Genomic DNA, 132,891 nt, shown 5'->3' with positions numbered 1-132,891 from the left:
CTTAGTCTCACCACACGTGTAAATTAACCTGTGATGCAATTTGTCAAAGCAAGTTTGTGTGTTACTACAATGCAAACCTTAAGTACTTACAGCTAGTGCACTCGCGACAAACAAGAAAAGACTCGAATGAAACGAGACGCATCTCGAGAGAAATTAGATGTCTCTCTCCAGACCGCGGTAACTTACTTTTAAGCGGTACTGTACATGTAAATTTGCGAAGTTTCATAAGGATCCGTTTCAAACTCATTAAAATATGGGACCCGAAACAAGTTTTTGCAAAAAAAGATGCCATCCCCTTACTTTATTATTCGGCATAATAAATTGATCTATGGAGGTGGTTTTTTCGCTTAAATGAAAAAAATAAATAAATAAATAAATAAAAATTGTTGGTAGTGCGTGGTCCGTTGCACTATCGTTCTTCATGTGAATGGTAACCAGTGTTGCAATGACTTGTCATTTAATTTGGACGAGCTATAACGCAAACTTTCGCGCGCCAAGTGCAACATGGGGCGCGATACCAAGTTGATATCGTTTTATCGAGTAATGATTTTTTTTTCCTGTTTTTCAATAAGTATGGAAATTTAAATTAAGAGTTCCGTAGACAGCTCGGCACTCCTCCCTTGAAGGTTCCTCCTTCATTATTTATCGAAAACACCTTGACAACTCGATGCTCTATTGGACGCGGAGAATTGCTTTATGGTCAGCCATACTTAGTGACTGCAACATACCACGTTTCATGCCCATTCAAACATTTTTAATCGTATTCATACTTGAATGCAACCAATGGGATATATGAGGAGCCTAACTCTCAAATTCGAACTCACGTCATAAATAAGGTATGAAGAAAAAATACTTTTTTCTCTCTTTTCTTTTTCAAACAGAAAGATTATACTATTTTTACCCGTTTTCTGAAGATACCAAAACGAAAAAACAATTTGTACGTGTCTGGATGCTCATCGTGAATAAATTCTCACCATCGAAGTTTTTTTAAAGTTATGCAGCGCACTTACCCACACCTGCCATAAATAATTAACTCACTTACCTTTTCACAGTTCAGCAAAAAAAGGCTGTTATACTCGTCTAGGTTGTTTTCCTTTGTTAATAGAAACGTTTCGTGCTTTAGCTCGGCGCGCCTTCTTTGCATCACAAATTCTAATATTGACAGGTGGCAGTTTCAATTTGCTTTCATGCACGTCAGCAGCTATTTATATATGGATAGGTATCTTAATAAAAGCCATTTCCTTTGTCAGTTGATGGGTTTCTAACATATCCTTACTGGTTTTTAAGATTAAAACAAATTGAAGCATTTCAGCTCTGCCTAGAGTAAATGCAAAGCACTAATAGGGTGTTATTACTATTTGGATAATTTGCGATGAAACGACGCTATTAATTATTTTATGATCGACAGCGGCCGAGAATCGGTCAACAATAATTAAGGGATCAGGTATCGCAAACGCACAATATTTGTTTTTCATACGTAATTTTTTTCTTTCTTTTTCAGGAGGCAATTCCCTTTGCTGTATTTTGAAGGCTGTATCACAGAAAAAGTTTGCTCTTGAAAAAGTGGAGCTAAATTTCGTCCTGGTATCAGTGAAAAAAAAAAAATTAAGCCTTTTTTTTTCATCTCATAAGAAACTTCATAGGGAAACATTGCTTCAAAACGAAAGCTACTTAAGGGGATATTAATAATTAACTAAATATCTGTACCGAAATTACTCAACAATCTGTCAACATTATTTTTAAAATCGCATAAAATTGTTTCGAACACGGTATGCTTCATTGCTCGACACATGTTAAAGAAGATAGGCAAAACACCTTTGAGTGATTTTCAGACAGGGAGATACTGAAACGAAGAAAAATCCAATGGTTTTTTTTTTTAACAACTGAGCCTACCAAATCGCCTCTGGAAGTAGCAACAAGCCAGGCCAAATTACCTGTTCACTATTGTCGCTAGTGATGTATGCACGTTTTAAGCTGTCAACAACTACGGGTGCTAAATATAATCTGAATAGAAATAATTATGGATCATTTTTAGCCAGCAGCTATACCATTGCTGAAGTGAATAAAACTTTAACCACACATTTGGCTGCTTTTCAAAGACCAACATTTTCTCACCACAGGTGGCTCATGTCGAAATAAAATGATTTGTGTGGGAAACACGGTTACATTCTTAAGCATAGAAATACGAAGGAGTGTGCGCATACTTTGCTTCAGATGTCGGTTTTCTTCCTTCCCTTGAGGTTTCTTTTTGGTGTTCAAAATGCACTAATGCTGTGTTTACATTCGAGCTTTTACCAAGGTAAAAATTTACTAAGGTCAAGTTACTTTTACTATACATTCGTCCAGTGTTTACACTGGCTCAAATAACTCAAGTTGATCTGTCAACACTCCCGCTAGCTGCATTATCTACGTCATGAAATCGAATTTGGCGGGAAATTCTAAAACCATGCTTGCTTCAAGAAGTAAAGTGGTGGCTTTCGTGGCCATTGCTTTTTATTTCTCAATTCAAGAGCCGCAAACAGAAACGTCAAGATTTCGTAAGATGTTGATGTTACAACACCTTAAGAGGTCGAGGCGAAAACGGATGGTTTTACTCCAAATTACATTAAAAAATACCAGACGAGTTAGGCGTATGTGGGCATGGCCGCGAAATCAGTTCTGGTTTGAGAGCCTTTTGCAAGGAGATTTCGTGGAAGATTGGTGGAAAGAAAATTTCAGGACATCAAGGCGTACGTGTGAGTACATTGTTCGAGTGGTTGGTCCGGATTTGACGAAGAGAGACACGAAATTGCGCCAATGTATCCATGTAAACAAGCGAGTGGCGGTAGCGTTATTGCGCCTAGCTACTGGAGACACGTATAGATCGACTGGACTGCAATTTGGCATTGGAAGGTGTACAGCTATGTTGATAACACACGATTTTTGTGAAGCAATTGCCAAACGGGCTACAGAATTTATTAAATTTCCAGAGACTAAGCAAGAGGTGCTACAAAGCATTCGCTTGTTTACAAACAAGTCCCGTTCCCGCAAGTGGTAGGAGCAGTTGACGGTAGTCATATTCCATTAAAAACAGTACCTGTCAAGGAACGGATTGAATACTTTAATCGAAAGCAAGATTATTCTATCGTGATCCAAGGTGTTGCTGATGCGTCTTTTAAATTTCTTGATGTGAGTACGGGCTACCCCGGTAGTATTCACGACGCCCGTATTTGAGCAAACTGCAGAGAGAAATTGATCAAGGTACCTGGCTAAACGCGCCTTCGAAGAGAATTGGGGGTTCTGAAGTTGGACCTCATCTGGTAGGGGACTCGGCGTATCCTTTGTCTGTTTGGCTGATGAAGCCGTTTAAGCAAACACCAACATTAACTGAGAGCCAATTACGTTTCAATCGTGCCCTCAGTCAGGCCCGGGTTGTTATAGAACAAGCCTTCGGAATTTTGAAAGGTCGTTGGAGGTGTCTCTATAAACAAGGGAGAAGGAGGAAAAAACAAGGAGAGTCCCCACCGCTATCATGGCTTGTTGTGTCCTTCACAATATTTGTATAGATGTTGGAGATCCAAGCGCTATAGACCCCGTTGAGGATGACGATGAAATGGATCAAAGTTCTTTCAATGGAGATGAGCAGCTTTGCGCAAGGAACATTAGAGATGATATAATGGACCATTTGTCATAGTACAAACGTGAAACCAAATTTATTATTTTTATTGGAATATTTTGGTTTAAGTTGAAAACACACGGGTGGATTGACTGGAGATCAATGTACATGGACTGAAATTTTGTCCCTTTCCATTTGTTAGAGGTATAATTAATCAGCAATTTAATTCACTGTGGTTTTAAAATGTTATAAAAGCTTTCTGATGTTAAGAGTAAGATTTTTGTTTTTGAAGCATTGAAAACAAATTATTCTTGTATTTAAAAACTCGTATAAGTTGCCTTACGGTTTTCTCTGGTATATGTATATTAATTTCAATTCAAAAAATTAATCAACAGACAATTGTATTTTTCAAAATAAATTTTAAATAATTGCTCAGGTATATATAATTTTTTGGCATAAACGGTAATTTTTACCTTCTTTATATTCTTGATTTCTGGAATCATTGTCCTGCTACATAGTTATCTTGATCTTGAAATTAATCACAACACATGAAATCATGGTCAATGAACTGAAACGAATAAAATGTTCTTATAAAACAAGTTAAGGTTTGTACTTCACTCTTTCCCGTTGGCAACGTCCTTTAAAATGTTGCCAAGCATCTTTAACGCATCCATGGAAAACGTTTGTTGTTCTCTTCTACTTTCCCTCTCGGCTTCTGCCATTCGCTCCATAAACGCCTCGTCTCTCTCTTGCGCTCTTTCCATAAACGACAGCACTCTAGGTTCATCTGCTATTGCTGTTGCTTTGGTCTTCTTTCTGACCGCTTTCTTTCCATCTTTTCGACTCTTTCATGTATTCTTTGGAGTACTCTGCGGTGTACTTGTGCACTTTCCTGTTTGCCTTTGTTCTTGAAGAATAAGGACTTCGCAAAGGCCAGTGACTCGTCTTCCTCTGAGTCAGAAGTGCCTACTTCCCCAGACGGGCCAGGTAGATCATCGGATTGGACAAGTTGCCTCTTTTGAGCGGACACAGCAGCGCAAACTTCCTCATCCAAAATTTCTTTTTCGCGGATGTCCTGATCAATTTGTGAGGAACCCTGGGCTTCGATCAGCGAGCTACTCTCCAACACGTTATGAGGATTGATGGCTTCTCGATTGCTGAGAATTTCGTCCATGTCCTGATAATGCTTAGGCATAAGCTCAAGGTCGCCTTCTGCCTCGTTGTCACCCTTAACATCTCTCCCTTTTCCACATTCAGTGGTCCGGAGTTTGTCTTTGGTTGTTTTGTATTTTTTTGTGAGATTGCTCATTTTATTTTTGCATTGCGACGCTGTCTTGTCGCTTGAAACATGTTCTCGCCTGTATTTCTCGTGCAGTTGCTTTACAATAGATTCCCATTCTGGCGAATTATATGCTTTATAGCGACGCTTCTCTTCGTTCTCACCGAACAACTCGATGAGGATTTTTTCTTCAGTCTCAGTCCATCGACTGGTTTTTCTTTCTCTGCGCAGCGCTTGATAAATCTTCACTAGTGGAACTTGTAGGAGGATCCGACTGCAGTGAATTAACAGGAGCAAATTGAGGTGCCATCATGTGCATAGGCGCTGACCTCATTCCATAATATTGCGGGGGAAAATCCGGTGGTTGATCGTACGCAGAGTGCGCGTGGTTGTATGCGAAGAAACGTGGATATTGTGAATATGCAGCATCCTCCCTGGTGGGAAAAATACATCGACCATTATTACACAACGAAGGATCGAAGTTTGTCTAGAGAAAGTTGTAAATAATACTAAAAAATGAAAAGTACAATGCCTTCTTTTACCTGACGGATTGTTCGCCGTACGAAGATCGATCCAATCGTTCTCTGACTTCTCTGGTATCTTCCATGATAGAAACGCTTGGCCGAAAACGTGACAATCGCACGATCTGCTCACCGCGGGATGTGACATATTACGCCGCCACAAGCGGATATACCTGTCACCTTGACCTTGGTTACTAACTGTAACCATGCCTGATCACAGGGTAATTACAACTTTTACCTTGGTCAAATTTCTTTTGTCTTTTGCGGCATTTGCCAAAGTATCAGTTAGCGTTTACACACGGAAAATGTTTACCTAGGTAAGTATATATAAACTCTGGTACCTCAGTAAACCTTTCAAGTCTAAACACGGCATAAGTTGTTCAACTGGCCAAGATACATTCACTGCGCATTCTCCACTTGTCGACGACATCTTGAATTTCGCAAATTAGATTGAAATGGTCTGCCAGACGTTTTCAGACTCAAGATCGAAAGCTCGCACATGCGCAGCCCGTAATAGTGTCCCTTTAACAGTGCAAAATGGGGTTGAAAGGCCTACACGGTTCTTTCGATTCGTGAAATTTATAAGTTTTCCCTTTTCTTTTAATTTACAGTCTCTAGACCTTTCTCTTTCTTTTCACTTTAAGTTGTGTTATTACTGGGAGCGAATTTACGTAAATTACGCAAATCCATGGCGACTCTGGTTTACGGCTTTCAGTGAGATCTATTGCAGGAGTTGGCGGCCTTTCATTCAATCTCCGTGTAGATGAACCTCGGATGCAGAAATGGAACTTTCGTCCGTAATGTATGTGGAATTTAGAGGTGTCTGGAGCATTTGTAGCGAATTTACGGCTGTTTTCCTCCAGTGGACTTGTTCGGCTGGGGTCTCACTGTAATACGTACAGCGACTCTCATTTGCGAGTTTGGGCCACCTGTGGTCTCACCCCGTTGATTTTCTTGTTATAAATATGACATTCATACCATGTCTACATTTATTTCATTTGCAATATGATAATAGCCTTATATAATGAAAAGAAATGAATGAACAAGAGAATGAATATATAAATATATGAATGAAACTTTATTTAGCACAGTTAACCGAGACAAAGTGCTTTTAATGACGTCATGCCTCAGTTGTCTAAAGGAAATTAACGTTTAGAAAATTCTGATAACTAAGATCTACGAGCTTTCACAATTATCAAAAGAAAAAACCTCTTTATTACTCTTACCCTTGCCATACATCATCATTTCCCCCCTCTTTCATCCTCGTTTTTCGCTAGCTGGTTCCACCTTAAACCCAGAGTGTCTTCAGATCTCATCGTGGTCTTTTTGCTATGCTTAATACGGTTTTGATGGCATTCACCGCGAGAAACACTGAGGACATCCTTCACTGCCAATCTCATTTCTTTGTTTTTCAGCAATAAATAAATGGATTTATTAAAGAACGCATTTAACAAACAACAGGCTCACAAAGCGTACATGTGGCTACTGCTTAATTGTTTACACATAAGGGCAAAGAAATCACTACTTAGAGAAGTAAACATAACGATTTATGAAGGCAAGCCAACTGGGAGCTGGTCACGTTGTGAGTCCGTAATATACTACAGATGGTGAAGATACAAGATCAATCATGTTTCCATATATTTCTCCGCAGTTCAAATATAGGATCCTTCATATATTCACTTGTAGTCTTTACCATCCTCGGGGAAAATTACGAACTCACAAAATGACCAGCTCCCATTTGCCTTGATAGCTCAGTTGGTAGAGCAAATGACAGCTCAGTTGGTAGAGCACAGCACCGGTATCACAGAGGTCATGGGTTCGAATCCCGTTCAAACCTGGATATTTTTAATTCCGGCCTTAATTTTACAGTTGTGTGTATAACTGCGATGATCAATCATGTCTTCATATCTTTTCCCGCAGTTTAGGGTGGCCGAACACGCTTTTCACGCGCGCTCTTGCTAATGCGATTCATCACGCACAAGGATTGCGAAAAAAAAAAAAAAGAAAGAAAAGAAAAACGGCGTCGATACAGCGAAGAATACAAAAGGAAAAACCGACACAACGTAGGATGATTTTACCTTTTGTATTCTTCATTTTATATGTGAAGCCGATTAGATCACTACTGATCCAACGTATACCAGCAGGATCATCGTTCCGGTTGCTTGCTTAAACATTTTACAGTCGATACAGCGATCCTTTTATTTGGTCAATGACCGCGCTATCTGTGCTATTTTTCTTCATAAGGGTATTTTTGGTTTTAGTCTTTTATGAGAAATGCATGTTTGAAAAGATAACGATACAAAGACCCCGCAATTCGCAGATTTTTCTTTGTAGCCGAAAGAGCCCACAGTTAAATGCAGCGCATGCGCAGTATTGCGATTGAATACCGAATAGCTTTCTCCTAAATACGCCTATTTCTCGAGAACCACTCATTAGAATTTCACGACATTTGACATGAAAATACTTTAGGAGTTAAGTAACTGGAGTAAAAAAGTCAAATTTAACAAAGGAAATTCTAGGTATTCCAGTTAAGGCATAATCAAAGGTCTCTCTGTTGAACTATGTAAAATAGTTTTAACTTGTGAACATCGTTACAGGTTTTTTGCATTCAAATATTAATAATGATAAAGAAAATTTAATGACTTGATTTTCTGCGAATAAACAAAACCAATTTTAAAGGCCTGTTCTTATTTCTTCATGTTGCCATGGCAACGGTACATAAGATCGAAAGCTTGTGTTGTTGACGTGTGTGTTGCCATTTTTGGCGACCAAAGGGTTTTAGAAAAAAAGGTTATTGAAACACGGTTTTAAAAAATTGTGTTCAGCCACCTCAAATAAAAGATCTTTCATATAATTATTCCCTTCTAAGAAGAGATCTTATTTGAATTAATCATTTAATTCCTCGGGTGCAAACAGCCTCCGGAAGAAAAACAAAGCTTACGCAACTTAATTTCAAGTGCCACTGAAACAGCAAAAATGCAAGCAAAAATATCTGTATCTTTTTTCTTCTTGAGCTCTAACTCTTGATTTGTTTTTCACCACGAGCAATGTAATTTTCAGAAAAAAAAAACAAAAACAAAACAAAATAAGAGGAATACCTTTTCCAAATCTCGTCGCCTCTTGATTAAACAACTCTTAGAAGTGCTCGGTAAAGACACTTACAGTCTATTGTATTCAAAAAACAGATCATGATAAAATCTCATATATTTTTGTCTTTACACAGTTATATTACCAGCAAGAACTGCCAAATAAAGTGTACATGTTCTCAACTTTGAAGTTGTCATTGCAAGCCTCGTGGCCCCGCAACGAAAGGTACCATTTCATTGCGTGTTTAACAGGTTATGCTTGATGCTGGAATAAATACATCTGACGGTTTTTAAGCCTCATTCCACCAGTAGTACAGCCACTCCCTCTGCAAAGCTAGCTTATGTCACATTAGATGAGCTCATGACCACAGCTGGCTGGCGTTCAAGTTCTGTGTTTCCCGTTTATTATAATAAACCGTTGTTACAGGATAGTTCCTATTGGAATGTGTATTCTATCCTATTTTTTTGAGGACCCTAGGGAGCTCTAAAATCTCGCATGCGAATGAATGCAAAAGCAAAGTAAATTTTTCTAATTAAACGAGACTTACCTGTAAGTTGAAGTTTGAGCAAGATTCTACCGTAGCGTTTCCTATTTCTAATTACCTCTCCATGTTGGGATCTTATCACATCCACCTACTGCCACCAATCATGTAGTGGACTATATGCTGCCACATATATCAACTAATTCTTCTTGGGGTAGTCTATAAGACACCTCCAAAAATTTGCTCGCAAGACTGAGCTCGAAGTCACATGACTTGCTATCTCACGTGCTTTTCATTTCGGCAAATGCTAAGGTAGAATCTCAAATAAACTTCAACAGGCCATTTCCGAGTGCGAAACCATTGTTATGAAAATGCGTTTCATCTGTAATTTCATTTTCACGCAAATCAAAATCATTTTCATAAGAAAAGTTTTGCACGAGGACTCAAATTGAATCAGAGGCAGTAAGCAACTCGGAAATGGCCTACAGGCGGCGGAGTTTCGTTTCATTAGACAATTTTTTCTTTTCTTTTTTTTTTTTATTGTTATTGTTGTTATTTCGCTTGATACTTGAAGCTTACGAATTGATATTGCCATACATCGCCCGAGCAAACGCTCTTGGAGATTATCTTATGGGACTGACTAACCTGGTTTTCGTTTCGACCTGATATATGTAGGACTTAAGATTGACAAAAATGTGTGCTGTTTCTCTCTCTCTCTTTTTTTTCTTTTTCCATGAGTGACTTTAGAAGAATCGGTTGGACTATTTCTCGTACTTATTTCAGCTCAAGCGGATGCTTATTATAACAGCTTAAACAGCATAATTATTAATTAACAGTTTATTTTGCAAGAAATTCTGAAAATGAGTGTTGACTTTAATTTCAAAAGGTATTTTTTTTTTTTTTTTATAATTAAATTTGAAGTCCATGAGTTCAAAAATACTCTTAGGTTATTAATTTGCATTTCATCTTTCTCTGATTTACTCGCCTTTCGCGAATCAAGGAAAGCTCTCCTCTTTAATTTGTTTAATTTACGCATTTTTAACACGGTCTCAAAATGTTAAAGAAAACCATTGGCACTAAAATTGTACAAACAGTGCATAAATTCGCTATTTCACTTTCGTGTCATTCTGTTAATTATAATGTAAGTGAATTGAAGAATACAATTTTCTTAAAAGTCAATTCATTGAGCGTGAACAGGTGAAACTGTACAATATATTAAACAAAAGACGACAGAAATGAGCGAGTCCTTAAAAGCATGACCCCATAACACATCACAACAGAGAAGTCATGAATTTGAGTGCTCCTTCCACAAGCGGGACGGTCTCCCATGAATGTGAACCCTATGAATTTCTGCGAGGAAGTCCAGATCATACGGCTACTAGGGCGTACGCACTGCTTATCTTCATAACAGTCGTGAACACCATAACTTGTCCCTTCACCATCATTTTGAACGCGCTGGTGATGATCGTCGTGAAAACCAAAGCTCGACTGAAAACTAACTCCAACACTACACTCGCCTGTTTAGCTCTCACTGATGTGTTAGTGGGAATAATCGCCCAGCCCGTGTTTACCGGGTCCACGATATTAATCTTGCAAGGTGAAATATCTAGCAAATACTTCGCGAGGCGACGGATAGTGAGAACTACGCTCAGGTAGATAGCTGGAGCTTCAATCCGTCATCTGGTCTTGATCAACGTAGAAAGGTATTTAGCCGTTAAACACCCGTTTACTTACACAACCATGGTTACTAAAGCTCGGATACTTGGTTCGTCTGGTCTGGCTTGGATGACAGCGGTTGCGGCAAATTTGCCTTTACTTTTAACAAACAATAATATTTTACTAACGTTGAGCAATATTTTCTTGTTCATTGGTATCGTCACTATAGTCTTCTGCCAGGTTACAGTTTACATCGAAACTCGTCGTCATGAAAAAGAAATCGCTGCCCAGCAAGTCTCACAGGAAGCCAGACAGAAATTCTTGAAGGAGAAAAAAGCTTTTAAGTTAACAACTACTGTACTTTTTATACTATTGTTATGTTATTCGCCACAACTTGTTGTAAGAATGTTATTTGTAAGTTCTAAAATCACAACTGTAAACAGCACTTGCATTGCCCTTTTTAGTGCGACGTCTATAGCAGTTCTCAACTCGTTTATTAACCCTATCGTTTATTGTGTCAGAATAAGACAGTTTCGCGTAGCCTTCATTGAAATATTGCTAAAAAAAAAAACTACACTCAAGCTGAGCAATTTGAAAGGCGAATCTTCAGAATCAGGAGCATTGTGGTACCGCCTGAAGCACCGCAGGAAGTTGATGATCAAACCAACAGCCACAGAAATCCGAACAACAACATGAACGATAACAACCACAACAATTAAAACAGCATTATATATGGCATGAATAGCAATATTATAAAAAGCAATAACAGCGACGACAGTAAAAAAAACCGTGAAATTGTCAATTTGACTGCGTAACATCATTACAGTGTAATTTCGTTCTAATATTTGAGGAAGGACTATGACATATTTAGATGTACTAAAATACTTTTGCTAATCAGCTGCGCACGTATGGGAGACCACAGCAATTCAATCGTTGATTTCAGTTGCTGTTTTTCATTTAACAAGACAAATGGATCATTTCATTTTAAACAAATTGATTGCCAACTTCGTAATATCATTGTTGTAATTTCGTTGTAATATTTGGGAGGTTGCACACATGGGATGGGGGAGACCACAGCACTTGATCGTTGATTTTTTTTTATTTAGCATTCATGAAGTCTCAATAAAGATAACAGTTACCTTATTTGAACAACCTGCCCGAAATTTCAATATACTGAAACTGTAACGATATTTGTGATTAGAAAAAAAATGTTGTCGTTGATTTTGTTGTTGTTGACTGCGTGCGATGGGCTGAGTGGACTCATATTTCCCGTTCAGATTTTAATTTTATATTGGTAATTTATCTTTTGTTAACAGTTTGGAGAATTTATGGTGCAGTCGTCCTTGCTAGGCCGGTTAAATCATTATTTTCGAGTGATTAGAATCGGCTCTCGGTTGTCTTAAAGGTAGTAAACTTACAAGAAGAGACTCTAGAACTCATTAGCTGTGAGTACAACCGCTTCTTACATTATATTCAATTGACATATGCTTCCGATATTCGGAAATGACAACCTTTTGGAGTAGCTTTTTTCCTCATTATTGGCTGGCACGAAAGTTGATCAGAATCGAAACATTTCCACGAAAAGTAGTAAGCAAAATGTAACTGGTTGTGGGACAGTACTATTAAATAACAAACGAGTCGTATATATTCTTCCAAAGGTTCTGTTTTTGTTCTTGTCGTGTTTACTAATGCTTGTTGGCTTTGAAATCCTCGCTTTTCGCTTATCTTAAGCATTCGCTAATTGCATTTCTAGTGGCCATACCACTGCCAGGATAAAAAATATATTTCACCGCAACCGATTTTTCAGCCGAGTGCTAGTACACGTTAATTAAAGCATAAAGCAGTATGAGTAAATTAGCCCATACTTGCATTTAGAATCTGACGGGGTATTGACTGAACTTGTGAACAGTACCTTCATAATAGTCAGTTGAAGTTAAATAATAGTCAACCGTCATACTAAGGGTTCAAGAATGAAGACGCTTTTCTAATAATAATAATAATAATAATAATAATAATAATAATTAGAAATTCTGTTAGAACGGTTTTCAATTGAGCGTCGAAAGTAGTCAGACAATAAACCATTTTGCTAATGCTAAAGCCTTGGTCAAACGGCGCGTAATAGTCGATGATAGTCGGCGAAAATTCGGGGAGAATCATTCAACTATCATCGACTATCATGCACCGTTTGACCAAGGCTTAACTCCAGTCCCTTGTGGGGGCAAACTTTGATCTATTTAATGAATTAATGAGGCCCTTTTTGGCCGAGGATCACTTCAGAAGTGTAGCAGCTCTCGTAAGCTTGTAATTCTCTTCATTGTTAGCAGCTGTTATTGTTTTAGGGCTTGGGGCATTGTTTCTGTTGTCTGTTCTGTTGTTCTCTCAAAGGGTAGCAAGCCATTCATGTGAGACCTTACGAGAGCTGCTACATCACCCGATCACTTCTTGCCCCCACAAGGGAATGGAACTACGAAACAATATTCGAGGAAAAGGTTGTTGTTATCCATCGTGGTAGATTAGAGTAAAGTAAAGTAAAGTAGTTTATTAAAACTCTCTTGCAGTAAAACAACTGAATTAACGAGTACATTTTACAATCTTAAATTATCTAAAGTACAGTAATTTTCAAATATAACAGTGGTACTATCAATTGAGTCACATAAAATATTTAAATGTAAAAAAGACCTCTACTCTCTTTGTCGTGCAGGCCTGCATGTTTACAAGTATAACAGTGATACTATCAATTGAGTGACATATATCTCTTACTTGTACCATGGCAAAGGTTATGGAGGGCTTTACCTGTTCCAGACTTCTATCCCAATTGGAAGGCAAGATCGACCCCTGTCAATTCTCCCGTAAGGGGCACTCTACGACAGATACCCTTCTATACATGCTTCAAGCGATCTACGAAGCAGTTGATGGTGGTGAGGCGTCGGCTCGGAAATTCTTCGCAGATATTTCTAAGGAGTTTGATTTGATTGATCACTCAATATTGATGCAGGAACTCGCTGATCTTGAAGTTCATCCAGTCCTTTTATCTTGGATAACAGCATTCTTGACATACCGGAAGCAAGCAGTTAGAATCGGAAGTACTTTGTCTGATTGGCTGACACTAAAAGGAGGAGTGCCCCAAGGAACTAAATTGGGTGTAATCCTCTTTATGGTGATGACAAACAGACTGCTCTCTGACTGGCGGCTGCGCATCAAATACGTCGATGATACCAGTGCTCTCGAAATAATTCCAAGGAACTCCCCTAGTTTACTTAATGTTGTGGCCTCAAACATTCACAATTTTGCCATTGCCCATAATATGAGACTCAATCCAACTAAGTGTAAAGAAATGCATATTAATTTCCTACGCAACTCCAATTGTCTCATTAATCCCATAATAATTGGCGGCAATGTCATCAAGAGTGTCAATACCTATAAGATCTTAGGAGTTATTATGGACAATGACCTGAAGTGGAACTCTCATGTTGATTACATTATTAAGAAGGCTTGTAAGAAGTTACATTCCCTTAGAGTTCTGCGCAGAGCCAGGGTGTGCCAACCCAACATGTTGAGGATATACCTTTGCTCAGTTCGGCCAGTTTTGGAGTATGCAGTACCGGTTTGGCAGGATATTCCTGCCTATCTGTCCGAAGCCATAGAGCGAGTGCAAAAAAGGGCGCTTAACATAATTTACCCCGAAGCAGAGTCATACGCTCATGCATTACTATTAGGTAAACTAGATAGGTTAGATGATAGAAGAGTACACTTGTGCTATAAATATATGGCGAAAATGAAGTCCCCCACCCACCCTTTGCATCATCTGCTCCCCAGTCCACTCCTGGACGTGCCTAACTATCCCTTAAGGCAGAAAACACAAAAGTATTATCTTTTCCGGAACATTCAGGCCTGCAGGACAAAGAGAGTAGAGGACTTTTTTACTTTTTTAGATGCAATAACAAAGTGTATTATCGTTTGTCTCAGGATGTAGTCACTTGAGACGTAGACCGCGACGTTTCGACTGCTTACTGCTAGTCTTCTTCAGGCGATAAGGTCGACTGATTGCGCGGTATCATTTATATCACAAAGGTCGGCTGTGATTGGTGCATTTTGTTCCTCCTATTGTTCCATTGTTCCGGCGAGTAGCTGTTCCCTCAGTGGTCCGCTGTTGCACCGTTCTCCTGTTGTTGTGTTTTTTGATCGTGGGCATTCATGCTTCAGGAATTTCAATTTCACTATCCGTGTTGATGTTATTAGGGTGAAGTCTTATGTGAATAGCTTCCTTGACCCTACGTGTGTACCAGTGAGGATCTCGATCAACTGTTTACCAACGTACCGATCGAGGGCGCCGTACAAGCCGCGCTACAAAAAATGGAGAACGACGCAGGCCTGGCTGACCGCACGACACTTACACCAGTTCAAATCGCGGACCTCTTGGATTTCGAATTAAAATCTACGTACTTCCAGTACAACGGATCGATTTACGAACAACGAGACGGCGCAGCCATGGGGAGCCCTGTATCCCCGGTTATTGCTAATCTCTACATGGAGATATTTAAAGAACAAGCAATAGAGTCCGCACCTTGCAAGCCTAAGATCTGGAAACGCTACGTAGATGATACTTTCACCATCCTGGATCGGGATAGAGTTGACCTCTTCCTGCAACACCTAAACAGACAACCACCATCAATCCGTTTCACCATGGAGATCGAGAATAACAGCAAGATCGCCTTCCTCGACACGTCAGTTTATAGAGAACCTGATGGCCGCCTTACCACCAGTGTCTATAGGAAACCAACACATACTGATCAGTACCTAGCGTATGATTCACACCACCCTCAATCAGTAAAGCGTGGTATCGTGAAGTGTCTGTACGACCGGGCTAAACGTCTTGTGACCAAACCATCAGTAATCGCTGGAGAGAAGAAGCATCTGTCATCTGTACTTGTTTCTAAAGGATATCCCTCCTCTTTTGTACAGAAGATCACAAAGGCACGAACAACCCCAAGAAGAGAGCCCGTCGCGGAATTTAAATCCACCGCCGTTTTACCTTATATCCAAGGAGTTTCGGAGTCTCTCCGCCGCTGCCTAGAACAACAAGGCATTCGCACTGTATTTAAGTCCGACACGACACTTCGGTCACACTTAATGCGACCAAAGGACACCGTCAACCCGGCTAAACAGGATGGTGTTGTCTACAGGATTTCCTGTGAGTGCGGCAAAGTCTACATTGGGGAAACAGGGAGATCTATGCAGGAGAGGATCAAAGAACACGACAGGGATATACGACTCACCCGTACCCAGACCTCGGTCGTTTCTGAACACACCCACGAGACCGGTCGCTATCCTATCTGGAATGAGGTCAAGTCTATTGATCGAGATCCTCGCTGGTACACACGTAGGGTCAAGGAAGCTATTCACATCAGACTTCACCCTAATAACATTAACAGGGATAGTGGAATTGAAATTCCTGAAGCATGAATGCCCACGATCAAAAAACACAACAACAGGAGAACGGTACAACAGCGGACCACTGAGGGAACAGCTACTCGCCGGAACAATGGAACAATAGGAGGATCGAAATGCACCAATCACAGCCGACCTTTGTGATATAAATGATACCGCGCAATCAGTCGACCTTATCGCCTGAAGAAGACTAGCAGTAAGCAGTCGAAACGTCGCGATCTCCATCTCAAGTGACTACATCGTGAGACAAACGATAATACACTTTGTTAGGGAATAATTATTTGCATTAGCAAAATGGCCCATTGCTTTGGTTTTGGTTTTGGTTTTATTACGCTTTGAGATTGGCTGAGTGGTCTAATTGGTAAGTAATTGGTTTGGTTTTGGTTTTACGACACTCAATTGAAAAGGGCTCTAATTGGGATATCTTAATTAATTGTTTTCCTTCTGCTGCTCTTGGTAATGTATTGAATAAATCCTAACTCTTCATAAGATTGCATCCATTGAAGGAAGCTCCTAATAGTTTTACGACTTCGCGTGCGGCTTAGGTAAAAAACAAAACAAAACTTGACAATCTGCAAGCGCTCAAAAGGAAAAAATATCTTTTTCGATATTTCATGACGTCTTCGTTTTCGAACCCACCAACCCTCCCTATTTCGCACTCAAACCAGTTCCTCTTGGAAATGCTTTTTTCCTGCCATTTACCTTCGGCTATCTCTAGCCCTCGCTATTTTAAACTATTATTGCCTTCCCCAAGGGATTTAGCCCGCGTAGCCTGAGAGACGTTTCCTTTCCATTTTCCAGCCGGAGAGATCGAGCAAATGAGCGAGCAAATGAGCGAGCGAACGAGCGCGCCTGGGGTGCGCAGAAAATGAGGGAGAAAACACTCGCTCGCAGTTTCGTTCCCTTCGCGTGTTTTTGAAAATAAACGTCTGCTACGCAGAATACGAGGGTCCGGGATAACAGTGCGCAACTGTGAGCAAAAATGTTTGTGTGAACGAAATGGGAGTATTTCTTACCAGTTTTTCTGCCACAAGTATAGTTTCTTCATGTCAGCTAATAGCAATAAAATTCCGCGGGCATGTGAAGAGGTACTAAGCACGTGTTTTCAAGAGGCCAAGTTTCTATTTGGTCGCGTATATTGATAATAGAGGGATTCGGTTAACGTGTTTACATCCTTGTTGCCACCCAATTCAGACCAAGTGATAATTCATCTTGGAGGTTACAATTGTTGTTTGTACATATACCCTCTTGCACTCAGTTGGGCGTGACAAATTGCACAATTGTAACCTCCCAAATGAATCATCACGTGGTCTGAATTGGGCGGCAACAAGGATGTAAACACGTTAGCCGAATACAACCATAATAATGATTTGCTTCAAGCAAGCTTCCAGTATCTTTCTTGGAAAGAAAGTCACATGACCCTGACTAGCAGCCGAGCTTAAGCGCCTCGATTAAGAGTCCGACTTGCTAACCACATTAGGCCAGTATGGCAATGCCTCTACTGTGTAGATCATAATCTACTATAATACGTTTTTATTCGTCAACTTAGTGACAACTGGTTATACCGATGGCTCAGGTGCAGCAAAGGGAATATTAAGTCACAGTACACTACAGCTAGAGTGAAACCTATGATCCCCACTGTGCGTGCATCCAGACAACTTTCTTCCTGTGTCGGAAAAAGGGTTCATGTAGCCTACGAACGCAGATGGAGTAACGCCTCTTTATCCACCACGCATTTGCTAGCTAAGGAACGGGATGCCTACGAAGCGCGTTGGCAATCATGTACTGAAATGTTTTTTTTTTCTGCGCTAACACAATGAACGGAGTTGAAGAATATCTAGTTGTGGTTCTAAAAAGAACGTACAATGTAACGACAGTTCTAGTCTAATAGAAATGAAACGTAAGTTAGCTCATACAATCGCTGTGAAAGTGTAGACAACGTGCATATCATGGAACGCATGATATACACGTAGCAAGACCGGATGCCAATTACTTCAAGGAAATACACAGCAAACAAACCAAAAAACCTTGATCACATTGTCATAAAAAATATATACAGTCGAACCCCTATCAAGCGGTCAGCTGTTAAATGCCCAGCCGCTATGTATCTCAGATATCAAGGTTCCACTTATCAACCGCTCAACAACACCCAACGAATTGAGGATCAGTAACAACTGATTTTCATACAAACGCTCAAACTTGACTTTAATAAAGATGTTCGTTACTGTTAACCTAATCAACATAACAGAGAGAGGAAATTAAAAAAAAAAAAAAAAAACTACGAGCATGCAGTTTACTATCAAAACTTCTATCAACGAAAATTGCCCTATTAACCCAAAGACTAAATGTTTACAGAAAACTGAAAATTTCCACATGGATCAAAGATTTCCTGTCGCGGACCTATCAAGTGTTCTCTAAATCATTGATTGAACTGGTGGCAACATCAAGTCTTCTTCCCCTTTAATTTTTTTTCCTAGATGACTCTGTTAATTGTATTTATTTTCCAGGCCTAACACGTATTCACTGTCCATAATTAATCCATAATTCATTTTCTCTTCTATAGCTAACACAATTTAATTAAAAGTACTTGAAAGGAAATGACTTTACTCCATAAATTACGAAGTCACTTAGCTTTTCCCTTTACAAGTTAAGGGATCAAGCACCTTTTGAAGCTTAATTTCAGTCTCCAACATCGTGCAGAGCTCACATTTCTCGTCCGCCGATGTTGCTAATCTGCAGAGTGCATCGTAATGACGTAACAACTCTCAAGGTACACTCCACAGCTCCTACGACTCAACGATTGGATAATAATGGTCTAAATCTTACTAAATGATACATCAAGATTTACAAAAAATAGCACTTGCTACCCTGCCTGATACAGAGATTGTTCGAATGACGCTTATAATCTCGTTAATCTACAATGACATGATAAAAACATTTTCCAACGTTAACGAACATGTCCAAGATTTTAAAAACATCTCGTAGCATTTCTAATGCAGCTGACGTCACTAGGCCAAATGAATCCTCACCCCACTCTCTGTTGAGAAACAAAAATTACGATTTCTCAACTTCCATATGCCTGGTATTTTCAGTGCCCTGACTTCCTATTACTAACATCGAACCTATTATAAGAATAATTTCACATTAGTGCGTCTTCCATTAGAAGTGTAGCATGATCACAGGAAAATCTAATTTGACGGTCGACACGATGGGCTGGGGATAGCTTGCGATCATACCATTCCTCCTCATCTCTCTCCTTGGAAGGTTTTCCTTTCCTACTCTAGCCTCTTCCAGGCGTTCAGTTAGTTGGGGCGCAGCGCGAAAAACGGGGAGCGAAAAAGTAGGAGAGAAGCGTGGCGAGAGAAAGCGAAAGAACGCCTGTGGGCAAACTTAATAACAGGTCCTTCCCCCCACCTATAGACCGCCTACAGGGACCCGTAACGTGACCGCCAGCTTGTGGCTTTCAGTTGTCAGCAGATGTGTTTAGAAATAATTCTCGGGAATTGTAGGAAAAAAAAATCGCTGAAAGTACCAAAACGACAAACTAACGCTAGATCGCCGACTAAAGATACTCCTTTCGCGAAGCAGGCTAAAACCTACTCAGAGAGATCGACAGGAATCGACTGGAAAATCACGGCGTTTTTTCCCGAAGTAAAACTACGGCAGTCTCTGAAGAAAAATCAGACGACGATAAATGATAAATATGATATCCGTGATAAGAAGCAACAAACTGTACTTGCAAACAGCTCAAATCAAACAGCCAGGCCCTAACAACGCAACATAAAAAGTGTCCTTTGTAAACACGCGTGTACAAATGTCACGAACCGCAGGAGTCGTGTAGGCCCGTCAATTACACTGACCGCCACCATATCGCATTTCTCATCTGCATCAGTAACGCCCGAGAGCTGCCAAACCCTGTCAAAATTAACCAATCAGAGGATATACCAGATCCTGGTATACTGTTTTGTTAGGTTTGCCCACAGGCGTTATTTTGCTTTCTTTTGCCACCCTTCTCCCCTATTTTCTCGCTCGCCGATTTTCGCGCTGCGCCCTAACTATCTGAACGCCTAGTAGACGCTATTCCTATACCCCTTCCGCAACCTCCCCTCACCCAAACAAAAATAAATAAATAACAATATTAAATTAACTGAAATAAAAGGACTGATCGCGGGTTAATCTGTTAAATAGGAAAAAAGGGTTGGATGGCAGGCTTCCAAATCACGATGTCAGTTGTCTGCTGTGATGTAAAACGTGATCTTTATGTCTTGAGTGCGACTGAACGCAAATCGATTATAATAATGCACGAGGAAACACTACTCACAAATAATATTCCAGTTCGACTAATCTCAGTTTATCACGCCCGAAATCTGGTCGTCGTACTGATGACCAAAGTGTTTTTGTTTTTTAAGCTCTACCCGGCTCCTTTCTCTTCAGAACAGTAACAGTGGTAGTGGTACTATCAAAACCTGCTACACCAGGAGAAAACTGCGAAGAACTCATGACGATCGCTCGATGGTCTCAAATGACTTTTTCCGCGCATCACTTGGTAGTTCTTCTTTCGAAAGGTTTTTTTTTTTCTTTTTTTTTTGCGATCTTTCGTAACAAAATAAAGCCAAAGCATTTTAGGGCCGGTTATTATTCAACAATTCTTATATGGCTTTGGCTTACGACCGATATAACGCGCGCTCTGATTGGCTAAGAGCGAGATATGAGCGGTCATTATGCAGCCGTAATGCCCACGGGCCGATTACGGATTATGCAAATTAGGAAGAGCCCGGCTCGGAAAATTCAAGCGGCATTGAAACGATGAAGGCCGATTGAAAACAGTAAGAGAAGTAAATTTAATTCCGAGTAGCGAAAAGTTTAGGGATTTTTCCTTAATAAAATTTATATAGAAGTCGTTTTTGACTTACCGGTAACCTTGGCGAGCACTAATGAAAAACAAAAACAAAGTTTGCCGAGTGTTGAGTAAAGCTAAAATCGCCAAGTGAAAAACACCATCGGCAGATGTGTCGCTTATCCTGAGCAGAAAACCACGAAGAAACTTATAAGTTATCATCTTAGTCACAACAGTTAGCGAAATATTCAACTCCGTTTCAGTTCTCATCAAATAGATTCCCTCGCTTTAACACAAGCAAGTGTACATCAGCTTCCAGGATCATCAGATGTAAACAATCGGGCGATTTCTGTCGGTAGCAGTGTTTCTGATACCTGCAGGAGGTTTCAGACGCTCACTAGGCTTGAAAAGTTCATTCATAAGTCCCAGAATGAAGAAGGTCAAGATATGTTGTCGAAGGCGAATGCGATGATCGAGTTATTCTGAGCAGTGCATTCTGAAGCATTAGTATTTTCTTTCACCGAAAGACCGTTGGTTTGGACCATTTTGAAGTACTTTCTGTCTTTTCTATATGCGTTGACGTTTCGCCACAAAAGTTGGAAAAACTCCCTCATGAATTTGTGGCACCACGATACTAAAATACCTTTTTGAGGGCTGTGGCAATCATTTTTCCCGCAAAGAAATACAGTGGTGAAGTTCACTGACTGTGTAGTTTTGCTCTGGGTTTGAGACGATGAATGAATCGGTAAACGCGCGCATCGCCGGATGTAAATGGACGACTTCCGGTCGAATAATTTTTTTTCTTTAATTCGTGAGCCATATAATAAACAACTTAATAACCTCGACTGTTCGGTCGTTACGGGAAAATCTCAAACCTCGGCCTACCGTATTGACCTCGCTATCGCTCGGTCAATACGGCAAGACCTCAGTTTGAGATTTTCCCGTAACGACCTCACTCTCGGTTATTAAGTAGTTATTATTCGCCAAAGGCGAAGTGAACATTGGTGAATATTCACCAGTGTTCAGTGAGCCTGAGGCGAATAATTGTTTTAGTATAATTTTCAGAGGTGAATATCAAGGACTACAAAATAACGGACTAGAACATAAAAACACAGACGCAATTGTTCGTGTGCATATGTGCATTCACGTATGCAGATGTAGTTTTAATAATAAGCTTACATGTACATCGATTGTCAATCAATTTACTCATCGAACTCAGCAGTAAAACAAACGAGCGAAACACTACGAAAAATAAATTAATCCGGTACCTTTGTTTTATCGTTGTTGACTTCATTCACAGTTGTCATCATCGCCTAAAAATGAATAGCTTTAGTTTGAAGAAAAATAAATTTCGGTCAATCGATCTGACCTGCTGGCGATCGACGCAACCACTGCGTTTACGATTCTCAAAAGCCTTGAATATGAGTTCTTGAAAAGATTTTTGGTCCAAGGGCGACAGCAGTCATTTTGAAAATTATCCATCCTTTCAAATATCCTGGACTTGGAAAGATGTCTTTCGAATAAATGAAAACTTCATTCAGCAATTGTCCGCCATGTTTACTTGCCGAGATGGCAAAGATGGCGAGCTTAGTAACCAAGCTCCACCGGGGTGAATATAGCGTCATATGATGAGCTCTTCGACCAATCAGAATGTTCAATTCTTTTTCTCGCCACTGGAAATTATACTAATAAATGATTATTCACCTTGGTGTCAGTGAATAGCTAAGGAAATAGCTGTTCTTTAATCTAGCTTGGCTAAAATTTTCCACTATTCTCTTCAAATTAATTAAAACTAAATTAATAATTAACAATTATTCCATTCGCGCTTGTTGGATATGAGATGGTAAATAGCCAACGAGGCCCGTAGGGCCGAGTTGGCTATAACCAATCTCATATCCAACAAGCGCGAATGGAATAATTGTTTTATTAAATTCGGTGCATTTGTATTCTTGGAAATATAGCTTAATTTTATTGGATTTTAATTTTACAAAACGACCGGAAGTCGATGTGATAAAAACAACAACAAGTGGGAAATCACATGACATGCGCGCCGTTTGTAAAAGTAGTTGAATGAAAAATTTGAGAGCGAAGCAAGCGAATTTGTTGAATGAAATTGCAATCAAGTAGAATTCAAGAAACGTCTATCAAATGAAGGAGATATAACCTTGGTCAGAAAGTTTGAAAAGCGTTCAAGTTCGAGTCATGGAGAAGAGCCAAATAATTGTGCACTTGCACATTGCCATTGTAATAATGCTGCGGAAAACTTTGATCGCCATGCATGTGACACAGACGTTGTGCCAAAATTATTCTCGACAAGATCTCTCTCAGGATTCCCTTGCTTTGAAAGCCTTGGCATTTCGAGCTGTATGTGTGGAGCTCATTGTTGGTCAGTTTTAGAGTCAAGGACAGAAACTATCTTAGCGTCAGACTCATCTTCAGAATCTCCGAGGCCACCCTGGTGGTTTTTCGTGGCTGGTAAAGAACCGGGCTTACTTCGATTCAGCTCAAAACACTCAACTCCTTGAGGTGTTTTTCGCAAGGACAGAATTGTTGGCGCTAGCTGTCGTTGATTCTCTCGTCGTCGTCGGCCAAAAAAGAGACTGAGATGAAACTAGGTCGTCCTCTGTAGCTGTGCGGGATTCTTGCTCTCGGCTGATCCGAGCTTGCTTAGTCGAACAGTTTCCTCATCTGCTCATTGGAAACTGGTTTCTTATGGACTACGCCGGCAATTATGCCTGTTTACCTGCGGCCTTTTACAAATGCATATGCTCTAATAATTTATTTGCCTGGTCAGAGATAATGGAAAACGGTTTGTTGTGCGGCGGCGTGTGAACGAAATGATCAACTGGCGGCTTTAATGGATTTAATCAATGAACTTTTGCAATACGTGTCATCTTTCTTCCTCGCAGTCGAGTAAAAACACTTCAACTGAACATTCAGTTCTTCTTTTGACATTTCTTATATCGGTTTCGAAAATTTGGTGCCACCAGGACTAGCAAGCCATTCTGTTCAGGTAAAATTTGTTTTTGTTACATAATCTTCATGAATGCGTAAAATCTCGCCGGTCATATTTTAATTTTGCAACTTTAAGGGAAACTTAACGTATACGTGCCGTTAAATAATCTTATCTCGAGCTTTGTGGCTTTTTTGTTGTTACTGGGACGGCATTGTCCTTAATTCCCTGTATTTCCTGTGTAGATAGCTCACCGAATGTACTTTTTTTCACCCATTTTTTTTGTCGGCGAAACTTCGCTTCACGCGAAAAAGCTCATGCCGAGCAACATTTGCCGCTTTCATTTCCATATAAGGTCAAACACAGGTATAATGGCTGGTAACCGAGATCCAGTGAACCAATCAGAAAGCTAGAATTGCATTATCCGAGGATGAGAATTTAATAATTCAAATTATACGGACAACAAATTTTGGCAACTCACATTTTTTGCAGAAATTCCTGATCAGATCCCTTCTTCCCACTATCTCCAGTCCTCTCGCCAGTTCCGCATAAGTCGCGGCGCTGCCTTTAGTTTCCATCCATCCCCTGAGCATTGCGTAACTTTTCTCGAACAAGCCTCTGATACCTCCATCAATTTCGTCCAGCTGTGGGTCTTTCAATTTCAAGGCTCTCCCTAGCTGCTTCCAGTTCTTCATCTCATGGGCAAGACTGAGGACCTCTTTTGGGTCTGGCCTTCCTTCTTTAAAGACCACGGTGGCTGACGAGAAATACAGAATTACAATTCAACTTTTGATTTCCTGGTTCTCTCGTAATCTCCCAGCCCAAAACAGACTTTCCCCAATTGGTTTCGTGTTTGTTAATAATTTAAGGTTAAAATTATTAGAACGGCCTAAAGTTCTTCTTCGCCGGATTCTAATATTTAAAAAATAGTGAACAGATCGAGATTGTCCATAACGTGAAGCCAAAAAGAAAAAAACCAAACAACAATAAGCAGCAAACAACAAAAACAACACCGAAAGCGAACAACAACACATTAAAAAAGAGTAAACAATTGCAGTGCATTGTTATGTAGCATTGTTGAGACTAAACCCTTAAGGTTATTTTTGGGAGAACACGTAAGGAAAAAAAAATCCTTTAGACCTCAATGTGTTGCAGTTTACAGTTTAACAGCTGTTGACTCCCTCAACTGTCATCAGGCCTCCAAGCGTACTCGATAAAACAATATTGAAATGATCCCAGGAACGTAAATTGCAGTGGAGTGTTGAATTAAGTGAGCGTTGAGAAATCGATCGAGGTAAAAATAATTTGTATTAATGGTCTTGTAATTAATAATTGTACTGCTGGACTCTATTTGATTAAAGATCTACTGACTCCCATCTAGTAACTATACTCTTGCCAATGGGTACTACATACGGCTGGGGGTCTCAACATATTCCTCGCCACCGTCTTGACAACAGTACTTTTCCGCCAGCTCTGGCCTTTCGACAGCATCGTGCTGTAACGCTTGTCCGAGGTCTTCGTAAGTCGGTGGGTTAACTTGCACCTCAGTCCATCTTTTCAGCATGCGGTAGCATTGCTCATATTGGCCTTCATTGTCAGCCTCGACCTGGTTCAGATCGGCATCAGCTATACGCAGTTGTCGGCCTAGAACTTTCCACTTGGGACCAACTTCTCGTGCCAAAAGATGCAGTTCATCAACAGAAGGCGACCCGGACTTGAAAACAAGACTCCGCTGAGCAGCTAAAAAAACAAATCATGGACAGTCCTATTACGTTTCTTCTACAACAACCAGACCTGAGGTCACGTGCAAGGAAATGCATGAGTGGAGAGAAACAGCGAATAATTAAGATACCTTTTTGTCATACTTACTCTTGAACCAGTTACGTTGTTTAGCTATCAGAACAACCTGATGCTATTGATACTATTGCATTCAGTAAACAACATCGCTTAAGTTATTAAAAGTTCCGTCTATTTTTTGGACTTATGAAATTCTACAAGTTAGTGTAAAGCCATGTTCGCTTGACGTCATATCGCGCTGGCTAATTTGCTAGACACTATTAATGAACGTGGCATTTGTTCATAGCTGGTGCAATTACTAAATTGTTAACTGTGATGTTATTCACTAAACAGTCGATAAAGACTAAAAAGACTGCCATGTTCATACCTGGGCTTCTACTGCTGCTTGCAACATCCTGGCTTTCTTGACGATTGAATTCTTTCAATACTTGCCGGTGTTTGGGGTCGTCTGAGAAGTATAAAAAAGATTGGAATTTGAGAGAAATCGTTACAGATAAACGACATTGCTTTGTCATTTTGCTCTTATTATAGAATATTTAACAATAAACGTTCAATATATACTTTATCATTTTTTCTGAAGGAAAAATGTGCTAAAGATGTGTACTGTATATATTATTGTCTCACTTAGTACTAGTTAATCACCTTTTCCTACAAGACACACTTTACATGCAGACTATATTTCAATTTCCAGAGAAAATTAATACAAATATGGACTAATCCGCGGGTAGTTTATTCGGCTAATCTAGGCCGATCAGTTATATATAAGGAGCAAATAATGGGCTTCTTGCGGTTTCCAGCGATCTTTGCTTACATCATAGTTTCAATTTGCGGCTTCATTAGTATATACGACTTTGCAAAGAGGAGGCATTACGATACATTGTAGATATGAAGAGAAACTTAATAGAACATGATGAAATTCTTAGCTTTAATATGGAAGGAGACGCTGGCATTCAAACACTTGGAAATTTTTGGCTGGCAAAAGCGCTAACGAGCCCAAACAAAATCTTTGAAGAATGTGTTTTTAAGCCTGCATCACGCAAAAAAGTGTGTGATAAACCGGACATAAAATCGTGTTATGCCTTTTCAAGATTCAGAACTGGTATTTTTGTAGCTCGATCAGAAAATAAATCACTTATTCTAATGAGACAAATACAGTAAAGAACGATTCGCCAGCTTATGTCTTGCAAGTCGAATTGTGAATCACATTTTAATGACTTCGGAAAGAATTCAAAATGAAAAAGCTAGATCTCGTATGATATCGCTTCGTGTTGTCACTACCAAACCTGCACCACTATATATTGGACTTACCTGGTCTCAAAGGGTACACTAAACAGGCGGGCACCTTCTCATCATGGCGATAACACGTCACGTGTCCTTTGGGGCACTTGCGTTGGTCCAAATTTGACATAGGGAAGTTACCAGGATCCTGAATACTCACACGTGTGCAGTGAGGACAAACAACCGAGCACTCCCACCTCAATCCCGGCCACTGTGCCATCAAGTGTGTTAATTCTTCGTGGCAAGCAAGGAGTATCGTCCATAGCTCAAGTAAATCCAGTCCCTCGACAGCCACTGTTATATTGGATTCTGCTCCTTTAAACGATTTGTGAACCAACACCTGGGATTGTTTCACCTGCGCATATACTCCATCCTTCCAGTCATGTCGACTTTTCAAGTCTTGTACATGACGGTGAAGGCGTACCACGAAGTTATGATAGAGCGGCGTCGGACACATGACCGGATACACGTATTTCAGAGACAAACGATGAGATCCCAAACAAGGGGCCTCGTGCATCAATTTCTTTACATAACACACCTCTGGGACATCGTCGGTCAAGAACCAAGGAAAACGAAGCCCGTCTCGATGAACTTCCTTTTCCATTGGATAGCACAAGTCAAGGTGAGTGAACAAGTCGATCATGGCATCAAACACATCTTCTTCAATCCGGTGGTCTCTCCATAGACCCTTCAAGAGCGTCCGTGACAGGATTCCTCGTCTTAGCAAATCTTGCTTTGTCTCCTCGAAAGAATCTGAAGTAAGGAAGTGTTTAATACTACCCCCAAAAGTCAGGGAACCGGTGGCCACCTTGTCTGAAAAGACAACCTTCATAACTTCCGTCAGGAACTCTGCACGGTGGAACACAAACTTCTTGAGCTCGTCTGAGTGTTGGTACCACAGCAAAATCCCTGCGTTATGGAAAAAGCTTAACATTGTCTTTGTTGACTCATTCTTGGATTTAAACAATCTCATGAATATTTCCGCAACGCCTTTGTTTCTGGAATCGACCAGCTGTCTAACGACGTCAAAAGTCAGAAATGGTCGATTCTTAGTCACTTCGGAATTCTGCAGGTCATTGTAAATGTGCACCCAATTGGAAGGAATGACCTTTCCATTCTTAACGACAAAGTCCAGAATACAGCTCCTTAAATCGCGTATACCTTTGAAATCGTTAGAGGACACTATAACAAAGTCTTCAGACTTCAGTTGGCCGTCCTTGAAATGAAAGGAAAAGTGCTCCTTAACCATTTCCACTTTCGAGAACAGTTCCTCTTTGTTCTCTAGGCAATCGACATGTGTTCCTACCAAAATGACTCGAGCTTCAGGTACGCGGGTCTTCAACACATTTATCCAACTGCCCATGTCTCTCAAGAACGTCTCCTCAGAATATCGCGCCAAATTAACCACAAGGAGCACTAGGGAACTTTCATCTAAAAAGAGATGATGCACTATCTTGTAGATGTCATCTCCTCCAAAGTCGATCATTGACACGTCCAGCAGTGTCTCGTTCACGTCAATTTCCCAAGGGATCCTATCCAGTACGATGGTTCGGTCTTCTTCTTCAACGCAGGATGGTTTGTTCTGTGCTAAAGTGTTGGCCAAACTGGTTTTCCCAGCTCCGCTCGAGCCCAGAAGGACAACCTTTTGATGGAATGCCTTCCCTCTTCTTATTTCGTGTAGGTATGTCATAATGCTTGATAATCCACGCTGCCAAACATCAACAGGAGGAAACTTCAGCTGTGGATTTTTCTCAACTTGCAACGATGTGAGATTTCGTAACGTATCAAGGCCAAGAGGCAACTTCTTCAGTAGATTTTCTGATACACAAAGTGTAGTTAGCCATTTTAACTGACATATTGTCTCTGGTAGCTCTTTCAAGCGGTTGCCAGACACATCAAGAGTGGTAAGGTCCTGTAGATTGCTGATATCTTCATTCATTCTCTGCAGCTGGTTTGAAGACAGAGTTAGCGTTGTTAGCATTTTTAGCTGGAAAATAGCTTCTGGGAGCTTTGTCAAGCGATTGTGTGACAGTTCCAGTGTAGTAAGATGAGCGAGATTTATGATATCTTCGGGTATTTCTTTCAACTGGTTTGATGACAGCTTCAATATCGAAAGCGTTGTCAGCTTGAAAATAGCTTCTGGAAGCTCTTCTAAGTGGTTGTCAGAGACATCAAGTGTAGTAAGTTGATCAAGGTTGATAATATCTTCGCTTATCCTATTCAGCTTGTTCGATGAAAGGATTATTGTTGTTAGGCTTTTAAGGTTGAAAATCTCCATCGGCAAATTCTGTAGATGATTCCTCGCCAGATTTAGCGAATCGAGTTGACGAAGGTCTGCGATGCCTTCTGGAATCGTTGTAAGACAGTTGTCAGACACATTCAAGGTTGTTAGCTTTGTCAGCTTCAAAACAGACTCAGGGACTTCGGTCAGTTCGTTGCCCGCTAGTTGAAGGGAGGTTAATTCGGTGAGATTTGCTATACGATCAGAAAGTCTCTGGATTTCGTTGTACCCTGCATCTAGTGTTAACAACGATTTCAACCGGAAAATACCATTTGGCAACAAATGTAGCTTGTTACAGCTCATCAGAAGCGCTTTTAGGTGAGTCAGGCATGCTATCGCTCTAGGCAGGGACACCAGACGGTTGAGCGACACGTCTAATGTCGTCAACTTTTCCAGCTGACCAATGGCTTCAGGTAATTCAAATAAGTTGTTTCCTTCCAAACGAAGAGTGTTCAATTGATGCAACTGTTCTATGTTCTTCGGTATTTTCTTTAAAGAGTTCCATGATATGTCAAGGATTGTCAAACGTTTCAGAAGGAAAAGGGTCTCCGGCAGTTCGTCCAGCTTGTTCGTGCTCAAGTTTAGGGTTTGAAGCTGGCTTAAACCAGATAAGGTTTCAGGCAGTCTGGAAATTTCATTTCGGGACACGTCCAGATTGACAAGCCTCTTCAACTGACAGAGAAAGCTCGGTAATTCTCTTAGCTTGGTTCCTGCTATCCGAAGTGTTGAGAGCAGGCGCAGATTCGTGATCTCTTTTGTTATTCTTTCGATTGGGTTTGATGTTATGTCTAGAGTAGTTAGCTTCTTTAACCTACACAGGTTTTTCGGAATCTCTTCGAGCTCGTTGTAGCTCAGATTAAGTGTGGTGAGTTGATCAAGATTTGATATTGATTCAGGTAATCTTGAAATTGTGTTGTATGCCGCGTCCAATGTTCTCAACGTTTTTAACTGACAAACAATACGGGGAAGCTCCTCCAGTTTATTTCCACTCAGCACTAAAGTTGTAAGCTGGTTTAGATTCTTCAACCCTTCCGGCACTTCCGCTAGTTCGTTGTCTGAGAGATCGAGAACTTCTAAATCGGTCATTTTTGTGAGGGCATCAGGAACTTGGGCGAGTTTTCTTCCTTTCAGACATAGTTCCTTCTTCCCGTCTGCATTTAGGCGAACTAAACTCTTGACGTCTTCTTCTAGAACACCATTCATGATTATTTCCAGAGTAAGAATTTGAAGGCGATTTCTTATTAATCTGGAAAAAAAAGATATCAGGCAAGCTTAGTAACATCCCCTGGCTTGAATACGGTCCATTGCTATCAGTGCAAGTCGAAACTGGTATTGTAGAACTACGCATTTTTTTTCTGCGATTTCTTTGATAATGCTGTAGCAATCGACACCAGTTGTACAAAAACTATATCACACACACATATATAAATCGCAATGATTTCGTGGCAGCAAGCAAGTGGAGTTAATGGTCCCTCTTAGCGACGAGCCAAAGGCAAAAATAATAATAATAAAAAAAAATAACAATAAAAAAACGAGGCAATGCAAGTTGTACGAAACATTGCTTAGTGTGTAAGCGACCGTACAACTTTATCGACGATACTTCCTTTCGTTATACCGTTTGAATTGTTCTTTCAACAAACATTAAACAGAAACAGAACTGCACGTTTTTACTTTGTCTTTCTTTAAAAGGTTACTCTAATGATTAATTTGCTCTTCAAGAACGCGTAGTGGGTGAAAACAATTTATGCAGTTTTTGGAGAAACCAGTCAATGAAAGCTCAAAACATAAAGGATAAGCCAGCCACGAAAATTGGAAGAGCATGATAACGTCATTTTCATTTTCATTTCACTTGATTATTCATTACATGTCCTTTTGCATTTTTGCGGCATATTTTATTTTTATCACCCTTGCATTTTAATTTCTCCTCTCATTTATATTTGCTTTGTTCTCTGTTGTTGTGGCAACTTTTATTTTTTTTTTTTTCTGGCAACCTTTAAAATTTCATTTAATTTGACTTCCCGTTACACATGTAGCTATTCCTTCACAAGCAGACGGTTACATACCTCGTGGTACCAAAAATAAACTTGGGTGATCAGGACAGATCGACTGTCAACGTCTTTAGATATTGACATTATTTACCTTGCAGACGATAAATGCGTCTCAGATGAAAAAGTGCCCCTAGATCTGTTATGTGCGGAAAATAAGACGCATTAAACGTCAGACGAATTAAACACTTTCGTGCGACTGGAAGACGCACAAAACGGACTCATTACAGTATCAGACGTTTAATTCGTTAAGGTAAATATGAGATGTACAAACGAACGAGCATATCTGAACTGTGAATCCGCTACACTTAGATCTGTGATCAGGCGACCAACAGTCCTCCAACATTTTTTTCTCTGTAAATCTTTTTTGTTACCTAAATGCCCTTAATGTTAGACGTAAGTCGAAGATCACAACATCGTTCTTTGAATACCGGCCGGTTTAATCATCAACCGACGCCAGGTACATCTGAAGGTACATCTAAGACCATGTATAATGCAAATACAAATGCACGTACGTGTAAATAAAAATGTAACATTGTAAAAATGCAACGGTAAAAATGCAACGGCAAATACATAAGCAGATAAAATGCAAGCGAAAGACCACAAATGCTAAATGAAATAGCGAAAACAGACACTGCAAAACCAAGCGAAAACTATTAAATGAAAATGATATGACATCGTTTGTACATGTTGTTCTCTTTCTCGTACGGTCAAACCTGTATTAAGCGGACCCCATATTAAGCGGACACCCTCTATTAAGCGGACAGCAGTGCAAGTCCCATTTTTCCTTTCCCACATTCACTGTATTCAACGGACACCTCTATTAAGCGGACGCGGACACCTTAAACTCGACTTTTATGGTCATTACTATTGTTAGAAACCTGTATCAAACGGACACTGCAGAAATAATGCCTGATTTTTTTTCTCCACGTTTTAGTAGATCGGCCATTTAAGTTTGCCAACAAACTGAGCTGTCACAGAAATGCAATATTCTGTAATTTGATTTTGTTTTTACAGAACTTTTGTTCTTGTTTGATTTTGTGAACCTTCACATGATTTGATCAGTATAGATACTGTTACTGTATACTTAAATCGCTTTACCTCATGTACTTGTCATTGTTTATGGAAATACGGTATTTCAGAGTTATCAATCGTTCACGAGAATGCTATTTGTCCCTTTCAAGGTCTTTTGATACTGACCAATATTGATAAATTATCCTTTTAAGACGAATTCTGAGGAAACCTGTATTCAGCGGAACCCTGTATTAAACGGACACTAGCAAGGGTCCCGAGGGTGTCCGCCTAATACAGGTTTGACTGTGATTCCATAGCGGTAGCGGCGAACTCGAACGCTTCTGCTCCTTTGGCCTCTATATACTCTATTCTTGTAAATACATTTTCGCATTCGTTTTCTTTGTCTGCTTTTAACTGCTGTTTACTTAAAACATTATTGTAATGGAAATAAGAGTACAGAAGTTATTCGCGTGACGCACGACGGACTAAGCGAGAGAGGGACTACTCGTAGTCTAATTTGTACTTAAAACTGGCATGACAGCGTTAAGCGTGACGATTAAAAGTGTGACTAAGAAACCAGAGCCTGGGGTAAGAAGTGTCCTAATTCTTGGCATAAGGATTAGACTGTAGCAGGCTATGAAAAAAGCGGTCACCAGTGAAATTAGTTTTGGGAACGTTCCTATCCATCTGTGTGTTTACATGGGAATTAGCTTATTCGAAGGTTCGCTAACTGATCGTTTACTTCGCGCACTCATGTACATTCTAAGAACCAAAACATACAGTTCTAAATACAGCAAATTAATGCTAATTGAGATTTTCATACACAAATGTATTCAACTTGAATTCAACGGCGAAATTGCAGATTTGAAATATTGCTGTAAGGAGATGAATAAGATTCACTTTATGCACGGCCCTCGCTTCCGGCTTTTCTCAGTACATTGAACTACCGTTCTAAACCATTTCTCCCAATGTCCTGTGATTTTGCGCTGCAAATCCTACAGAACAGCAATACCCACCGATAAGACAAGTGGAAAGCTACAATAGCAGGCGAACTCATTAGATGAAAATTGAAGCAGAAATAATTTGAAGTGCACAATTGAGGTGTAACGACACTCACGATCGACTATTTATGTTGCAATGCATAATAGTCATAATGTGATCACGGAATAACAGAATCGCCAAACAGCTTCAAATTTCTGTCTCTTCGAGCCTTTTGCTCTCAAGACTGACCTAACATTGTTACAATGCAAGAACATGTTCAATTCCTGGCAACCTAAGAGAATTATTGTAATATTAGTATAATTGATACCTGATAAGAATGCGCTTTGACAGAACTGCCTGAAAACCAGCTGCTGTCTCCGATTGAAGCCAACTCTGGACGGAGATTGTCGTTTTCAACAGCAGATCAACAGAAGCTAGAAGGGGTCAGATGTCTCCATCGTAAAACGTAACAGTCTTTGGTCTAAATATTGTGCAGATTCGTGTCATCGTGCATACAAAGAATAATTTCATTGGGAGTGAGACAATTGCGGAACCTGTCTCCCATGAAACTTTGCAGTCACACTAAGATATAGTCGTTCCCAGTGTCTCGATTTCATTTTAAGGCAAGTAGGACTGGAGACGGAAGTAGAGGTCGATAGGGCAAATCCAAGGGAAATAGTTTTCAAAATAACAAGGAATTCGAAATAGCCGTGTTCCAATGAGCGGGCCACTGTATCCAATTAAATAACTGACAATGTTTCAATAGAACCGACTAAAACAAAACAAAAAATATCTATTTTTTTTCTCCCTTCGGCCTGGGCACTCTTCCCCACGACTCATCCCTCATTTGTCCCTTGTATATAATTCTATTTGTTACAGTATTCGTTTCAGTTTCCTACTACAAACTCTGGTAGCGTGCAGTGTCCCATTGAATGTTCACTCCCTTAACTAAAGGTTTACAAATTTCTGCGAGGTGGCAGAGAGGTTTATTTAGATTCCTTGTTCATTACTGTTCCGTTTATTTGATTTGAGGAAATAATATTCTCTCATGGCCAAAAACAGACCATGTTATTGTGTTGTTAGGGGGAGAATTTGTCACTTTTCTAATGCCATCTTATAATTTTTGCCTTCCGAAGTGCCAGACTTCCGTAAAAATTCTTCTTTACTCGCTAATAGAAGCGAAAGTTCTTCGCATTTTCACAGTGTAAGAAGCTCTTGATTAAAAAGAAAAAAACAAAAACGAAAACAAAAACACAGATTGCATGACGTAAGCGTCCCATTTTGTCTTTTTCCGAGAATAACCGGATACTGTATAACGCATGACTTGTCGCCACTCATCAATGATTAGGGAAATTTCCCTTCGGTGCAAAATGTTTCTCGGAAAAAGACTTTAATCTCGCAGCGATAAAACAGTTAACAGTTTGTTTCAATCCACAGCAAATCTTTAACAAAGTACACTGAAAGCAGTAACATGGCATGCAATGGTAAGTAAAAGCCTATTATACACTGTTAGTGTAGCGAGTGAAGACTATTTCAGTATCGAGAAATTGCAGGCCGCATTTCCAGTGCAATGTATTTTTCGAGGTCAGCAGATCAAAAACTGTTGAGCTGTTCGGGTTTTTACAATCGGTTCGATATTTTAGACAAGTGAGCAAACGTCTGTAACTCTCTAAGATTCTCTACCTGATCACCATACCCAGACTTACTGAAAAGTTCTTACCCCGGCTTACAAACGATTCAGCTTATAAAATATACAGCGCTAAATTTATTGCAGCTTGTCAAGACGTTTTGAAGATACATTTCTGGTTATTTTATCGTCATTCAGTGTGTCTGATGCTAAGTGCATCGAAGACCAACATCTGCAGCTATTTGAGGTTTTCTCAGTAACAACCCAGAGTGGTCAGAATGAAAGGTCAGAAAATTTAAAAGTCAAATTTTCATCGGTTGGTCGCTCAGGTTATGTTCAAGCATTTCACAGACATCAAACTAACATCACCATTCACACTGCATAATAATAACAACGCTGTAAACATACCCATATCAAGTGAAATAAAAGAATAAAGGATCCTTAGCTAATTTTGTAAATACATACTACATGTTTCTGCATAGTTTTTGCAAGACGGAAATTGAAAATGAAATTCAACTGATGAAATAATGTGACACAAGCATGCATGTCTGTACCAGTTTATAACATTATATTTTCTATTCCGACAGCATTAAAAGACTCACTTTTCTATTCTCCGAGAGCTTCGTACCTTGCCGTTGTGGCGATCGATTTTGGGACGACCTACAGTGGATTTGCATTTTCTTTTATTAAAGACCTAGGAAAGGACGCCATCTTTATGAACCTGGACTGGGTGAATGAACAGGGTGGCCAAACAAGCAAAACTCCAACATGTCTGCTACTCAAACCTGACCTGTCATTCGACTCGTTTGGTTATGATGCTATTGAGAAGTATGCAGATCTACAAGGAGAGAGCGAAGAAAAGGAATACTTCTTTTTCAAGCACTTTAAAATGGCTCTGCACAGTGATGAGGTGAGTTGCTTGAATTCTTAATTACTCAGCTCTTACCTAGTAGTTTGGAGATTAGAGGGGTTATTGTTGATAAATAAAATCCAAGCTGTTTATCTCTTCATCTTACTCCACCTCTCCACTTCGCACATTATTTTGACCATTCATCATCCATCCATCCATCCATCCATCCATCCATCCATCCATCCATCCATCCATTCTTGTTCCTTCAAAGTCTGTTTCTCAGCCGATTCTCTACTGGCTGCGAAACCCATGATCAGTTGCCCTCATTAAGCTAACCATAGGGTTAGGTTGTCCTTGCTACCTGGTGAAAATTTTCTTTGATAACCGGCATGTTTGGCATCGCAGTCAAATAAGTCAAATGCCGGACAGATCGGGTTTACATACATTTCTTTATTTACCCTCGGATTTCAGAGTAGCTTCTGCAGTTTTTATAGCTTATGGGTTTGAGCCTCTCATTTCGAAAGTCCATGTCAATGAAGGGCTTTTGTTTGATAACTAGGATGTGCTCCCCAGAAATCTCATTTCCTCGCCGAGGAAGGAGCCACACACATCTATCCACTTATCAGCGTTTTTTTAGAGTGGGATCATGTACCTGTTAGCTGGAAAATACCGTCGAACCCCTATTAAGCGCTTTATAGGGGTGTGTGTGCTTTGAATATTTTTCAACATCGAGTTAACATGTAATCACATCAAGACACTCATAATAAGCATGTGTTTGAATGTTTTTATCAGTCGTCCAATTTTATTTCGGACTGTTATTTTTCATGGTCTTTTCTAAAACAAAGCCAATCCAAGTGTATTAAATTTTGTGTGGCCGCTTAATAGGGGTAAAGACAATCGGAAAACCCTCATCGGGACGACCAAAAGGTGGCTGTGGCCGTTTAATAGAGGTGGCTAGTTAATAATGAGGGTTTTATTTGCAGTACTTTGCTGACAATAATTTCGGGACTTTGATATCTGGCCGCTTAATAACGGGTGGCCGCGTAATAACGGGTGGCCGCTTAATAGGTGGCCGCTTAATAGAGGTCCGACTGTATTTGTAAGGAAATTAGCTGGAAGTACAATTTGAGACATCCTGCTGAAAAAGGAACAGATATAAATTTAACAGTTACGTTGGTCAAAAAATTGTTTCAAAAAGGCGTACAGTTATAGCGGAGCTCCGGCGGCCCAAAGGGCCGCCAAGCGGAGCCCCATAATCATATGGGAAACAAAAGGAAATCCATGAATGAATTTTCTCATGGTTTTCATGGCTAGCGGTATTGCTCGTGGGCGCGTACGCACGACGACGACGACGACGATGACGACGGCGGAGTTGCCCAACATGGCGGCCATACTCCAGCTAATAGGTCGACAGAGACATGCACCCTCGGTCTCTAGCAGAAGAATGCCATTTTTCTTGGCAGGATTTTTAAAGAAAAGAAAACGCATTTCTATTTGTTATGTCGACAAATGATAGCGAAGGTTGATCTAATGTTTTTAAGATAGGGTTGCACTGAAGGAATTAAAAAGAAAGCAAGAATTAACAGGCAAAGAAGTAGCGAAGAAGATCGCGAAAAAGAGCGGGCTAGCGCTGGGGAAGGAGGCGAAACAGTACTGAACAATGGCGTGAATTATAGCGAGTCAAGGGCTAGAGAAAGGAAGTGAAATAATACCGAACAATGCCGTTAACCAAAGCTAACGAGGGCCATAGATAGGATGTGAAAGTACTCAGAAGACTGCAGTGCCAAGTTTTTTAAAATTCGCGCGTTGTGACGCTGTGCAGCCGTGCAAGAAAAGTCACATGATTTGGTCAGGTGATGAACAAGAGAGAGTGTTACAAAACAGTAAACACAGCGGGAAAAAGTGGTTGATTCGTTGATCTGTCAAAAAGATTAGTTCAGTTCAGTCTTCACAACTTTTGCTGCAAGTTTCTGCCTGGAAGATTTACACTGGCCGAACTGATGTTGCTAACTTGCGGTAAGTGACTTTTGCTGTTGCGTTTGCTATGAAAATTAACAAGTTGCCTCAGCGATATAAGCTTATTTTCAATTGGAATCCTTTGAGAGTCTTCCTTATTTGAAGCCATGTTGTGAGACAATTTATAAATTGCATCGTTTTAATTTCTCTCATCTCTAAACAATAGCAAGTGAATCGCTTTGTGGAGGTTGTTGTAAGTTGTAAACAAATTAAGCTTTCTGTCGATTTTCGTCGTCAACCTAAGCTTATAACCTCACGTCTAAAAATAAGCTTAACCAAAACCGTATTTGTAAACACGGCCGGGCGAGTTTTGAAGTTTTCTCTGTGTTAGTTGGCACAGCCGCCTCGTAGACAGCTAGAATTTCTTCTTCTGTTGTTGAAAACCAAGAAAGGTGTACAAACAGGATTTGCTAAATTTACTTTCAACGTTCCTATGGGAAGATTTGCATATTGTGATTACAAAGTATGCAGATTTCCTCGTTTTGTTAGTTCAGTTTATTCGGTTTGGTGAAATGCTTGGGTGAATTCCCAGGTTAATTTGGCTGAAGACTGGCAAAGCTATCGCCGATAAAATGACTGCAAAGCTAAATTAAGCCTTCGGCAAAAATGCACACTGTAATATTCAAATTTAAGCGTGAATAATTATTAAACTTTCTAACACTGCAAGGTTAAACGATTTTCTTTATCCTCTCTTTCATTCGGTTACCTTTCAATGAGAAGGATTTGCTTTTGATACTCAGATGAAGTGATATGCATAATTATTGTGTTTGTAATGTAGATTTCCTCGTTTTATTTTGTTGTCTGTCCAATTAGTTCGGTTTGGTGAAATGCTTATATAGTCCAAATGTCGAGTAGACGATTGTGCATGTAAATCCTGTGTGCAAATAAAGCTCTACTTTCATTTTGATTTACTATTTCATTTTATTAGTGCCACTGCTTTTGGTTGGGGGTACATGGGTTATTCCCCAAATATGCAGTATTTACACTTAATATGGAAATGTCCCTCAAAAGTGAGAAAAAATGCGAAGAGCTTTACTCGGTAAATTGAACAGTGTAAATGACATTTACATACTTAGAAAAAATTTAGGGAGTAGAAGTTCTTGCCCTGACCATTTCTTGGTAATAGAAATAAGTTTTACATACATACATACATGTACATACACAATTTAGTTGGTGAGAGCGCTCTCCTCTCTCCACGCACACACTCTCTCTCTCTGCTCTTTTCTTCACACTAATTTTGTTATTAACTACATTGTAACTCATTAACCGAATGTCACTCACTGTTTTCTTTGTTGTGCATGCATACTTTTTTTGCTCGTCAAAGAAAGTTTCAGTTTCTTCCTGGCTGTTTCCTTTGTCCTGTCCAGTACCAATTCCTTTGTAATATAATTTTGTGAATTCTCTATTCTCCTTAAATTTTATCTTGTGCCAGTACCGGTCAGCGGTACTAGGACTCAGCATGCGTTTTATCTGTTGTTCGTAGCGTGGCGTCCGCCATATTGTTACTGTTACTCGGCTGTTAGTTTTATCCCAGTTTGATTAAAAGCCTTACATGAGCCGGTCGTGCCTTGGTTCTTGCCTTATCTTCTTAACTGGCGTGGTGGCAGCGTTCAGTTCAACCCAAGCCGCATTTTCGCCGTAGAAAGCCTCTTTTCTGCCTCGACCGTGTGAGCCAAAACAGTGCATCCTTCGCTGTGACAACACGTCCGGAGTTCTACATCGTGTGTTATGGCGTCTACTCACCGCGCACCGAAGCAGTGGTGCCTCTCCAAGGTGGAAACAATCAATAGCTTTGAAAACTGGAAGCAAAATCTACTGTACACACTATCCTTAGACAGCAACTTCGCCCCCTTCCTCGCGGATGGTTTTACATGGTTGAAAAAGACCAAAGCCCAACCGCTTCGAGGACTCGAAAACGATGGCAAAACTGTACCACTCTCTCGACGCTTAACCGCTCGTCAAAAAACCAACTTCCTCGAGCTGATGCTGGGACAAATCACCAATTACTGCCCTATTATTTCGCATAGCACGCTGGTAAAAAACTCAACCTCTCTTGAGTTCATCTGGCAAGCTATTCGACAACACTTTGGATTCCAGGTCACCGGCGCACAACTTATTGACTTTTCTGACATACACCTTGCGGCAGATGAGCGCCCAGAGGACCTGTACCAACGCCTCATGGCCTTTGTGGAGGATTCCTTGCTGCGTGCAAATGGCTTAACCCACCATGGTGAACATGTTTCAGAGGATGAGGAACTTACTCCCACTCTCGAGAACTTTGTCGTCCTTACCTGGCTACGACTCATTCACCCCAGCCTTCCTCGATTGGTCAAGCAGCGCTACGGCACGGAGTTGAGATCTCGCACCCTTGCCTCAATTAAGCCAGAAATCTCACAAGCCCTTACCTCTCTCCTTGAGGAAATCCGCACCTCCGATGACGCTAGGATCCTGCGTGCAGCAGTAGCTGACGATTTTCGTAGCCCCCGTCCGGGTGGCAGGAGTAACTCTAAGTTCCGCACCAGACAACCTCGTCAGGACAAGGTCTGCCCCTTATGCAAGCAAGCCGGTCGCTCTAACACAAACCACTTCCTCAGTCAGTGTACCTTCCTCCCTGACAATGACAGGCGCTTCATGGTAAAAGCGAGACAGATCGTTGGCATCCTCGACAACGAACCAGACACGGACTGCAACCTCGACCCTGATACTCCAGTTCCTGATCCCACTTTGCCTACCCCAGATGTCGTAGCCTACCGTGTACAGACCCGTCAGTCTCCTTATATGGATGTCTTTCATGCTCACCGTGTTGTCCGCGTCACCATTGACAGCGGCGCCACTGGAAATATGATCCGTCACTCTACCGCGAAACACCTCGGATGTCCTGTAATATCAAGTTCCCAGTCCGTCCAGCAGGCTGATGGCTCTTCTCAACTTCGGGTGGTCGGTGAGATACGAACAACCTTCACCCGCGACAACACAGACTTTACGTTCGAAGGTCTTGTTGTAGAGGATCTTGATGTTGAAGTACTCACCGGGACCCCCTTTATGGAGGCAAATGATGTTGCTGTGCGTCCCGCTAAGAGAGAGGTGCTCCTTGGCAATGGGTCTGTCTACACGTATGGGTCCAAGTCTCCACCCAGCCCCCTGCCAACTGTTCGTAGGGCTTTTGTTCTCCGTGCTCCTACTCCTTCCAAGACTGTTTGGCCCGGAGAATTCTTGGAAGTACAGCTGCCAGACGATGCTCCTCCTGATTCAGAGTATGCACTTGAGCCTCGTACTGATGCACCAAGTTCACATAAACTCAAGCCATCCCAGTTGTGGCCGCAGCCTAGTGTCGTTTCAAGTGTTGCGCAGGCCATACGCATACCAAACCTGTCAACCGAGCCTCGCACACTTAAGCGTCACGAACACTTCTGCCAAGTCACTCCTGTCTTCGAACCAAAAGAGGATCCAGGCCCGTCTCCTGCTCAGCGTCCGTTACCACCCTCTAATTCCAGTCACTCCGCATCCGTTCAGGTAGACCCAGACAGCATCCTACCTCAGGCCATCAGGACCAATTTCCAATCCCTGCTTAGAGAGTACGACTCCGTATTTGACCCCCAGTTCCCTGGTTACAATGGATCCGCTGGCCCTTACCAAGCACAGGTCAACATGGGCCCTGTTGAGCCACCACAGCGGAAAGGTCACCTCCCCCAATATGCACGAGATAAACTCGTCGAGCTCCAAGAGAAGTTTGACCACCTAGAGCAACTTCCGTCGCCCCGAAGATGTTGGTATCACTGTTGAATACCTAAACCCTTCTTTCCTGGTAAAGAAGCCCAATGGCGGCTCTCGTCTCGTCACTGCTTTTGCTGACGTAGGCAGATACAGTAAGCCTCAACCATCTTTGCTGCCCGATGTTGACTCCACCCTACGACTCATCGCCCAGTGGTCACACATCATTGTCACCGACCTAACAAGTGCCTTTTATCAAATCCCTTTGGCCAAAGAGTCCATGAAGTACTGCGGCGTTGCCACTCCTTTTAAAGGAGTACGAGTCTACATTCGCTCCGCTATGGGCATGCCCGGTTCGGAAACCGCCCTGGAAGAGGTTATGTCCCGCGTCCCAGGCCCCTTACTACAAGATGGATCCGTGGCCAAAATTGCGGATGATCTATACTGTGGCGGCAACACACCCCAAGAGCTATTATGCAACTGGAAGAAGGTCCTACAAGCCCTACACAAGTGTAACCTGCGTTTGTCTGCCCACAAGACCATCATCAGTCCCAAGAGCACCACTATTCTTGGCTGGATCTGGACTGTTGGCTCTCTCTCCGCCAGTCCCCACCGCCTAAACACTCTCGCCACCTACCCTGAGCCAAGCACTGTTGGTCGATTGAGATCCTTCATTGGGGCATACAAGGTCCTCTCCCGCGTCATCCCAAGGTGCTCACGTTACCTCACTCCCTTGGATGCTGTAACGGCTGGTCGTCCTTCCCAGGAATCCATAAACTGGACCGATGATCTAAGAGGTGCATTCCGTAGTGCTCAGAATGCCCTTTCATCTGCGCTCACAATCAAGTTACCCAGACCTGAGGACCAGCTATGGATCGTAACTGACGGAGCTGTCAGGGACCCAGGAATAGGTGATACCCTCTATGTGACGCGCGGAGACAAGTTACATGTTTCCGGTTTCTTCAGCGCTAAGTTGCGGGGGTCCCAGACAACGTGGCTTCCATGCGAGGTAGAAGCCCTCTCCATTGCGGCTGCTACTAAGCACTTCAGCCCGTATCTTATTCAGTCGTCCAAGAAGGCCTGCATCCTTACTGACAGTAAGCCCTGCGTCCAAGCGTACGAGAAGCTCTGCCGTGGGGAGTTCTCTGCCAGCCCTCGTGTATCCACTTTCTTATCTGTCGTAAGCCGCTACCAGGCTTCTGTAAGGCACGTCTCAGGCGCTGATATCCTCCCGTCAGACTTTGCAAACCGAAACGCCGCCCCCTGTGAAAATGAGACCTGTCAGGTGTGTTCTTTCATCACTCGAACTAGCAACTCTGTCGTCCGAGCCGTGTCTGTTCAAGATATCCTCCAAGGGAGCGTCCGCCTTCCCTTCACCAGCTGGCCCACCTGGTTGGCTGTTCAGTCTGAATGCCCAGACCTGCGCTGGACACACGCTCACCTTGTCCAGGGTACGAGACCTTCCAAGAAACTGACTAACATCAAGGACGTCAAACGGTATTTACAAGTTGCGTCAATTGCAAATGATGGCCTCCTTGTTGTGCAGCGTCATGAACCGTTGTCACCGTCCAGGGAGTGCATTATCGTCCCCCGCCAAGCCTTGGATGGCCTTTTGACCACTCTTCACATTCAGCTTAGCCACTCGTCCTGCCACCAGTTGAAGATGGTCGTCAAACACTATCTTTTCGCCCTCGATCTGGACAAGGCAATCTCTCGTGTCTCTGAAGGATGCCACTCCTGTGCGGCACTCCGAAACTCTCCAACCGCACATATTGACCAGTCCACCTCGCCACCACCTGACGCTATTGGTCGGTCCTTCGCAGCAGACGTCATCAAGCGCTCTCGCCAGCTTATCTTTGTCCTCCGCGAGACTGTGATCTCTTATTCCTCCAGTTTATTGCTTGAAGATGAGCGGCACCAAACGTTACGCAATGCCATCGTCAAACTCTGCTTGGAAATGCGCCCTATGGATGGTCCACCCGCTGTGATCCGTACTGACCCTGCACCTGGCTTTAAGGCCCTAGTCAACGACCCACTCTTAGAGAAGCACAGAATTACAATTGAGCTTGGCCAGGCCAAAAATCCCAACAAGAACCCCATAGCTGAGAGAGCTGTCCAGGAGTTGGAAACAGAACTACTACGTCAGGAGCCTCTTGGTGGTGCTGTCTCTCCCCTCACTCTTGCCATAGCGACCTCTGCCTTGAACTCTCGTATCCGTTCACGTGGCCTATCCTCACGAGAAATGTGGACACAGCGGGACCAGTTTTCAAACAAGCAGTTACCCCTTGCTGACGACCATTTAATTACCCTCCAGCACAAGCAGCGCCTCTCCAACCACCCCCACAGTGAGCGCTCTAAGGCCCCTGTGCAGCAAAGGCACCCTACTCCCCAGATTGATATTGGTGACCTAGTGTACCTCCATTCCGACCTGAACAAGTCTCGAGCCCGCGACCGCTACCTTGTTGTAGCCATAGAACCACCGTTCTGTGACATCAAAAAGTTCATTGGATCCCAATTACGCAGCTCATCATACCATGTCAAACTATCAGAGTGCTTCAAGGTCCCATCTGACTTGGCCGACCCCTTACGTGTTCCCCACACACGTCGCAGTAACGACTCAGACGATGAAGACGAACCTGGTACCACATCGTGCCCTCCACCCTCTCTGCCTGACATCCCTGATGCCATCTCTTCTTCAGCGCATCAGCTATCTGACAGCTCTCACTGTGTTACACCACAAGCCTGTGCCTTTCCTGTTGACCATACCATGGTTGACACAGCTACACAGCTGTCATGCCCTGATGACACCCCATTAGAAAACGCAGTCATGTCAGCAGACCCTCCCACTCCTGACCTACGGAGATCCTCACGTGTCCGCCGTCCTCCTACGCGTTTTGTAGACTATGTCACTGAACTCTGACTTTTCCTTGCATATAGGTTAGCGTCAAGTACATTCCACTATGTTCTCGGTTCCTGTTATGTGGCATACTATGCCCCTTTTTACTTTATGTATTTACTGCGTTGAAAAGACTTATGAAACAAGAAGAAAGAAGTCACGCCAGTACCGGTCAGCGGTACTAGGACTCAGCATGCGTTTTATCTGTTGTTCGTAGCATGGCGTCCACCATATTCTTACTGTTACTCGGCTGTTAGTTTTATCCCAGTTTGATTAAAAGCCTTACACGAGCCGGTCGTGCCTTGGTTCTTGCCTTATCTTCTTAACTGGCGTTGTCAGGGTGATAGAATGCACTCTCAGAGTGTTCAATCATTGTTTTCAGTCGCTACAATTTTCAGGAAAAAAGCAATAGTTTTCTTAATTTCCTTTTACTTTGTGTTAGGACCTTTTAGCATGCTCGTAATTGACCCATGGGCATAATTTTGAATAAAGTAAAGAATTAGATCTGTTTTAGTGTTAAGTATTTTTAAATTATTATGAATTACATGTAGGCATTTCTTTTTAGTTTTTAGTTTTTATTTTAGTCACATGTGATGTTTTATGATTTTACCGACATATACCATGTAAATGTAAATAATACACTAGAATTAGCCAATCAGAGTGTGCATTATATCAGCTTTAAACACAAACCATATGTAATAAATGTATGTAAATGATATTTTTATGACAGAGAACTGGACAGGGCAAGAACTTCTCTTTCTTTTGTAAATTTATATATTCATTCCTCTCACTGCTGTCAAAATATCTTAGGAACCTTCATTTTTGATAGTCCATTATTTTCCACCATGCCTTGCACAGAAGCTCACAAAATCCTAACTAATAACCAACATGTGTGTATCTCTGGCCTTTGCTGTGTACTACGTGTATATTCTGTTATCCTGTCTTAACTGCTAGAAACAATTTTGACAGAGCTGTTTCAACAGTTTCACTTAAATTAATTCCCAGTAACAGCGCTACATGTGGCAGTGTTATTGGGTATGAACTTTATGGAGGGTTTAAATTTTTATTTTTTTATGATTACAGGAGACAACAAAATATACATGTGTATACATAACCTGATGTTGGTGTTGGTTGCGAATCGTAGTTCATAATAGTCATCCTATTACAGGTAAGGGGGAAAAGTTCAGAAAGTTTAGAACATCTCTTCCCCCAGCACACCTTCTGTCTACAGGTGCAATTATTGAGAGGTTATATATGTATACGAAGAGTAATGTAAAGTTATAAACTTAACATTAAAATCTGACATTTGAACGCCTCCTTTGCTAAAATTAGTCACGATTTAATTGTTATCACTCCCTGTGAATTCATAGAGATTTCAGAGGCAAATTATCACCTAATGTGGAAGTCCTGTCTTCAAGTTAGGGAAAATGACATAAAAAAAGTTAGAGTGAAAGTAAAGAGAATTGTGAATGTTGATGTGGTGCACTTTGTACATCATGTAAAGGTATTTGGTGAGTGCCAAAGGCATAACATTTCATGCATTGCTTTTTCAGGACAAATTATATAACAGTGATGTTTTAAGGTGTGATCACAAAAATAGTGAGTACAATGTCCAGGCAGTACCAGTTTATGGAAGGCATATGCAGACAGTAAGAGGAACTGTAAGCATTACCAGGTAAGTTTGTTTTATGCTTTTGACTTCTTGTACTTGGATTTTTTGTCATTTCATCACAAGAATAGGTGATAAAAGATGCAATAGTTGTTGCAGTTTATTTTTGAAGGCAAACTTATAAGTCTGCTTATGCTGGATAACAGCCATGCGTAAACTGAATGTAAAGCAAACACTCTGTTAAAGGTGGGGCAACCCTAAAACCCAGAAACTGGAAGCCGGAATCCAGAATGAAAAACTGGAATCCAGTAACCGGAAACCAGAATCCACAAATCGAAGAAAACAAGTTCTTCAAATACTCGAAAATTGTTTTACTTAGGTTTTTGCCTGTAAAAAATAAGCGGCCAAGTAAAAAGGACCTCAAACTGACACAAAAATTCCCCATCTGTCGAAATTCGTGCAACCGTTATTTCTAGTGAGGGCTATAATTATGAGAATCTTAGTAAAGTGCGTCATAATTTAATTCCAAGCACCCTGAGAGCGTCTAAAATAAGCTTGCTGGCAATTAACTGCACGGCCATGGGCCGAGCGCAGTTCGTGTTCTACCAGTGTTTTTTTTTTTTTTTTTTTTTTTTTGTGGTCGGTGACCAGACCCAAACTTCCTCTCAGCCAAATTTTGAATCATGCAACCTGTGATGTTTATTCGCCATAAGCTGTTGAAACGTTAATACAAGGACAATGTTACGGATATTGTTTTCTTTATTTGTGTATAATATATATTTTCTTCTGGTTTTATCGAAGCGTTGGATTCAAAGGGAAATAATAAATATGCTAAAAACGCTAAAAAAGGGTATAACGTCAGCCATGGAATGCGCTGACATTGCAGCTTTCATTTTCGCTACATGGCAAATGCACTGTAAGATCATGTTTACTTTGCAAGTTTATTTTGCCAGAAGCGATGGTCATTAATTTATGTGCAATTTTGTGAGTATTTCTTGTGGGTTTCGGCAAATGAAGCAAATTCTTTGGCTGTTTCATCGCAGCGAGTTAAGAGATTTGAAGAAAAATTAAGTATTTGCCGAGGTAAACAAGAGCTTGCCAGAACTTGCAATGTTTAAGTCAGTGCTAGGAGAAAAAACACAACTGTTCCAAAATTAGCTGTGGATAACGTAAACCCCCCTGATTGTGTGACTTGCGTGACCACTTCAAGGCGCAAGCAAATTAAATTTTGACGTTTCAGGAAGAAAGCTGTTTATTAAAAGCATTATTAATAGTGTGACACTCGTTTCCTTTTGTATCATTCATGGGCATGTCCCGAGCAAACTTCCAGATTGAGACCATTACATCATCATAGATTTCGCAAAGGCTAAGACTGATGGTGCAATAAGATATGACACAGTTTGTGTTGATCAAGTGATGTGTTTACAGTAATCAATGAATCATCAAGGACTGCTCTGGAATGTGCACTGCGTTGTGACTGTAGTATTAACAAAACAGTTAAATTTTAAAAGCGCGGTTATAAGATTTAAAAGATCTTCTTGCCATTTTGTTTAATAAGTGATCTGCAATTTACCGGAGGTATAAATTTACCCTTTATGTCTAGTAGATACTGAACAAGATAGAAAATGTCATAGAGAACAGGATGTCTGTCAGTGGCAGCCCCCTGTACATTGACAGTCACGCCCCCCACTTTCGAAGTTCAAAGGCTAACCTGGCTCATCTTAATATAATATTTGATTTGTCCAACAGATACCAAACTAGTTCCAGATCAACACTATTTCCACACTGATACTGTGACAAATCAGCATTTCATATTCTTGGCGGCCATCATATTAAAACAATTTATAGAAATGTTGCACACTTACCTCTGTCTGCTTCTCACTTGCTAACAGATCGGACCACATGTTGTTAAAAGATGCTTAAAGACTGCCAGAAACTCACCAAAATAACTTGTTGTTATTGTGCTACTCACCAGTCTTCTCATAGCAATTTGATCTAGACAAGAACTGCACTCTCACCAGAGCCAGATTGAACAAAAGATGGGTAACTAAGCCTTTGAGCAGGCTCTTGTGTTTGGGCCGGGGGCATGAGCAGTAAAGCTGCATGAAGGCACTCGCTGACATGCCAATGCAGAAAAACACTAGACACTTATTTAGCCTGCTCAGGCACTAGAGACAGATAGTAGAGCCTGCTCACAGGCTATGAGTAACTCTATCCACCTGAAAAATCACTAACCCTGACTGGAAAGTGATTACCCAATGGATAGCTTTATCCAGCTTTTGAACAATTGGGCCAGATGTATAGCTAAGGGTTGTTCAGAACTAGTCAAAAATTTTTTAGCAATTACAGTTTGTGGCTGAAGTGAAGCCAAGAAAGTAAATAACAGCAAAATAGTTTTTCCCCATATTTATTTATTAGACATTGCTGAAGTGAATTATTTCTATCATCATTCATAATATCTGGATTCGGGATTCTAGTTTCCAGTTCCGGATTCCGGTTTCCGGAATCAGTTTTTTAGGGTTGTCCTTAATGATGTATGTGCATGTTAATCTTGAATAATCTGAAATTTCAGAGAGGTTAAGAATATCATATCATATCTGTGATGGTTCTGTATCTGTTGGTGTGCAACGATCTTCACCAATATTTCAACGTAATGATGTACAGTGTATATTAATTAACCAAATTATGCTGTTTTTAGTTGACCAATGCTACTATTGTAATGTGATGTTGAAGCCCACAAATTGACAAACATGCCCAGTGTCAACTTGTCAAATATATGAAGTGGCCAGACAGTCTAGATTACAAAATTTTCTGAAAGTTGGAATTACCAGGTAAGATATTTCTTAAACATTATTTTGTAATTAATGATTTCTCAGACATTGTTTTCTTCAAGAAAAGATTCATACCCCACATGGAGGTTTTTTCTCTATTAGAGCTCTATCTTCCTGATACTTTAATTTGGAATTTTTGAAGACTGACCATGAATGGGTGTTGGGTGTGAATATCTTCTGGTACTGCACATTCAGATTTACATGTAGTAAACAAGAACATCAGTATTTATCCTGACAAACTCTGATTTTCTTTTGGAAGCTGAACTCATGTGCAGTTGTACAGTTATATGTACAACCAAACAGCCTGGATGGCCCTTTGATTGGGACTGGGCACATTGTTGTAACTTGCAATGTTCCAGTTTCTTGTTTAAAGCAAACTGCATTTGATCTCAAAAGCAAGTCGCCAAGTTCATTTCAGTTAGTAAGTTTTCTTTGCATCTCAGGGCAGAGCCTGCCACTGTGAAAGTTGGGGTACCAGCCCGGGGGAGGTACTTTGGGAATTTCTGGGTGGGGATGTGCCGCTTGGACCCTGGAACCCTTAGCCTATACTAGAGCTAGTTCAGCTGAATTTTGCTACCCTATACTAGAGTAAACTCCCCAAATCCCCCCATCTATCAACACTGTTGAGGCTGATTTGCCTAAATTTAAACTTGCTGATTTGATTTTTTTATATTTTTGAGTGGCAATTCCTGATTTCCTTAGTCTAACTAAAATCTTCAACCAACTAGTCAATTTTGTGAAAATGATATCCTACTCTAGACCCAAACGCTCTGATTTATATACCCAGCTATCCTAGAGTAAACTGCTTGAAAACCATACCCTTCACAGCGGCACATACCTATATAGCCCATATATGGCAGTGCCCCCCCCGGGGGTACCAGCCCCTAGCATTTGATTCACTAACACTGAGTAAACAACTAACAATGAAGTACACTGTATATCAAAGAAAGGAATGTCATCTGTTTGTGGAAAGATTATAATAAATTATAATCGATATGTTTTTATCTGAATAACAGTGGTGTTCAAGTAGCAGCTACAGTATGATTACATGTCTGTTCCTGTCATTCAATATATGAACAGTTTACACATGGGCAGCCTGTATTAAGACATCAAAGATTTTCAAAGCAACCATGGCCTGGTGAGATATTTCTGAAGAAATATAAATTTAAAGTCCTTATGATTGCTTATAGGCATTGATTTTTATTGTAAACAATATCTTACTGAGTGTATTTTTCTTGTGTACTAATTGTTGTAGAACACAGAGATCACTATAAGTATGACAGAGATATTAAAGTGTGAAAAGTTCTATAAACAAATGCATGCAGGAACAAATTAATTTATGATGGATGCAGCTTCTGAGAGATCCCCAATGTTAATGGAACATACACCGTACATACATGCAAAAGAGTTCAATAATTTATTACTTAAGATTGCAATGATTTGTTTGGTTTCTCTGTATTTACAGACAACTTGATGGGATTATAATTTCTGCACCAAGGTCATTGAATAAACTGGCTTAGAAGTTGAGTTCTGCAACCCATCCTGTGCGTTTTAATATCATGGCTGCAACATTGTGACAGATACACTGTATTACATTATTAAGAAACACATATATTAACTAATTATTTAAGGTGCCTGTTAAATTAATCAGTTTTTCTTAGAGATAATTTACTCATGGTTTATTTAAATAATTGCTTTTTTGGCTTTAAAGTGATATTTATCGTGTTTGTAAATCAATTTTGTGATAATCTGCATTGGACATGGCATAAATTAATATTTTGCCAACACGAAATGGAGACAGACAGCCTTGCCATTCGCAATGTCCAATAAGGCTAATTTGTTCTCTACTGTTGTAGAAATAGTGTTCTCTTGTTTATAAATTATTTCAATCTGTTGTTTAAATGATTGCCTCGTAACCCCTACAGGTATGTCCAGTTTGGTGCATGTAGGATATTGATGTATTGTTTATCCATTTTGCTGTAAATTATCTTAATTGATGTGTCAATCAAAACATATCTTGGATGTGCTGGGCTCTTCTGACAAATGTACCCATGCCTGATAACCTTTGAGTGCATTTGGTTGTGTAGTGCCGACAAAATACATGTACATAATATAACTTACTCTTAGCTTGCTTGTAATTCTTGGTATAATTTAATCATAGCAAAATTAATTAATGGAACCCAATAACAGCTCCTGTAGTCCACAATCTCAGTCAAGAAGAAGAACAAATCACATGGAAATTGAATAATAAAATTATTATTAGAAGCCTATACAAGTATTCATGATCACCAAAAAAAAATATCACAATTACCATTCATGCGAGAGTGATTTTGCTTATTGCAAACCCTTTCAGCAGGAGGAGACTCCAGACAAAAGTGAAGATGGCTAAATGTATCTTTAGGGACAAGTTAGAAAACAAAACTTTCCAACTTTTCACATATGTATACTATTTTGGTATTTTTGCGAGATTTCATTTGGTAGAGATTTAGGGACTGAGTATTGTAACCGCTGCATTTCAATCAGTCCCCACAGCAAAAAAATGTTTAAACTTCTTTTGTGTGGGAGTCCCCATGTTAACTAAGAAAGAATATAATGATTAATAACAATGTCTTGTCTTTCTGAATAAGGTAGGAAAGAACAGGAAATGCCACCAAAAAGCACAGAAGACAGTTCTGTTATGTGATCAAGATTTTTAGTGGCTTCTCAGAAATCCTTGAAATCATGGCTCTATATTTCACAATCACACCATCTTACACCTCGATCTGCTGATGTGATCCTATTTCCAGCTGAAACTATTAAATAGTTCGCAATTTACCTCACATGCATGTTCGATTATTTTCATTAGTAACAGCATTCCGAAAAAATACTGAGGAGTTCCGCTTTTAGGCTCGGCTAAATCTATATATTATTCTTTGAGGCCATAATGACAGACAAATCAGAACGTTGTGTGCCCCAATATTGTGGTGTGTAAGAGGCAGTCTCAAAAAGGTTATTAATGAACAGATATCCAAAAAACAAAAGGACAAAACTTGAGATGGAGGCGGGAAGAAGTGATATCGAAAAAAAAACAAACAATTGCAAACAAACAAACAAAAAACAAAAACAGCAACACCATGCAAAACAAAAGTGTTGGCAAAACACCTGAAAGCAATTCATGTCTTTTTTTCCAGAGCTTGAACATCAAAACTGCTATCAAAGCAGCCAACGGACAGTCAGTTGAAGCTAAGACAGTGTTTGCACGTTCCATCAGGTTTCTTAAAGAGGAGGCGCTAAAAGTTATTTGCCAACGGACTGGAGATGACCACTACAACGCTAACGATATCCAGTGGGTTCTAACAGTCCCAGCAATATGGACCCCAAAAGCTAAACAGTTCATGAGAGAAGCTGCTTATGAGGTAAGGATGGATAAATGTGAAGCGTTGTTCAAATATTAAATAAATAAACTTCAAAGGCTGGTATGTCTTGATGTAAACCTACACCGGCTCTTAAAGCAAAAATACGTGCCGTTGAATCTGATTAAGTATCGGGAAAATATAATTTTCAGAAAGCTATTTCACTTAGTTACTATGACACCCAAATGCAGAAGAAATGAGATCAAGGCAAGGCTCTAGATCATAAGTATGGCCATCCCAGAATTTACGTTTAGATTAGCAATAAGCTTCTTTTTTGATTGTACAGGCAGGTGTGGGATCCTCAGAAAATGCAGAGCAACTAATAATTGCTTTGGAGCCGGAAGCGGCAGCAATATTTTGTCAGGAGAAGAATATGAATGATTTTCAGGCAGAAACTGGCAGCAGACCTGTGGATGGAATACTGTCTCAGTTAAATACACACTACATTGTCGTTGACATTGGTGGTAAGTTATACTTCTGTCAACTTGTTTCTTATTTCTGAACGTTCTGTTTATCATTTCATCGTTTTGTTTCTGAACAAAAGATCACGAGCCATAAGGAAGATGGAAGTCCACAATTCACCGTAAAAAATTTATGCTTTCGAAGTCGTTAAAAGTGATTATACTGGTTACTCACCAGCTAGTCCACTCTGGGCATAGAGAATAGGCAACTCATGTGGAATTCGAGTGAAAATCAATAACCACCACGCTCATTTTATCCTTTTCACTTCCTTCACCTTCACATTCTTTGCCCCACCTTGATAATAGAAAATAGCAAAATTAGCCAACATCTATTTTACTTAGGCAAGATAAAAATCTGGAATTAGCGTCCTGATTGCTCTTTTTCTTATAAGGGGGCACGCTTGACGTGACCGTACATGAAATACAAGAGGATGGTGCCGTCAAGGAGATCCACAAAGTTACAGGGGGCCCTTACGGCGGAATATACGTAAATCATCGATTCGAGAGCCTCTTGGAAGACTTGCTTGGTGCGAAAAAACTTCAAACGTATCGCAACCAGTTTCCATCTGATTGGCTATCTTTGATGAATGAGTTCGAAGCCAAAAAGCGAGGGAACCGCATCCTAGACAGCAGCTTGATGACAAACATCCGATTACCACGCAGCTTTGTGTCCCTGGTAAATCAGACAAAAAGTCCAGTGATGGAACGGTATGGAGAAAAAGAAGTAAAGCTGAAAAATAATGAGTATCTTTCTCTGAGTTCAGGAATCATGAAAGGACTATTTACTCCTGTGGTGAAAAGTATAAAGAAACATCTGAAAACCCTGCTGAGAAAGCCAAGCCTCTCAAAAGTGCAAACCATGCTTCTCGTTGGCGGCTTCGCCGAATCTGCTTTCCTTCAAGAAGAAATAAAAAAGGAATTTTCAAGGTCTCTCAGAGTCCTTGTTCCCCGTCATGCAACCACAGCAGTTGTCCAAGGTGCTGTGATCTTCGGCAAAAAACCCTCGAAAATAACCGAAAGAGTCGTCTGCACAACTTACGGCGCTGACAGCTGCCCCGATTTTGTCGAGGGTGTTCATCCGGAAGAAAAGAAGTTTATCGCAGATGGCGTTGAGAAGTGCGATGACGTATTTAATTGCTTTGTAAAGGAAAATAAAGCGGTTAAACTTGGTGAGAGAATAACCAAGAGATACAAGCCAGTGTACGCGAACCAAACAAGACTTCAATGTGGATTCTACGTCACAGGCAATCCTAATACTCAGTTTGTCACTGATCCTGGAGTAACTAAGATTGGAAGTGTCGTGGTTAAGTCCCCTGATATCTGGAGAGGTAAAGATAGGAAAATAGAAGTCTGCATGTATTTTGGTGGAACAGAAATAACCGCGACAGCTTGGGACGTCTCAAGTGGAAACAAGGCTCAAACGACCTTGGATTTTTTTTGTCGATCATAGACACTCGACTATAGCCTCCATGCCTTATTATATCATGACGTGATGTCGTGATTAGACGTTATAAGGTATTTTGTCACATAGATAATTTCAATAACACACATAGATCATTGGTAAAACGTTAAGGCTAATTAACTTTTGATTTCATTCTGTTAAACCAGGTTGATTGCAAGGCTGCCACAGTGCTAAAAGGCACTTTGCTCTTAGTTCAATAAATTACTACATATTAGCTCAATACGTTTAAAGCTCTTAGTTTAATAAATCTTCACATTTAGAAGGGCATTTCCTTGAATCTCATTACAATAATCACTTTTTGATAAAATCCGTTCGGAACAGGCAAGCTAAAATTGCGGTCCAGTGCATGCACGAAGTTCATACCCTGTGTTCTACAGGTTGATATTAGCCAATAAGGCATAAAGTTAGTTCTCTTTTGTTAGCTGGTGACAGATTAGAAGGGAACCAATAGCTCGTTTTATGTTAGGGTTATTTAATTTACATCACATTTAGGGACAATTTTCTAAGCGTCTACCTCGCTTAGCATAATTCTTATTGCCTATTCAGTCAAACACTATGACTGATTTCGCGCGCCAAGGAATATCCCACCAGTCGCTTGTGTTTTCTCAGTATACACACGAGCCTTATGTGAGAATGTTCGCCAAGAAAATTCCAGTGACAGGTGGGATATTCCATGATACACAAAGAGAAAGCGTTGCATAACTATTTTATACCATGATAGAAAATACATTGGCCAACACGATCAATACGACGCAGGCGTAGCGTACAATGGGAAGGTTGGGTATAATACCACCGAGTATAAAATGGCTTTCCTGTTTTCTGATTGGCTGTAATTCCTATGGCATAGTATAAATGTGTGTATGTTTTTAGATAGTATCATTTCCCGCGCGGTAGAAGTCTACATTTGTGCGAAGCGTTGCTAAGCTTCCATGTTTAGCTTCTATTCAAACCTTTGCATGATAGTACTCAGTTTAGGAAATATGAATCATTCTATCATTTTTGAACTTTATCGAATCTTTCGCGTGCAGTAATCATAAAATTCTGACTACACTAATATGAGACATTCAATGTGAATAATTCATGGGGGATGTGTCTGGCAGTCATCTGATGTAGGACCATATAAATGTATTCCGTCTTACAACATAGTCTGTATCCTTGCAAATTACAACTATTGGTTCTAACAATTAGAACCTGTGCTACGCCAGGTACGAAAACCACTAAAACACAACCTTTTAGATGTGGCCAAAATATATGTTCATGTGGAAACGTATTCCTCGTCTAATGCAGTAGCATTACACCCCGAGGAAAGGGTACAAAATCAGTAACGTAGGATATTTACAATTATTCATACAAGTTGTTATAGCAAAAGCTTACTAATAATAAAAAAGAGGATGAACATAAAGACTGACCTAAATCTCCCGCCAAATGCCTAAATAGTCCCTAAACGTCCCATTAGACCCTGCAAGTCTCTCCCTCGCGCCGATCGTGCCGTCAGAATGATAAATTTCTGACTAATTCGTTCCAGTCGTCAGAAATAACATTTTTTCCCTAGACTCAAGTTTGCAGTTTCATCTCGCAAAATATATACTTGGAAAATAATTATTCTTGCGTTTTCTGGTTTGACCGTTACCAGACAAGGAAGGGGAGGGGGGGGGGGGGCGGGGCAAGAAATACTTTGATCTACGACAATAACTTCAACATGCACTTCTGCTTCTATTGGCTTTTCTCTCCATCGTAGTGAAAAAAATGTGCTTTTAGAAGAACAGGCTCCAAAAACCAAGGAAAATCAGCTTCTAAATCCGAAACACCAACGTGACCCATTTTGAAGTTATGTTTTCTATTCCCCTACCCTCGGCTCATCAGCTCGATTTAACCGCACTCGCCCCAGGAGGATTGAATGAAATACCTCGACGATTGAGGATGTTCTTGAATGGATAGAACAAGTATATCATAAATGGATAGAACAAATTTTTTCGTTGAGGTTTGAACTGAAAAAAAAAATATTACAATGATATTGGATTGAATATTCAGTTTTGATTGCATTTTACTGAGAAACACAGGTTTAAATTAAATGCGTTTTTTTTTTTCCAGTTGCATCACGCCAAAATGACCGGATTGAATAAACACTGGACTTGATTGAAATTTGGTAACTGCATTACTGATGATCATTAATGTTTCACGCTTTTTCAAACTCCTTCTGGACCTAGCTCCAGTACCCGAAAAGTTTGTGCATCACATAATTTGAACCTGAGCTTCTCTGGAAGTGACAGCTGTCCGAGAAAGACTTGTTGAAGGCTATGTTTTCAGCGGCAATCTCAACCTCTCCGACCTTTATCCTTGCAGCTACAGTTTCAGCATTTGCCTTTTTCTCATTTTTTATTATTCGTATTTTTTTGTCATTATCATTATTTCTTTTTGGGGAGGGTGGGTGGGGTGGGTGCTGGGGTGGGCAGTAATGCGCCAATTATTGGGTTTAATAATTCGAACGCAAAAATGTTTACGTTGGTAAGTGCTTCTGCTCACTCCGCAACCTGGATGCACTTTGTAGCTCACCTAAGGCCTCGAAAAGGCTTGGCTGCTTTACCCCCCAACTCCCCCACCCCCCTCAAATAATAACATTGCGTCCATAATATCGATGTGCGTCACTTCGCATGATGCATGATGAGATGATCGACGCCTTCGCTTAGGTGCGTCAAACCTGTACCAACGTACAGTCTGTACTTATCCTGAGCATGAGTCACGTGAGGGTGCTGGAATCTCCGTCATCAGTTCAACTTTTAGCATGTTCTTAGCTATCACGTACAGTTTAAGCCGATTTTTCAGCTACGTTGCATCGGTAAATTTGCAGATCTCAGATTTTCGGGTCTTTTTTTTTTCTTTATTTTGTTTTATTTTTTTCTCGATTTTTTTTTATGTATTGATCAATTCTCAGCCCAGCAACGAAGAAAGAGTTGACAGGTTAGGCTAGATTACTAATGTTTTACAGGCACTAAACAAAACAGTTTTTGAAATGGGTGTTGTTAAGGACGAAGGTTGTACATACACAGTGGCGGATCTAGGGGAGGGGGACGGGGGGCCCGGCTTCCCCCCCCCCGACCCCACCTTATTTTGGTTAAAAAAGAATCGCAGAAGAAAGAAAAGCAGGCAGGGCAAGCAAAAAAAAACCGCCCCCTCCCCCTTAGCTCAAGGTCTAGATATCGCCCTCCCCCCCCCCCTCCTTAGCTCAAGGTCTGGATCCGCAACTGATATAGTTGTTCGGGCAAATATGCAACCCTAAAATTTAACGACTATGCTAATTTATGTATTATCGCGCATAATTTAAGGAACATTAATCCAAGATGATCACTAACTGAATTTTAAAATGTGGCATTTCTTTTCTTTTTTTTTTTTCTTTTGTACTAACCGTAGTTAAAACTACCGTTTGAAAATAAATACTATCTGGTAGATTAGTGCCATCCGAAGGAGGAATTGGAAATTTATCCTGGAGTTATGTAATGTGCGTTAATCGACAATTGGTGTCTACTCCGCAAGTGCATCATTGCTCGATAATGCACAGAGAAAAGCATGAATCAATTGTTTTATACTATTGCCAGTGGAATTAAATTTTCTCGCAAAGCAAAGTTAACTAATTTGCTTATGAAAACACCATGAGCGGCATCATTGAATTATGATACACCCTTACGTACACACAGTTCGACAGCGCCCCTTTGCTTCGTTATAATGTATGTGAAACGTTAGGGGTATAAACGACGTTGCAGTAAATTTGTATTAGAAAATGTGTAACTGAGCTGCTGATCCTGTAAAAATATAGCTAGACAAAGACACCAAGGAGAGTAGATAATGCAGCCATACTCACTAGTTAATTATAATGCACAGTAAGCCTGACAAAAATCCATACATGTTTGGCCATTGTTCTTACAAGTCCGATTCAAGTTGCGAAATGAAAATCGTCAAAGCGTCATTCTCCTTTAACAGATGGATATATTCTACCTTAGTCGATGTACAATATTGCTCAATATTTTTCTTGTGTTATTAAAACAAATGCTATTTAGTTACAAAGTTTGAATATCTTAATGCTTTGAACTTTTCACGGTATCACTAAATTGCTACAAACCAAACGCTGAAAAGCTTCCAGAATGATAAATCTTTACTTACATCGTTTCATCGCACGTGATTGAAAAACGTATTCTTCAGCTAATCACGCAATTACTGGTTGGTGGTTAAAAAGTCAAGGTAGGCGGTCGATTCCTTGTTACTTGTGAGATTTACCGCCGTCACCTTTATTTCTGTTCCACCGAAGAATAAATTGAATTCGATGTCCCTGGTTTTCCAAGCCTCTGGTGTCTCAAGTACCAATCCTCGGCCAGGAACCTTCTCGACATCAGGATCTGTTACAAACTCAACATCGGCGCGTTCTGATCGGTAGAAATCAATCCTCACTTGCTTCTCAGCACCTTTCAGAGGCGAAAACCCTGTGAATCGACGTCTTTCTCCATCTCTCACGGCTTCATTGACTTTAACGAACTTGAAGAAGACATCTTTACAGCGCGGCACTCCGTTGATCACCTCCTTCTTTGATTCGGGGTGCAATCCATCTAGGAACAACCTGTGTATACGGATGCCATAAGTGGAACTCTATTCTGGATTCAAATACTTCAGGTTTTTGCCCATACATCACAGCGCCTTGGACAACTGCAAGGGAGGCGTTCGGCGGCACCATGATGCGGTAGCTGTTGCTGAATTGCCTCTTGATTCTTTCCTGAAGAAGTAATGAATCGGCAAAACCACCAACAAGAAAAACAGTTTCAACCTCAGATAGTTCCTGTTTGGCGAAAAGGTTGGAAAGGTGCGAAACGATATCACCCAGGACCGGGTCGAACAACTGTCTCATGATCTTTGGCTCAAGGCAAAGGTATTCGTTTCGCTGAACCTTGATGTCTTCGAGACTGTAACGCTCTTGGATTATTGCATTTATGTCCCAGCCCTTATCGCCGGAGAACTTGCCCACAAAACTACCAGGCAACCGAATTCTGGTAGTTCCTCCCTCACAGACTCGCTTTCCACGTTTCTTTACTTCGAAATCATTAATGAGGCAAAGCCAGTCTACCGGATTTTGCCGGATGTAATTCTCAATAAACTTTTGGCTGAATATTCTACCGAGAAGGGCTATGAACTGTTTATTGACTTTCTGTCCACCAAAAGGACCTCCGGTCGCTTTGTGAATTTCTTTGATTGTTCCGTTCTCCTGAATTTGATGCACAGTAACGTCAAGGGTTCCACCTACAAAGCATAAAATAATTGATATATTGGAAACATTTTTTTAGCAGAGTTTTAGAAGAGATCCGCAAAACCGAGTACTTGAGATAAACTTCATTTACCTGATCGTTAGATAGTCCATGGAGAAATTCACCTTTTTTTAAACGTTTTTCTCTATCTCACAACATCCCATGGGAGAATTGTCAAAAGCAATTACATTGAGAGGCACTGAAAACAATGACATCATCCCAGTTTTCTACGAAACTTAATCAGTTGCGAAAATATATTCTGAAGAAATAATCAAGCCCTAATTTCTGTTTCCTCTTCAGTTGTTTCAAATCACTCTCCACAAGTTCAATATACGATATATTGCATATCGTCACTTACTAAATCTGCACGTTCAGTGATTCGGGAGGAGATGAATAGTCTAAGGCAAGAGGGCAAGGAAGGCAAGACCCAAACAAAAACATGCGGACACATACGAATAAAAGCAAGAAATTACTCAAGAAGACAGTCGAACAGTCGGACCGAATTACGGATAGAGAAGTGGATCAACAAGGAATATTCCTGGTCATACCTCCGATGTCGATAACCACGTAGTGTTTAGCTGTGTGGGCCAGAATGTCGGCGACTAACGCATCATTGTTCCCACTTTCTGTCACAAACTCCCTCATTTCCCGCTCTCGGCAGTAAACAGAAGCAGCCTCTGGCTCCAAGGCGATAACTATCTGCTCCGGGTTGGAGGGTGACGCCAATCCCGCCTTAGAAACAAACATCAGTAAGCAAATTAAATATTGCTGCTTTTACACAAGAGGAACCAAAAAAAAAGTTGGTGTGGTTAAGGTTGGACTATCTATGGTATATCCCTGAAAAATGGCATGTCACTCAATGATAAACTTACTGATTCCGTTCAAATGCTTCAGCTGTGTTATAATAACATCTATAGTACGAGGCATACATATAATAATGATTCTGAGACATGTTTCGGATATTTTAAATCATCTTCAGTTCTAAGATATAAATGAATTTTTTACATAGTTATATATAGTATTGACTCTGTTACAAAAAATTACACAACATTGCGTAGTAAAGTAATTGTAGCAGTATAAGAATACTACCTAAAATTATATAACGAAGTAGAGATTGGATCTACATGTACTGTTAAGAGATGTTAGTTCCCTTCACATGTGGAATCCTTTTTGATCTTTAACTGGAAAGAAGGGGAGGCATAACTCACCTAGAAAGTAATTGCAGAGAGTATGCATGGTTGACGACAAGTGGCTGAAATAGCTGGATGTTTGTGGAGGTGGGAGTGCACGTAAAGATACAGTGGTGTTTACTGGTTTCACCCATATAACAGGCGTTACTGCCTGCACGTGTAAATTGATATATTCCTCTCAAATTCAGTACTTCTTTGGCGGGAAAAACCCGTTTGTTTTATGCTTACTGCGAAGATAAGTTTCATAACAACTATATGAGTTATATCATCGTCAAACTCTAACCAGTTTACCAAAATAAATTTATAATAATAACTAATTCACTCTATAAAGATTTGGTTCTGATTGCCTGTCAGAGAAGTACTTAAAGGAATATTTTACCTGGTATGCTGCTTCTCTCATAAACTGTTTGGCAGCTGGCTTCCAAATTGCTGGTACAGTCAAAACCCATTGGATATCCCGAGAACTAAAATGCTCGTCACCAGTCCTCTCTCGAATAACTTCCAGAGCTCTTTTGTGGAGGTAATGTATGGCATAAGTAAAAATCTCCAGAGCTTTGACGTGCTTACCATTGCCAGCCTCCAGAGTAGTTTCTATGTTTAAGTTCTGTAAAAACGAGGAAAGAAACTGTGAAGACTATGTATGCTTAGAGATATCATTGCTATTTTGACGAATTTATGTCACCTCTAAAGGAAAACACAGAAAACAAGGGCAATAAAGAACACCAGGATGAAAAATATAACTGAAATGCCTGATGGAAAAATGACTGGTCTCCATTTGATATTAAAGTTTTCTATATTTATTTATTGTTATCTATATTTATCTTCTTTTTCGCTAAGATTCTATCTTTGTGACTGTAGAAACATAATCAATTTAGAGGGATTGTTGTGTATCTTCAAATGAGGATGTACCATTTGGCAATGAGGACCACAGTGAAGCATTGTAGATGTGCACCCTTAGAGACCTAACTCGTACAAGATACCAAGTCCTACAACCTGGTAATTACTGTGATTGTTATAGCGGAGCATGCGATTAACATGTATTCTAACGTCTTAACAAGGCCACAGTGGTTACATTCTGGGGACTCTAGAATCACTGAAGTTCTTGGATGTAAGAGTTATTAAATAACTAATCTTACGCTGTGTGAATGACCAAAGAAATTAAGGACTATTTATAGTTTCTAAAAGTAACATTTTTTCCTTTTCTCTATAAAAAGAGGCCATAAAGTAAGAGAAATCAGTACAAGCGTCGCTAGCTATACTTTAATGGCTATTGACGAAATACAAGGAAAAATGTTTGCTGTTAGGTTATGCTAACCTGGTCGTTATGAAGAATCATTTTAAAGTTCTCGAAGTAATAATATTCTCGAGCCTCTTCCTCCTCCAGCTCAGCATATCTATCTTGTGCTTCGTATCCAAACGAATTGAAACTCTTGTCGGGATTTAGCAGCAAGCACGTGGGTGTCTTCAAAGTACGGAGGCCTTGATCTGCTCCCCATTCCTTGTTCATATGAATGCCTTTCTCACCTTCTTTATAATTAAAGGAGAAGGCAAAGCCACTGAAGGTGGTACCAAAGTCGATTGCCACCAATGCAACAGATGTCAGGGCTGAAGAAAGATACAGGTCGCCAGCTTCTTGGGTTTCTATCAAAGAAAATAGAAACAAAAACAACTTACATCAACAAAATAAGAAACTCTGGAAAAATATTATTGGATGCAATCGTGGAAATATTTTGAATCCCGTAAAATTCCGGTTTATTATACTTTTTAGCTGACAAAATATTCAAATTTAGTTCCAATTAATTCAATTAAATTTCAGTTGTAATTGTTTTACGTCATTTCATTCATGACTAAAATTTATATGCAAAGACTCTACCTGATACATGAAATAACCGAAGACATATTTATAATATTCAGAGCAGCTTTCTTTGGGTTTCTGATTCTGTCAGAGGAGCTTTTGAGACCCTCACCCTCTAACTCTTGGAGCATATATGCTATGACCATGAAAGTATTTAGAAAATGTTTCGCAAATAAAAACGCAAAATAAGTTGCAGGCACTTGACATGACACCGTAAATTTCTAAAATTATCTATAATTAGAAACAGGAAAAACAAAATTAAAAAAAACAACAACAACAACAACAACAACTTTAAAACAGGAAAAAGCGAAAACAGAAAAAAAAATTCCCCACTGAAGTACACGTGCCACTGGCAACATTAGTTCTTTGGCCAAGACCTTCAATAGCAAACTGTTCTCAGATAAATCGAATGAATTTTTACGAAATTTGGAGTTCATTTCTTGAATGATTTTATTTTAAAAAGTGTTCAAGGTTGATGGGCGCCTCAGAGGGATTGGTGGGGAGTCGAGTTGTGCGAATTCACCCGCGAGAGAGTGAAATGGCGGCTCCACCACCATAAAGCAGTCGCTCACAAATCGCGCCAGCTACGAAAGCTACGTGGAAGACAACACAGAACTAGCATTCGAAACCTATTGGCTAACTGCAGGTATGATATCAAAGTTAGTGTTATGAAGATGGTATTACTTATACCGTAAAAAATTAATATTCATGTAATAACCTAGATTAATGTTCAGTTGCTTAACAAATAATGCGGATCTTAAAGTGTTGCTCAGATAGCCTTTTCTTCGTAAATGCTAAGTCTTATTTCCGGATCGATGTAACAGACTAGCTGGCGAGCTTTAAATGCCCGGTTAAACCAAACTGCTTTGATCTTAGGACGCTGAAACTCTACCAAATTAGAAAAGTAATCACTGAACGAATTCTAACTCTACAACATCATCATCGTCTGTTAGATTAAGTCTTATTAATCAGATATTGTAGACGTACCTTCGAGTGCTTGCTCCATGTTCGATGAAGAGAAGTCCAATGTGCTTCCTGTTAAAAACTTAATGCGTGGACAGTAATCATTCCCCAGGGATACCATCCAAGAGCAAAATCAAGATCTATAAGTCTTAACGGAAAATAATACGTCCATGGGAGAATCATTCGAATAGTACCAAGTATATTTTGCGTAAAGATATTTTGTTCCTATGAAACTGAAAGATCACAAATTGCTCTCTAGGGGTTTTTACCGTATATTTTTACTCTTTCTTGGAAAGATTACGTCATAACTAAAATATAGTAAACTCTTTTATTTTGCATAATTATTCACCTCGTGATGCAGACGTTCGTAATTATATTTAAACTTTCTAATCTCTTCTGTTCATTTTTATCATGTTTAATTCAAGCGAAGATTACAATTTTTAGAAATTAGCTGCCTTAGGCGTAATATCTTTACTTGGATGGACGGCTCAATGTGCGTTCTGCTTTTTCCTAGAAGTTGCCAAATTATATACATAAGAGAGCCCCCTACTGTAAAACAATCCCATGATCACATCATCTTACTGCCGTTTCAGTTTCTCAGAAACTGAAAGGTCACAGAGTGGTTTTTTGATCGAGTAATTTTGCATATTACAATTTAATAGCTTTGATCAGAGAAAACTAACTAGAGCTGTTTGAACCACTACTTTAGTTCTGCTGTTACCGGCATTTCTTAGCAAATAAAATAAGTATAGTTATAAAGTAGTTTAATTTATTAACAGAAAACCTGACAGGCCTAACAATTATATACCTCGTGACTTCCGGTTTTCCTGGAAGTCGCAACGAATATATTATATTACCCTTTTCACTTGTACAGGTACCTATTTGTGAGACTCGCGTACGAAATATTTTTGGTGTACGTTTAGTGTTTACCTATGTAAATACTGCTGAGAGATGGCGAGTAACAGAGGGACATTAGAAGAGACCGCAATCAGAGACGAATCTCAAGCAAATTTTGTCAGGTCTTTAGTGGAACTTCTGAAACAGCATCGAGCGGTATTAGATGCCCTACCAGAAATGTGTGAAAGGTTAATAGATTTGGAATCAAACGAGACCAGTAAAACACAAAATTGCGATTTGAGCAGGTATGCAATTGTGTGTTCATGTTTGCAAACTGCATTTTGATGTAAATGTTTAGAAATACCAGTGCTCACTAAACTTCCAACCGACACAGTTAAAACAGTCTGCTTTTAAAAGAATATAACAATATTTTTTATAAGTCCTAAGCAGTTTCCTTAAATTTGCACAGTCCTGCTGAGTAACGAATCATTTCATGCAAAGTGAATATTGTATACGTGAAGTCCATCATGGTCTGGATCAGGAGGGTGGTCCTGAAGTCAGGAGTTTTCTTGGTGACTGCGTGACACGTTACTTACGTGAACGGAAGTCACGATCTTAAAAAAACAGTTCGTTATTTGTTGTTGTGGCGGCGCGGTGGCCTCATGGTTAGTGCACTCGACTCCGGATCGAGAGGTCCGAATTCAAGCCCTGGCCAGGGACATTGTGTTGTGTTCTTGAGCAAGACACTTTACTCTCACACTGCCTCTCTCCCCCCAGGTGTACAGATGGCTAACGGTTAACTTAATTAATGCTGGGGGTAACCCTACGATGAACTAGTGATCCCATCCAGGGAGGAGAAGAAATATTCCTAGTCGTTTCATGCTACAAAACCGGGATAAACTCCGGCCTGATGGGACCCTTGGCTCGTATGAAGGCTTTACCTTCTTTTATTTGTTGTTACGTCTCTGGGTACTGAACCTGATTGAGTTTTGTCGGTATCTAAATTGTTTTGAACTGTTGGTAGCAGTAACTGTCTGTTAAAATTGCTATATTGGTATTTTTTAAGTCTGCTCAAGGTATGCTCCTTCTTTCGCTTACCAACAGAGAAAATGAACAAAACATTTTGGAAAAAAGAAAGAGCGCGCATTTACGTAGGCATTATAAATCATTGCAGAACGAGATGGCAGAAAAAGATGAATGGTAAATAAAGGACATGGTTAAATTAAGACGGACTCCGCTCAAAGTTCGAGCAATAAATGCAAAAATTATTTGCTAAAAATCTGCTCATAGCATGGTAACTTTTGGAATACTATTTAAAACAACTCATTTTAGTTAATTGCTCTAAGTGACCCCGCGATTAAGCATTCTCGAGAAAGTTAAAGTTAAACCTCGTAAGAATGCTTATAGCGTGTGTTACTGTGTTTTTAACTAACGCGAAACGTCTGTTTTAATTGAAATATGGATAACTTCAAGTTTAATTTTCTCTCGCGGGGCTAGCTTGAGAGCTTTAGGCTCGATAAGTTCTCCTTTACTGTGCTCAAAATATTACCATGCTGTGAGGTTTTTTTTGGTAACTTAATTTTTGCCATTATTGTTCGAATGTTCTGCGGAAATCATCTTAAACATCTTTTTTTTTCTTTCAACCAAGTCCGACGCTACTGTGTTCTTGTGACAAAGAAAAAAAACCTTTACAATTAATCCCGTAACAAGAATTCCCCTGACATGTTTAGAAAATTCAACATGTTAGAGCAAATGGAAACTATGCTTTACAAAGCTTGATTATACACATGAAAAAATGGTTGCTGGCTAATTAACTCTGACTTATTAACCGAGCTTAGTCAGTATGGGAAAAAACTTGACCGAGGTTGACAACCCATGTGACAACCCATGTCCGGTTGGCAATATGGCGAACACATCCTTGTGATTTATGACCGCGTGTAACGCTTTCTTCTGATATTCGGTGAGACTTTCAATCTCTGGAAAACGCTCCTCGAGTACCGAGGTCAAAACTTCTTCGACGACACTTCCAGAAACATAATCCATGTCGAACACAGGCGAATCTTGAACGAGTATAAACTGAGAAGAGAATGGCTTACTGAGAACGAACTGATAGCTTATGAAGTATCTTGCAAACAATTTCCTTCCCTGGTAGAGATCTTCCCTCAAGAAGTGCAGTGACAAATATCCCCACCGTCCCCTCGGTATTACCAATCGAAGGAACCAATCATATGGATTTGCGTGTTTGTAAAAACATCAGCCAATCCAAGCCCGAGGGTCAGATCCTGACCCTGGCGTCTGCATGAAAGTGAGATTCAAGTCCAAGGTAACCAGAGGTTTTTCTTTCTCACCGCTTCGCGATTCGTGTTCGCCGCTTTGCGGCTCTGTCGCGGCTGTCTCCTCTCATGTGGAGAAAAATCAAGAAAAACCTCTGGGACCAGGGTATATTTCATTTATTTTTACATGGTAGCTGTAAAAATGTATGGCACTTATATGAAAAATACATGTAATAAATGCAATTTAAGTATTCCACGAAAATTAAGCGATTACGTCTAGCCGACGGTTTTCTTGTTAGTACAACAACAAACAAACAAAACAATTAATGTTTTTTTTCTTTTGTAGGATTATGCAGCTGGAAAGAGAATTGAAAGCAAAAACAGTGGAGGTGGAGAAGTTAGTAAATAAATAAATGAATAAATAAATGAATAAATAAATGAATAAATAAATAAATGAATAAATAAATATATTTAGAATGGAAGCCACATCAACCTTCGATGGTTTTCATGCGGGTCCTTTATCCCGGTCGAATTGGAATTTGGAGATGTTGGTTTTTGTAAGGGAGGAAAACCAGAGAACCCGGAGAAAAAGCCTCGGAGCAAGGCGAGAACCAACAACAAACTCAACCCACATAAGGCACCGGGTCGGAATCGAACCCGAGCCACATGGGTGGGAGGCGAGCACTCTCACCACTGCGCCATCCCTGCTCCCCAGTAAAAGTGTCTGTGTTACCAGAATGGAAAATAAGGAGTGTAAATATCAGTCATTGTTATATGGCGTGTCTCACATGGACTGGGAACTATAAAATCCACGAATATAATTGGCTAAAATCTCTTGACCGCGGTCTCGGTTTTGTATCTGGACAGGCATCTAGAGTGGTCTAGCAAATATATTTGCGGTGAGAAAGTTATACAAACAGAAAATTGAAAAGGATCAATAACGCGACGACATTTTGGCGAATTTATCTGCAACCTTGGCAAACAAAACATCAGCTGAGGACAAATTAGAATTGAGAAGTTTTTGGAAACTCAGAGGTCATTCACACTCATTGTAAAGTTAGGACTTTTTTTTCCAGGCCAGAGAAATTGAAAACATCGATATCCCTTGCCACTGAGGTCTACCTTCGTATGACCAAATTTTTCATCTCCATCATTAAGGCAGCGAGAAAGAACCGGCTACGTAAAGCGGCTTTTAGCGAATTCGAGTTTTCCTTACAAGCTATACATATGCTATTGAACTAACGTACGGTCCGTACTGGAGAAATATTTACTGGTCGAGTTCTTTTCTACAGGCATTGCAAAGAAAAAGGAACGAAGCTTACTATTCCTCAATACGGACCGAACAACCTTTTTCAGTAAAGTATTTATTATAATGAGTTTTAAATCCGCTGATAAATTGATGCGTCTTCGTGATTCATTCTCCTTCACGTGGCGGACTAGATCAGCCATATAATAAAAGATATACATTTATTTTTTTCTTAAGCATCTGAGCGGGCCGGAATCCTAAATCCTCGAGTTTCATTGGTTGATCATTCGCACGTGACCGGTCCAGCTTTTTACGATACGGCAAATTTCCTCGCTTTCTGCTATTCAATTTACGGTAGAAAAGTCTGATTTCAAGTGATTTTAAAAGCAACGACTGACAGAAATTGTTTTAGTAGCAAAACTTCAAACTTCGCACGAAATTTCACACTGCAAAAACAAAAACTTAACTGGTGAAATACTATGCAACTAACATAAAGTAGTTCGAAAAAATCTGTTCTTTAATACATCTTTCTTTGTCTACTATTTGAGTTACTCGCTCGTTGCGAAGAGCTTTTAGCAAATCGTTAGTAGACGGCGCGGAAGCCGATTCAATGACAAAGCTGCGTCAGACAAATCCATTTGTAATCTGTAAAACCAATTTACCGCAGGAAAAACAAACAAAAAAAAAAAACACATGTTATTTGCCGGCTTAGGGTGGGTCCGTATGGTGAAAAACTGTGACCTCGGGCTTGAAAATGCTGCCCGAGGCTGCGGCAAATAACATATATGTATTGACCGAGCTCGGTCCGTCTTCATCGGAGAACCTTGCCTTTGGTCACTGAATATTCTCCCATAAAGATCTACCAAGCTCGACTAATAAGAAGCAATCCAGTACAAAATGATTTTGCATTTTTTTTGTTTTATTTTGAAGTGAAAGTAGTTTTAATAGAAATTAAAAGGCATGCCATCGTGTCTGTAAGCTGATGAAATATACGCAGCTGAGGACTCTATCGGGCTGCCTCTTGAATTAACTGGTTTTATGTTCAATTTGTTGTTGTCAGTTTCTTTTACGAAAATGGGCAATATAAAACATTATTCATTCAACAGATTGTCTCAAGAAAAAGAAGAAGAAATTACACGTAGGAGAAACTATTACAAAATCCATGAACAGTCAAGGTCCAGGTACAAGGAAATAAAAACTCTGCATATACATGCTTTTTCTCAATTCTTAATGAAGTAAAGAAATTGACACATTGATAGTGCGTGGAGCAGCTATACATCAATACATCATTTTTGTTGAGTAGCATGCTAAGGTTAAGTTACAGTCTTCCACTGTATGAAAGCGACAGAACTTATTATTAGCTTGTCAAAACATTTAGTAGTAATATTTATTGTAAATTACACTAGATACAGATTGCTATTTAATCATACCAATACCGAATTTCTCTTAGCAAAGATGAGTATATCAAAGAACTTGACGCAAAGGAGGAGAAAATTAAGGAACAAGCAGAAAGGTAAGAAATGTTTTTTTGTTTTTGTTGTTGTTTTTCAAAGTTCAGAAGAACTTAATTCTGGATGTGATCATTCCACTTTGTCAATTTGTCGCGTATGACCATGTTTGTTGTTACTCGACACAATACCGTTCCACTTTTGAGAAAAAAAATTATCCTAAATGTGCATTTTTCTATATAGCTTCAACATTTTCTGAGATATTTGGGACTATAAGAATTCTTCCACTCTCCTAATACAAATGCCGCAATCTGATTGACTCATCTATCGTATACCATCACCCACTGCCTTGGAGGTCGTCTACAAAATGGTGACGTTTACCCGTTTACTTACAGCTACATGAATATACAGTGTGCCAGTATAGCTGGTTTTCACATGACGTCACTAAAATTCAAACTACAAAACAACTGATCTTCCTGAGATTTTACTTTAATGATCTATAAGAGCAGCTGAAAACTAATATTCATACAAATCTTCGCTCCGAATGGGTTCTTGGTTTTGTGATACACTACGCTTGAATTTCTAAGCTTTTGCGTGACGCGGCCTTTACATGACGGCCTAGGAAGGGGGTGAATAGGGGTATGCAAATCCGCCGATCCGTGCCCTTTTTTTCGCCAAATCCGTCGATCCGCCAATATTTTTGTTCAAATCCGAAACCACGACCACATCTGGAAACGGAAGTGTAAAAGTTCAAAGGTAAACTGGTAAATGTGAATGCCATTGTTAATTTCGCACAAATAGTAAAGAAGGCAACATGCTTGATGACTATAACACAGTACAATTCCAATAACAGTCTCACACCTGAGTTTGAATGAGCTTCGTTCGAAAAAAAGAAATACTTTGGATGAACTCATGCTGACCAAGGGTCAAGAAAGATCTATGATCCAAATTTCGTTTAGGCTCCAAGATCCGAACATCAAGACAAGCACAATCTGGAATCCGCGCCAAAATTCACAGCTGATCCACGATCCACTGTGTTTTCAAAATCCGCGAATCCGCTCGATTTAATGCAAAACTCCACAATCCGTGCGCTTTTTAAGGCCAAATCCGTCGATCTCAAAACCTATTCACCCCCCTCGCCTAGAGAGCTGTCAGATGGTTAAACTAGTGAGACAATCTCAGATAGTGCAGAGTGTAATGCATAGCTCTGACGCAGTACTCATGACACAGTTCCTATATAACCCCTGCCATTCACTCCTGGTTTGTACTGACCTTGCTAGTCAGCTAGGGATTGTGATGAGACATAATCTTAGCAGTGCGTATGTTTGATGTGTGTATTTTCATTTACAGTCCAAGAATAACTTACAATTAATTACCGTTTGTCAAGACAGCTCTCCAATTTTACTGTAGTGTTTTACGTTAATTTTTGCTCATTTTAAGGTGGCTCTATATAGTATTTCACAAAGCTTTGGATATTACATATGCATAAGTAATTTCTCCCTTGGCAAATGTTTACAACATAGCACTCGGTAGAAGGTCAATAATAAAAAAACCTACAACCTTAGACTACGTATGGAAGACACTTTCAGAACCTAAATGTTGTTGCTATGGCAACTACTGATAGAAATGCTTGGCCTGTTTTTTTAACCTACCTGACTTCTAGACGGTGTTTCTTGGTTTCTACACGGTGAATTTTCTTTGTTTTGGGAGAAACAGAGTAAACATACAAGGAGTTTCAACTGACAAAGCTACAAGAAAATCTGTACATAATTTTCGGAGGAATTCGCAATTTTCGTTTTTGACGCGTATCGCATTAATGTATGTATAAAATTTGATGAGATTTTCTCAACAGCGAGAAGAAGAAAACTCCTATCCGTGTGCCAATTTTCAAAAAAATTCACCGTCTGGAACGCGCTTAATATGCGTTTTAGATCACTCAAAAAAACCCTTGTTTTTCGTGACGTCATCAAAATAAAAATTCTTCGAGTTGCGGTACTGCGCATACTCACGTTTCGCTTTCTGCGCACGTGCTAGTTGAAAGTTAGTCGAGAAGTAGAAGCTTATTTTTCCCCACTACGGCGAAAAGTATACCTAAGTGTTGTAATACTTATGGAAATGCGTTTTAACTTGTGGTTTCCTCCGCTGGTTTGAAGTGCTCAACGATCTCGGCAAGAATACGGGTTGTTTTTGTCACTCGCGGGGCCTTGCTAGTTGCTGAAGATGGAGGCAGAGACAATACGCCAACAAGCCCCTTTGCTCCGAACTTCTCGAAAACATTCTTAAGGTCTCAATATGAAATGCCACTTCCGGCTATTTTTTCAGCAATCTGTTGCCTGATGGGGAATTTCGCGTTTGTTGGATGAGTCTCGGAAAGTCTGCAGGAGTTCGTGGCGACGATCAAGGTATTTCTTGTCGTTTTCTGCCTATTGTGTTGTTGACATGTTCTCTGTCAACATGTCCTCTGAAATGTTCAGACGGGAGTCAAAGACTATTTTTCTTAAAGCTCTAACATCCTCCATTGCATCGTGTGCGGGGAAAGGTTCATGGAAAAGTGTCTGATAAATGGATTGTTGATTTAATTTAACTGTGGAACCATCCGGTAAGACCAGAGAGGGATGTTTACGTTTGACCAAGTTCTTCATCACAGGGAGAGTGTCAGAAAAGAAAACGTTAAGACAGGAAAGCTTTTCACAAAGTTGACGTCCACCTTGACGAAGAAGAGTTGGATTATCGAAAACCTGAGAGTTTGTGCCCGATTAAAACAGTATAAATATTATTATCGCTTTTCAAACACCTGACAGTTTTCTTTTGATGATGCTGTATGATTGAGTCGACAATTGTGTTGCTTGGCTTGTTTTCCAGTTTTTTTAGCATTTGCGCAAACCCTGCAGGATTTTGTTGTTGTAGTATAATCCATAACCTTCCCATAAGTTAAACCCATGACTGCAGCATGACCAGTTGACGAGTTATGCCCCATTCCCCGTTTTTGCCAAACCCATGTCATATGAGCAGCGGATATTGATGCAGCCTTGGTCATCTGCTTTTACACCCTTTTTGATGGCAGCATTTCTATCTTCTGACATTGGAGTTTTGCAACTTTTCTTTGTTACTTGCTCTACTGCATGCCCAATCTCGTTTTCTCTACTCTTGAAATTTACTGGATTCATAGAGGGAATATTTAATGTACACAGTAAATTATTTAGGTGGGTTTCACTGATTCCTGTATGTAGACACCCAAGAACAGCTCTTGAATTAACATCCTGACTAAGTGGACCTCTTTGACTGCTCCTGTGTTCACTGGAGGTCTTGACAACATTCTCTGTACCACAGACTGCACAGGTAACTGAGAACACTGAGGCTAACCCACATTTTTTGTCTGCTGTTATGTTCCACTATGACAAATTGGTTGAAAATAAAGTGAATATATTGATACTCAGGAAGATCTGATACTTTATTCTGGCAGTGTGTTTTCTCCTTTAATTTGGAATAAATGAGCACAAGTAAATTTTTGCAAAACCTAACAGCATTTTGAAATGCAGTGAATGCAATTTGTGGTCTGTGGAAAATTTACAACCGCTTGTTTTTTCCAAATTTACCAAAAACATTTTTGTTGCCAACAACAGACAAACAGTTGTTTGACGCTTGTTATAGGGTAATTATGAGGGTAAGAGTTTCAGAACTTGCCCAAAAATTTAAGGACCAACCCCAGGCTTTTTATGGCTGATTGCAAATGAGACGTTTTGTAATGTATTGAAGATATTCATGTATAATCAATCTCATAATTGTTTTTTTTGGAAACCTGTTAATTTTATAGCCTTAGAGCTGCGTGTACTTGCCATAAAACTGAGGATTGATTTTGACTTTTCTTTGGTGTTGATTTTCTTTGGGCAGAGAAATGGTTCTTCTCACCTGCTTTACAGTGCTGACAACATTTCAGTGAACTTCTCAAAACATCCAAGTCCATAATTCTACTTCCATGTGGAATACAATTTTCCTTCTTTGTTTGTTTCTGATAAAAATTCAAAACTTATACGTTTGAATGGTAATTATTAGGTTGTAACTGTAACAAAAAATTTGTTGGAATTTTAAAATGAAATGTCAAAATATTCAGGTATAATCATGTTGACGTGATAATTTGCTATGAACTACCTGTGGTATAATACAAAAGTTCAAATTGAGAACTATTTCAGAGCAAAGAAAGTCTTGATGAAGCACTTGTCTTGAAACTTTTAGGGAATCGCTTGATGCCACGTATAGCGAAAACAAGATTTAAACCACACCTGACTTGAACGGGTTTCTCTTTTTTTCGGTGGGGACCAATCTTCGACCATTCCTTGAAACTCTAATTTCCTCTTTGCCCTCCACTCCTTTATCCCACGAGTCCTGTCGTCCGTGTTTCTACTTTGAGTGGGCTTCTTTCGTGAGAACCGACCATTCTCGTCACGCAATGGTGGTTGTGTTTCCGGTGCCAGTTGCACCTTTGCAGACACACCAGCTGTTTTCGGTGTTTCATCGTCCAGGGAACTCAAAGCGAAGCCTCCAACCATAAAAAGTATACCGTGACCACTCCGTGACTTCCTTCGCGTACGATCACGACCGTCTTCTCTGTCCGATGTCGGCGCGATAAGTGCTGCGAATTGGCCTCTTAGTTTAACCACGTCAGGAGAAGACGAAAGAAGTGTAATGTTAAACACATTTCTAGGCGTTTTTTGATGAACACTTGTTCGGGACAAAAAGGATAGTGGTAAGTGGAACGCGATTTGCGATAAAAGTCTCGCCGCCATGTTTATTTTTGTTTTTTCTTTTCTTTTAAATACTCGCGCGCTCGCGCCATTCGTACCCATGCTTCGCGCGCCAAAAAAACTATATAGAGCCACCTTAAACTAAATAATACATTTAAGTTGCGAACGTGACAATTTTACTCTTCTCGAAAACGTTTGTAACCAGGAGCCATAATCGGGGACGGAGACCGTAAGTCTTGGGATCCACTCGCACCTATGATATGGGCCAATTTTTCTATTTTTAGAACAAATTGCGCCATCCTGACGTCATATATCCGCGCGCATCCGCGCACATGTCGGGGGCTCTCGCGTGGATGTTGTCACGTTGCATGATCAAATGGTGAGTGTTGAGAGATTATCTTGCGTATTTTTTACAGCGATGGCAGGGAATAAGGCAGGGAATAAGAACCAGGTCTCTTATATGTAGTTTTATGCTCTGAGCTAATGGAAAAGGTGGGTTTTTCAGGGTCGACAACAAGACCTCAATCTCGCGCTGGGAATGAATAATAAGATCTGCTCGCGCTAGTTGTAAGCTTACGCGTCTGTTTTTGCGTTTGCTCTGACTTAAGAATATAGCAAGAAAACTCTCTACTCTGGTATCGAGTTAATTTGTGAGTTTCTCAGACAATGGTTAATCATAACCAAAACCTGTTTTGATGGTTTCTTATTGTTTCTGCTTGTTTGGTGAGTTTGCAAAAGTTTTTGAAAGGAAAGTCTGACGCGTACAATTAGCTCATTTGCATAGTGCAGCGCGTGCACTTTCAAGTCCAAGTCGGTGTTTTCAATTGTCAACAAATCTTGACAAAGATTCCTTTCGTTATCTTTTGTGCTGAGATGCTGCAACAAATTTTACGAACGCAAAAAAGGCTACTAACATCATGTTTGTTTCTTCAACATAAGCATAGTGAAGTTTTACACTGTGAAAATGAAAATAGACAAGGAGTTTTGATAATTCGATCAACAAAATCGAAATCGTTATTCGAAGTTGATTAAAGAAAGCGTCATCGTAACTTTGCTGATTATTTCTGCTTTATTCACATATTTTCAGCTTAGCTTTTCATATGTTCTCAAACATTTATCAATCTTAAACATATTTAAAAACTATAGAGTTATTGTTTGAGTTCGATGTACGTTTTCACATGAAAGTGCGGCGGAACACACGGTACAATTTGTCATGTTTACTGACTGTACAAAACACGCATCGGCGGGCGCTCTCATTCATCGACAACAGAGAATTTACTGGATCTTTACACGAATAAAACTGAGCAGTATCTACGGACGTAAAGTTATTGGGCCTTGACAGAACATCAAACGTTGCTTACAATTCAGACGAAGCTCAAACTAGCGATTATTTTGTTTTACTTTTCGGTCGCGATAGACTGGCAAATTCCTCGCAAGCGTGTAAGAAGAGGAGCTAGGAAAGTATGAAGTCCTGAAGCTCTGCTATATCTAAATATATCCAGCTAGTTTTTTGCTGTGTAATGGAAAAGCTGTTAATCTTAAACATATGTGAAATTTAAAGTGGAGTAATGTACAGCTCATGTAAAAGAAGCATCCGTCGGAACACAACTTGGTCAGCGATATAAATAAGCTTAAAGCGGAACATCCCTAAATTCGACACTGTCTTACTTCACTCAAACTGGAGCAGCTTACGACGAAAATACTTAAGCAAAATTCCAACAAAAGTAAACGCGTTGAGTTGTGGGCCAAAAACATAAAAAATTTCGGGAATTTCGGACGCCATTTCCCCCGCGCGACATCCACAAAAATCCTCGCAGCATGTACGCGCGTGTGCCGCAGGCGATGGCGCAATTTGTTCTAAAAATAGAATTATTGTCCCATATCATAGGGACAGCCCCAATACTAGAAATGGCGCGCGCTTACGGTCTCCGTCCCTGATTATGGCTCCTGTTGTAACTTGATGCTTTTGGTTTCCTCGCAAAGGTATGTAACCTAAAACTCTTGTTTTCTCAAAAACACACGGAAGATGTGTTAGTATTCTTTTCACAGCTGGAGATAAATGGAAGAAAGTTGAATGTCGGATGAAGAAATGGAAGAGGAACGACTTGCTTTATTTAAAAAGCAAATTTTCTTTTGACCGATAAACAGGAACTAATCTAATTATCAAATTGTCACGGAACCGCGCGTTCTGTTTCCACCTTTGGTGGTAACAATAAAACCACTTAAATTTAAAATACGCAATCATATCGATTAATACAACTGAGGAGCGTTTCAACGCGAGGTATTGAAAGTAAGCAACGCTACTTGACCGAGATTATATCCTTCATCGATGAACGATTCCCCTCAAAGAGTGATAAAATTTATGCTTTCAGTAGGTGCCACGGAGTCTGCAGCAATATTTGAGCAGTTTCCTGGGTTTTTTGTTCAATTTGACAAGTTTTAATGCCACTTACTCAGGAGAGTTTCAGCTGCGGGTATGAACATTTTGGTCTCTTTGATGGAGACAATTAAAGGATGAAATAAACACACTAGTGTAGTTTGGAAACAATGGATGATATTTCTTGAACCAAGTTAGGCGTACTTCTAAAAGACACGCAGTCACAGTAACATCCTTGTATCGTGCTAACGATGCTAGAACCCATGCGTATGACTTATTAGGGTTCTACCACGAGGAAAATCGCTCAACGTTAGTGTGTGATTTTGTATGAGATCTATCTTCCACCTGATATATGTAGAAACTAACGCTTATTAATCTGCGCATGCGTTTAGAGCAAATATTGGTTTTGTTATAAAGAGAAAAGAGAGCAAGGTGCTTTCTGAAACAAATAGATAACTTTTTGAAGTGATCGAAGAAGCAAGATAGGTACATGCACTACCCATTTTACGTAGTGCTCACAAGTACCTACCCCATCCTAACGCCCCTTGCTGCAAGCCTAATAAATTAATTGAAATTAATTAATTAAACAAACATTAAAGCTTACACCATATTTCCGTGGTACCATATCGCCATAGCGCCTAAGCGACGTCAACCCCCAAACCATCCCAATAGTGCACTCTGCACTAAAAAGTGACGTATTTCGGGATATTTAGCAATCTGAACAGTTCATATCTTAGAAAAAGTAATATTTTAATGTTTTAGAGTTCCTCGAGGGATAAATTCACTCTTTTGTAGCCAAACTCAGTGACAGATGTTTCTGTTGGTTTCCGGCCGCCATGTTGGTGCCCATACGGATGGGCACCAGCATGGCGTCTCCATACAAATCTCTTTAAATTTGGGTAAAAAATTTCTCCGCATATCTTGCATAAGAAAAATTGCTGTAACCGGAATCTTGGCGAGTCTCTTTGCATATTTACCTTCTTTCATTTCCCAGATTCTGGACTTAACATATTGAACGGTTTTGATTTTTACTTTGATCTATGTTAAATGGCGTGACACTGAAAACCAGCAATAGCAGCGAGCTAAAAAGAAAAACATTCCGCTTAGCCTAAATACCACTACGGTTAGCGTCAAGAGCATTTGGTTGCCTCAGTAGCACTCTATGAGCTTACGTTAGCGCTAGCCTAAAATGGTTCGCTCTTTAACAGAGGGTAATTCTTGTAATTAAGGGTTGCCCATTCTGACATTTGAGATGGAGGTAGGGGGTGGTACTTTGCATATAGGCAAGATTCGTTTAAGCCCTCTCATATGCACTAGAAATCCTTCTTTTTTTACTTTTTCCGGGACGTTTTGTGTTAAGAAACTTTCGCTTGTCATCATCCTTTAAAAAAAAAAAAAACTACACTTTTCAATGATTTTACAACGCTTATCACGATTGTCTTCGGCAAAAAGTAGTTATAAAAACAATCAATTTTAAGATAAAAACATTTAGAATGTCCGTATCAAGATGGAGAACGATTGTAACTTAAGGGGGAAACTTAAGAGGGTACAATAATTGAAATTCATCGCGTCTCACTACCCCCACCCCTTGAAACGTACACTACACGTACGTAATACTATTTTGAACGAGCTTTTGGCCCACTAAACGATACGTGGGTAAATATATGATTGATTGATTGACTGACTGACTGACTGACTGACTGATTGATTGATTTATTGAGGGATGGATGGATTGAATGAATGAATGAAAGGGTTAAGCTCATGACTAAATTTCCAAACACCCACATCCGATAGTTCAACTACCTAATATGGGCTGACTGTGATTTGTCGCATCGCTCAGTTTTTCTCTTGCTTTATCGATCGCAAATTAATTAAGTTATCCTACGAAGGAATTTGCAAGAGTGCACTGTAGCAATATTGCACTTATTTCTACATAGTAGCTGTAAAAATGTGTGGCGCTTATATGAAAAATACATGTAATAAATACGATTTAAGTATTCCACGAAAATTAAGCGATTAGGTCTAGCCGACGGTTTACTTTTTAGTACAACAACAAACAAACAAAACAATTAATGTTTTTTTTTTTGTAGGATTATGCAGCTGGAAAGTAAACTGAAAGCAAAAACAGTGGAGGTGGAGAAGTAAGTAAATAAATAAATAAATAAATAAATGGCGAGCTAAAATTCTTGTAATTAAGGGTGGACCATTCTGACTTTTGAGATGGGAGTAGGGGGTGGGACTTTGCATACAGGCAAGATTCGTTTTAGCCCTCTCATGCACTAGAAATCCTTCCTTTTTTCTTTCTTTTTCCAGGACGTTTGTACATGTAGGAATGATATTTTTTTCTCCGCGTAACATGCTTTTTTGGGGCGTGCGTAATTTTTTTTTTTTGGGGGGGGGGGGGGGGAAGGGCAGTGGTCGTTGGCATCAACCTTTTTTGGTACAAGGATACCTGCACTTTTTTTAGCTGCATTTACACACTTAGCTGCATTTACTTGTTTCTTGGAAGTTTCGGAAGAATATTTTTAAAAAATTTTCTGGACAACTCAATTTCCAAGCAGACTATATGAAGAACCTTTGCCGATACTCGACTTTGAACCTCAACATTGTCGAATGAACCGATGAACCCGTTGTACGCTGCTGCAAATTTCAAATGGCAATTCGTTCTGCGCGCTAAAGCACGGAGTTTTATACATAATACTGCTACAAAATACGGGGAAATAATTGGAAATCATTGCTTGAAGCTCAGGAAATTGAGCTAAAATTCTACAAAAACAGTTAGATTGTTCGCTCTCAATTTCTACGAGCTGATGGTCGATTTGGCCTTAATCTTAAGCTCATAACCTACAAGTGGAATTCTTAATATATAACTTTAGCTCAAAATATTTGTGTTCAGCGAAAGTACGTTGGCAATATAGAGCTCGTCAAAGATGCTCAAATATGACAAAGTTTGTGTCGCCTAGAGCACAGCCTAAGAAAGGCGATTACGTCACCAAAGAGCGCCAATTACGTCACTCCCATGAGGGAAAGACTGAGTTCAAGTTGGGGACTGGACGCCTCGTGGAGAGTTTCGTGTTTCGAACTCTCTGTTAGTTATCTTAGGTTTTCGGTCCTTTAGTAACGTCTACAATAGTACTTTTTAATGTCAAGTAAATGATTACAACTTGTTTACCAATGTCTCATCTGAAAAAGAATGTTAGTAGAGAAGAAAGTGCTAGAAAGTGGGTTGGCCATGCAGGCCTGTCCGTTTATTTGGTCGCTCCGTGTTTAATACGACCATCCTGTTACGTTGATATGGCCGAGTAATTTAGGTCCTACGGTACTAGTGAGGTTTATATAGCTGCCGTATGCCTGGTTCGTTGTTGTTGAATGAAAATTTTTTTTGAAGTATTTACGAGCATGTCCTTGGTCAAAGAGTATTTGGTGCCTACGTCGAAATATCCAGATGATTTCACTTTAGAATCGTTCATTAATAGTATTTTACATATCTCTTTTTGGTTAATTTAATTATGTGTTACTTTTACCCGGTTTTGTCATATAATGTGAAAACTAGGCTTGTGATCTACTTAGGTCAAACCAACTCGAAGAGCCATACAAACAAGCCACCTTAAGAACAAACGAAGAGTTAAAGGAACTGAACTTCAGGTAATCCACTTTCTTCAAAGAAAAAAATAAGTGCTCGATGAGCACATGAATCCATGGCCGTAGGTAAGTGGATTAGGAATCTCTGCAGGACCTGGGTTTAATTCAATGTCTCCAGATAACAAAAGCTTCTCATCTGACAAGAAGTAGTTCTTATTATGAAACTGAACTCGGACAAAAATTCTGGATAACATTTATAATTCCTACCAGAATACCAACACCTTTCTTGTTCAAATTTTGTTTAAAAAAAATCGAATAAAAACAGAATCTTCTTCACGAGCAAGCTTGACAATCCATACTTCATCCCTTGAAATATCTCGAAAGGGTTGAATAATCCCTCGAAAGGGATTCGAGTTTCCTTGAGAGGAATGAATTACCGTGAACAGTGAATTCGTGGTTTTTTGTGCCATTTGAGTCGCCCAGTGATGTAACCGACCTGGTAGCAGGATTCTGTTCTACATTGCGAAATATATTTTTTAAAAATTTGAGTGCATGGCATTAATGTCCTCTGCATCGCAAGCAACATTAGGGACCTTTATACGATATAAGGACGGGAAGACCAAGACGGGAACGGCAGTGGACGCTGGAAACTTTCGCGTGTCGTGTCGGCAAAGACAAAATGCTTTAAATTGTGTAATTTTCGTATAGGACGGCGACTTCAATAACTCTAGCTTCTTAAATGCTTTTCATAAACCAATGACATCCCTTTAAGATAGTATAGAAATATTATCCAGTTAAGCTTAAACGATGGTGAACAGACGACACGGACCTTACTCTTGTTTATATAATATGTAAAGCAAACCTCCCTGATCTGTCGGTATTTAATATCGAAAGAATCCAGAATTTCCGTATGAAGAATTTATGTGAACGATCTTTGTATCGACCTGGTTCAGATAGCTTTTTGTTAGCAGAGCGTTTTAGAATCGATCCTGCCTGTAGCTGGAACAAATATTTATAGTAAAACAAACCTTACGTTGAGTTCCGGGTTGTATGAAAACATGAAAGGCTGGTTTTCACCAGCGACGGAGTCGTAGTCGGAGTCATAATCAGAAGCGTAGCGTGATAAGATCTAGTGAAAATCAAACGGACGGAGTCGGAAGTAGAACACCCATTCCGCTTATGACTCCATCGCTTACGATCCAGTGAAAACTAGATTGTCGGAGTCGGAAGCAGAAGCGGAAGAATGAACCAATTACAATGCTCCATTCTGGGCCTTGTGATTGGTTGGTTCTTCCGCTTCTGCTTCCGACTCCGACAATCTAGTTTTCACTGGATCATAAGGAGTGTCTGGAAAACCCGAATAGCGAATAGCGAATAGTCGCGAATAGCGAATAGCGAATAGTCCCGAATAGTGCGAATAGTCTCGAATAGTACAAATAGTGGCGAACAGTTGCGAAAAGTGGCGAATAGTGACGAATAGTCGTCAATAGTCACCGCTTTAGATCTAATATAAAGCGTTAATTAATTATCCAAATAAGCAACAGAATTTCAGTGAATTTATTACCTTTTCTTCTCCGGACTCAGGCTAGTAGGCTGTCCATCGCCGACATTAAGAAAACAGAAAACACAAGGATAACCTAATAAAGACGTATTTACGCTTTTGCAGTGGTTAAAACAGAAGAAATTACGTTTAGAAACACCTTTTGTCCTGATAAGCGTCTGTCCTTTTTAGCGGAAAAATCCCATCCTAAGTTGCTACGAGGTTGACTGCGAGATACTGGGTACCCTATTTGTTACTATTTGCCACTATTTGCCACTATTCGCCACTATTTGAAACTGTTCGCCACTATTCGCACTATTCGTACTATTCGTTTTTCGCTATTCGGGACTGTTCGCTATTCGCGACTATTCGCTATTCGCTATTCGGGTTTTCCAGACACCTGATCATAAGCGACGGAGTCGTAAACGGAATCGGAAGAAATGGAAACGTTCTGATTCTTCCGACTCCGATTCCGTCGAGCTTATGACTCCGCTTATGACTCCGATTTTCGATTTTCACTAGGTCATTAGCGCTCTTACGTCTCCGACTCCGACTCCGACTCCGACCGGCAGGTCTTTTTTGCAGGGTGTAGGGTGCAGGTTGAAGGTTGAAATTTAATTATAACTGGAAAACCGCTGGCACTTAAAAGAAACGTGCGGCTGGTAGACTTACCGTGACTGTTACATGACGCTGTTTATAATCGCTCAGAAAGGTAACTTCCACCTAAGTGCCAAACCCGCCGAAGCGATGGGAGGAGAGTATATTTCAATGATTTTAAGCGTGCAATGAATTATTGTTTTTGAAGAAACATCTGAAATATCATCTGAAATATCTGCTGAATTTGGTTTCTTCCCTGAGAGTACCAAAATGAAACCACACTGATTTTGTTCCAGTATATTCCGTCGGTTAAAATCTTATGTTATTCCATTTCTTTATTTATTTGCTTCGTTTGTGATGGCAATCTTCTGTTGTTAAGGGAAGTGTAGCTTACAGTTCTTGTTGACGCTACGCCTAGAGATTTCGAACTCACGCTCTGTTGAAGAGACTCGAGGAGCCCGTTGACTATTGAAAGATCGAGCGAGGTTCGACTAGAAAAATAAATAAAAATACATGTGAAGAAGAGCCGAGCGATAAGAAAAATACAGGACAGAATAAAAATACTTACAAATGTTTCGTGACTGTAGCGATGACGGTGAAGCTAGGTAGAGTATAGATTCCACAACAATATTAACTTGAAGCTATAGAAAACGTTGAAAAGATTGGCGCGCTAGGAAACCGTAGCGTTTAAGTAGTCCTAATTTGCATACATAAATGGCAAGCTAAAATAAAAATTCACACGTGGAGTCCTATAGAAAGACCCGAGCCAAATCTGGAATCGATGGAAACATCTGTGAAGCGGCCATTCAGATGGCTTTGAAGAGATTTCACTGGTCTCACCGTGTCGATCGATAAGTACTTACAGCGCATCGATGGTGTGTTCACTATGTGAAAGAGGCGAACTACTTTATGTAAGAACCCCTGACGAGTATATCGGTTATTAATTATTTTTTAGTGCCAGCGGTTTTCCAGTTATAATTAAATTTCAACCTGCAACCTGCAACCTGCACCCTGCAAAAAAGACCTGCCGGACTCCGACTCCGTCGCTGGTGAAAACCAGCCTGAAATAAACATCAATGCAAATGGGCATTTAATTTGCTCGATAACTGCTTTGAAGGCACGAAACAATCGTATTTCCAATCAAAACCCTTCGGACACCACTCAAAATCATGCAAGGTCATTCCAGAACAGTGTTTTGGCACATTCGCTGATAGCTGTACCTGGTTATATCAGAAAAAAAAAAAAAAAAAAAAAAAAACAGAAAACAGAAAACTTTGTCTACTCACCAATCCGCGTCACTTCCAAGAGCGTGGGAAAACGAGTCTGCAATGTCATACGTACGGTCAGCGGTTAGAGATCGTAGTCATTGATAATTCTCTGTAAACGCTGTGCTTCTGCTAGTAAATTCGCATTTTTTCTGTTCTGACAAGCAACTCCCTCTTTCGAACATTGACAGGTTTGAATAACCGAAAGTCTACCGACAAATCAATCGTGACTAATCTTCACATATTTTGTTCCTCTCAATTGTACAGTCTGTCATTCGGGCATTAATCGGGAAGCGATTTTGAAGTTTGATTAAGTACGAATATTCTTTTGTCACACGATTTTGGTTGACGGACACGCTCGATCACATGGAATCTACGGTCCTCCGGACGTAGATTAAAAAATGTATGAGATAAGCATGTGTAACTATCAAATTTCCCGTAGCGCTTGCGGGGTAAATCCAACGCAAATCACAAAAGAAACTAATGGTTTTGTATTGACGGATCGCCATTTTGTGCCAAATAAATGCGACAAAGGAGCCAAAGTCGCCTTCCAAATTATTAACAGCTTAAAGGTAGAAAGCCATTAGACGGTGTCAAACGTACACCTCGCGATGTCCTATTAAACGAGATAGGATCTCTTTAGAATTCCTTTATTGAGATGGCTACCAAAGTGTTCAAGCAGAAGAGAAGATGAAGAGTGAGATAGGTAGTCCCCCACAGAGACCTTATGCCCAAGGTAATCCCACTCAAGTTGTTTTATATCACCCCCTGTTCGTGAGCGGTAAACGGAAACGGTACTCGACCAAAACACTTCAAAATCGATAAAACGGTAAACTCTAAACGGCACAAAACTCTCTGAAAGGCACAACAACTGCTCGCTGGAAACTGTTTAAAACTCTACCGATAAACGTCCACGCAACTTAAATTCGTAAGCGCAACTAACGTACGCGTAACTTAAATTCAAAATGTTTCCGCGCGCGTCACGCCACTTCGGAACTGTCTTCTTAACACCCCCAGTTTCGGAAATAATATGAGGGTCTAGAAAAAAACCAATCAGGTGACGCGAATTTTGCTCATTCGAATAGCTTTTACCACTTTACAGGTACTCATTTTTCATACACTGCGAAAACATTCACGTGACGCGCGTGGCGCGGAACTGGGTACCGATCACCAAAGTTCAAAATGAAACTGCCAAGTTTTGGAATAATTTCAGTTTCATCGTTCATCAATCGGTGGAACTTTCTTTTTCCCCAGTCCCAAGAATTTCAAGCTGTACCCAAAACCCCCGTGACATTCTCTATGTACGTCTACCTACACTGTAAATCTACTTTTATTTCAAGACTTTAATTTATTAAAATTAATTTGTGCTTAGTACTCTTTGTAGCAACGAGGACAAGAAAGTGAAAGATGAGCAAGTGAAAAAATATGCAGCAAGGTAAGAATAATGTTGAGACGCACTAAACTAATCGTGTTATAATTATCCACAAGTTGCGCGCAAATTTCGTGCGCAGTAACGATGCGCACAAGCAATTCACGCTTCCTTGCTTCCTTGCTTTAGCTGCGGGCTAACTAGCTTCTGAAGATTTGTTAACGTTTTTGCATCCAGGATTTTTAAAGTGTCTCGCGACCGGTTTAGATGCGTTTTTGTCGTCTTTCTCCACGTCACGAAGGTGTTCTCAGAAGAGAACACCTTCTTCATTCAAACGCGACAAAAACTTAGCTAACTTGTTAGTCAGAAGTGCATTCCAAACAAGTGATCAACACGGAACTTTTAAATGCGCACGCGCACGATGCAAAACATGTCCTTTCATTCGCAAAGCTGAGAAAATATCGTGACCCAAGCGATCCATCAAGATCCCTGATCATTTTACCTGTACCTCAGCCAATGCCATCCACTGCATAACTTGCACTCTTTGCAAAAAGTTATACATTGACGAAACAGGAAGACGACTAGGCGACCGATTCCGAGAACACGTTCGTGACGTAGAGAAAGACGACAAAAACGCATCTAAATCGCCCGCGAAACACTTTAATCTCCCCAATCATTCTAAGCAACATATGGCAGTCTGCGGCCTTTCCCTAGTAAGTAAGTAAGTAAGTAAGTAAGTAAGTAAGTAAGTAAGTAAGTAAGTAAGTAAGTAAGTAAGTAAGTAAGTAAGTAAGTAAGTAAGTAAAGACCTTATTTAAAGAGGGTAGCACTAAAATAGTATAAAAATACTAACAAACCAGTGGCCCTCTAAAAATTATGTACAATACGGATGTTAAAACTATGGCATAATTATGAGATAATATAACGAATAAAAATACAATAGATAAGAGATAAAATCAATTTAAAATACAAAAAGTATAACTAAATCACAGAATAAAATGATTTAAAAGCTGCTGTTCTTCAAAAATTTTTTCCAAAGGGAGTTCCTAGATCAAGGAAGCACAGAAAGCCGCAAAACTCTGAACAAAAATTTATTTTTCAAATCGGCACTCTTAATCCTCACGGTATCAACGAACGCTTTTCATTCAACTAATGTATTCTGCTGTTTTTCACGTTACCATGCACCAACCAGTTGCGTAGCTCCATCATTCTGTATATAAACCACACGCAACCCACAATTCCTCGATTCGCTCCGACGAAGGGCTAACGCTCGAAAAGTCAGCTTTTTTTATTTCTAACTTTTTTTATTCAGTGAAGAGGACCTAACTCAACAAATACGTGACAAAGAAGAACAAGTGAGGGAATACGAAGCAAAGTAAGTATGCAGCAGGTTACTAGAGATATGCGGTACGTCAAAATTAATTATAAGCGGCAGCAATTATCAGATTTTAATTTCAGATACGGTATTTGAAAATATGGATGGTGCGTTAATCTTAAAGCTACTCTCAGATAAGAGGAGCTGTTTAAAGTAATTTTAATTTAATTAAAGTACTCTAGCAAAGATGGACAGACATTGTAATTGAATTTGTGAATCCAGGGGACATTTTACTGAGTGTCAAAATCTGGCAAACATCTCTTTTAATAAAATTAATAAATTTACATCTACGCCCTAATCAATTTATCCTTATGTAGTAAGTATATATGCTACGAAAAACATCGTCGACGACAATCTAAACATGCAGGGCACACGTGCAACCTAACTCTCTGTGGACATTGGTAATTCATTTTCTTTTACTTTTTGAACAGGTGCAATAAACTTACAGAAGAGAGTAAGGCTCATCTGGCAAATAAAGATGAAGAGTTGAAAGGAATGAAAACTAGGTACATGGACATGTTTATGTCACAGTCAAAACTAATCGTGTTTACTATTTGGAAGCCAGGGCTGTTTCTATTTATTTATTATTATTTTTGTCTGTTTATTACGGAAAGGAAGGAGAGAGTGAGAATGGGATGCACGAAGGAAAGGGTCAGAAGAATAATAAGCTTTTAAGTAATAAAATACTTCGAAAACCTATCTTTATAACATTTCCATAGGCAATTAGCCCAAACCAAGCAAGTAGAATTTCAATTCAGAGTTCTACACCTATTCGACTTACCCGGCTATAGCCTCGCTTGCTTACCATAAATGGTCAACCGAGGTGATGAAATAGACGTCGAAATTGAAAGCAATTTTCGTGCTTGTGCTGAGGAGAAAGGAAAAAACGCACGTTTCGACGCACGTTGCGTCGAGAGCAAAATACGCTTGGGCAGGAAGAAAGAAGAAAGGGCTGAAATCCAAAATATAAACGAATGGCACTGGTAATATGTGATGACATTCTCTCATTTATCGAGACAGATGATGTATAGCGGAAAGCTGTTGCAATACTGTGCTTGACTTAATTGTAGAAATCCATTACACGTAAAAGTTTTCGCATGGTGAATGCAGTTGCAATCTTTTTTAGTAAAAGATAAATAATGCGGAAAAAATGGAAGGAAAAAAAAACAATTTAAATTTAATTATTAGCCACTCAGTAATGAAGATCTACATATAGAATATAAGAGACCGTGGATAAGGGCGTTTTGAAAGTTTCGTTTGATCTACATAAACAAAATAGCCGACACCGGTAACTTGACATCGATGTGAATCAAATTTATCTTTTTGACACTTGTCATGACTCATCAGTAACTATGCGAAAAAGTTCTTCCGACTGAGTGTAGACATTGAAGCTGATCAGGCGTTCAAAGTTCATATGGCGTGCTTCTTAAAATCTTAAAAGTCACACGACTGATTTATTTCTAAGCCAACACTGCCTTAGTTGACCGGCCTATATGAATAGTCATGCACCACTTGGCTCTCTGTTTGTTTTAATTCTCAGAAACGAGGAACTACTTCAACAAATTCTCGCCAAGGACGAACAAGTGAAACAATTCGAGGCCAGGTAAATATAGTTAGCTGGTAATTTCAACACATAAATAAAGTCGACCGATTGATGTTTCACCCTATTTAGACAGGCTTTCATAGTCCGGTGAGGGGAGAGACTTTTGAGGGTTGAGCCTGTATATATTGCAGCGTTAAAGTTATGGAACGAAACTAGGATGATTCATAGCGCGACCAAAAATACTCCCTTTGATGTCCATAACATGAAACGATGACGTCATATGACGCAGAATTGACACAATCATTTCCGAACGGACGCCTGATAGAAGCTGCCATGCATCTTGGATTTTAGGATTTTTATAAAACATTAGAAAACCCCCCAAAATAGCTCAAAGGTGGTCAAAACCGACAAACAAAGCTAAAAAAAAGTGGAAGTTACCATAAGCAACAAATTCAAACTTTGACAAACACACCTGTCAACACAACACAACAACACCTCTCAACGGAAATTAAGATCGTCCTCTCAACACCTTCTGGCGACCCCGAAAGCTAGACTGAAAACATACGGAGAGAGAGCATTTGCTGTGGCGGCACCGAGACTATGGAACTCGATCCCACTTGAACTAAGATCCAGTAGTTCGATTGACATTTTTAAACGGCATTTAAAAACATATCTTTTTAAACAAGCTTTTTAACTCTTTTAATTTTTAGATTATTTTTTATTATTATTTTTTTTACCCCTCCCCTTTTTTAGCTTTTTAAATATATTTTTTATTATTTAATGTAAAGCGCCATGGACAAATAGTGGATTGGCGCTATATAAATACTTTATTATTATTATTATTATTATTATTATTATTATTATTATTATTATTATTAACATGGTTGTCATGTAAAACCTCAAGATCCTTGACCAATGGCAAATACCAAATACCAATTCCAAATTTTTTTCAGATAGATTCTTGGAAACGTCAGCAGATTTAAAATTCACTATTCTAACGTTGTTAAAGTTACAAGCCTTCAAAGTTGGTAAGGGCATCAACCTCCACCTCCTCCTTTTCCGCACCGTCTAAATAGGATTTAAATTTCAAAGCAGTCCAGTCAAAATGGCCAAATTTTAGGCTGACTTAATGAATTTACCATTGCTTACTCCCAGCATCTGGAAACATCCAGAAATTATTATATTTAATTATAAGAGGGGGAAAGCAGCGCCGACACCCGAAACTTGACACACGTGTGACATTCATCTTTCAAAACGTTTCTATTTCGTTTTCTCTTAACAGATACAATGAACTGATGGAAAAGTGTAAAGTTGTGCTTGCAAATAAAGATGAAGACTTGAGGAAAATGAAAACAAGGTACACGTTACATTAATATATCAATACATTTCTACATATATACCAATGGTCCAAACATTGAGTTAAGGCAAGACGCCAGTGTATTCATATATCTTCTTAGAATTGATCAGCTTATTTGATTATCGTGACCTATTTAATTGAATGCCTGATTCACTTTTTGAGCTCAGCAGAGTCTATAACCTATACATTGTCACAGGACATATTCAGCTTGTCGTGCAGCTCCTTTTCATTTTGAGGTGTGGGTGGGTTGGTTTGATTATAGAAAGATACTGCTACTCCCTTAGTGTAAAAGAACAGAGAAATTGCGAACGAGTTCGTCAGGATTTATCTCGTGGTTCCTGGCTATTACATTTTCTTAACACTTTCTTTCCTTCTAATGTGTTATATATCCAAAGGCTGGCTCATCTCAGTGAAAAACAAGTACAAAGAGACCAGAGAAAGGTTGAGGACACCGCTGCTTCTAACAGACCGTCGGAAGTGGAGAAAGACTTCACAGCATTTTTCGACGACGACAGAATGGACGCATGCGAGAAAATGCAAAAATTATATGGATCCGAAGAAGAAAGTGAAGTTGGTATTTCTTACCCGCGGCTAGCTTGCATGATTTTTGAGGTAAAGTACTCAAAATGTTTCTCTTAAACAATGAGATTATTCGCTCTCGATTTCTATCGCGTGATAGTTGACGAGGGCGCAGCCCGAATCAACTATCACGCATAGAAATCGAGAGCGAATAATCTAATTGTTTTAGTACAAAGGTACTAGTGGTTCAAAACTTTAATCTAAATTCCCTTCACAGACACTTCAAAAACGCTAAGAAGCGGCCCCTATCGCACGCTGCGACGCTACTCACTATCCATCACAGAATAGATAGTGAGTAGGGTAGCCAATCAGAGAACGGCATTGTAATATATTCGTAACCGGAAGTTGTGTTAAGCTGTTGTGTTACCCAAGATGCTTAGAGAATAAAGTTGTTGTGTTGAGCAAGCCTCGTGAACTTGTGTTGTTATGTCACCAAGCCATACTTTTGCAAGTATGTTTCATTTTGGCGACGAGGATGGGATACTCTACATGCACGAAGACGCATGAGAAATCCAGTGAAGTTTTGATACTCTCTGTGTGAGGAAAAAGGTTTGTTTTCGACCGAGGCAACTTGATCAAAGTTTGAGCACGTGCTATCATAATGGCGGGAATTAGACTGTTTGGTCGTGTCGGCGAGCTCAGCCCTGAACGAGAGACTTTTCGTTCCCATGTGGAAAAAATGGAAATGTTCTTCATGGCAAATAATATCATGGAAGAAACAGGGAGGGTAAAGAAGAAGCTAATCTCGCAGTTGCAAATAGAAAACGTGCTATCTTTCTGACTGAGATTGGACCCGAAGCATATTCTACCCTGAGCAATCTGCTGGCACCAGTAAAACCAAAAGACACTCCTTTTGCTGACATTGTCAAAGCATTAGAGAAACATTACAATCCAGCGCCATTGGAGATAGCAGAGAGTTTCCATTTTGGAACTCGCTATCAAAAACAAGACGAATCCATCAGTGACTTTATTGTGGCCTTAAAGAAGTTATCGATTCATTGTAACTATGGGGAGTTTCTCAACCGAGCTCTGAGAGACCGTTTTGTGTGCGGATTGAACAATCCCAAAATACAGAATAAACTTTTGAACACCGAGGATCTTTCTTTTGAGAAAGTGTGCCAGATTGCAAAGTCAATGGAGATGGCAGAGAAGAACACCCAAGAATACCCTCCTGTCAGTGCAAGTGATGGCAGCCAAGGCATAGTAAATAAACTGTAAACTGTAAACACTAAGGAACCCTCATGTTACCGGTGTGGTGGTAAGCATGCTGTACCTAAGTGTAAAATTTAAGTCAGCAAAATGCTACAAATGTAGCAAAGTATGTCACCTTGCATCAGTTTGTCGCAGTAAAGATGTTGAGTCTAGCATGAAAACCAAACAACCAGGAGCTAAAGGTAATGTTCATAGTGTGTTAGAATCAAACACAGAAGGTTGTGATGATAATGATGAGTCAGGTATTTATTGCGTGTATGCAGTTGGTACAGATAATCCTACCAACAAAAGTTATACTGTAGAAATGACCATAAATGGTTCACCATGTGCAATGGAAGTAGACACTGCAGTTGATTACTCAATAATGAGTAAGAGCACACATTCTCAGAAATTCAGTAATTTTCCACTTCGTCCGTCAAAAGTTTAATTGAAAACCTATACGGGTGAAACCCTTACAGTGTGTGGTGAAATGCTGTGTGATGTAGTGTACAAGGGCCATGAATATACATTGCCAATTATTGTAGCTGACTATGAGAAGAAGCCTACTTTGCTGGGAAGAAATTGGTTAAACCATATAAGGCTTGAGTGGGGTGAAATATTTAGTTTAACAAGATCCGAGTCGAAAAGTGCCAAAAGTCAACTTGATGGTTTACTAGTTAAACACAGTGAGTTGTTCAAAGATAGTTATGAGGGCATGAAAGGGTTGGAAGCACACATCACCATGAAAGATGGTGCAAAGCCCATCTTTATTAAGCCACGTAGGGTTCCATATGCACTAAAAGATGAAGTTGAAAAGGAGTTGGATAAATTAGAGAAAAATGGGGTAATCGTTAAAACTGACAGATCAGACTGGGCAAGCCCAGTAGTAGTTGTGCCAAAAGCTGACAAATCGGTTAGAATTTGCGGGGACTACAAAGTAACCATCAACTCAGCTGTTGAAGATGAGCAGCATCCCCTTCCCACCCAACAGGACTTGTATGCTGCCCTCTCGGGATCAAAATATTTCAGCAAACTTGATTTGTCGCATGCATATGCTCAGCTAAGTGTTGACAAAGCAAGCTCGTAAGTACCTGACAATTAGCACACACAAGGAACTCTATTCCTACACCAAATTACCATATGGGGTTAAATCAGCACCTAAAATATTCCAAGCTAAAATGGATATGATTTAACAAGAAGTAGAAAAATGTGTGTGTAAGCAGGATGACATTCTTATTGGTGGGGTCAGTTGGCAGGAGAACATCAAAATCCTGGCTGAGGTATTGGAGAGGTTGCATAAATATAGCCTGCATTTGAAGATGGCAAAGTGTGAATTTCTGAAGAGGGAAGTTGTCTATTTGGGTTTGAAGATAGATGCAGTACTATCACCCATTTCTACCAGATTTAGCAACCAAACTAGCACTATTACATGGGCTCCTCAAAAAGGGTGTCCAGTGGACATGGACAAAAGAGTGTCAGCAAGCATACGAAACTTGGAAACAAGGTCTCACCAGTGATGCACTGTTGGTGCATTATGATGGGGACCGTGAACTGAGACTTGCTTGAGATGCGTCCAGCTATGGAATTGGAGCAGTTATTAGCCATGTGATGGATGATGGCCAGGAGAGGCCAATAGCCTATGCCTCTCGGACACTGAGTTCAAGTGACAGGAACTATGCACAAATTGAGCGTGAAGCATTATCAATTGTTTTTGGTGTAAAAAAATTTCACCAGTTTTTCGTATAGGCCTAGTTTTACCCTGATCACTGATCACAAACCATTGTTGGCAATTTTCAATCCGAAATCCGCTATCCCCACACTAGCAGCAGCTCGGATGCAGAGGTGGGCTCTAGTACTTTCAGCATATGACTATGAGATTGAGTACAAACGATCTGAAGACCATGCCAGCTGTGATGCTCTCTCAAGGCTACCACATGAGGACTCCACAGTGGGAAGTGCGGGTGTGGTCTACAGTGTGAGTGTAATTGATGATGATTTTCCAATCACTGCAGAAGATATAGGAAAGGCAACCCTTGTAGATCCTGTACTTGGTAAGGTACATCATTTTGTAATGTCAGGTTGGCCAGAAGGGTGTCCTGATGAGACCTTCAAACCCTATCATAATAGAAGAAATGAGCTGTCCTGTGAACAGGATTGTGTCCTTTGGGGCTCCAGGGTGATTATTCCACCAATCTTTAGAGTCAAAATGCTGGGGCAGTTGCACTGGGAACACCCTGGTATGTGTGATATGGAAGCAATTGCTCGTCACGCATGTGGTGGCCAAAAATGGATCAGGAAATTGAGGAAGCAGTGAGAGTATGTACAGTATGTTAAAATGTTAGAAATGCCCCATCCACTGCACCCCTGATCCCATGGAAGTGGCCAACTAGACCATTTCAACGGATACATATTGATTACTGTCAGAAGGGTAATGATTATTTCCTAGTAGTAATCGATAGCCACTCAAAGTGGATTGAAGTGAAACATATGAGCTCTACAACTACTGAACGGACTATTGAGGAGCTCCGTTTAATTTTTGCTACTCATGGGTTACCTGAAGAGGTGGTGTCTGACAACGGACCACAGTTTACGTCCACTGAATTTGCCGAATTCATGCGCAAAAACGGCATCAAGCACACGTTGGTTCCACCCTATCACCCTCAATCTAATGGGGCAGCGGAGAGGTCTGTGAGAGTTGTTAAGGATGCTTTAGTTAAACAAGTGCTTGAGGGTAAAAAGGGCATCTCTATGAAACACAGACTTGCTAATTTTCTATTTCGGTATCGTACAACCCCTCACGGTACAACTGGTGTGACCCCCGCTGAGTTGATGGGGAAGCGTCGCCTAAGAACAAGGTTAAGTCTGATTAAGCCTAATCTGGCAAAAATTGTAGAGAATAAGCAAGAGAAACAGAAAATGTGTAAGGATTTGAAATGTAAGAGGGAAAGATCCTTTGTAAGAAATGACAGGGTGCAGGTACGAAACTCGAGGGCTAATTCTAAGACTAATAAGTGGATTCCAAGCACTATAATTAAAGTCTGTGGGCCCAGAACCTATGTAGTTAGGACAGGACACAAAACCAGATATGTACACACTGATCACATGATAAGAGCACATGATAATGTACCAGATGATGTCAGTGAGCCAGATGTCGTGGTGCCTGAATCAAGTGGTCAGAAAATAAATGATGATAATGTGATTCCTCTCGATAGTACTTCTGAACCACATGTAGATCTGCCTGAAAACGAGGATTAGTAGTCCACCTACAGTTTTGCGAAGATCTCAAAGGATTAGAAAACCAGTTATTAAACTTAACCTGTAACTGTAGGTTATCACTATGTCTTGGGTATAAGTGCATCCTGAAAATCTGGGGGAAAGCAGTGTAATATACTCGTAACCGGAAGTTGTGTTAAGCTGTTTTTTTTGTTGTTGTTGTTTTTTTTACTATTGCATAAAATACTAACATTACTCACACTACTAAGACTTCTTACAATAATAACATTACCTACAATACTTACATTACTTACAATACTAATATCACTTACGCCACTACTGACATTACTTACAATACGACCGTTACTTACACTACGATTACTACTAACACTACGATTACACACTACAAATACTACAGATACTCTGCCTACACAACTGATAATACAAATCTTGCACTACATTGTACTTTAATTACACAATTACTTTTTGTGTTAACAAGATACTCTATATAAAATTACGATACAGGTATTTGAATTAGCATAACTGTACATATAAATTCACATAATTTACATAGTTCCATATGATAGAAAGAAAAGAAAACAAACAAACAAGCAGCACTTACTCCTTTACAAAAAAATTGGATTGTTATTCAAAAAAAGGATCCATTTTGCCTGAAAATGTTTTAAGCTTAAGATGCTTTGAGAGGCTATTAGCTTTTCAATTTCATATTTTCTCTTGACCACATCTTCGAAAGGCAAAAAGAAAGGGATTTGTTTATTGTTGCGGCAATTCCATAAATAAATTTTACCTAAAATGATAAAGTAGTTGAGCAGGTTAGATCTCTGATCTAACATTCCTAATATAATGTTTATATATTCCAGTTTTATTTGCTCCCTAGTTACTGTCAACCAAAAGTTTTCAAATTTAGTCCAAAATTCTGTTGAGAAGGAGCATCGATAAAAGAAATGTCCTAATGTTCCTCGAGAGGTTTGACAAAACGTACAAAGATCACTTTGAATCCTTCCGATTTTTGCTAATCGAGTATTCAAAAACAAAATGTCGTTTAAAATTTTGAATTGAAAACATTGTACAAATGTTTCAAGAGCAACTGATTTTGCCAGTACAAACGCTTTTCGAGTCTCTTCTTCACTTAGGTTAAAATCTGACATTAGTTTATAGAACCCTCTTGAATGTTTGGCTTTTCTTGAATGAGATAAGCATAAAAGTTTCTACTCTTGCTCGAGAGAGGATCAAAATCTTTGTTACCACATTTTAACTCAAGTGTATTTAAAACGTTTCTATCGACGATGAGATTCCTTAAATACTTTTGTACAGAGCAACGAACAGCAGACCACGTCAAGTAATTTGAGCCCATTAGTCCCTTGTCCTTTGTTATGTTAAAGGTTCGACATTGTTCCGAGAATACATTAAATCGCTAATAAAAATTACCCCAGCATTCATATAGTTATGATAACAGATCGGTTTGCCGTCTATCTTTATATTATAATTATTCCAAATTATATAGTCAAAAGCTTTAGAATCCGTTGAAAAATTTGAGCGAAATTCAGACCACCACTGCAGCATTTCTAAATAAAAAATCGAATTAAAGTGATAGTCATTAATATTATAGTTGCAGTGAAAAAAGAAAAAAACTCCACAAGGTTTGAGCAAATGTCTAAGATAGCTTTTCCATGGAGACGGTTCAGGATTAAAAATTTTCGAAATCCATGCTAATCTAAGAGACTTAATTGAGGTCTCTAGATCAGTGAGATTTAATCCACCATAGTCAGAACAATTAATTGTAGCTCTTCTGGTTATTTTATCAGGCCCTTTCCACAAGAATTTATACATTATCGTTTGAATCAGTGATATAAATTCCGAGGGAGGTGAGAGGATAGAAAATATATATACCAATTTAGGGAGAAGAAAACTTTTAATAATTGATACTTTACCAAATAAAGAGAGACCTCTCCAGCTCCACTGATGTATTTGTTTTTTAATTTCGGTAATCTTGTCGTAAAAAATTTTCTGAAAAGACACTTCTTTGTTATAACTGTAGTGTACCCCAAGAGCTTTTACGCTTTTGCACCATTTTAAAGATAAGGGTCTCTCGGGGCTGCCACGACACGAACCAATCCACATTGCCTCTGTTTTAGTATAATTAACCTTTAAACCTGATAGCTTTCCAAAAAGATCAAGAAATTTGAAGAGATTTTGTGCGGATGTTAAATCGGATAAAAAGGCAGTGAGGTCGTCTGCATATTGGATATGTTTCCATTCCTCTAAGTCTAATTTAATTCCTTTAATATCGATACTAGTTCGGATTGCAGTAGCTAAAGTCTCAACAGTGCGATCACAAATAGATATGGTGACAGAGGATCTCCTTGCCTAACACCTCTGCTTACCTCAAAATTAGCAGAAAAAGATCCATTGTTTATAATGCAACTGGATACATTACTATAAAATGTTTTCACCCATCTTACGAGACTGTGACCAAAGCCGAAACTTTTTAAGCATTTAAACATAAAATTCCATTCAAGTCTGTCGAATGCCTTTTCAAAATCTATGAATAATAGTATACCCGGAATATCGAATGTTTTAGTGTATTCCATGACATCTAGAATTGATCTAGCTGCTTCCCCTATGTATCGACCTGAAACATATCCAGTCTGATTGCTGTGGATTATCTCTGGTAAAATTTTAGTAATTCGTGTTGCTATTACCTTGGATGCTATTTTAGTGTCAACATTGGTGAGAGAAATCGGTCTCCAATTTTCAAGACGGGTTCTGTCTTTACTGTTTTTTCGATAAGTGTAATGACCCCTTGCCTTTGTGAGTTAGATATTTCTCCCTCGTCATAAGCCTCATTAACGCTTTCGACCAGCATTTCACCGATTGATGAGCAAAAGACATTATAAAATTCAATTGGCAGACCATCATTTCCAGGAGTCTCACCTAGTTGGAATGTTTTGATAATGTTTTGGCATTCTTCAATTGTTATTTTTCCTTCGCATTTCTCACTTGCTTCACTTGATAGCTTTGATAGATTTGGATTTTCAAAGAAGATTGCTGCATCTGGAGTGTCTAACTTTGTTTTGGAACTGCTGTACAGCGTAGTGTAAAATTGCTTTTGTGCGTTCATTATCGAGAGTGGATCGGTAGAGATAACTCCACTAATGTATAATTTTCTAATATGTTTCTCAATATGGTTACGTTTCTCCAGATTTAAAAAATATTTACTATTCTTTTCTCCGTGTTCGTGCCATCGTGCCCTTGCCCGTATAATTAAACCTTCAACTTTTTTGTCATACATCAATTCAAGTTCGCTTTTATATTGTGTTAAGCTGTTGTATTACCCAAGATGCTTAGAGAATAAAGTTGTTGTGTTGAGCAAGCCTCGTGAACTTGTGTTGTTATGTCACCAAGCCATACTTTTGCTATTATGTTTCAGGCATTCGTGATAGGACGCTAACAGATTTATACTAATTAACAATTAGATAGCCCATGAGGCGAAGCCCAATGGACTATTGACCCGTGGCCCTTGAGGGCGAAAGGTCTAATTGTTTTAGTATCACCCAACTAGTCGGACAGAAAAGGTAATAATAAAGTTAGCAAATGCAAGTTGAAGAAGTATTTATTTGGGAATAAAACGAAAGAAAGCGTCACGCTTGATGACGCCAATTTCGCTACTCGATGACTATTACTAATAGTCCCCTAGTAGCGTAGCCAATCAAAATGCAGGATTTGCATTAGTCCACTAGTTGGGTGATACTAATACATAATAGCTTTAATCCTCGAATATACGCGCAAATCATATCCCCTACCGAGAGGTGGTACAAAGAGTAAAGTGCTTGTGAATGGATCCCCTCCCCTGGGTTGTAGTAAGATCTGCCGTAATTGTTTTGTTTTGAGAGCTTCTGCCTGAGAGACCGGAGCAGACTTGGAAATGAAGATCGGCCGATTTCGCTTAAAATTGGTACACAAAGTCGTTATGTGGACTTATGTAATATGCCAAAGTTTCAGGTTCAACGACTCTCTTTTAGCCGAGTTCTGGATATCAGCCCCTCAAGGGGTCCCCAGAGGCTGATTTTCAGTGTAATTTTGGCCAGTTTTCAATCTCTTTTAGCAACGTGCAACTGATTTCAGACAAAACCAAAACCATATTTGTAATGCACTATTCTTAGGCGTTTCTGGGTGAAAACATTAGCTCACGGAAATTTTTCGTCAGCCCATGGCTGTTATTACAACTTGGTCCTATTTGAGAAACATGGGAAGCAACCGGAAATGGCCTGTTTTTCAGACCGCATATTTTCCATGCCCAAGTTTTACATTGTGAAGTCTTAGTATCCCTGCAAAGTTCAGCCCTTAGTTTAGTGATATCAAGAAAAAAAATACCAAGGTTGAGTCTCTTTTAGCAAGAAAAAACTTACAAGAAAATAACTAACCAGGCCACTTTCGGTTAAAGTTTCAACAAAGCGTGTCTGTAAAAATCAGCCATTTAATTTCGATTAATACCTTTTTTTTTTTTCTAAGTCATGAATCAGAGACTCTGAAGTTAATTGTAACCGAAAAGACTTACCGTTAATCAAACCTTTCCATGTGATTTTTGAGGACCGATCAGATTTTGGTTATAAACGGTTATAAATTTTGTGGAAGAAGTCTTGAAAATTACAGATAAAGGGTCACTGTGAAAAAAACATATACATACCTAACAATCCATCTCTTGCCGGTTAATCACAATGCACCATTACATCTTTTTTGGTCCAAACTGCAATATTAAGTTTATTCAACCCGTTCAGCGAAACAAGTCTGTGGCCCCGAGTAATGAAGCGCTAATTAAATCAGGAAATAAGCCACCAAGCTTTGTGAACCCATTTCGCATCATAACCCACTTGTCACTCTAAATGCAATTACAACGTCTCTCGTAACAGTACTTTAAAATCGCCTTGAACCTTAAGAAAATTTGAAATATAATTATAGCTAATTGTCTAATACAAAATGCCGTCTCGCTCTTCGAGTCCATATGCAAAGTGTCTGGATAAATTTACTTACTATAAACGCATACCTGGCTTCAGGTTTAGAGGCATGCCCCTTTCTTATAATTCCTTAAAAGTGAAGCAACGTTAAAAACCTTAGCCTCAGCGATAAATTGGTCGCGAATGCGTTGTTGCGAGTAATGAAAATTCAGTTTGATTCATACCGTACATTACGACGCTACGACAGGCCAACTTATCTGTAGTTTGCTGGTTATGATTGACTTGGAATTCAATTTTTTCTCGTCTAGATTCGTCTCCTTGATACTGCAGAGAATAATTAGGTATAGAACTTGCTTGAGAACCTAAAGAACGAATGGATATGTTACTGAATGTTTATTCATACCCAGTCCCCCAGTGCAAACGGCCTAGGTATTATAAATTGACGACGTTCAAGACGGTCCGTTTTCTCCGCCAAGTCGCTGAATGTCTGACCAAATTACCAGAAAATTACTCATTGGCACACTTTCCCTTTCTCTATCGGGATTTCCCTTTTGTTGCTTTCTCAGTCAGTACAGATCCAGCCTAATTCGGTGTACTGCGTATATCCAAAGATAAGACAGGGTAGGAGTGGATTTCCCTTCAAAAACTACTGCTCATGGCACCCCTAGCTGTAGAATTGCTGGCCTTTAACTCCGATTTCCATAGGAAGAAGCGATAATCCCCAGGATTACCAGTATGCTTGCTGAGGTGGTAAGGTAAGTCGTCACATGGCCCAGTGCCTCATACCTGCTGGAGCTTAAATTGGTTATTGCTCTTCTTCCCTGAACAGGATGACAATCACCGGCTCCCATTTATACATCTGGGTGGAGAGAGGCATTGTGAACGAAAATTGCCTTTCCCAAGACGACATGGCAGCGCCCTAGTAACCAGGAGTGCTCGATCCGGAGTCCAGCCCGCTAACCATTAGGTCGCGACCGTGCTATGCGCTAGGCAGTAGCCAGTTTTGTATAGAATCCGACTGCGTTACTACGTTACAGGTTTACTTCAGTCTGTCGTAAATTGATGAAATGCAACTGCGAAATAAATATATGGCCAGCACGTGGACATCTTGCAGGCTGGATTGTTATTTACAAGAAAAGAAACTATCTGCGATCAATTAATTAAAGTTATTAAATCTATTCAGTCTGTAAGTGAATTTGTTTCGTTTGAGTGTGCTTCAAAGGCAGAGCATATTAAATGTTGTTTCACTTGAAAAGTCGAAAGGGCTTGGAGATGAATTAAGTAATTTTACACGCCCAATATTAAATCACAGCGGAGACGCTTTGCGTGTCATGCCCAAACAATGTAATCTGCAGGCGAAAATAGGAAGTAATTTAGCCCCCTATCGTATCACGAGGCTTACTTACTTACAATCTCTATCATAACGATGGTATTCGTATTTAGAATCGACACCAAAGAGAAGCAAAGACCGAAGCTTGAAGGAAAGCACCTCTGGGTGTGTCGTAGTTAAGTCGAAAATTACAGTACCACTAGTCACACAAGGCATTTGTGATCTTCTGGCAGGGAGAAGGAGAAAAAAAAAACTCAAGGTTTAAAATTCTAATAATGGTGAATAATGAAGCTATGAAGGCACTTGACGTTAGAATCTCATAAATTCCAAAACATCCATCATATTGAATCCACCAGTCTGGATTTCATCACTATTCTATGAAGTCAAAATATCGTTTTTGCCAATTATAGCAAAATTAAAAGAGAAGAGAAAGGGTACTAAAGGAATGAAAAGGTGCAAAAAACTATGTTTGTCCAAAGAAACTTGAAAACGTCAATAAAAACAGGGAATGAGATGAGAAAACTTAAACTTAGGGTAATTATGCCTGACAAAACAAGATTGCCATGGAAACAAGGCAGAGTCCCATAAATAAGACTTTTTTGGGCTCAACTTTTCCCACCTAACTTATACACTCAGTAAACAACTTGTTTCATTGTATTTTGATTACTTTTCTTGTTATATTTATCAACGTTTAAAGTTTCCCCCTCATCACCTTCCACTCCCTAGGGTACAGGGTACAAAAGCTGCATAAAATTTAGTTTCAAATCTGTCAGTAGGAAAATTAATTTCTAGTCTATGGTTTGAAAATATATATTTCCTTTTGATAATTCACTTCGAGATCGTTAATTGTACGTTAATTTTGCGGCTAATGTCTAAAAATCTCTCCTAATAAGGAATTAAGACTTTGGAAAGAAGTGCGTAGTAGGTAATTTCTCTTTAAGTGTTTCGTAGTAAAAAAGCCTCAACCTTAGTATTTTTTTCTTGATATTACTAAACTAACGGCTGAACTTTGCAGGGATACTAAGACTTCACGATATAAAACATGGGCATGGAAAATATGTGGTCTGAAAAACAGGCCATTTCCGGTTGCCTCCCATATGCTTCAGACAGGACCAAATTGTGATAACAGCCACGGGCTAACGAAAAATTCCCGTGATCTAATGTTTCTACCCATAGAAGCCTAAAAATAGGGCATTACAAATATGGTTTTTTTTTTGTCTGAAATAAATTGTACGTTGCTAAAGGAGAGATTGAAAATTGGCCAAAATTGCACTGAAAATCAGCGTCTGGGGACCCCTTGAGAGGCTGATATCCAGAACTCGGCTAAAAGAAGGTCGTTGAACCTGAAACTTTGCCATATTGCATAAGTCCACATAACAACCTTGTGTACCAACTTTAAGCGAAAACCGGCCGACCTTCATTTCCAAGTCTGTCCCGGTGTCTCAGGCAGAAGTTCTTAAATGGGTAGCACTCGGCCTACACTAAAAGATCTTATTATATGGCTGAGCTGGTTCGCTTTGAAAAGGAGAATTATGAGTGATCCGAATTTTAATTGCAACACAGACCGCTAAGATGGACCGCTCACAAATTAGTTGCGGCAAATTGCTTTTTCAGTTCATTGCACAAAATAAACGGCTTTTTGTTAAGTGGGAATCTTTTTCACTTTTATGTTTGGAGGACAACTCCAGTTAAATGCTGATGAAAGCGACGTGAGAAATGTACATACATGCTTGCCTTTCGCGCTCGCGTTTCCTGGGAGTGGATTACGGAAAAAGCCCATCAATTTATGAGCAGATTAAAATAGCCATACTTTTAATCTGCTGATATTTTAATTAGCTTACGTGATCCATTCCAAGTAAACGCGCTTTTTTTTTTAAGTCGGAATAATATGAGTGAAACTGTGACGGATAACGTTAACTTGAGTACAAAATATTTTATAGAGTTGAGACTCGGACACGCTCATTAATTAATCGTCTATAAAATTTCAAAGTCTTGACTTCCTTATATTTTTGTGGCGTGACAATCAAAACCAGGAATATCAAATGACCTGGAAAAACAGTTGACAAAACCAAATTTCACTGAGGAATAAGCGAAACACTAGCTACTGAAAGTTTCGTAATCACAAAGTAATCCTTTGCTAACAAAAACTATTTTAAAACATCTGAGAGCTGTATCCAATTCGTCGCCTCTCCCACCGTATGTTCATCTGGGTATTCATTAGATTTTAGTCTGCTGGCAGTCGGTCTTTTCAGCTAGGGTCAGACGATTGTTTATCGGTGAACACGAACGAAAAAGGGTGGTGTGGGCGAAAAAGGGGTTGAGAGCAAGTCTGAATGTCTCGCCTCATAATCCCTGACAGATTTCGAGAGAAAACAGGCTTCCAGCAGTCTAATTAGTTTTTTTCCCCACAGTACTTCTGTTTTTGTTTTCTCCAATAAAACGGGCAATAAAATGTTATCGTCAGAAACTGGAACAAACCTTCCAGAAGTCTCCATTTCATGGATAAAACTAGAAAGCGAGCGTTCTTGTCACAATAGGCGTCAGTATTGTAAAACACGCAACCTGCTAAGTCTTCAGACCCTTTAAGCAATTTGTAAGGAAATATTTGAAGCGATATTATTACCTATATAAATGACTGTTCGTTAACGATCATTGGTCAGTTGTGGGCGTTTTAGTGAATTTCTAATCGCTTGTTGTTAGTCAAATAAGTCGCTCTGTTTGAATTCCGTTCGTTGGTTTTGTTAATGACTAGCTCTAGTGACGTGATACACACACTTAGGTGAAATAACGAACACACCGCAGACAGGACGATGTTGAACACGTTGTAATCATTTTCGTGACACAATAGGTTACTATAGCAACAATATGACCTGCTACAAACACCCTTAATTCTAGCTTTCATCATCATCTATCTTATCTGTGCCTAGGTGGCACATAGCGCTTCAGCGATTCTTTGCCACTCGCTCCGGTTGACAGCCACTTGGCAAGCCTCCTTCAAACTCTTCCATTCCGACTCCTCACTCCGTTCCTTCTCAGCCATTCTTCAGTCGTTCTTGGCCTTCCAACATGTTTCCTCCCCATGGGAAGCCAGCTCAATGCTATTCTAGAATCGTCGCCGGGCGGCATCCTCAAAACATGACCAATCCATCAAGATCGCTCTTCTTAACTTTCTTGCTGACTGAGGGAACTCCAGACCTCTTGTAGAGGTCTCGTTTGAGATGTGCTCTGCTTGGCACCACACTCCCAAGATCCGTCTCAGACACCTGTTCTGAAATGCGTCCAGCATCTTTTGCTCCTTCTTGTTCATTTTCCAGTTCTCAGCTCCATACAGCAAGACAGACTTTACATTTGAATTGAACAGGGGACAGTGAATTCTTTTTTATATTAACAAATTTTGGCAAGCAGAACAATACGCAACTTTTGGTAAAGTTTGAAACAATCTGTACCTGGGTTTCAGGGCCACCTTAAATTTTTGAATTTTTTTCATTCACTTTTTCATTCACTTTTGCAAAATAATTCCATTTCCTTCTCTAGATCTAAGCAAAATCATGCGGAAGAGTAATCAGATTCTTTGAACAACAAAGCAACGCATTGAATAGCATTGCAATTCAATTATCGAGACACTTTGTTAATGCCATGAACAAAACTTGAAGCCTGTGTAGCTTGTGGATCATCTCAAGCAGTGGTAAAATGATAGGGGCAATACCTCGAAGGCGAGCGTATACTTTTTTCAGATGTGCCAGCATTCTAGCTACTCACTTCACCGGATTTCAAAGGTTATATTTTGCTGTCTTACGACATGAACCTAAACGGGAGTTACCAACGAGAAAAAAGTTGTATGTTTGTTTGTCACAAACAAACACTAACCACTTACCTTATTTGCGTTTTCTTTCTATTTCCTAACAGACAGCCTACGAAGAGATGAAGGAAACAAAAGAAGCAGTACTTGCGTTGTTTAAGGTCATAACTAAAAATATGATCGACCGTGCTCCAGAAATGGGCGAAAAATATGCCTCAAGAGCAAAGGTAAAGAAAAACTTCTTGTAACCTTATTTTTAAATGACAGCCTTTAAAGTCAGTACCAGTTATTTTTTATAGGACCTTTTTTGAGCAAGAATATCGTTAAAAATTAGTAGGAACAAATTATTTTCTGTTCACGTCATGATCGAAGTATAGTCATGAATAAAATGCGTTGGATTCTTAAGATTTACGGCAAGTGTAGAACACTTTACGTTCAATGCCAACATGGCAACAGAACACAGCTACTGTTCGAAAAGGAGGCAGCATAAGTAGGCAATTCTACAATTTAGTTTACTCAATATGAGAACGATGAATTTCTCTGCCCACAAAACAACAACAAGAAACAAATATTACGCAATAATTTTAATGACTATCTTAATGGTTGGATTTGGTGTAAATAAATGAAGACATACAACATTCCGAAAGTACCGACTGTGCGGAAGTAGTGACCTAAACCGTAGCCTATTGAAAACTGAAAACACAGCTACGACAAGCCGCACCAAAGTTATACCATACGTGTATTTATTTCACGCAACCATAGTGGCAGTAGCAAAAACATAAGCAATTAAGTACAACGGACCTGATATATGCTCTGATGATTAAGTGAATCATTCATATACAGTCGAACCTCCGGTTGCGACCACCTCTCTTAAGCACCACCTCTCCTCAGCGACCAGTTTTCCAAAATACGAAAAGTTTCCAAGTCAAATTACTATATTTGGAACCTCTTGTAAGCGACCACCTCTCGTAAGCGACCGCGACCACATTTAGAGCTAAAAGTTTGAAATTTTCTTTTGTTTTTTTACCTCCCGTAAGCGACCACTTGATAGATAATAGTGCGAAAATTGGATAATAAGGTGTTGTAACATTATCACATTTCTTGGTATTACAAGAGACGGAAATTTCTCAATGGGAAATACCGCATTTTTCTAGAAATTGACTTATCACATGAATAAAACATTTCAGTCTTGGGGTAAGTCTCTGCAGTTACCATTTACTAATGAGACAAAATTTTGACCAAATTTGGTGTAAGCTCTCGTAAGCGACCACCTCCCGTAAGCGACCACCTAGGCTTGACATTTTGGCTGGTCGCCTACGGGAGGTTCAACTGTAATTGAAAGTTACAGCTACCGATCTAATTAAAATTTGGCGGACAGTATTGGCTGTAAGGCAACATATTTTTGTTTGGATAAGATCGTGTTATTTTTATCTCAGCCTCTTGATATACGTTTTTAGAAGAGCCCAAAAAATATATATTTCATAATTGCGCATCGTTCCGATAGCTACCATCTTCGAGTCAAATGGGAAATAAAATATCGCCTATTATGCCATATACATATTTTAGCGTTTTTAACCATATATTTATCCGATGACAAATAACTTTTTCCAAACTTCAACGCAACGTTAAAATGTTAGGTAGAAGATTGTATTCACCAAGTTAGAAGGATGTAGCTTGGCTTGAAGGCGCTCAGCTGAAGCCTAGTTCTCAAATGCCGCCGACATACCTGGAACACCGTTACGGCATATTTGAACATTTATCGCAGAATCATAATTTATCCCAGGCATTGACCGCCGGCTTGCCTGCGAAGTTGAGCTGAGTTCAACTTCGCAGGCAAGCCGGTGGTTGTCGGCGATGAAAATATTTTATGTGAACATCATCTGCGGACGCAACGTACTCCAGTGAGACAATTCGATCCATATTTACAGGTAAAATGGTTGAAAATTGTGCAATTCGATTTGCATTTCGAGCATATTTGAGAACGTCGGCGATCCATCGCAGATGCGCCGGGGACACACCGGGACAGATCGCCGAACGTTGTCAGTTGCAACCGACGACTACGTCGCAGGTAGGTCGGCGGGATATGAGAACCAGACTTAATTTTTTCTAATTTTCCATACATTTGTCTGTAAATTTGACTGGGTAGACGCGGTTTGCGGGAAAAAAAATACAGACGAATATATGGAAAATTCTAAAACTTGACTGAGCGTCTTCTGGCCAAACGACATCCTTCAAACTTGGTAAAGACAAGTCTACCTAGTATTTTAACGTTGCGATTCACAAACTGTGTAAAATTCAAGTTTGGAAAAGGTTATTTGTCATCGGATTCCCATACAAACACTGTAATTTCTGACCGCTTTGCCTACCCGTCAAGGTGGCGTCAAAAAAAGGTGATAAGGTCTATTTAATCCAAAAACAAAATGGTTGTTTGAAAGCTGCTACTGATTTCAGATCCCTAGTTCTAATACAAGTTACAGAGCATGTATGGAAGCGCTATTGTGGAGAATGCATGGGCACTCTGCATATAATTACTAATTTCTAGACTACTATTCAACCAAACCAAACTATAGAGTTTCCAGTAAATATCACAAAAAAGGCCTTATATTCGAGCTGTACGCATTATTTAATTATTTAATTATTTAATTATATTTATTTTATATCTGGTTTATGAAATTATTTATTTATTTATTTTATCTATTCTATACCTTGTTTTTCTCCATGATCATATCTTTTTGTGTCATTATTCGTGATTTATTGCTTTTTTTTTTTCCTTTCCGTTATTGACTGAAGAGAGGGCACCTGCCGTACGAAATTCCTTTCAGCGCAGTACCATACAGCCCGGAATTGGAGTACCCCATGGATGTCTTTGATGCTCTTGTGCTTTCTTTGAAAGAGAACGCACACAAATGCGACCTCCAGTCCCTGGAACAAGTATGTTTCCAAATTACGCATCTATTACAATAATACACACAGGATATATATCATACTATGCGACCGGATATTTTAAGAAGAAATACATAGATTTAGCCAAGCCTACAAGCGGAGCTTTTGATTGTAATAATTTAACCATAAACTAAAAGAGGATTTGTTTTTCATGGAAAAGATACGCAAAAAATGATCAATTAAGAGCATTTAACTGTTCGGCGTGGGGCTTCACAATTTTTTTTTTCGAGTTAAAAACTTAACAAAATGGTTACTATCAAATAAAGCATGCCCAATTTTTCCAAGATTTTAGAAATTACGACTCACATAGTATATCAAGGAATTTATTAAACAAAATGCGATTTTGAAACGGTATTATCACATGATGATCTTATTATGATCTTTCATATATTCACTTGTGTTCATTACTGCATTATATTGGCGGCTAGAGAATACTTAAGGTCATTCCCCAGTATTGCATTGCGAATCCCTACTGTGCATAATTTCACGCGTAATAAGCGCGCGCGCATTAAAAAATGGTGGCTTTTTCTTTACAGCTGGACCTCGCCATAGAGGTAAATCGTCATTTTCTCGCAAACGAGTATGGTGACCTATCATTTTTGAATCTACGGCCGGAGGGCCGTAGATTCTATGTGATCGAGCGTGTCCGTTAACCGAAAATGTGTAACAAAAGAATATTCGTACTTAATCAAACTTCGGATGTGCGAAGATTGCTTCCCGATTAATGCCCGAATGACCGACTGTACGATTGAGAGGAACAAAATATGTGAAGATTAGTCACGATTGATTTGTCGGTAGACTTTCGGTTAGTCAAACCTGTCAATGTTCGTAAGAAGGAGTTGGTTGTCAAAACGGAGGGAAAAAATGCGAATTTACTAGCAGAAGCACAGCGTTACGGAGCATTATCAATCACTACGATTTCTAACCACTGACTGGGCGTATGACATTGCAGACTCGTTTTCCCATGCTCTTCAAAGTGACGCGAATTGGTGAGTAGACAAAGTTTTCTATTTTAAACTCGTGGATACGCGAAGCGTAGAAACGTGTTTGTTGCGGGGACTCCGATATGCAAATGTGTCACTCACTCACTCACTCAGGTGTAGACACTGTTCGTAATTAGTCGGCCCGAACGAGAGCGCCCGAGTCCGACGCCATGTTGGAATAGTAACCGAGCCCGACGCCATATTGGAATAGTAACCGTGCAGTCAGTGCGAGCCTACTACTCAATGCGTGCATCGTGCCAGCCCGAATATTGATGATTTTGAAGCTTTTATACGACCATTAATATTAGGTGTTTCGCTCAATTGAAGTGGAGTTGACTGCGAATGTTCGAAATAGTACTATGGCCAACTTGAAGGCTGAATTTCATGAGCATTTGAGTCGTGTGGTCCAGGCGTTCAAAATGACCAGGAGATGTGCATTTGTTTGCTGGAAGGTGACCTGAAAATGATTAAATCTCATGCTAATGCGGTAAGCTTTGATGAGTATGTGTCTTATTCCTCGACCTTAATGAACTTATATGAGCGAAACGAACAACTTTTAATGAACGAAACAGCTATTGAAAACAGGAAAAACATCGGCACCATTGTATAATATTGTAATTTCATTTTTATAATTTAGTAACATCTAAACCTGAGACCAGCCAAAATATTGTTTTAACTCTACGACGTTGTGTCAGCCTTGCAGTAGTGACGTATTATCGTTTTACTTTGCAAATTTGGCTGATTAGATCTCCTGTGAGATCCAACGTTCAATCAAGCAGGACATTTGTTCACAACTTTGCACTGTAAACGCTTAAGTTTTTCATGTTGAGTTGTCCATGTTCAACCGGCATCGAGTTAAGTTTAGATCAAAGTTGTGTTCTCTATACTTGTCTTGTTTATTTTAGTAAACTGATCTGAACTCTAAGTGGGATGTTAAATGCACTTAAAGTTGGAAAGAAATTCCCAAATACTTGATTTTGATATTTACCCTGTCTTTATTTACACTTTTGCTTCCTGAATGAAAAGATAACAAAGGGAAAGAAACCCCCTGTGAGCTTGTCCCCAATTAGTAGTTAATAGTAAATACATTTACGCTTCAATAAAGCTATTATTATTATTGTTGGGACACATATTTATGGGTCGACAGATTTTTCGGATCAACACTGAAAATGCTTGCAAAAGAGGCTACTTATTTTGATGTATTTTACGTGCAATTATATATATAGATAGATAGATAGATAGATAGATAGATAGATAGATAGATAGATAGATAGATAGATAGATAGATAGATAGATAGATAGATAGATGTCTGGATTTATGAAAACGGTGTTAAAGATTGAATCAAGTGTTTTTTGATTTACTTGATTTATTTGATTTTTTTTTCCCGCTTTCGCTATGACAACAGCTTGTAAATCTTACCTAGCATAAAATGTAGAAACTCCTTGTCGCATGTTTCATTTATTTAGGAATTTTTTCCATTATTTATCGACCACCCCCCCCCCCCCCAACCCCTTTTTCAGTTTGCGTGAAGGTTAGCGCAGGCTACACTCGTCTGAATTCAGTTCGCGCGGTGACTCTGACAAGGAGCGACCGATTAGCGTTCTGTATTTGCTGTCTAAAGGAAGTCTGCCCTAGGACATCATTAAGTCCAATGAAGGCCCAAGTCTAACGATTTGCTAGTAAGCGTCGTCCATTATCGTACGTGAGGCGGGCCTGAGGCGATGTGTAAACTGTACGGATCGCATTTAGTTCCGTAAGAGTAGGCCGTTTGCCCTGTGGCGATAATGTTGTGCTTGCTTTAGACAGCAAAACTCTTTAGCCACATCGATTTAGGGTTTAGAAGTGCAATGGACTAGACATTTCTAGCTGCTGTTGGCGTCATTTGCTCTGAACTTTGATCTGTTAAAATCTGGATGTGCCATTCCGCGCTCGACAAAATTGAAGTACATCCGGGACATTGCTTTTTGCGAGCAAAACATGGCCACGAGGGGAGAGAAGAACATGAGTTCAAGGGCTTATCGTGAGTAGAATTTCCTTTTTTTATCAATTTTAGGCGTTCTCGGCTTAGCTAACTATCAGAACTGTCTGTGATTCGCTAGCGCGGAAGAAATTTTTTTGCGTGGCTTCCGGGCGATAATTAACGTAACGACAACATGTTGAGTGTTCGCTTACTGCTAACTATGGCCTAGTTTGTTTGAAGTTCAATCGATTCTCGATGTAGGAAGCTCTTGTTCAGTCCATTTAGGACGATGCAGGCCTTCAGAAAGCGATAGATTAGCTCTCCGCCGCAGTCTTGATATCTGTACGTTCATGTTGATCTAGACTCCAATTTCATGTTGAAAGCACTTTTAATTAAATTGTACAATTCATGATTCAACGAAAAGACGGTAAATTTAGTCTTCCTGGCCTCAAAAGGCATACAGGAGAGTTATTTGCTGTTATTTGAGCTACTATAAGCCTAAAATTGTATTTTATTTCTATTTTTTTTTAAATTTTTATTTATTTATTCATTTTTACACTCTGCACTCCGCGTTTTCGGAACGGCCATAAAGTTATGTCGTTTCTCTCGTAAGCAAAACTATGCGCAGTTCGTGATACTCCTTAATCCTTAAAAGGCATTTATTTGTAAATAAATCGATCAATTAATAACTAATTAATTAATAAACCAATCCATGTGAACATTGTGCAAGGAATATCTCGGAAGAAAAGTCAACAACGCGTCAGGGGTTAATTAGTGCCGAAATTTTGCCTTTGTAGGCAACCCCCTTAACTCCCCCAGAGTAATAACCTAGCTTGAGCCTACGATCCAGCCTTACCTGGACAGCGGCCAACAAAAAACGCGACCTCGATGAAATCTTAAACTGAGCCCGCAATATGGTCTCGTGATATTGGTCAGCAGATGCCTTGTCCAATATCAAAGATGTAGCTATGTTTATGGTACTACTCTCTTTTATTTTTCACGTTATAGGGCTCGGCCCGCGCACGCGCAGTGCAAGTGTCGTACAAACGTACGTACAGAAATGTGGGGCACTTGTGTCGAACTTAATTCAGAATTAATACTGTCGGGTATGTAGAGTATTCAATATGGCGGACCGAGATTCTGAGTGACGAAGGACTTAAATTTTGCGAAAAATTATCCGCCAATGGAACGAGAAGGAGAAGGCTGACAATGCAGCTGTTTGTTTTGCAATATGTTCAGGTTTCATCGAGAGAATGGTCAAGTTTCTTCTTTCTCTTTGGCGGGACCAAATTTACGCATGCTCAATACATTTTAAACATAATGTATTAATTAGATTTGACGGCAGAAATTCGACGTTTGAATCGGTGTCGCACTTCGGTCGGATAATGCGACAAGACCAGTCGAACGTGGGGCAGAAATGCGGCAGCTGATTCAGACGTCGAATTTCTGTCGAATTTAATTCGTTGAATTGAATTCGACACGGCAGAAATACGACGTAAGAACCGAGCTAAGGTATGGGACTCCGCGCGCGCGCTTTCGCCGCGCAGGAGCTCCGCTACAATCACTTTTTTTCAGTTTTGTCAATTTTGTATGGCTCTTAACAAAAAAAAAAAAAGAACATTAGGTTTTACTTTTCATTGGATGAATGTGTTTTCAACACAATAGCCTTCTCGTTGTGACACAATTTTATACAGTCGAACCTCTCCGCAACGGCCACCTTAAGAACAGAAGAAATCGCCGTTGGTGGCCGTCATGTCGAGGCAGTGTTTTTCCCTCCGGGGGTCCCAACATTATGATTTTTACAAAATGATTTGCTTATTAAAGCATATAAGTACATTAAACGATCCAAATATATCAGAAACCAAACGCAAACAAAGACCAATGACGCGCAGTACCGATCAAGTTTCGTAACCTTTTATTTAAAAAAAGATGGAGTTTTGTACACACCGTTCATTAGTCATTAACTGGTCTTTATCGAGTGGTTTTTAGCAGGTGAGACGCGGCTTGGTCGCTGTTGCCGTTTTGGAGAGGTGACCGTGATAGAAAGGTCAAAAAGAGTAAATATATAGACCGTCCGCCGGGAGAAAAAAGTATGGCCGTTGCAGAGACGTGATAGTTAGTGGAGCTTCCACTGTGTAACCTTGCAAGTCTTTAAAGCTGTGCACGGTAGTAGGTAAATGTAAATGAAAAGCCTCAAAATTGATGGTTCTTCGCCACAAGTTAATGGTACTTCGTGGGGATCGCGGTAAGGTCTATTCTATTTACTCAGTGGGGTGGGTCTGTTAGTGGTAGCAGGGTTTTGTAACATGCTTCTAACAATGTCATAAGCATGTGTGTCGGCTAAGTATAACTAGAAAAAAAACAAGAAAGAATAGTGTTGCCTTTGGGTGCGTTTAATGAATCACACCCAGTTCTACCTCGTTTATGCAAGTGTATGCAGATCTCAAGCCACAGATACAGCTAAGCTTAATTTTCTTGGAGTTTTTGTATCCGAAAAATATCAGCTTATTTTTGTGTTTTACAGTTTATTGACACTGGCCACTAAAATGGTTTCCTACAATTTTGCGACATAAGCAAGTTTTAAGTAATAAATTTTCTTTGAGCGAAAAAGTCAGCAGTATTTTTCATAAGTTTGCAAAACATCGGAAAACATTCAATTAATCTCGATGCCTGGTTCTCACTGCTTTGCCTCCCTTGTCGCTTAGGAGAGAGAACCTGGTTACTGTTGGTCACCTGACCACCCAGAATCTGGGTGATAAAGAAATCTATTTTGGGTGGGAAGGATGGCAGAGTGTTTAGTTCGTTCTCATGACAATCTTGTACGTTTCAAATCCTTGAACAACGGCTACAAACTACTGGTTTTAATTTACTGGGGTTCGAAGTCGCGTTTGCCAACGAAGACTGCGACATTATCTTTGGCATCTTCAAAGAATAGAAGACTTTGTAGAACAAACGTTTCAACAAGTGTATATGAAATAATTCATATTTGAACTGCGGTTGTAGATGAAAGTGAAGAATAATCATCGTTCTAAATTTCCAGTTTAAGCAATTGGAAACAAGAAGCCTGAAAAAAGAAAATCAGGGCTTCAACGGGATTCGAACCCGTGACCTCCGCGATACCGGTGCGATGCTCCACCGACTGAGCTAGGAAGCATTGGGATGCGAGGTCAATTAATTTTTCACTCTTCACGGGAAGATATGAACTCAACTAATTTACCTCGTTCCCAGTGTGTGGCTTCCTAGCTCATTTGGTAGAGCATCGCACCGGTATCGCGAAGGTCACGGGTTCGAATCCCGTTGAAGCCCTGATTTTCTTTTTTCAGGCTTCTTTCCAATTACTTAAATTGGAGGTTTACTGCGATGATCATTCTTTACTTTAAACGTTTCAACAGTTAGCACATGGAAAACGTCACTTACCGAATTTGGCTCTACATTGGCTCTGGTGCGCGTAAATGAGTTAAATTAAGCCGGTTGTAAATGACGAACTTTACACTAAGCGAACTGGAAAAAGAAAAAAAAAAGTACTTCATATGGAGTCTGCTAATTCACGGTGAAAAAGAAATATGTTGATCAGACTCACAGAATATTGCCTATTGTTACATAAATCACACTAATTTGGGTATTACTGAAACAGATATCACGATTCACTCCCAGCCGTTTCATTTTAAAGAACAACAACAACAACAACTTTATAAATCTTTTACTCATACACTTCATAAACAACCTACGTCTTTCGCATTACTATATCAATTTACAAGCAGGTGCTCCGGCCGGCTGCCTGAAACAGCCATAAGAACAATAAACACTGGAAAACCACATTCAAAAGCACACAATGCACTGTACCTACAAACTTTAAAGAATGTAACAGATGACTACACACACCATATACAATACATCGTGACGTGCATCATACATTAACTAACAGAAATTACTTGCTTACTGAGGTACTAAACCTCCTTGTTTCATTATCTTTCAGGGTGTAAAGAGAAAAATTACGGATAAGTGGCGGCAATGGCACAGTAAAGAAAGTTCATGTAAATTCTCACCCTCCGATTATTTGTTAACCCAACTCAGTGGTTACGTCAAGGCGTGCATCCGACTAACGTGGCGAATGGTTACCCAGGCTCCACCCATGCAACTTGAGTACCAGTCCTCCACATTAAAGGATATTCACATAAATCGTGGATATCACAGCAGTCCAGAAATGTGTACACGTCTCCCTACAAATGAAGGACAAGCCTCAGACGAGAAGCAGGAGATTGCCTGTTACCTATGGCCTGCCTTGCTAGATGGAGGAGGAAAACTTATTCGTGCAGGGGAAGTTCTTTGTAAGGTGAAGGAGGAGATTACAATGATCTAGAAACTGCTAGTTGTTTAGGCATGGCTGTCATCCATGGCCCGAATGCAAAAAACCTACAAGGCAATGTTTTTGACATGAAGAAGGTTTCTAGTTTGTCTGTTTGCTTTAATTTCTTTTTGAGCGAAACGCTGTGCGGTATTGGAATAGATCATTTTCGTATTCTCGGTATTGGACTTGAACTAGCTTGCAATGGAAGCTCGTGCGGGGGAATATCATTAAAAAGAAAAAAAGTGCACCTAACCCCAAAAGTTTTTTTCGCTAAAGGAATCTACTCTTTATTTAATGCATTTGGGCGAAAAAAATTTTGAATTTAGTTGAATTCTCGATTTTCTATGCCCTTTCTAAGTCGCGCTTGAAGTGTTGAGTGACCGCGTTTTAGGGAGGCGGTTGCTGATGACGTCTACCCAGGAACCAAACACAATGGCGCCTCAGTCAGCTCTCTGTATTTGCTCGAGAAAATGAAAAACAAAACTAATCGTTCCAATATATTTTGGGACTAAAACGTCCAACTTTTGTTTCAGAATCATTTCTTTTTCGTCACTGGAGCCAGAGTTAAGTTTCGATTCGGAATACTCCGAAATAAACTTCGATCGAGCACGTTCGACGACTGTGAACTCACTTCTTAGAGTTTTGAGAGCAATTTACAATATTTCAAGCGACGAAGGGGAAGACTTCTTTGCGGACGAGCTGCTTGTATATTAGGAATGGAAAGCTAGATACGAAGTGGAGGAGTAGGCAAACGAAAAGCATGAAAGAAAACTCAAGGATTGCTTTTGATGGTAATTTCGTCACCTAAAGCATAAGATTCCCACACGTGTCTCTAGCCGTTTACATTTGTCCTTAGCGAGAATATATTTTGTCAAGGTATGATTGTTCTATAAAATCCAGTTTGTGTTTTACTTTCTGTTGAATGCTTCATGTTTATAAGAACGATGTACATGTTGTAGTTTTCGAGACTTGATGACCTCTAAAACACTGGCTTCGATCGATTGAAAATCGTACTGTTTGGATCTGTGTTTTTGAAGCTGAGGGAAGCAGGGCGGAAGGAAACATTTCATACAATTACCGATTTGACACTGTCACACGTTTAAAGTCGTAACTCCAAATAACCAATGTAAATTGTTCTCAAAGTTTGCAGTGAAATTCGTCGGAAAAGCGAAAAGGATGTGTTGCCTAAGCGGTCGGCAGATAATGTTACGCGGTCATATTTGCGACGCTATTGCACACAATCTTTGTCGCACTGCTGATTTCCAAACCTGCGAAAAACTCTGCGAGTCTAAAAATTTTGTTATCATGTTATTCTAAAGGATTAATCTTCGACTTTTATCTAAATCGAAAGAGAAAGAAGTGTTGGTTAGCGGCGTACAGTTGCGACCTATTTACATATCAGTACATCGGTCGTAACGCTTCTTTATCATGATTGATCACACAACTTTGCCGCTTATGTTATAAATACTGCGGGATTGGAAGATATGGGTTGTCGGTAGTATTTCTACAAATTGCTGGTTAGCTTTAAGCAGAACGTTTATGAAAATAGCGTTTGAAAGTCTGCGGAACAAATTCCAGTGAGAGTTCTTCAATGGTTCTCACAGACTCAGTTCGCTTGTTTCGGTTCGACAAAATCAACCATCGTTTACGTCTTTATTGTACCATTAGCCGATCATCGTCAGTAAATTGTACAGTATATCTTTCTTTAAATCTGGGATATTGCTGCAACAGCCGACAGCACCCCTGGGAGGCGTTTCTGCACACTTTTCGAATGTGTATTGCACCATCCTGAAGGAAATGAGAGGACGTGAGATATTCAACCTTCCTGGGTAGACGTCACAAGAGCCGCTGGACCCATTCTTCTCAAACTCGGTCGCCAAACAAAACGGCGGTGATTTGGAGCTATTTTCGAGATTTCGTCGGGGCACAGAAAATCGAGCATTTAACCGAATCCAAATTTTTTTTCGCAGAAGGATTTCAAATAATAAGTAGATTCGTTTTAGCGAAAAAAAGTTTTGGGGTTAGGTGCACTTTAAATGTCATTTGCATTTTAAAAGACTCCACGCATTAGCCTCAGTTACAAGCTAGTTCCAGGCCAATACCGAGAATACGAAAGTGGTCTATTCGAAATGTCAGTCGCTTGTTAAAACATTTAACAAGGAATATAAGGAGTAACGTCACTCGACGTTTCGATGCTGATCCAACATCATTATCAAGAATAAAAATCGTTGAATGTCAAAGTTGTTAGAATAGTTGAGTTATGAATATCATTAGGAGGCATTCATATTCAACAACTATCACTATTCCCATACAGTCGGTAAGTCCTTGTCGTCTCCCATCTGTACATACCGCTTTGACAGATTCCCTAAGATATACTCAGTTTGCTAAGTCTCGTCAAAATCTTGCAACGTAATGTTTAACACAGTTCATCTCGCTTTAAAAATGCGCATCATTGACAACTAAATGAAATAGATCGGTTGAAACAATAACAATAATAAAGTAACATTACACAGCAAAATCTTTTGGAGCTAAATAATTTTCTCGGGGTAGGTTAACACGCTTGGATGTAGGTGCGAATTATATGTATGCTCTCTACCCAATAAGAATAGTTATAGTGACATTAATAGTTTTAAAGAGTATTAATTACTGGCGCAAAATTCAATGCCCTTCGATATCAATTAACGCAATTTGATTAATATAACAATTTCAAGGGAAAACACAAAATTCAAATACTGTTAGTCTTCGCCAATTACAAAGGTTACCAAGGGTTTCCATTTAGTTTACGACTTGCGTTTGTATGTATTAGTTGCTACATTATTCCAATAACTGAGACCCGTGCTATCTAGTGTTGCCCTTTACTAGTAACTATGATTTTAAAGAACCTTAATCAGCAATTACTGTAGCGTTTAGCATCTACAGTATGTATCTGTTACTTTAATAAACCGTTAAGTCCTACAAACTACAATAATTGAAAAGCAGCCGCACTGTTTAACGAAACAATTGGCTCTGCCATGCAACCAGAAAATAAAGACCTTTTGTACATGTATATGTAGCTTTAAAACTCATTTGTTCAAGTCTTCAAGTATGTTTATACAAAAAATCTAGGGAGGCTGTTCCAGTGTTTTTGCTGGTCACATCAATTACAGTGACCTCAATCTCAGTCCCCCCAAAATACAAGCAGACGCTGATTTCGCGATCCTTTCCCTTGGAGATGTCGGGAGAAGACACTATTACCTTCCCTATGGATGGGCCAACTTCTGGGTCTGTTGTGAACTTTGCATTTGGATTACTGGGGGCATAAAATTCAACCTCGAACGACGTTTGGCCACTTGTTGTGGGTGCGTAAGTGAAATGCCTTCTTTCTTCAACTTGAACAACTTCACCCTCTTTAACAAGAACGCTAAGGCAACCCTTGCAGTAGGTAACTCCTTCCAATTCTTCCTTTTTGTCGATGGGATGAATACTAGCATCAAACAGACTGTAAACCTCGATACCATAAGTAGTGGACATTTTCCGGGAAGCAATGATGCCAGGTCTTTGGCCAAACATTACCGCTCCCTGAACAACCGCAATCCCGGCGTTGTTAGGGACAAGGACGGTAAACTGACTGCTAAATTGCTTTTTAATGGCGTCCTGGAGTAACACGGACTCTGCAAATCCCCCAACCAGAAAGAAAACTTCCACTCTTTTTAAGGCACGGCTTTTTAAGAGATTTTTCAGGTGCTCCATGATCCCTTTAATCACTGAATCAAACAACTTTTTCATCGCCGTGGATCCCAAACACAAGTATTCGTTTCTGACGAATTTTACGTCATCAACTGCACAGGAACTCGCAAACCGTTCTGCGAGATCATGTCCACCATGCTCTGAGACCAGTGAAGTAAAAGTGCGAGAAAGTCGAATTCTTGTTGTTTCACCCTCTGAAGCTCGACGTCCTCTTTTCTTCATTTCAAATTCGTTCATCAGCTCGAGCCACTCTCCAGGGTAGTTTGCACGGAATATCTCAACAACATTAGTTCCAAAGAACTTCTTAAGCAGGGACACGAACTCCTCGTCAACTTTTGTTCCACCGTATGGCCCTCCTGTCACTTGATGGACTTCTTTAATATTGCCATTTGTCAGGATTTCATGAGCTGTGACATCTAAAGTTCCACCTATGAAAAATAAGCCATTGGTTCAGCAGGAAACGGTAGCATAAAGGACAATTGCAGTCAGTGTTAGAAATTGACGATTGGCTGCGCCGTTATTCACTGGCTTCCTGTTTTACTTCCGAGGTGTAGGGTTGGAAGAGGCTTGATTTCTTATTCCTCGAACATAGTATTTCAAGTGGGCAGGTGCACTGTAATGGTAGGTATTCCGACCAACCGAAAGAGATGCTGTTTGTGCTCACTCTTACAAAATTTTCGAAAAGGATTGCCCCATTTGCTTTCCACTAGTATTCCTGGAATTTTTGGTTAAATGACAAACGCAACCAATCATTTTGCTTAAAGAAAAAGCCTGGGGTATACTGGCAGAGAACTTGTTAAAAAAATATGTAGAGTAATTTTCGTGAGAAAGAAATTCTCATTACCTCCGATATCAATCACTAGGTATCTTGATCCAGGCCTTGCAAAGACTTCAGATACACTAGCATCTCCCTTCTTACTGGAGAACTCTCTCATCTTTTTTTCTCGGCAGTACGCAGAGGCGCATTCCGGTTCCAAGGCTATGAGCAGCTGTTCAGGATTATCAGCTGATGCTATTCCGGCCTTTAAAAAAGTTAAACCGACATCCATGTGAACATAAAGTAATTATCAAGTACATCACCGGTTCTACCTTGTGGTTTGGTTTGGTTTAATAGATATATTGGAGAACAGCCAAGATGCTTGAATTGCTTTGCGAATTTATTTACAAATATAGTCACGGTTGCATACCAAACATCAGCTTATTCGTAAGTAGTAATAAGGTTTGTGTTTTCCTTTGTTATTGTATGTTTAGCTCCGTGAGCGAGCAAGAACTAAAGAACCGAATCCTGCGCTGTGATTGGCTACCCAAGAGGGTAAGATAGGGCTATCTTGCCTGCTCGGCACTACCCGCCGTGTCCTGCAAGAAAATTTTGCCCCGAAAGCCGCATAATAAATCATTTATAGACCAAGCTTGCTCGGTCAAGATGGCTGGATATTGCATGGCCTCGTTCAATTTTTTGGGGGGGACACCGACTCCTTCTCGGTCTATAAGCACACAAAAAGCGAACTTCGCCTATATCCAGCCATCTTGACATAACGCTTGGACAATAACCCATATATAATCACTTCCCTAACCTTGGCATGGAATTGTGCATGCAAGGAAAGCAACATGTAATCGGTCGGTTTAACACATTGACGTCAGTTTTTTATGCGTCTGTCCTCTTATTGGTGATAAATTGTGTCATAACATTATCAAAGTGGCTGTGGAACCAGACGCATAAAAAAACTGACGTCAATTTGTTTTTTACAATAACAAGACCCCAAAATGGTCAAATGCCGGGAATAAATGAGGGGAAAAGACGCCGTAAACTTGCCTTAAAAAAAGATAAGTGAATTTTATTCAAAATGACGCGAACATTGTTAATAGCTTTTCTCGCTTTTTGATTGGCTACTTAAAATAATTCATGAAATCTCATTGGTTAAAAAGTTGTCAGTTTGACAGCTGAAAATTGAACTTGAAAGCTTGCATAAATTAAAATTTTTATCTGTCTGTACTCTTGTTGATGATAAAAATGAGTCAATCAGCGGGCAAGAAAATATACAGTTATTGTAAAAAATTGTATTGTGGACTGTAACCCGGCGAAAACTTAACCCTCAAACCTTAAAATAGCTGTAGCCCGCATTTTATATATTGGGGGCTGTAATGACTATAGGGTAAGTATCAGAGTTCTTGAATTATCCAGACTAGGTCATGAGTGGGGTATTTAATTTTAGAGTAGCCGTAACATTGCAGAAGAAAAGTAGCATCCCAAATTTAGCTGCGGTACATATAAAAACTGTGTTTTCCAATTCTTGACCCTAGTGTAGTAAAAGTGAGGCTGGGGATATGTGGATGTAACCCCTCTCCTGGATAATGTTTGTATCAGCCGGCTTGTCTTACAATATGAGGAATTTTTTTTGTCCTGACATAATGTGACGTCACATGACGTGTAATCATCAGACGTTTGGCCGCAATTTGGTAATATTTTACCTTATAAGCAGCTTCCCTCATGAATTGCTTAGCCGCGGGTTTCCAAATGGCAGGAACTGTTATAACCCACTGGATGTCCTTGGCACTGTAATGTTCATCACCGGTCCTTTCTTGGATGATTTCAATAGCTTGATCTTTCAGGTATCTTATCGAGTGAGAAAACACATGTAGGGCATCCACTTCTCTGCCATTTCGTGCCGTGAGCTTGGTATTACGGTCCAAAGTCTATTACAAATAAATGATTATATTGGTTGGAATGTTTGAAAACAAATATGAGCAGTATTTTTACAACGATGATGTTTAATAAAGTATTATCATGCATGCTAATTATAACTGGGCGTCACCGTGATTTAGCATGCAGTTTGTTTTCGATCAGTTAAACCAAAAAAAAAAAGTTGTAGCCGATGAGATTTCAAGTGCTAGTTTTTAGGTATACAGGTAAAGAAATGCAGATTTCAAAGGGCTAAGGTTGCCTAAAGCCGCTGACCTGTTTCTGACCTGTTTTGGACAACAAATAATAAAGGGACTACATTTGTTCAAGGCTCCCAGCATTGATTCCAACCACTCAATCTGCTGGTGATGGGGTATTCGCTTGCATGGCCTGTACGGGGACGTCCCACAAGACAAATGATGACTCCTGACCTTTATTCCCTTAACAGAGTCTACAACCTTATGTAAGTTTCATGCTTCAGTGCAGATTTGAGATTTACCTCTGATTTATGAAGCTTCATTTTAAACTGTTTGAAGTATAGATACTCTCTATCTTCCCCGCAAACGAAATTGGCATACTTCTCATCCGCTCCGTATCCAAACGAGTCAAATTGACCGTCGGGACGCAGGAGTAGAGAGGTCGGTGTTTTGAGAGTTGCACCCCCCTGGTCATGGCCCCATGCTTTGTTCATGTGGATCCCTCCTTTTCCTTCCTTGTGATTAAAGGCAAAGGCAAACCCACTGTATGTTGTCCCAAAGTCGATGGCAACTACTGCTATGTAGCTTGAGCTTTCAGAATATACTAAACCTTCAAACGCTGCAAAGAGAAATATTTTGTTCACAAACGTCATGAAAATGTGAAAGGTGAACTGATCAACATGACACGAGCGTGGGACAAAGAAAAACATGAGTCCCTGACACAGATTTCTGTTTCGTACCACGGTTTCTCTCAAACTTAATTAATAACAACCACAGATAAATCTTGGGAAAATATCTGGGAAATGATGGCATGGCTTTGTCGTATTTCTGTAGACGCCCGCAGTATCAATGTGATTCAGAATTTAAAGACAAGACTGTAATTATTACACATTGGCCACTCTTTTAACCTGTCCTATTGAACTAAAATAGATGAATCTAACTAAGATATATATCTTATGATGCGGGTTTAAAAACGCCATCAACGTTGTGGCAGGATTCGTTGAGCTTGCTTTCGGGCCTGCCGATAGATTTCAACAGAGTGACACGCTCGGACGTGACAGTAGCATTGCAGGAAATTGACATAGGGAAACACAGGCTTTATATTCGTAAACGGGAGAAGGTAATACTCGAAAAAAACTCGTAAACAGAATTAAAATGGTAGAAATTTAACTTACCTGATGTCTTCTGGAATCTGTAGCTATAGCCTAGATGGACTGCGTTTCGAGATACATATTCGTCCGACTCGACATTTCACGACGCGAGGCATCAATTGTGGCAACATACAGTTTAGTAAGGAAGCGACGAGTCGTGAAGCGTCGAATAAAACACATCGAGTCGGAGCGAAAATTACCCAAAGATGTCTGTTATCTACTACTGCTTTAAATCTATCAAAACATGGTTTAAGAATAGTCGGTTTGTTTTCGTCGACATATCCGTCACAAAAGGGAACTCGTGAAGCTATTGTAGTCCTACATGGGTAACTTTTTCGCTTCTCCGTCTCAACAAAACTAATAATGATAAAAAAAAACACTCTAAGTACACCTGGTTTGCTCATAATAAAAACATAAGAATAAGAGAAATTTTATAAGTGATTTATAAGTAAGTGCAGTAAGCAAGTAACGTGTGCCTGTATGTTTTAATTGTTTTAAAGCACCATTTACATCATTGCATTTCCGGTGTGTTCCAAGCCCATTTCCGGTTTACACAGAAAGTGTTTCATGGAAATCAGGCACATAAATCGTAATGCAATTTGTTGTCTTTGTTATTTATCGTGCGATTAGGAAGAAGTAAGCTACAAGGACAAGTTACTGATTTATTTATCTAAAGTGCAACAAATTCACGATGGCTACCAGACAAAATGCGAAAGCACACTGTAAATATCATAATTGAATGAGCTAGCTAGATCACATTGCCGTGAACCTCGAAAGCATCTGACTTACAATTTTGTTTATTTAAACACTCTCAGGTTGTTGATTTAACTTGTGTCCGTTTTCTTGTAGAATACAGAAGCGAATTGAGAAATCACTAGCTGCCACAGTATTAGTTTGTTATACAGAGTTACATATTTGAAAAGTGGTACTTAGAGCACGCTTGCACACTGAATATTTCGCTTCCAAAATCAGGTAATTCTGTGTTTACTTTTTACAAAGTCACAATTGATGAATTGTGGGGAAATAATAGAAATTATTTTAAAATAATATGTTTGCTAGTTTCACGTTCACCACTTACTCGATCTACTGCTAGTCTACTGCTTATCCATACGGAACAAAGTCAACTTACATTACTTGTATAAAGATTCTCCTACCTTTGAATGCCATGATTGTTGTCCTCGATCTCTTAATGCTTGATGTCTGAACTATTAATTCAGACTAAACTCGAGTCTACTCGAAATAATCTATTTCACGGGAATCAACAAGAACAGAAGGGAAATTTCCCTAATGGCAACGTCGACGCTGCGATTGGTTGAATGGTCGACATCCGTTTATTCTCGGAAACCTTGGGCGCCCTTAGCGACCAGCCGGATCAATTTTTTTTTCTTTTTCTTTTTACCAAGAAGTAGGAAGAAGCTTTAAAAGACCGGGCGGTTTAACATTTTCTTCTTTTTGCTAATTACAGCGCAAGACTAGCCCGACAATTTAGGGCAGAAAATCAGTCGTTTTGTCTTGGAAAAATCGCTAAAAGTTTGTTTTGCTATAGTTTGCTTAGCTTTCAGTTGGTGACTTTGTGTATTCTGGGAGCATCTTCGTGTACAAAAGAAGGTACTCTCAGCTGTAGTCATACTGTTAGGGCAGTTTCGACCGAAAACGAGCAAGATCGCCCTGATAGTGCCCTTTTGATATTATATCTAAATATGCACAACTTTTTCTATATGGGATGGGCAAATATGCAAATCAGGTAATTATACCGATAACCATCAAACGTTATAACTCTTTGATTTTAAAAATTCTTACAATCGTATCTGAAACAAAAAAGGAAAAAAAATGAAAAGTTTCCGGAAGCTCTCCCGCTACCTTCATCTGAGTAACATTACGGCCAAAAAAGTGTTTTGAGCTTTTTTGTGATTTACTAGAAAGCAATTTATTGTGTGGACTCTCTGTTCTCCCGGCTTGACGTTCCGCAACCATGTTTTGACAAGCTGCCATACCATAATTTAAAACTTGTGTTGATTAATTTTCGTTTTTGTTTGTTTGTTGTGTTTTTCTTTTGCATCATCTTTACAATTTTAAGATCTAACCAGAGATTTTTACGGCAAGGGACGCGCTGACCTAATGGTTAATAATGATAATAATAATAATAATAATAATAATAATAATAATAATAATAAGTACTAATAATACTAATAGCACTAATATTACTAATAACACTAATAATACTAATAATACCAATACTACTAATAATCGTATCTATAACAAAATTCTCGATCGTGATTGGTTCTCCGAGCACCTATTTGCCACGTAGCCGGCGCGCGATCACGTGGGTGTGTCATATTACAGGTATCCAATTTGAACTTTTTTGTAATTGGACGCCTGTAATTGGATACCCACGTGATTCGCACCGTGATCAATTGCGCGCGCTTTAACGGCTTCCAAAACTCATGAAATGGGCTACATACGTTTTCGCTCAAATTACGTTCTCAAACGGCATTTTTAACCCCGAAATTTGCTATAGATACGATTAAATAGTAATTGAACCTCGTGTCCTACAATTCAGAGAGTAATCGTGCTTGTAATTTCAAATCGGCCTCGCGCTTCGCGCTCGTCCGATTTTGAAATTACGCGCGCGATTACTCCCTAAATTATACTCCACTTGGTCCAATTACTATTACTTATACTCATAATAATAAGCTTTCTTTATTCATCTTCAAAAGAAACATATACGATGGATTTACATTATTTAAAGGGGAATGCATCTAATCAATGGGCTAAACCAAACCCCCATTTTCCGTTATCTGCTACCAGACTATAGTGAATAACTATTAAGTAAAATTACTAGTAAGGTAAGTAAAAAACAGATCATGATAGGAGGAGTCTTATAGCTCTTGCTAGCCATATTGAGTTATGGATGCACGCGGGCGGTTGCTAAGCACGAAATAAGCGAAATGAGCTTCTTGAGTATAGCTTCTATAATTTTTTGAGGACCCTTCTGTAAGCCACTCTGTGATATTGGTATCCTCATTGAAGATTATTACCCTATAACACTGACATTGACACACTGGAGCAAAAGAAGTCCTTTTATTAAGCTACATCAAATTAGCACACACGTCAGCAGCGTGCACACATGGGCAAATAGTTAACGAGGAATTGACCAATCAGAGCGCGCGTTTTGCTTTAGTTATGTTATAAAAACGAGTTGGTTTGTCTTTGCGTTCCTGACTTTGGTATTAACAAGCAGTCTGAGTTCGATCCTTTACCAGAGTCGTTTTGTTGTTCTTGGGAAACACATTTTACTCTTACAGTGGCTTTTTCCACTCAGGATTAGGGATCAAATGCCGAGGATAACCCAAGAAGGAGAACGACTACATATACCTCTAGAATTTTCATGGTAATAGAAACCTGGCAAACTCCGCTGACATGAAACACTGTTATGACACAACTATTTTTAACTTTCTACTTCTGGCGCCGCAAGCATTTACCTAAACATAAAGCGTGCTCAAAAAGCTGATGATAGTTAGAAGTTCAATCGCAAGCATGAAGGTCAAAACATCTTAGTGATTTCGCCTGAAATTAGTGTTTATATGTGTTCTCGCGGTCGCGTTCCTGCGAAGACTCGCAGGATATACTTAAATTAAGGTAATTCTCACATTTCCATTGCGCATCCTTACTGCGAATAATATATGGCGTCACTAGCGCGCACTTGTACACGCGCCCATTGAAAACATGGCGGATTTGCCTTGATGTTGAGTTCTGTCAGTTGAAAAATGGCTATAGCTCACTAACGAGCTCGGGCACACCAAATTTTTTTTCCAGTCATTTTAATCAACAAATCATTAGCTTTGCGTGAGGAAAGACTGATCTGATTTCTATTGCTGAAAACTGAAGAAATAAGGAAAATAGCAGCTGCACTGTAGTCTTTTCTATTTTGCAGTTTGATAGCCGTGATATGTAATTTGGTTCCAATATTTAAACAAGGATTCAGCTGTCTGTGAAAACCAAACTTAAAAAGATTATTTGTATCCGACACAAGTATTGACTGTAGTTTGAGGCGTGTTTTCATGAGTCTGGGCTCACAAAGATTTTACAATAACTTGGAATGCGTTCTTGTAATAAGCATTAAATAATGCTGAAATGGGACTTTTTCAATGCCTCGCTGCTCCTTAACGAGCATGGGCACCTCCTTTTTTTATTTTATCCTTAAAGTTCTCATAAAGTAAATATTCAGTGGACAAAATTTGAACAAAAATCTATTGACAGTTTTATTTCAGGGGAATTACCTTAAATGGCGGACCTTAACATCGCGGACAGCATCTTGTTAACTTTCATCACTTGCCGCCAATATGGACACGTAACTTAAATAACATAACATGTTGCTCTACTTTACGATGCAGACTGCTAATTTTCGCAACTATTTTCGCAAATTTGTTCGCACGGATACTTTGCCTTATTGATAGCAGAGAGCACTGCTCATTGTAGCCGGTGCATTCTAAGGCGGCTGACTCAAATGTAGAGAGGCATCGCGAATTAATGTTCGGCTATATTGTGAAGCGTCCTTGAAAAGTTTTTTCGCTAATATAAATTTCATTTTTCTCCTGATCACCACTGCGAAAAAATTATCGTTGTAGCTATTTCCGTCAATTTTATATGAATTTTCAAAGTTTGTAAAATTGCCATTTTCCATGTTCACGACCGAGGAATAGCGGAGAATGCGACGAGTTGGCTTCTTATTCTAGTGAATAACAATATTTTGTTCCTGAGAAGAATATATGCGAACATGCAATAGTGTGTGTCAAAATCGTTGCAGAATGCGAGGGAGATGTATTGTTTGAGGCTGTAGCAATACAGGGTGGGTAGGATAGAGTATTCCTCTTCCGTCCATGCCTCTATCTCGATGAAACTCGACCAGAAACGAGGAAAAGACCAAAGAAGTGGGCTGATCTGTGCGAAGCTACAGCCGGGGAGCCATCGAGGATTTCTTCGATCTCGGGTTCGCCGCTACTGTAAAATCCTAGAGATTTTCATGGCCTGTGCATTCTTCTCTATCTCTAGTGGAAAGCTTAACATTGTCAAGGTACTGCATAAGACACGAATTTGGGATAAGTTGGAAAAAATCTCACTATTCCGACTATTCTGACTATTCCGAGCGCAAACGATCCTCCGAGTCGCAGACTATAGGTGAGGAAATTACACGGTAAATTAAACGAATCGCGTTTTTAATAGGCACTTTTCTCAACGAATACTAAAACGAAACCTTCGTTCTACAACGAGGGGATTAAGATTGTTCAGGCGTCGAACTGGTGAACTAGCTATGTATTCGTGGATTTTAATAAAAACACGCACGCCGGAGGTCGTAATCCGGCCGTGTTACTTAATGGCCGTTCCAAATAGAGAATTGTGTTGTTCTTTGAGCTTCGTCTTTGGGAAAGGAAATATATCTAAATTACAAACTTAGAATGAATTAAGCATTTATAAATATATGAGGAAACTGAAACAAACGATTAAGATTCGGCTCTATAGCTACCGACGTAGATTGTGCTGAAGGAATCCGCTTGTCAGTCAACCGAAACGCAAACTAATAAGTCGAGAACTCCTAGTTATTAGCGTAAGTCAAAATTAATGTACATTTCATTCAAAATAACAGTATTCATTTAAGTGATACTATACTGAACCTCTTTCCAAGATCTTGTCGAAGGATTTTCCGTGATTTACTAGTACAAAATATGCAGATTTGTGTAGCGTGTGTTCATACACAGTAATTGACTATGCATATACTACGGTAGGTCGACAATAACAATTAAAGCGAAAAGTTACCTGGATATTTTTTGCCGACATCTCTGCTTATCTCTTATGTTAGAACTATTTTCAGTCATTGATCTGGAGAAGTAGGCAGGAGTATAGGTTTCGACTGCATCGCATATTAACTTGTTTTCTGGGGAAATTAATGTTTGAATCTTAAAATGTTTTGACACTCCGAAATCTGCACGTTCCTTAAAGTCAAATTACCAACTCTTCGTGTTCATTGACATCTTTATAACTCCTTAAGAGCTCTAAGGTCACGGTATCCGTTTTCAGCAATTATTTGTACTTTTATAACCCAAATGGACCAGCAAATTATCGATCCTGATCCTGGCCTAAATTACAACGCGGCGATCACGACTGGCGACCCGCACTTCAAAATGGAAAAAAATATATATGTACATCGCAGCCGTCCAAATCGTAGCTAGACTTCGAATGGTAATGCTTGATGATACATTTCTTTCGTTTAAAAATCTTGTCCAGTTTTGATAAAATATGAATCACAAATAACCCAAAAATGTTTTGACAGCCCTCGAATCTCAGTCAAAATGTCTCTTGAGTGTTTTAGCCCAGTTCCCGAAGTGACGTTACTAGTAGCCCGACCCAGATCCTACTTTGCATCGTGCGGTCGTGAACATGGAAATTACATGTTCAAATGCCTGTAGAAACGCAAGGATTTTATCAATCGAGATACTTTTTTGCTGAAGTAATCAGGGAAACTAGTAGATTTTATTAGAGGAATAAAAATTTTTGGTGTTAGTGGCACTTTAAAGTAATCGACTAACCTATGAAACAATATGACCCAGGCTTTATATATATTGTTACAGTGCCCCGGCTAGTCAGTCACAGCTTTGTTTTTGTTTACAAGCGAGAGTTTGGCTATTATATTTTACTCGGAGCTTGTCGAAACGAAGGGAATCACTGTGAAACTACTCAAGATAATTAAACATACTTTCAGGAACATAACTTACAATAAGGCAATAAGATTTCGCCTCACCATGCAATATCAATAACTTTGATGGCATCGAAAATGGCGGAGACTGACTAGGGCCCTTTAAAGGGTAATCGCTGATTTCCCTCGTTGGTTTGGATTATTTACGAGGAAGAAACAGGTGGAAATCGTGAGCGACCGTGAAATGCGTGCACTATAACATATATATTTCTTTCTATCTTAACGTTTATCTTTTATCTTGCACAAAACCTCGCCAGCTCGAATCAGTCTTCCTCCTCCATCCAGCAGTCCAGGCCACTTGTAACAAGCAATCTCCTCTCCTTGATCTTGGCCGGAGGGTCTCAGCATCGTTGTACGCATATAAGGGCTGTTGTGATAGCCAATTTTGGTGTGAAAATTTTGCAGATACAAGGATTTGTATTCTATCTGCATGGGTGGGATCTGAGTAACCATTCTCCATGTCAGTCGGATGCACGCTTTCATGTAGGCAACAACTGTTGGATCATGTAGTATGTGCGTACTTGGTAAGAGCTGGAAATATGTATCCTCCATCTGCCACGCGCCCCACTTACTCCAAGCAACTTGCACAACATCCTGAAAGATCATTTTTAAATTCACGCTATTACAGGAAAGTTAAGTCAAGCAAGTTACTCCTCTTACACCCTATAGGCTCCTCTCCCAGTCGCATAAAGTAGCCCCCGTGGCTTAAAGAGGCTAAATCCCATGATAAGCCTCGTAGTCAACACCCGCCCGGAATACGAGTTATGAAGAGTTCTTTAAAATGATCCTTCCCATTTTAACCCTCGTAATGTGTGAACACACTCTATAATACCGAATCTTGCAAACTGATTCTTTCCCTGCATATTTTCAGCGACGTTCTTGACAGCGTTCATACCCGACTTTGAAAAAAATAATTAATGCCAAGTCCCATATATGTATTATTGTATGTATCATCTATCTGTGTCATTTGTTTCGTTTGATTCCAGTAGTAACTGCTAAAGTGTTATAGAGTGTGTTCACGTGACGTCATCAAATTCTCAAATCCAACCTAAAGAGCCACTAAAGGTTTTATTCTCATCAGGCATGTGAGGTGCTAAATCTATATCTGTTTACAACTTTCCAGCTCAATAGCGTCCTTTGATTGGAAACCAGCGCATTTTGAATTTCGGGGTTATGGCGGTGCGTGACTTAAAGCTAAGATCGCGTTTGTCGAAAAGTATACACTTATCTCGTGATTTTTTAGCCACTTTTGGAGTTAAAGTATTAAGAAAAGTGTTTCTGTAAATGTGTTTTGGTTCGGTTCAGATAATCAGTCGACCAGATAGCCAAAGTAAATTCCACATGTTTACACTATTTTCCGGCCGCTATATTGGAGAACTAAGGACGTCCACCAACATGGCGGCTCCAAACTAAGCTCTATGATTTTGCGCGGAACTTTTCGACGAATATCTTAATTTTGGGACAACGCCCACACCTTAAACTTGGAGAACTGTCTTCTTTATTTATCGTCTATTATATCACGATTTCTTGACTTTATCCACTAAATGGCTTTTGATTATATTGTTTACTGCGTGACAATGAACACACTCTATTCCATACGCGACTTTCGGGTTTCAATTTTGAAGACGTTTGAAAGTTCTCCATGTCACTAAGGATGTGTGTCATCCGAGGCTAGCTGTGTGTTACAACATCTTTTACATGGGGGTTTGGGTCGTAATTTCAGGGCGTTTAAGAGAGTTACTTTTCTTTGTTTGAAATTTAAGCCAGAAGGACCTGGTTAGTGTGTAGCATCTTATCGCTTTACCTAAGAAAGGAGCAATATAGTTAGAATCTAAAATCTTTTCAAACTCCGAGATATGGCACATCGTCAAAATGACGATTCTTTTAACCTACTGACTAACGTAACGTTCAAGAACACTCTGGTTTTGTTTACCGCCAAATAATTAGATTAATCCAATATTCTTGAAATTGTGCTTTTTTTGGACAAGGTATAGTTCTGCACTAAGTTGGTTGTATTACAACTTTTTTGCGCTCAGTAGTTGTGACATGCGAATTGAATGAAAATGGTCGACTATTAGCCCAGTTAGAACTCGTTAGATTGATGTCGACGTGAAATCGATAATGTCGTTTTTCTCGGAAATACCACGATATTTGAAGAAAAAAACTACATACCGTTTTTACTTTTACTAAGGCCTACTTATAGGCAAAAGAAGGGTTTTTTTTTTTTTTCACGGGCCTTACGGAACTATATATTTTTATTTTTGTGGACATTTGCCCTTAAGCAGCATCTCTTCTAAGTTTAAACTAAACCTATTGAAAGCTCCGATATTCGCCATGAAAATGTCAACCCTCACGCCTATTCCCCCTATTCCTAAAATTAAGTCAACCAAGCACCCTTTCAACAAATATAAATTCATAACTTATCATCGAAATTTATAGTCATGTAATGAAAGTTCCGTGATATCTTGTGTGATGGTGTGCACATATTGTTCATGACATTTACCTTGTGTATCTAAATTTAAATTATGGTTTGTCGTTAGCAAAATCGTAGCACAATGACAGCCTTAAGTGGAGGAGATAATAACATACGTTCAAAAAGCAATCAAGGTTGCAGGTCGGTGCACTCTCCTTTAAATTCAGCATTAGAGCTTCCAGGACATCTGCTGGGTACTGTGATTCTTGGTGCCTCACGTTTACGGTAACGGGTACTATGAAGAAAGAATATCCCTCCTGTTGGGTTAGAACAAAATAGTTGGTTATTAAGTAGAAATTTTAGGGCAATCTTCATTTGGATGTCGAAAATCTAAAACCAAATTAGTTGCAATGGCCAATCACAAGAATGACAATCAACGGAATGAAACAATGAAAGCTCGAAGAAGATGTATTCAAACAGGGCACATCGTGCAAATCGTGGGAAAAGCAGCAATACTTAATCATCTTTGGGTTTCATTTTGCTTCTTATTGGTTTGGTGGGAGCAGGGTCTTAAATCAATTTCAGATTGACTGTTGGTATGCCCCCCTACATTTGGATAACTTTCCTCCAGTATCTTTATGGTTGAGCTTCTACATTATTTAGAGAAAATTTGAAATCCACGTCTCCGTATACCATTACATTCAAAGAAGTGTTCCAAACAAAATTAACCGATGCTATCGTTAATCCAATCATTTGATTTTCGAGACTCGATACCAACGGAATAACGTAATCATTCAACCACAGCTGTCATTCGAATATCAAATCTTTATTGGGTCACAGTGACAGACTCTCTCTCTTCATTCGCCATAATGGTAAGGGCAATTTGTGTGAATTTCTATTTTAAACCAGAGAAATAGTGGAGCCGACTGCAATCTGTTTGTTGGACCGTTGTATTCAATTCCCTGTATATCAAACGGCGGCACTGGAGTTCGTCTGGTTGGAGGAGCGCGCACAAAGGAATTCTGTCAGGTTAAAGCTCGAGAAAGGTGAATATATTTGTTAAACAAGGGGTGGGAATGATTGCAGTGAAGTTTACTTTCGAATCTTCGAGTCAAAAATGAAAACAATTTTTGATCAATAAAATGCTTCGCCCCATATCTGAGCAGAACTCTTCAGCCATTTTGGCCCCATGTTCATGTTGTCCTCATCTCCTCCATAACAATTAACATGTTTCAATGCATGACACACCGTACTGTACACAGACTGATTTCTTTTGGTCGTCGGACCGGTCTGTTTGATGGCTGTTAGTTCGCTGATTAGTAACTCTACGTCACAATATGGTGACTCACTTTTGCCGCTTTACCTTTTCATAGAGGCTAAATTGTCGGCTTTGTTCTGGAGCTAAGTTAACCACACCTCTAGCCATCTCCTTACAAAACTCAACAGCGGCTTTTCTTGCCTCTACCACTCGTTCGTAGGCAGCCTGAAAGGAAAATAAAACGATGGAACGATCTTTGTAAATGTCTAACTAAATCATGCAAACAACTTGTAATTCAAAATACTCAGTTCACACTAAGCAGCACCACGCTTGTACACGAGAATCATTACCATATTTTCCTTCGACCGACTACCAAAGTCGAAATCTTTTCCATTTTAAATTTTTTTCTATGATTCCAAGAGTGGAACCATGGACCGGTA

At 39.7% G+C, this 132,891-nt stretch overlaps 6 protein-coding genes and 3 pseudogenes across 17 annotated transcripts in view; 4 read left to right on the top strand and 5 right to left on the bottom strand.

Moving 5' to 3' along the window:
- The first annotated feature begins 10,226 nt into the window (after positions 1–10,226).
- On the top strand, positions 10,227–11,417 carry LOC149100940 (adenosine receptor A3-like; annotated as a pseudogene).
- Positions 11,418–18,245: 6,828 nt separating this feature from the next.
- LOC110055352 (uncharacterized) lies at positions 18,246–33,971 on the bottom strand. Of its 2 annotated transcripts, XM_020761737.2 has the most exons (6): positions 33,582–33,966; positions 26,963–30,459; positions 26,022–26,102; positions 25,271–25,597; positions 24,339–24,614; positions 18,246–19,104 (listed from the first exon to the last, which is right to left on the bottom strand). In XM_020761737.2, coding segments are annotated over exons 2-6 (4,140 nt in total). In that variant the 5' UTR covers positions 30,417–30,459; positions 33,582–33,966; the 3' UTR covers positions 18,246–19,102. The 2 variants fall into 2 exon arrangements, with proteins under 2 accessions (XP_020617396.2, XP_089132091.1); XM_089275965.1 differs by lacking the exon at positions 18,246–19,104 and having other exon boundaries at positions 20,659–24,614; positions 33,582–33,971.
- Positions 33,972–34,564: 593 nt separating this feature from the next.
- LOC110055349 (heat shock 70 kDa protein 12A-like) lies at positions 34,565–55,510 on the top strand. 6 transcript variants are annotated; one of them, XM_089275990.1, is made up of 8 exons: positions 35,842–37,746; positions 45,437–45,521; positions 45,907–46,028; positions 48,661–48,793; positions 49,810–49,931; positions 50,259–52,188; positions 52,472–52,649; positions 53,039–55,510. In XM_089275990.1, the coding sequence occupies exons 6-8, from the start codon at positions 51,907–51,909 to the stop codon at positions 54,094–54,096; spliced, it is 1,518 nt and encodes a 505-aa protein (XP_089132116.1). In that variant the 5' UTR covers positions 35,842–37,746; positions 45,437–45,521; positions 45,907–46,028; positions 48,661–48,793; positions 49,810–49,931; positions 50,259–51,906; the 3' UTR covers positions 54,097–55,510. The 6 variants fall into 6 exon arrangements, with proteins under 6 accessions (XP_020617390.2, XP_020617392.1, XP_089132115.1 ...); XM_089275991.1 differs by lacking the exon at positions 45,437–45,521; XM_020761731.2 differs by lacking the exons at positions 35,842–37,746; positions 45,437–45,521; positions 45,907–46,028; positions 48,661–48,793; positions 49,810–49,931 and adding exons at positions 34,565–34,737; positions 35,468–35,790 and having other exon boundaries at positions 51,964–52,188.
- On the top strand, positions 37,755–41,602 carry LOC149100939 (uncharacterized). Its single transcript, XM_089275988.1, has one exon. The coding sequence runs from the start codon at positions 39,475–39,477 to the stop codon at positions 41,527–41,529; it is 2,055 nt and encodes a 684-aa protein (XP_089132114.1). The 5' UTR covers positions 37,755–39,474; the 3' UTR covers positions 41,530–41,602.
- Positions 55,511–57,477: 1,967 nt separating the features above from the next.
- On the bottom strand, positions 57,478–63,674 carry LOC110055345 (heat shock 70 kDa protein 12A-like; annotated as a pseudogene). The gene is made up of 5 exons (XR_016203027.1): positions 63,426–63,674; positions 61,899–62,224; positions 60,963–61,187; positions 59,942–60,125; positions 57,478–59,388 (listed from the first exon to the last, which is right to left on the bottom strand). The product of XR_016203027.1 is annotated as a heat shock 70 kDa protein 12A-like (transcript).
- A 551-nt stretch (positions 63,675–64,225) lies between these two features.
- On the top strand, positions 64,226–117,321 carry LOC110055351 (uncharacterized). Of its 4 annotated transcripts, none has more exons than XM_089275983.1 (15): positions 64,226–64,543; positions 66,858–66,908; positions 68,864–68,938; positions 69,208–69,270; positions 78,415–78,465; positions 79,895–79,969; positions 84,693–84,743; positions 85,990–86,052; positions 86,484–86,558; positions 87,593–87,655; positions 88,878–88,952; positions 89,348–89,564; positions 104,148–104,267; positions 106,831–106,971; positions 113,904–117,321. In XM_089275983.1, exons 1-15 carry the CDS (start codon positions 64,353–64,355, stop codon positions 114,285–114,287), a joined length of 1,695 nt encoding a protein of 564 aa, XP_089132109.1. In that variant the 5' UTR covers positions 64,226–64,352; the 3' UTR covers positions 114,288–117,321. The 4 variants fall into 4 exon arrangements, with proteins under 4 accessions (XP_089132109.1, XP_089132108.1, XP_089132110.1 ...); XM_089275982.1 differs by having other exon boundaries at positions 84,681–84,743; XM_089275984.1 differs by lacking the exon at positions 79,895–79,969 and having other exon boundaries at positions 84,681–84,743.
- On the bottom strand, positions 71,328–72,104 carry LOC149100938 (uncharacterized; annotated as a pseudogene).
- LOC149100937 (heat shock 70 kDa protein 12A-like) lies at positions 116,503–124,001 on the bottom strand. 2 transcript variants are annotated; one of them, XM_089275981.1, is made up of 5 exons: positions 123,184–124,001; positions 121,181–121,497; positions 120,471–120,695; positions 118,846–119,023; positions 116,503–118,429 (listed from the first exon to the last, which is right to left on the bottom strand). In XM_089275981.1, exons 1-5 carry the CDS (start codon positions 123,194–123,196, stop codon positions 117,354–117,356), a joined length of 1,809 nt encoding a protein of 602 aa, XP_089132107.1. In that variant the 5' UTR covers positions 123,197–124,001; the 3' UTR covers positions 116,503–117,353. The 2 variants fall into 2 exon arrangements, with proteins under 2 accessions (XP_089132107.1, XP_089132106.1); XM_089275980.1 differs by having other exon boundaries at positions 121,181–124,001.
- A 2,265-nt stretch (positions 124,002–126,266) lies between these two features.
- The window catches only part of LOC110065148 (uncharacterized), a 31,205-nt gene continuing 24,580 nt past the window's right edge, over positions 126,267–132,891 (bottom strand). The window contains exons 7-9 of the mRNA XM_089275986.1: positions 132,557–132,676; positions 131,370–131,510; positions 126,267–129,374 (exon numbers count right to left, since the gene is read on the bottom strand). Coding sequence (XP_089132112.1) covers positions 129,000–129,374; positions 131,370–131,510; positions 132,557–132,676 — 636 coding nt within the window. The 3' untranslated portion in view covers positions 126,267–128,999. The remainder of the gene's footprint in view (positions 129,375–131,369; positions 131,511–132,556; positions 132,677–132,891) is intronic.

The sequence above is a fragment of the Orbicella faveolata genome, unplaced genomic scaffold (genome assembly GCF_042242905.1).
Source record: "Orbicella faveolata isolate gen_17 unplaced genomic scaffold, um_ofav_v1 contig_4, whole genome shotgun sequence".
NCBI lineage: Eukaryota > Metazoa > Cnidaria > Anthozoa > Scleractinia > Merulinidae > Orbicella > Orbicella faveolata.
This window is presented reverse-complemented; position numbering and strand designations above follow the sequence as displayed.

Excerpts from the sequence above, each read along its gene's own strand:
- LOC149100937 (XM_089275980.1), bottom strand. The coding sequence starts at position 121,588 with ATGTTTTTCTTTGTCCCACGCTCGTGTCATGTTGATCAGTTCACCTTT. Across the intron at positions 120,696-121,180 it reads TGAAGCTTCATAAATCAGAG|ACTTTGGACCGTAATACCAA; the intron begins GTAAATCTCAAA and ends TATTTGTAATAG. Across the intron at positions 118,430-118,845 it reads CCTAGTGATTGATATCGGAG|GTGGAACTTTAGATGTCACA; the intron begins GTAATGAGAATT and ends TATTTTTCATAG.
- LOC110055349 (XM_089275989.1), top strand. The coding sequence starts at position 35,425 with ATGTCTGTACCAGTTTATAACATTATATTTTCTATTCCGACAGCATTA. Across the intron at positions 35,791-51,963 it reads TGGCTCTGCACAGTGATGAG|AGCTTGAACATCAAAACTGC; the intron begins GTGAGTTGCTTG and ends CTTTTTTTCCAG. Across the intron at positions 52,650-53,038 it reads CATTGTCGTTGACATTGGTG|GGGGCACGCTTGACGTGACC; the intron begins GTAAGTTATACT and ends TTTTCTTATAAG.
- LOC110055351 (XM_089275982.1), top strand. The coding sequence starts at position 64,353 with ATGGCGAGTAACAGAGGGACATTAGAAGAGACCGCAATCAGAGACGAA. Across the intron at positions 66,909-68,863 it reads AAAACAGTGGAGGTGGAGAA|ATTGTCTCAAGAAAAAGAAG; the intron begins GTTAGTAAATAA and ends TTCATTCAACAG. Across the intron at positions 87,656-88,877 it reads GTGAAACAATTCGAGGCCAG|ATACAATGAACTGATGGAAA; the intron begins GTAAATATAGTT and ends TTCTCTTAACAG.
- LOC110055352 (XM_089275965.1), bottom strand. The coding sequence starts at position 30,416 with ATGAATGGTGTTCTAGAAGAAGACGTCAAGAGTTTAGTTCGCCTAAAT. Across the intron at positions 26,103-26,962 it reads AGTGTACCCTTTGAGACCAG|ACGACCCCAAACACCGGCAA; the intron begins GTAAGTCCAATA and ends TATACTTCTCAG. Across the intron at positions 25,598-26,021 it reads AAGCAGCAGTAGAAGCCCAG|CTGCTCAGCGGAGTCTTGTT; the intron begins GTATGAACATGG and ends TTGTTTTTTTAG.
- LOC149100939 (XM_089275988.1), top strand. The coding sequence starts at position 39,475 with ATGGCGTCTACTCACCGCGCACCGAAGCAGTGGTGCCTCTCCAAGGTG.